The 144,179-nt window shown below is 40.5% G+C and overlaps 2 protein-coding genes across 4 annotated transcripts in view; both read left to right on the top strand.

Annotated features, from left to right (window-relative positions):
* The window catches only part of NDNF (neuron derived neurotrophic factor), a 20,089-nt gene extending 9,413 nt beyond the window's left edge, over positions 1 to 10,676 (top strand). Inside the window, exons 2-4 of the mRNA XM_058024708.1 lie at positions 6,549 to 6,743; positions 7,679 to 7,803; positions 8,675 to 10,676. Of these exons, the coding sequence (XP_057880691.1) occupies positions 6,550 to 6,743; positions 7,679 to 7,803; positions 8,675 to 10,065 (1,710 nt within the window). The 5' untranslated portion in view covers position 6,549 and the 3' untranslated portion in view covers positions 10,066 to 10,676. The remainder of the gene's footprint in view (positions 1 to 6,548; positions 6,744 to 7,678; positions 7,804 to 8,674) is intronic.
* Positions 10,677 to 29,148: 18,472 nt separating this feature from the next.
* On the top strand, positions 29,149 to 87,477 carry PRDM5 (PR/SET domain 5). Of its 3 annotated transcripts, XM_058024875.1 has the most exons (16): positions 29,149 to 29,241; positions 33,417 to 33,500; positions 40,292 to 40,414; positions 45,091 to 45,274; positions 45,996 to 46,170; positions 46,907 to 46,999; positions 47,273 to 47,394; positions 49,136 to 49,215; positions 52,508 to 52,592; positions 53,856 to 54,013; positions 58,924 to 59,017; positions 60,042 to 60,202; positions 61,646 to 61,739; positions 73,247 to 73,332; positions 82,607 to 82,711; positions 87,313 to 87,477. In XM_058024875.1, the coding sequence occupies exons 1-16, from the start codon at positions 29,149 to 29,151 to the stop codon at positions 87,475 to 87,477; spliced, it is 1,902 nt and encodes a 633-aa protein (XP_057880858.1). The 3 variants fall into 3 exon arrangements, with proteins under 3 accessions (XP_057880858.1, XP_057880859.1, XP_057880860.1); XM_058024876.1 differs by lacking the exon at positions 46,907 to 46,999; XM_058024877.1 differs by lacking the exons at positions 46,907 to 46,999; positions 82,607 to 82,711.
* Positions 87,478 to 144,179: the final 56,702 nt, after the last annotated feature.

Here is a 144,179-nt window from a genome sequence, read left to right as displayed (position 1 = left end):
CCCCAGCGCTTGCGCTGAAAGATTTGTGGTAGAGCTGCGTGGCATTCGGGGCTGGTTATCTGAAATGGCCTTGTTGTGCAAACTGACATTTCTCTGCCTTATTTCTCCTACTGGGGCTCAACCCCTGCTGTGACTATGGAAAAAATTCCTCTACTCCAAGTTGGGTCAGACTCTCCGAGTGTGACATATTTTCCTCTGCAGGAGCTGGTACCAGTCACCTATCCCATGACGCCTGCCCTCTCCAGGAGGGACATCCAGCCACCTGGAGCTTTTGTATGGGCTTGGGAGGAGGAGCAGGGACCCAGCCGGTGCTGGAGTGGCCAGGGGAGGTAACATCTGTCCTGGGGGGAGGGCTGGCAGCTGGCTGCCTCCCCGTGCTCCAGCACATCCCTGCTTCCCGTGCCGCTGCCACCCCCTCGCAGGGAGAGGCGCGGAACAAGCTGAGCATTGTAGCAGGGGCCGCCGGGGACGCGCTGTTTGTTTGGGTTTGACACTCGGCGCTGAGTCCCGTGGGCAGAGGTGGCTGTGAAAGAGAGAAGTGCTGGTATGTGGTCTCTGATTGAAACAAGGAGAACTATCAGGCATTTCCTTGAGCGCCCCAAATGGCATCTCCTGGCTCAGCTGGTTTTTGAAGTGTCCAGCTGCCACCAGCTCCAGGGTGACGATTTTGGTGTGATCAGGGTTGAATCTGTTTCCACTGAAAGTGGAAAAATAAATAAGTCTCAGCTTAGAAACAAAATAGTCCATGTAAAATTTGATTTTTTTGATACCTTATCTCCCCGAGTATGTTTGCTTTTCATGCAACATGTCTAATTTGACACAGCTCTGCGTTTTCTAATGATGCCCCTTAGGAGTTAGCCTCTCCCCCAAGCTGTAGCTCACTGCCACTGTTGTTCATTAAGATTTGGTAGAAATGTACCCTTATTTCTTCAAACCTTCCTATTTTTAAATGGTTGTATTTTTTTCCCTGTAATGCCACAGCGATTTGCTTGGCTAAAACAATAATTTTCCCAGCAAAGGAAAATTGTGGGTTGAGTTGGAATTGCAAGAGGTGCTTGGTTAATCCACAGGTTATTGACACGGTGGAGCCTCCGTGCTTCAAAGGCACCATTATAGTCCGTCGTGTCCCTGTGTACTCGGGGAGCTTTAATCCATGGATTACAGGTCCCTGAGAGCTCCTGCCCTCCCAGTTACAGCTGGTCCTGCCAATGGGAGCTGCCACGTCAAGCTGACCGTGGCACTACACAAAAAATTGGTCTTTAAAATCCACAGAGACAGTGATACAACCTTGCATCCCTATTGGGGCTGCATTTCTTGTCCCGAGCCCCTGGAGAGGTCTCACAGCCCTGCCTGGCCCCTGCTTTTCCCCAGGCTCCAGGCAGGACCAGACAGCAAGTTTTCAAAAGCGATGATTAAAAAAAAAAAAAAAGGAACCACAAAAAAGCCCAAATGAAAAACATACCAAGTGTTTTCCACATCCTTTAGGGAATAGTCAGCATTAAACAACAGGCCTTCACTTTTCCCCTCTGGTCTCCCCCTAAACAAAACAAACTGAGCAGCTCCCAGTAAATGCTTGAATTCCAAAGGTATGATTTTTCCTTGTTTGCACATTAAGAGTAACTAATTGCATTGCAATCCAAATTTATAAGCACTTTTAAACTCCTCTGTTGTTCAGGTGATAACTGTGTGTGCTGAGGTGCATGTATTTGTGGCATATATCTCTGGAAATGGAGTGTATAATGGAAAAGCTCATGGGCTCTTTACTTGCAGCATTCCTATAATAAGTCAAAGAAGTCACACAGTGCCCTTTTATTTCCAAAGCTGGACTTAAATCACGTCAATAAATCTGCAGACTTATTATGAGATGCAGCATGGGTAATGTAAACAGAAAAAAACCCCACCCCCAGCACACCAGAGTTTAAAAATAGGATGTAAGGAGGAAAAAAAGTTAACCACCCATACAATAAAAAGAGAAGAAATGCAACACAAAAGCACTGTGTCAGGCAGTGCCTTGAAATTATCCTCACTAAATTACAGTTGTGCTCTTCCAACTCTCTGTAATTTACGTGAGGGTTTGGTTATCCCAGACAGATTTGCTCCAGGTAAACCCAGATCTTTTTTGTTTTGGTATTCTAAGTCCTTCACAGGTCTGGGTGACAGTTGAGGAGTAAAGCAAATTATTTCCATAGATCAAGGAAGATGACTGTGAACAGGTACCGGTGTTGCATGTGGTGAATCCAGTACTTTGCTCCCTTTTTCCATGGCATGGGTGTGTTTGGTAAGTACCTGTGTGAAATAAATGCACACTGAAGCCCAAACAGATGCAACTGCTTGGATCACCAAGAGCCAAACAAAATGGATTCTTGTCTTGCTGGGTGGGGTTTCTGTGGTGGGATGCAGGCAGGGAGCCTCTGATCCCTTACAGAGTATACCCTGCACAGCTGCATTTCAGTGCTGGAAAAAAAGGTCAGCCAGAAAATACCATAGGCTTGAGCAGGGAAATCAAAAATGGGGGGGATTTCATTTGGCTTGGGTTGAGGATGTGCCCTGCTGAGCCTGTGGGAAAACCCCATGAGGTGCTGCCACAGCTCCAGTTAATTTGTCCCTCAACTCAGGACCTGAGCCAGCTGTAAATCCCATTATCCTCTCCACTTCTGGTTGTAATTGCAGTTTACCTGGAGATTTAGAGATGGAGTTTGTTACCTGGAGGTCTCAAAGGCAGGAGAGAAGTCTGTGTAGGGCTTTTGTACGTGGGGTTTTGGAAAAGTTGGGTAAGGAGATTATTTAAAAGATAGGAATTAATTGTAATTGTCATAAAACCCACGACCTGACTTAACGATTATTTTCGTGTTTGTGCTTATAACTCAGCTTGATAAAATGCCATTTATAAAATGGTTTTCTTCTTTGTGAAAGAAGGAAAAAGCCCCAAGCCTCTGGCAAGGTGGTGCATTTTGAAGTGTTTAAAATCATGTATCTCCCTTTCCAATGTACAGCATGTATTTTTCATCTGTTGATCTTTGTAGGTAAATACAGCTGGGCTCTTTAAGCAAATATCCCCTGAGGTCTGGCTCTTGCTCCTGCAGTGTTTGTGTAGCCTGGGAGCTGCTCACCTGGGGACGGCCCTGCCACATTCCAGGTTCAAACCCAAGGAAACCCTGGCCACCTGCCCTGGCATCCCTCAGCCTGCTCGGGTTCCGTGTCCTGGTGCCTGGCAGGCACAACCGAGTGGCCCTGTCCCCTGGGAGCAGCCCTGCCTGGGGGAGATGGCACCCTCGGGATGCTCCATGCTCACTCTGACTCCCCAGCCAGCAGCACTTTTCCCTCTGGGTTTGAGGCTCGGTCGAGGCAGAGTTTGGGGAAGAAGCGAAAGGTAAAGACGGGCCATTAGAGGGCACTTTTGCAATCCTGGAGAAGGAAAACGGTGCTTATTATTTCACTTAGGACTGCTTGTTTTGGCACTCTCTTAAATTCAGTGATAAACAGCAGGAAAATCCCTCCAGTCAGCAGGAATATATCAATAAAATATTGACTCAGAGTTTAAAAGAAAAGAAAACAAGACAAACTTGTAGAAAACGGAATAAAAGACATTTAAAGAGGTGGCACAGCCTGGAGAACAAAAAAAACCACAACGTATTTCACGTGTTTTGTGTGGCTTAGCAGTGCAGTGCTTAGGCCTCAGCTTGTACCTAGATTCTAAAAACGAATCCAAGACAAGAAAATTGTTGTGGGATTTTCTGAGGACTGGGTGGCAGAGCATGAATTCATAGGCTCACATCTAGCAAGTGCATTTTCTGAGGGACTCTGTCAAAGTCACTGGTGAGCTTGCCCAGAAACAAGCATAGGATGAATAAATGGGCTTTTTGCTTTGCTCTTGATGTTTTGCATGAGTAAACTACAGAGGATTTAGTTTGAAACCCTGCCAAATTATAATGAGTGCTCTGCAAAAACTAAAATCTGTTTATTAACTGGTGTGAAAGGGTGGTGTAACACTGACAGCACAGCTTCCAAAAACTGTGAGCCAGGTTTGGATGCCTCTTTGCTGTTGTCCTGTTTTTGGAAGTGTCGTGCATGAAAAGTGGGCCCATTTTAAGCCTCTGAGGTTAGCTACCTGAAAATGAAAGCACTCAAAATTCTATTAATTTGTCAAAGAACAGAGATTATCAAAGTTTCCTTTTTCAGTAACAGTTGACAACTTTGCAAGGTATTTCATGTGTGGGATGGGCAGGGATATAGAACTCAATTTAATGTGTCTTTTTGGAGTTATTTTTAAGCCGAAATGCTTTTATAATTAGATAAAGAAATTGCAGACAAATCTGTACCTTGTCACTGCTCTGTAGCTGTTAAGGGAGGCAGAAACACTGTTTATGGGAGTTTTTGAAGTGCATTAGCTAGTGAAATTATTTAAGAAGTGAAGCTTAGCCTATAATCAAAATGGTTTATTTTAGTAGAGGTTCCATTGCACTGGAACTGACTATGGGAATACACAGGATTGCAGTTTCAGGGGGTTCATGTGGAGGACGCTGTCTGCAGAAAGCGTCAGAGTTCCTTACCTAACCAAATAATCTGCTGTAACTGTTGTGATTAAGTTGGAAGGAATTTCATCCCTGTTGGCCAACAATAATACTCGAAAAATCAATAAACAGCGTGTTAGAGCACACGAAACTCATCGTGCTTTGTGTGAGAGGAGCTTTCTGCTGGCTTTGGTGACTCAAGCCAGCAACTATTTTGACTTATGATCTTTGCTCCAAAAGGTGAAATGTCTTTAACTTTGCTGGTGAGTATCAACACTCCAGTCTGAATTTGAGGAACTATATCCACTGTGATCAAAAGCTAACTCAGGACCTGTTTGGGATAAATTTTGACAAAGGCTGGGAAAGCTAAATCAGGATTTACCTGTAGGTAGCAATGGCATGTGTTGGGTAAAGCCCTGGACTCTTCTCCCTTCTGTAGGGCAGAGCACTGCAGTAACCTGTCATTAAACCATCCCAAATGATAACAGAGCACACCATTTGAGAGCTAAAGTTGCATCCTGTGAGGGTGCAGGTCACTCCTGGCTCATGGATCTTGCTGAGTTTGCCATGTGTTTTCTCTGTCCCATCACTGATTTCAATGGGAAAATAGAAAGATAAAGGAACTGAGCTGGACAGCAGGAGTTGGAGAAAACAGTAGAAAGGGGGAAGGGAACGAGCTGATATCAGGGGCGAGCCGAGAGGAGGGGTGAGTGGGGGGGAACCTGCGTGTTGGTGGAAGGAATGACTAAATAACAATGGCACAGGCAGCAAAATGAGGGTGAAAATGACCCTCCACGGCCTTGCTGGTGTCAGCAACCCTGCTGTGCAGCTTGTGGGTGGCTGTTTTGCTGTCCTGAGGGCAGGACAGGCGGAAGGGAAGCTGGAGGCAGCAGGGAGAGGGATTTAGGAAGAGCAGTTGTAGTGTGGCTTGGACTATAGGGTGTCGCTTCTCAAGGAGCTTTATGTTTTCTACTTTTACATAAAATATTAGGGGTAGTGGGAAATATCTCAGTGACAAATTTCGTCTTTGAGGTAAAAAGAAGAGTTTGCTATAAAATAGTAATTGTTTCACAGTGCAGTATCCAGAGCGCTGCATGACTGCACACTCAGCCTAGAGACAAGATAAGCTGTTCCTGGCAGCTCAGCTTTGAGCATGTTTCTCCCCAAAATCAGTGCTAACACAGCTAAGGTAATGGCCTAAATATTTTTTTTCTTTCTTCTCCTGATTAAAATTGGTTATCATTTAATAATTTAAACTTGATACATTTGTACCAGAAATGGGCTGTTTCCCCTTCCTCCCCCCCATCCCACAGCCCTTATAGATGAGATCATCTACTGTACTGAAAGGAGATTTTCAGCCTGTCCCACTGTATATGTTAGGATAGTAATTTCTGACCTAGTTATAGACATAATAATGAAAGGCTAAGATTATGAATTATTATGCCTAATTTGTAAAGGATTCTCTGCTTTTGTGTTTTGCAATTCCCATCAGGCTTGAGGATTAAGCCCTGCTGAATTGCATGCTAATACCAATGTGCTTTGAATATGTGTGGGTTTGTATCACATGTTTTCCTAATTCGCTATTTTTGTCAAGAACAGTTTCACTGGAAATATTTACTTTCCAGAGGATTGTTGGGAGCCCAACCAAAGTCTCCTAGGGGAAGCGAGGGCGATGTACCCTCCATCTGCTCTGTGCTTGTTGTAGCTCCCAAGGCCAGCCTGCTCCGTTTCTGCCATGGCAAAACATCAAAGTGTTACTCAGCAAAGCACGTGGAAGGCTTTGCTCTTTGGTAGCAATTCCAGCTTGAAACCAGTGCCTGGGCTTGCTTCGGTCACTGCCCAGGATGGGCAAATCTTGGTGCCACCCAAGCGCGGTGACAGTCTGAGCTCAGTGCTTACAACGAGTTTTCCTGGTGTTTGTGTGGCAGTGAAGGTGCCTGCAAAGCACAAAGTGCAGTGAGGTTGTTGTGGGTGTGCCCACATCCCAGCACAGACATGGTGCCCCTCCTGAGGTGAGACCCCCCCTGTTTGCTGCAGGATGCTCCTGCTGCGCTGCCCGCTGCCGCTCCTGCTGCTGCTGCTGCCGCTGGGCTCCAGGCCCCAGAAGCTGCCCACCAGGGATGAGGAGCTCTTCCAGATGCAGATCCGGGACAAGGCGTTCTTCCACGACTCCTCAGTCATCCCTGACGGGGCTGAAATCAGCAGCTACCTCTTCCGAGACACCCCCAAAAGGTATTTCTGCCTGGCCCAAATGAGGAAGCTGAACTTTGAAGGGAGTAGCTCTGGTTGCTGGGTGCTTTGAGATCAAAATTGAGTCTCAACCAGAAAAATATAAATGGCAGTGTTCTGTTTGGTGAAGTAAGCATGTGAGCCTGCAGCCCAATCTGGCCTCCCCAGCTGAGGGTCTGTCCAATTTATTTGATTCCATGGATAAGCCCAGAGCTCCTCCAGACTGCAGAATTTCCCTGAAGTGGGACCACTAACCGTGTCTGGAGGCAAGGGGAGCGGGAAGGAAATGAGAAACTACAGGCTTGACCCACCCCACTTGTCCCTCTTCATTGTTCCCTACGGTGCTTTAAAGAAGCAGCATTAGGCAGCCTGGTCTGAAATCCCCACTTCCCAAACTTCACCCTGTGGGTCAGAAAATACTGGGGAAGAACCGAGGCTCCAGAGAATTTAGGGAATTTATGTGCCTCACACCACATACCTCCTCCAGCCTTCTTTGGGGAGGAACATTTTACAATAGGCACTGTGTGGTGCCTGGAGGGATGTGGGAGGGCAGCTGGGTGTGTGTGCACCTCTATATGCTTGCCTGGATACAATGTGTGTCCTGCTTGGAAGAGCATCTCCCTAAGTTCCAGGAGAGATCCTGTTCCCCTTATTAATATCTCTGTGATTATTTGTATTTAGGTAGTATGGGAGTAGAAAGTAAAGCTGCTGGAGGGGATGGCAGGAGGCCAGAAAGCCCTCTGCTCTGCCTTGACACAGAAGCGTGAGCCCTGCTCCTTAGCTCTGGCCCACCAGCCTTTCCATGCTCCCTCTGCCTGCTGGTAACCCTTTTGGCTCTGTGGCCCCACCTAGACCATCCCTGGTCGTGTCCAGTCAATCCCTGCCAACTGGCTGCCACCGGGAGTTCCTGACATGTGGGTCTGTCACCCTCCCTCTAGGTATTTCTTCGTGGTTGAAGAGGACAACACTCCCCTAGCAGTGACAGTGACACCGTGTGATGCCCCTCTGGAGTGGAAACTGAGTGTGCAGGAGCTCCCAGAGGAAGCCAGTGGGGAAGGATCAGGTAACAAACCATCAGCAACTTCCCCTGTCCCCTTCCCTGCTTTTCTCCTGGATTTAGGGTTCCTCAAACACCGAGTCTCACAGCAGGCCTGTCTTTATGATCTCCTGCTTCTCAGTCTTCCAGTGCAGGAGATTGACAACAGGCAGCAACATGGAAAGGACAAGGACTACAAAGAAGTAAAAGCTGAGGTTACAGTCGCAGGGGTCTGAATGCTGCCAGAGCAAACTGTGTTTGCCCAGAGTGACTCATTTTGATGGGGGCTTTGCTGTGAGGTGTTTACACAAGCTAAAATTGGAGAGGCAGGGCTGGCATTGCAGCAGGACTGAGCCCACCCCTTGGAAGGACTCATCTCCAGACACTGAGCTGTGTAGCTGCTGCTCAGGAGAGAAAAGGGCTGCCAGAGTCTGTGACACATGTGCTGACCTGTCCCACACACCACGGGGTATGGCAGGCACACCTCTGGTCCCCACTGTGTTTAGCAACAAAATTTTAGTGTGACTCAGACAGCCAAAGCCAAAGGTCCACATCCAGGAACAGACAGGTGAGTGAGTTTCCCCTGGGGAAATATGCATGGCAACTCCAGGTGGGATGCCTGACACTCCAGTGGAAGGTGTTAGCGACTGTTCATGAGAGTCCATTAACGCTGGTCAGGTGGAGTTTCTTTTGTGTTTGGGTTTAACCTGAGTGCCAAACCAACTTTCCTCTCTGTTTTGACATAAGTGTTGATCAATTACATCTTCCTCAGAAGACAAAACCTTCCTTTTCCATCTCACTTTTGTATCTTATGTAGTAAAATGTGCCTTTTAGAGTTCTGTTTTTTCACATTTGCAGAGAGTGTCTGTACAAATGTTTTCTTTTGCTTGTGTTGCAGGTGACCCAGAGCCCCTTGAGCAACAGAAGCAGCAGATTACCAACGAGGAAGGCACGGAGCTCTTCTCCTACAAAGGCAATGATGTGGAGTACTTTGTGTCCTCCAGTTCCCCCTCTGGGCTGTACCAGCTGGATCTGCTGTCCACAGAGAAAGACACCCATTTTAAAGTGTATGCAACCACAACTCCAGAGTCAGACCAGCCTTATCCTGAGTTACCTTACGATCCCAGAATCGATGTCACCTCCCTGGGACGTACAACGGTGACACTGGCATGGAAGCCGAGCCCCACGGCCTCCTTACTGAGACAGCCCATCCAGTACTGCATCGTCATCAACAAAGAGCACAACTTCAAAAGCCTCTGTGCTGTGGAAGCCAAGCTCAGCTCTGATGATGCCTTCATGATGGCTCCAAAGCCAGGTCTGGATTTCAGTCCCTTTGACTTTGCCCATTTTGGCTTCCCTGCAGACAACAACTCTGGCAAAGAACGTGGTTTCCTAAAATCGTCCAAGTTTGGGCGGCAAACGTCCCCAAAGCCGAGAGTTGACCTGCACAGAGTTTGTATTGGGAACAAGAACATCTTCACCGTGTCTGACCTGAAGCCAGACACGCAGTACTACTTTGACATGTTTGCAGTGAACACCAACACCAACATGAGCACCGCCTATGTCGGCACCTTTGCCAGGACCAAGGAGGAGGCGAAGCAGAAAACAGTCGAGCTGAAGGACGGCAAAGTTACAGATGTGTTCATCAAAAGAAAGGGAGCCAAATTTCTACGTTTTGCCCCTGTTTCATCTCACCAAAAAGTCACCTTTTCAGTTCATTCCTGCCTGGATGCTGTTCAGATCCAAGTTAGGAGGGATGGAAAACTCCTCTTGTCTCAAAGCGTGGAGGGCGTGCGGCAGTTCCAGCTCCGGGGGAAAGCAAAAGCCAAGTACCTGATCAGGCTGAAGGGCAGCAAGAAAGGTGCTTCCATGCTGAAGATCCTGGCTACAAGCAGGCCTAACAAGCAGGCCTTCCCTTCCCTTCCTGAAGACACGCGTATCAAAGCCTTTGACAAGCTCCGCACGTGCTCCTCGGTCACCGTGGCGTGGCTGGGCACGCAGGAGAGGAACAAATTCTGCATCTACAAGAGGGAGGTGGATGACAATTACAACGAAGAGCAGAAGAAGAGAGAGCAGAACCAGTGCTTGGGCCCAGACGCAAGGAAGAAGTCGGAGAAGGTTCTGTGTAAATACTTCCACAGCCAGAACATCCAGAAGGCAGTGACCACAGAGACAATCAGAGGCCTGCAGCCTGGCAAGTCCTACCTGCTGGATGTTTATGTCATAGGGCACGGTGGGCACTCGGTGAAATACCAGAGCAAACTGGTGAAAACCAGGAAGTTCTGTTAGTGCCCCTGGACAGAGGAACACGGGGAACTCCGGACTGAGCATTATCCTGCTTCCGAGTGTACGGATTGACTACTCGCACAGCTGAGAAGTTGTGACCTGTATTTGTACTGTGTAGAAAAGATATCAGCTTGTATATTTATGTTTACATAAGTCATTGTCTGGAGGAACTGAGGCTGTCTGGTAGCACCTGGCAGCAGTGTTACCGTGTGTCCAGTGACCCACATGTGATGCTCAGTAGATGTCCAAGGTAGGAGAAAACCTCGGAGGAGCTGGCACGCCTTTGCTTCCATATTGCATGAACTGCTTCTAAATTATTTTATACTTTAAGAGGCTGAGATACATCATTTGTTCACCTTGTTACTCACACACACAACTCACAGACATATGCCCTTTTTCTCAGTGTAGATGGTAGGGTTTCTGTAAATTATTTTATAGAGTCTTGTTTTAAATGTTTATGTTTCTATGATTGTAAACTATTAAAATCTCCCCCAATAAAATACAGATTTAAACTAAGTATTAACTGGGCTGCATACGAAGCAGTTTCATTGCTAATGTAAATTCTTACCTAGCTGATTTTCATGTTTAAATACTGTATGTATTTCATGTACAAAGTTGCCATAACGTTATATTCCTGTACATAAAATTAAAAAATATTAGATTATATATTACTGACTTTTTGTTGACTGCTCCAAAGAAAGTGGCTTTTTTTTTTTTTTTGACATTCTATGTGCACAGACAGGTGTGGGGACAGATGAGACATGCTGAAACTTGGACTGAATTTAGTTTTCCTGTTTCATCATGGCTTGCAGTCTGAGTTAGAGGCCATGCAGACCTTTTGTACAGTCATTTGGTTTTTTTTTTGCTAGATTGTCATTGGAATCACTTGCTTTCTGGTTGCTGCTGGGTTTGACCACAGTAAGCTGAAAAGATGGTATTTTTTCCATTGACAAGAATGGTAGTGCTACTAAAACCCCAGATACTTTCATTTAATTTGCAGTTATTTCCATGGTGTAGATTTCTTTACGGTATTATATTTCTAGATATCATATTTTCTAAATTGTCTTTGTTTTTCTATGTCATCTCCATTGACTCAAAAGCCTGCAGAGAGCTGGTTAATAGAAAACACTCCTCAGAGAAGCAGCTGGGCCAGCCCTATTTCCAGCAGTGAAGGTAGGAGGGAAAGAGACCAAAATCCATATGAAGGCTGAAACAGGTTCCTCTTAGGCTGCTGACAGGGAAAACCAGACCTGTCCATCCCTGCAGAGGTGAGCTCCAGTTTTCCTTGGCCCTGCAGTGTTGAGCTCCTGGCATTTCCCTTTCTGCTGGCCCCAGCACTGGTGGCTGACAGGAGGGTTTTGTGGCTGCACAAGATCCCGTGCCGCTCCACATGCCGAGCTTGTGGTGATTTCTCCCCACCCAAAAAAGCAGTGGGTGCAATATGAGGGCTGATCAGAAGACACCTGCTGTGTTTAACATGGTTATGTAATAAATGGAATAATGGGAATTCAGATTTCTCTGGAGATGATCTCTCTGATTGCTTAAAGGAACTGAGAAATACACACTTGCTGGATTACCTTGCCAGGGTATACAGGAGGAGTAGGTCACTCCAGCTGAGAATCCTCAAGGACAGGACAGTGGTAGCAAGGTTAGTGTTGGAGAATTTTGCTCAGAAATTACTTAAAAGGCAGCTGTGAGGAGCAAATTCTCACAGCCTGTTTCTGTAAACAGCTAAGTTCTCAAGTCTGTCTTCAATAACATGGAGGCCTTGAGAACTTTCATAACAGGGTGAGAAAATAAATCTTGGATTCAATAACAAACCACAGGTATTGAAAACAAAAGGAGGGGTTAGTGTTTGTTCTGTAGCCTATCGTGAGCTCGAGTTTTGCAATATGCATGAGCCTAATTAACATGGTTATAAAAACCTGCGTTTTGGATCAATAAAAGGGAGTTTGATGCTGAATCAAAGGATGGGTCGTCTCCCTTCGCTTTCAACAGGTTCGATCACCGTTGCCAGGGGGATACTTCCCCTCTATTTCACAGTCTGGAAAGATACTGGATCCTTAAGCTAAAGACAAATTTTTTTAGCATTTCTCTCTTTACTGCTGCCACTTGTGTGGGGATCAGTACCCCTTCCACTGCCTTAGTATGGTGTTTACTTCAAAACACATGTTTTACCACAATTCCAGCTCTGCTTGTTCCCTTTGGCCAGATTTCTCTGTTTGGATACTCACCCAGTTCACTTGGCTTTTCTGCCTGCTAACTCCTTATGTTTGCAGCATGTCACAAAATTTAAAAACTCTCCAACATGTGTGCAGTTTCTATTTCTGAATGTGCTGTTTTCGAAGAAAAATGTCACAACAGTTGTCTTTATTTCCCACTGGAATTCTTCTTTTCCTGAACAGCTAGCTCTGTTTATTCTTCTGGATGAAACTGAGACCATACTAGTACTACATTTATTAATCATCATGTTATTATTCAGATCTTAATAGTGTGAGAGAAGCTGTTCTTTGAAGGATAGAGTTAAAATAAGGGCACTATTTTATACAGGACAAATATAAGTCAGCCTTTACCTGAGAGGTGACTGAAGCAGGTGTTAAAGTAGAATAGGTCTCATCTGCTGGGAAAGCTCCAGAGTGAGTTTTTGTGAAAGCAGAGAGCCCATGTGAAAATTCATAGCATGGGCAACTTCAAAACATATATGAAAAGAATTTATAAAGAATGTAATAGATGGATACCTGGTGTAAAAGGTCAAAAAAAAAAAAAAGCCAGTATATCAAATATATATAGAAATATACATACAAATATACATAGGGGCTTTTTAAAGCACAAAGCTGGCAAGTTAATTAAAATAGAAACCCAAGCTGGGAAATAGAAGGTTAAATGGAGTTCAGTACTCATAGTGAATGGTATGTGTCCCTTTGGGACAGAATGCCATGCTGGAATTTGCAGTTGAGGAACACACAGGGCTACAGGAAAGCAGCAGAGGTGGCTCACAGGGATGGCAGCACCTCCTTAAGGCCCATCCATTGCAGGACTGTAACAGAGAAATTCTCTACATACGATGTTTGTTTCAAAGCTGCTGAAGAGTCACTGAGCATGGCAAACCACAGCAAGATAATCTCCAACACCTTCATCAGTCAAAGGGGGCTTACTTAGTTTTACTGCTTTACTCACTGGCAAAGGTGGCAGCTGCCTTACAGTGGAAGCTCCAGGGAGCCCAAAATGGTCCATGAGTTACAGAACAAAAGGTTATGATGGTGGCAAAGCTGCAGAATAAATCCATCAGTGATACACACAGACATTTCAAGAACTCCACTTGTAGCAACAGCAGTTTGGTCTCAGAGCCATATTTCTTTGGGGTTTAAGTAGCTGTTTTAAGACTGGTAACATAACAGGGGGAAAGCAAATCCTTATTTTGAACAGCAAACATTTACCTTGGCACTTTGCAAAAAAATGCAATAGTTGTGGTTTCTCCAAGTCTTTTGACTAGTTAGGGTTATCATGTTTGGATACACTCAGTTAAATGGGATGTGAAAATGCATTTTATTTAATTCAGCACATAAGCCATACTGGGGAACTCTGTACCAGGGACCCTGAACTATTCTTCCTCTCTTTGCCTAGAAACCTATTCAGAAACCTTTGTGCTGGCAGAGGTCAGCCCTCAGTTTTGTGGCAGTACAAGAATGTGGTCTGACTGAGATTGTCCCAGTGCACAGCACAGCTGCTAACTCATGGTCTCAGTTCTGCAGCTATTCAGTGAAATTCCCATCTTTCTTCATGTCCTCTTCCATTTGATAATATTTGCTATTACTTAACAGGTGTCCTGACATTCCAGTGATGTTAGGAGGCTAGAGGAATATTATTTTTTTAATTCTTGACTATTACGCATCTTTTTTTTTGCGTCTCTTACTTCTTGCTCCTGGTTTTCTTTCAAACACTTCTGTGTAGAAGGTGCAGGAAAATAAGATGCACAGTTTTGCCCAATAAACAAACTCAGAGCAAGTTCTCTTCCTCTTCTGGGTGGCAGGTAAAACTGATTGTGTTAAAAACCATGGAGCTGTGGCACATCAGCAAAGGCAACTGAGGCCATAGAAATCTGAGGAAAACCTTGCAAACATGCCTTTTTTTGCTGGTTTTCCCTCTTACATGGACATTTTTAATGGCAGTATGGGTGCAAAATAAAACTGCTCCAAAGAAGGTGGTTTTTGCATCTGCTTTTACCCCACTTCCACTGATTTGAGCAGTGACTCGAAGTGCAAGCCAATTCCCCAGGGAATCATCACCCAGAGCCCTGGAGGATACAGCTAGGCTTCGTTAGCAGCCCCACCCCTCGGGCCAGGTGATCCTGCTTCCTTTAAGGAGCCTTTGCAGCAGCTCTGGAGATTCCTTTCCTTCCCCTGCTGCAGGAGGAAAGCAGTGTGTTCTTAGAGGTAAGTGGGTAAGTCTGTCTTTGCTTTTCTTTAAAAGTCTGTTTTTAAGTAAAAGGAGAGACCTGCAGAGGCTTTGTATTTATGTTTTAACTCTGCCAAAGAGAGTTTCTTGGTTTTGTGTTGTGGTACTGGTGTTTCAGCCAGTTGTTTGTGAGGGGTTAATAAGTGTGGCACTATTAAAATACATTTTCCCCACTTTTTCTCTCCTTTTGTCTGAAAAGTGTGAAAAAAACCACTTTCCTTGTATGAGGTCTCCTGAGCCCGCTAACCTTGTGCATAAGAAGTTTAACTTAAGCTATGATTGTCTTACTTCAGAGAACGTAAAGAATTATTTTTTCTGTTCACTGAGCAAACAGGGAATCAATTATATCCCAAATGTGTGTGGATAATATAATGGCAAAGCTGCTGAAAGGCTGATAGGGAAGAAATTATTAATTGCTGTTTTTTGAGGGTTTTACTGGTGTATTGACACACACTATGGCTGTGTCTTAATTCTAGGTTTGGATGTTCATGTAGGGTAACACCTGCTGGAGGTAAACAGTCACATGCTTTGTTGTTTCCTTGATTTATAGAAATGTATTTGTAGCAACAGGCAGCTAAAATGACTGTAAATTTCTGCTCCAAAGCCTTAACTTAAATAAATGCTGACAGGATTATTAAGTATTAATCTTATAATGCATACCTTGCAAAGAGACCTGAATTCTTGTTTTCATTGTGTTAAAATCCTTTGTCTAAGCCTAGCAAGTGTGGTGGTGAAGAGTTTGTCTGACTGTATGAAATCTGGTTGTAAGGTGGGAGTAACACCACAAAGGGGACACAGTGTTGTACCTTGCTTTGCTTCTAGAATGGAAGGCAATAAATTATCCTGCTAATTCTCAAAGTATGGATTTTTTGGCTGGGGGAGAAAGATCAGAGAGTCTGAAATATAAAATTATATGATTCTGGTACTCAGGGGTTTAATGTAATTCCTAATTAGTACTGATTTTACTTGTGCTGTTCCACACTCAGAATTGCACATTATTTCAGGTGAAAGAGGGATAGAGAACTAAAACTGAGATATTTTTGTGAAGTAAATTATTTTATCCCCCCCCCCCCATTCTGCCTGTTGATTTCTTTAACTGTTAAGCGGGAATGAGTGTGTTGTAAATAATGACTTCCCCACTCCCTGCCTTTTTGAGCCACTGTTTTTCAAATGTTGGATTTTCCTGTTGAGCTCCAGCAGCTGTTTCTGGCTGTGTAATTTAATCCTATATGTAGAGGAGAAGCTGTAGGCTTTTCACATAATTTCCATATTAAACCCTTTCCCCAGTAGCTCTGTGTTGGTGAGGAGAGCCTTTCTTTGGTTGTCTTGAGATGCTCCATGGATTTCAGAGTCCCTTCAGAGTTTCAGTGAATCTATGAAAGGCTAGAGCAGCCACTGACACAGTTCAGGGATGGTTTAGTCTTCTAAATAAGTGTTTAGACTGGTTTATATACTTGTGGTATTAATCCTGTCAGGGAGACAAATTCTTCCTTCATTTCATGTGTTTGATGGTTCCAAAGCCTGCTTTGGAAGAAGGCTTTTATCACTCCTCTGGAGTCCACATCACTGGCTATAATAATCATAATCCTCAGCCTGCCCAGACAGCCACTGCTGACACCAGGCTGTGGGGAACACCCTCTCTCCCCTTTTTTAGGCCATTTCCTTAGAAGAGGACTGTTTATAAATCAAAGTTTAAGTGACCCAGTAACACTGATAGTTTTGTGAATGCAACTTGTTATTACTTCCCAGCCCAATTTGTCTAACAAAAAAGGGACTTATCTATCTCAAAATAGGCACAAGTGAATAATGAATGTACAGCTGGCATCTGATCTTGCAGTCATTGTGTATTTTGGCAAGTCAACTGATTGACAATTTGATTTCTGCCTGCTGAAAACTGTAGAGTTGAGGGACCCTTTGATGCACTGTGAGACAGATGCTTATTGTTCACTTCAGAAAGAGATTCTCTTCTCCTCTGAAGACTTCCCTTACTGAGTCTATCTACAGCAAAGACAACTGAAAAGGAGCAGGTGGAAGTGTTGGTACTGGAATATTTGCTGTTTATGGACATAAAATGGCATGGCTGTTAAAAAGACTGTTACATCTCACAGGCAGACAGCATGAGGGAGGGATGGTGGTGGGAGGGTGGCTCAGGCAGTTAACTACGGTTCTTATTGTGCTCCTTAGTGGCATCAGGACTTACCTCCTGTGTCCTGGGAAATGAGTTAATTCTCTGAGGACACAAAGCATGGGATGAGGGATGAGAATCCCTGCTGAGCACAGGCAGGGCTCACACAAGGCTGTGGCCACTCCTGATGTTTTCCTCCCACGCACCCGTGCCTGTGCCAGCTGCAGTCCTGCCCCACCATTATTACTGTGCTCCTTCTCCTCCATTTGCCATGGCACAATTGGGGAGCTGAATGTGAAATAAACACAAATACATTTGCTTCGAGTTGCTTGGCATGGTGTTGTAATTAAAAGGTGGAGCCAATTCTCTCCATTTGTTCAACAGGGAGGCATTGTTCCTTCTCCTGGCTTTTGTTTTCCCAAGTATTGTCTCTTCATGGCCACTGTCTCACAGACCACAAGTTTTGTTTTTGTTTAGTTTGGGGTTTTTTTTTTTTTTTTTTGGTCAGTGTTTGACTCATTTAAGACTATTGGGCAGGTACACTGAGCTGATGCAGAGATTGTGCTGTTCTGGAGGGCTGGTCTGGCCCGTGCTGAGAGCAGAGCAGCTGCAGACCTCCTGCAGATGTGGGCTGGACAGACAGTTGCTCATGAGTGATTCCATTATGTTTCCTCAGATCCCTCTTTGAGCCACATTGGGCAACTGCTCCCAAGCTCTAATGGCTTCCTTATGTTGTCTCCTGCTCTGGTTCAAGCTGTGCAGCTGGCTGCCAGGGGGACAGCACAGTGACAAAGGCTGCTGCAGCACGCTTGGCAGGCAGATGCTGCCTGACAGGGCATGGACAATGCAGGGACTCTGCTCCCTCTGTAATTGGTGGCTGCTGAGTCCTGGGTAATTGGGCTCATGCCCTCTCCAGAGCGGGTGGAACAGGCTAAAGGACATGGAGAAAAGGCTGCTTTGGTGGGAGCAGTGGGTTAAAGCGCGACACAACTGTTTCTGGATCCTGGGTAGGCATAGGTTCCCTGTTGGTGCTGACAAAGGCCCTTTTCTCATTGTGTTTTGGAGCTGTTTGATCACTGTCCTCTGGCCATGCCCGAGAGGCACCACAGCTGATTGTACAAGAACTCAGTCTAGCATTCAGGACAGCCTTTGTAGGAGGCTCTGCCCAGAGCTTTTCATCAGCAGCTCCTAGCTCACATGGAGCACAGGAGAAGTGGAGGAAGACTGGAAAGTTATCAAAATTATTTTTCCCAGAACCTTGTACTGCCTTTATTTCCAAGTGTGCAGGAATTGCTTCTGAGATCCTGGCTGTTCCTGAGCCCAGACTGTGCTCTGGTGCTTGTGATGTTGGCACCAACTCACCCTTCTCTAACAGGTAAAACTTGACAAGGCCACTACTTCTGTGCTGCACTTAGCAGCCAAGCCTTTGCCAGCACAATTAAATGAAACACCAAAATACCTCTGTCCTTAAAGAACACAAATCTTTGACAAGAGCATTGAGGTAGGTCTGTCCAGAGCTCTTCCCTCAAAGAGCTTTTAAACCTCAGGTTTTCTTTGAACAAAGCCTACATCAGACAAACCTCTTGCAACAGAGATGAGAGAGAAAAGACAGACTAGACATGGGGAAGGGTTTATAAACAAATCCCCTGCTGCTCACTTTGTCCCTGCTTCCAGTCTTGCTTTCAGTCAGCTCTGTGGCTTTCTAGGCTGAAGCAGACTGCAAGCCCACTGTGGTCCCTAGGGAACTGTTCCCATTGTCACTGGGGCTGGTTTCTGGCTTGTCCTGCTGCTCTCAGCTATCTCCTGAGCCTGAGCTGTGTGCCTATGTCTCCTTGATGTTTGCTTCCCCCCTCTTGAGCACACCAAGGAGCTCACACATGGAGATACCTCATCTTTTCCCCTGCTGAGGGGCCCACTTGGTTGTGTTGTCCCCTTTAAAAGAACATGATATACCAAGAGAAACAATTAAATTGGATACTTTGTCCTAGGCCCTAACCCAGATATTTTTCTGGAAAAAGGAGGGTTTGTTGTGATAAATGTGAAATGTGCAATATAAATATTTAGCTACTGTTAACTCATCTGTTAATGGTTCCTGCTGTCTTTTCAAAGTTGTTTGTGTACTTCTTTGTATGATGGAAACATCATACAATACTCTTCTTTCCCATCTCAAAATAAAACCCCATCCTTTTGAGTTCTCATATAATGGAGAAAAAGAGCAGTTGCCCACACCTCCAGTTTGTGCAAGGTTAATAACTGAGTGATTTATTTGACTGTCCTGTATTTCAGCAGGAATTTGTGTTTTCAGGTCCTTAGTTGGTTATTTTTGGCGGCCTGGGCTGCTTGTTTCTGCCAGTTCAGGAGATGTGCTTACAATGAAGAGTTTGCTTTAGTATTTGGTGTATTTTCTGAATGGGATGAATAATTCTGCTCCAAATTTCTACTGTTGTAGACCTGTGTGAATGGAAGTGTAGGGGCTTTGATTAAGAGTGAAGTTCTGATAGGTGGTGATCCCATGAGGAGTTTCTGGGAACAGTAACAAGCCTTTACCTGCTGAAGTAATGGAGCTGTGCATAAATGAATATGGTTCCTTTTTCCCTGCTCCAGACTAAATCTTCCCAACAAGTTCTGAGAAGTGGCCATGGTGGAAACACCCCTCTGAAAATGAGCCACCAGTGTAGTGAGAAGTTACACAAATCCATAACATCTTCCCAACCCCATGGCACCAGAACAGCAAGACAATTCACAGGACAGGGAAAAACAATGATACTGAAGAGGAGGAACGGACATGAAAGAAACAAACAATAATAACAAGAATAGAGACACATTGTCATTAAATGAAAACATCTTAAACAATGACCTTTCTGACAAACCACAGAAATAGCAAACATGCAGCCTTTTTAATAACTGTTCCATACTGGAGTTTTGCACACATACCCCCTGGAAGCTTAATGCAATCCAAATGTCTGTCCCTTGGACAAGGCCTGGGGGAAAATGCTTTTTGGTGCCTGAAGGAACAAGTGAAAGCTTGCACATTAGTCACACCTGCAAAAAACCCATGCTCCTGACTATGCCTCTCTCCATTTCAATGTGAATTTTTACCATTTGATGTTTTCTTCATCTTTTTCGTGGTTTCTGTGGGAGGGAAGTGAGGGGAGAGAGGGAAGGAGATTTTTAGTAAATGTTTTGTCCTAAAAGGTATGCTTAGTGTCTATGCTGAAAATAACTTGTGTGGAATTTTAGTTAGCACTGATGCTGGGCTGCTGCAGCCCTCAGCAGTGTCATAGTGCATTTGAAATGGATAAATGTCTCCATTTATATGATAATGGGGGTTTTGGATGAGTTGTCCTGTTAGGCAAATAATACAAGCTGAAGGGATGGACAAAGTAACATATGGGATAATACTAAAATCAGTAGCCGTTGCTTCCTAGACCTCTCAAAACAGTAGATTTCCTGCGAAAAAATTCTGATTTACTTTATTCAGATTTTTTTTTGGTGTATTGAAGCCTTTTAAATTTTCACTTCTTTCTAACAGCTTTCAATAGTGGGACCTATCAGATCCAATAACCATCTGGCTCTTAAATCAGGGATCATTATGTGACTTTAATCTCTCATAACAGTATCTATTAAATTTTGAAAGAGCCAGCTCAAGAGCATTAGAGATTAATTGTGTTCAGCTAAACAGAGTTAAAATGTATGTGATGGAGGAATGTTCACCCATTTCTATATAATGTTTTTAGATTGTTGTATCTTTTTCCTGTGTCTTTTATCACAGTTCAGCGTTAGGTTATTATAAATATTCTCCAACCTTCAGAATTTCATTAGGAGTAATGGTAATGCTCATAGCCTCCAAGTCTGTAGAGAGGTGAAACAAAGTAAAATTTAACTACTGCCAATGTTATTTTATGGTGTTTTACCACAATTAAAATGTGTGGTATATAACCCAATAACTCTTACTGCAGTTTGTAAACTAAATGCAAGTAATGCAGTGTCAAGAAATATTGCACAAATAATGGAATTCAGCAAGTCCAAAGTGCCAAAAAATGGTTTCTCTCTATATAAGACGTGAAGGGAAATACAGACTCTGCTTCTGCTTTCTGCTGGGGGCTCTGTGTGCATAGATTTGTGTGTGTAGAGGGCCAGGTTGGTGGTGGGTTCAAAAATTCATTGGTTAGGCAGGCAGGATCCCACCAAAAACTGCACATTGAGTGCTCTGCATGCATTGTCCTCCCCTGCCAGGGCTCCCTTGGTGCTGTAAGGATAACCTGGAACCTGGCTCAGGAATGCATCAGGCACACGATGCATCCTGTGGCTCCATGCAGGTGAGTGCCTTTCACCCCAGGGACAGACCAGGGCTGGGCTGCAGGCTGGGCACAGCCACGGTGTGCAGGGACTGACTGGGGCTGCTCTGGGAGTGCAGACACGGCTTGTTCCAGACTTGCTGTGATGACTTATTGCAGCTTGGGCAGACTTTCATATAATTTCCAAAAGGGCATGTTAATGCCTTGTACCGCTTGAAAGACACACTTTTAAATAAGATGCAGCTGCTCTGTACTTTCAGCCCATTCCCTTGCTGCCTTATGAGAAAAGATGACTAACTCATTTATGGCAGTCCTGAGCAGTAAGAACTTTGAATTTATGGTGCACCCAGTGTCCAGATGCCTCAGGGTGCCTGGCAGGCTATAACTTAAAACGTAACTTTAAAAAAATCCCGTGTGATTGGACACAATGGAGCCGAGGGAGGAACAGAAACCCCATTGTGTGACAGAAGAACGGCGTCCCACAAACAATCCCCGACCCCAAGTGGCTGCAGCCCGGCCCAGGGGGTGCCATTGTGCTCTCCGGAATGCCAGAGAGGAGCACTGGGACAGGCAGGCTTGGCATGGAGAAAGCAGAACCAGCTGCAGCCTCAGTCCCAGGAGCTGTGGGTTCTGTTAACCAAGGGTGAATACTTCAGAAAGGAAGTGGCAGGCAGCTCACAGATGTCTTTTATAGCTGTTGCTGTTCTTCAAAAAGCCTGCTTTTCAGAGTAACTGACACTTATTAATCTAATGATTCCTCTGTGCATACAGACACAAACATTCTTCCTTTGGTCCTACTCTAGTTTCAGATACTTTCAGAACTCCCTGTGACTTTAATCTGTTCTCAAAATCAACTTCTTCCCCAAAGTGCAGGTGTATCAAGGGTTTGAATCAGCTGCTGCTCTTAGGTAGCTGCTGACAGGGGGACATGTGAGATCCTCTACCCACTTACTTCAGTCTCCAGACATCTCTATGAATAGACCTGTGAAGTTTAAATAGAAGACTCTGTCTGAAAGAGGGAACTTATTTGAATCGTGCTATTGTTGCTTGTAAGCAATGACACATTTCTAATTTTTGTCTTATTTTGAAAATGTAATAAGGAAGGGAATAAAGAAAAATCATATTCCTGCCTTTAATCCTCCTATTGCTTTCAAAACTGAGCAATTTCACTATGAAGTACTTGTAAGAACACAACCTTTGAAATAGCTATTGGTTTTCTTCATTTTTTTCTTTGTTTGTTTTTCTAAGTACTGCATAAATAAATTTACAGTTGATCCTTGCAGACCTTGGCAATAATATCAAAAAATCATTTGAGCCAGAGTCATCATACTTGATGATTCTTATATTATTTTTTTTTAGAGTCTAGTCTGACATATTGATGTTTGGTATAGAGCTGCTGAGTACCCCTGGTGTCAGATGGAATATAATGAGGATGAGAGTTTTTAAATGGAAGCATTCAACAGAAAAGTCTTTTTCAAACACTCATCCTGCGCAGTTTAATGAGAACTTAATTCCTGACAAATGTTGGTGGTTTTAATTTTTTTTGTTGCTGTTGTTGGATTTTGTTAGGCTCAGTTCATTCTAAACGTGCATGTGGTGCCCCTGATTATGCAAGCCCTTAAGCTTTATAAAGCAGCTCATGCCCAAAAATATTATTGAAGCTGGTTCTGCTGAGGCCTCTAGGTGCAAAACTCCCAGATTTGTTTAAAATTTTCCTGTTCAGAATATCTATTTGTATTAATATTTCTCTTTCTCAGAACAGAACATGTATGGAGTAGAGCCAAGACCCAGAGAGCAATTTAAGTGTCTGTCCTCTATGTCTGTGTTAAAGCAGTAAGACTTGCCCATTCTTCCTGAGGAATTTCTTACAGCACTGGGAGGGAAGTATTTTCTGGGGGAAAATGTTGTTAACTGAGAAAGTGACTTCAGGGGAGGGCAGGCAGGAGAGTGAGAACCAAGGGAAGCACTGAGGTGTGTTCAGCATAGCTGTTGTCCATTCTTAAATCAGTAGTTCTCACCTTGGTGTGTGCTACTCCCTCTTAGGACATGGATGTCAAATGACATGGTGTGTTGATTTCAGCTGTTCTAAAAATAACTAAAACCAGCAAAGAAATATAAATCCAGTAGCGTTACAAACAATACCCCAGTTCGCAGATCCCTGGTGTCAGTGGGAATTCCCCTTGCATTTCAAATCTACTGTGTCCAGCCCTAGTGGTTTGGGCTTTTGTAGGCCTTAAAGCAAACTGTTCTCTTCTGGGACCAGGTTTCCTGAGCAGGGGAATTAAGTTGTTCCAGCTCACAGTGCAGGAAGAAATGAGCACATCTGTAATGTGGAGAGCTGGGGGATTTAAGCCCTCCACTGGTGGGTCAGGCACAGCTGAATAGTGCAAGATAAGAAGCTAGGGGACACTCACCTTGTTGAAAAGAGAGTGACTCAAAACTGTTCTTCTGAGAATAGGAAGGAGATAGTGAGGCCAAAGTGCATAAAAATTATGTGAAAGATGATCTGAGACAAGTGTCTGAGCAAAGGACAGCACAGATTGTGAAAATGTGTGCTCAGAATGGCAAAATGAATTTTCCATAGCTGGCAGTTCTGAGAAATACCTTCTGTGTGTATGTAGCCACTCTCCAAGGATTTAAAAACATTCTGTCAAACAGCTTAATGATACTCCATGTAGTGGAGATTCATGCAGAAGTGAAAATAGGAATATCCAACAGCACCTGGCAGACATGAAAGGCAGAGGTCAGTCATGAGAGTTGTCATCCATCTGCTAAAATAATATCGGCAAACCACTGTGAGTTCATAGTAGTCAGCTGTCTTCCTGCTACAGGAAAACCCAACGTGGTGTTCCAGCTTCATGTCCTGTTGAGGAATGGTGGAAAAATATTTCCCAGCATTAATGCTCTTCCAAGGTTTTAGAAAGAACTTGTTGTATGGTTGAACTGCCAGACAGGATGAGTTAAATGACTGGCACAGAGCAGGTACTGAAAGGGAAGCCTAATTTCCATGTTTTTTCAGCAAATAAAAATGGAGAGCACAGCGTGGGAATTAGCTTGGCGATGAACCTTGTGTTCCATGAAGATCCCTCTCATGATTAGGGAGCAAGCAGAAGAGGAAGCAGGCAAGTTTAAGGCTGATTGCTCCCAGAAGGAGCCCAGGATCGGCTCCAGAGCAGGCTGTAATGGGAATTGGGAAGGTGTAACCTTTATGCACCAGGGCATGCATGGCAATGGTTAGAGCTGAAGGACGGAGCTCACCAGGGAGAGGCTGGATCTGGGAAGTCACTTTCCATTAATGAAGGAAAGGCTGAGTCGATCCTGAAGGGGCTGACAGGAAAAACAGGGGGGTGACATCAATTAGGGAAGTCCCTCTCAAGCTGAAATAAGATATTCCTGAGCTGAGGAAGCCACTTCTGGGATGTGTAAGGATGTGGCCCAGTTCATGTGCTACTGCATAAAGTGTTTCTGTCACTTGCTGTCCCTGAAGAAATTTATGGAGATGGTTTATACTAAATGTTTTAAAGTAAGTATTTTTAACCATTCTCTACTTGCTTTTTAGACTTCTTTCCTATATCACTCATGTGAAGTTTTCATGGGAGATAGCAAAAAAAATTAAATCTACCACAGTCCCATTATACTGGGCTCCTTTTAGGTCCATCACTATGAAACCTTAAGTACCAGCTTAATCTCCTACCTACTCAAAATTTTGTCCGGTTTTTCCTTTTTTTTTAACCCTACTTTCAAAACCTGTCAAACAACTGAAGTGGATGCTTAATATGCTGGAGAATGTAAGTACAAATGCATGTCTGAAATTTAGTATATTCAAAGGGGAAGGAGAAAAAATTTAATTCTGAAATTCTGGCAGCAACTTCTAGGACTTCAAATATCTGATATATTTTGACAGCAACTACTCTGTGCATGTAAGCAAAGAAAGAGACAAGTTTAAAACTAATCTTATAACGTACAGCTTTTCATGGCCTTGAATATCACAACTCAAGGATTCTGTATTAGTTTACAGAAAACCCAAAAAGCCAAGAGTGCATTGATTAGAAGAGAGGTTTTGGTAGGGAAATAATTTGTTTGTTGAATTTAAAAAGCTTCAAAAGAATCACTGTAGGAAAAAAACCACAACACACCACCAAAAAAAAAAAAAAAAGAGGCAATCCTTAAAAATAGCTCTGAAAGGAATTTTGGTCAGCAAATCAAAGTGCATTAGGGAAAGATCAACTTAAGCTTTTCAGAGCACCAAAAAACACAGACAAAACAAACAGAGCTGGAAAAGACCCCAAGACACTGAGTAGATGGGACTTGTTGTCATATTTTAAACAGGCACATTTAATTGTTTCAGAGAGTAGATTGTTTCACATGAAAGAGATTGAGTTCTGAGTGGGTAGTTTGACATACGGTTTAAGTTGACTCCATGTCAACACAATTTGTTCCAGGTACTTCAAAGTCCCTGTGCCTGGTGGTTACTGCTGGCAGGAGTGCCACTGTCCCCAAAGCAGGGCAGGGTCTAAAGGTGTACACAGCTCTCACCAAGCTCAGGTTTTTTTGTTTTGTTTTTTCCAAGTGGAACTCTGTACAACTGAGGAAAGGAAAAAATCCCCCAACCCTGATAGTTCTTTATGCTATTTCTCTTTCCATCTTTCACTCAGATTCTGCCTTGAGGCGAGCTGGAACCTTTCCCTCCTGAAAACTTTCAGTGCAAAATGAGTCAGGGCAAATCCTGTTTACATGTTGGTCCAAGCACTGCAGGGTGGAAGGTCTGGGAAGTCACTGTGAAAAAAGAACAAGGTCCCAAATGAAGTTCAGGACTTTGTACCAAGGCAGAGAAAGGGGCTTGGCAAATTCCAGGGAAATACCTGCCTGAAACCTTTGCATTCCTGGTCAAGCTAGGTGTTATCTGCACACCTGAAACGTGCAGGTACACATGAGCTAAGAAGGAACAATCTGACAATCTACGTGTCCTGCACGTGAGGTACAATCCAGATAAAATAAAGATTTGCTTTAGAAGAGCTACTTCTAATCACACCAGGTTAAGAGGAAGAGGATGGGGTTGGAGAGGAGATCCATAGATTCAGGAAGTTTGTTCCCAAAACATATCTGGAAACTTGCAGAAATGTTTTGTGGACCAATTCAGACTGAGAAGGAGGAGCCATTATCATGAATATCACCCTGTCTCAGGGGTGTCAGCTGCCAGAATCTAGTTCTGGCATTGCTAGGGATGCTGCAAAAGTTAATATTTTAATACTGCTCCATGCAGGGAACTCTTGAAAGGGCTAAAAGCCATAAGCCTCAGATTTCAGTCCAACTGCTTGCAGAGCAAGGGGAGGGAGGATAGAAATGTCAAGTCCCTGAAAAGTTTTAGAGATGATACTACACCATCTAAACAAGGGATTAGCAGTGAAAAGGAAAATGCGTTGGAGACCACATTTTCCTTCTAAGCTGCTGGACACTTCAGGGGCTGGCATGTTTACTTCTGGCATCCTGAGGAGTATTTTGGTCTTAGATCCTTTTGTTTGTTAGAATGTGACATATTAAATATGACACTTAATTAGCTGTTCCTCGAGTGGAGGCCTAACAGACCGTGCCTCCTCTATGGTGTTGCAACAACAAGTAGTGTAACTCCAGACAAAAACTCTTGCAATATTTTGTTTGTCACCACAGGTGGATTCCTGCCATGGAATTTCATGTGGGGCACAGCAGCATTCATGACTCCATAAGAGCCTCTATCTGAAAATACCTTGTTCCTTTTCCAAGGAAGTTATGAATATGAATTTTGACAGTGTAAGGCTTCAAGTCTGAAGGCTGCTGGATTCCCTTGTGCTTCTCCTTGGCTTACTGTATAGGGCAACACAGAAACAGAGGGTCAACGTGTTCAGTTTGTTTGTGCTGCACTGCCAGTGAGTCACAGCTGTAAGGGTAATGGCTATTAAATGGGGAAAAAGGTATTTTGCTGCAGGTGGACAGGCAGTTGTGAGTTTGTGATCAATGTCACACCGCCAGTACACCATGAAAGGAAAGACTGGTGACAGTTTTGTCCAGTGCTACAACATGTTTTTCCTAATTTGATTAAACAGCATAAGACACAGGTAATGGCCTTCCATATTGGAGTAATAATGGCTGAAATTTAAAAAGTAAAACAGTTGTTCTTGTGTAGTGAAAGAGCTTAAAACCAAGACACAAATGCATCCAAACTATAATATTACCTTTAACTTCCCATAGAAGAAATCTTTTAAGGCTCAGAATGAAGACCCCCCAGATTTTTTTTCTCTTCTGAAGCGAAAAATACTGATGCCTTCTTAAAGTACAAAATTATTTTAGAATATTCATGGCCTTTGGAAAAGGTCAGAGACAGGGAAAATGATGCTAGCATTTTAACCTGATGTATATTAAGAAAGACTGGCATCCAATCAAGGAAGCGTTCTGGTCTCCAGAAATATTAAGTGTGTTCAATTATGCATGGAGAAGCTTTAGAGCTAATGTTAATTGAAAGAATAGTTAAATTTTGCTCTTAGTCATAAAACTGAAGCAATTGCCCCAGGCAACTTATTTCCTCTCAGTTCAATTTATTGTTTTTGAGATGGTAGAGTTCTTACTTACACAGATTTACATGCTCCATTTCTATTACTAAATTAGTAGCCAGTGTCCAGGCTATCAGTGAAGGTGTGAAATCTGTGGGTCTGCTGCAGTTTTATTCCTAAAATTATTCTTTCAACCATGTTGTTAGAACCTTTCCTCCTTTTTTCTTCTCAAATTAAGGGCCTCATGAAATTTACTAGAGCATTTGCTCATATATTGAATATAATGAAGTATTATATAAATTTCTCTGTATAGACATGTGTGTTGGTGGAAATATACATCACATTTGTAAGACATTTATGATAGCTAAACTATGACACTGCAGATGCTAAGTACAAAAAGCCATTGTGTGCAAATAGATAAGGGAACAAAAATAGTCAAAGTGAGTTTCATTTTCAGCTAGACCTGATTTTTTAAATTTAATTTTTGCCTTAATGTCCACCTATGGATGGGCAAGAATCCAACTGATCCAAAGCACTTTATGATGATTTGATCCCTGGCATGTGGTATCTAAAATTCAGGATATTTGTTTCATTCCTTCCAAACGACACGGACACAGAACTTTCCTAACACTTTGATGGAAAACTATGAGCTTTTAATATTTAACTTCTACTGTTTATACATCTGTTAACGTAAAAAGAGGTAGAGAGAAAAGTGCTTGTTACGCTCCAGTGGTTAAATTATTATCATTACCGGCACAATTTTAAAATATGTCTATAAATGGTTCTTTTCCCCTTTTCTTCCTTTTCCTTCTGCTTGCCTCACATGCCTTCGTACTTATTTTTAATTCCTTAATCAGATATGATTACATATTCCTTTTCTAGCTACAAATCCCTATTCTAGCTACACCACCACTTCAGTTTAGAGAGCAACAATGAGTATGGCGTGACTGAAAATCCCAAAAATCCCCAAGAAAGCTATTCAGCCTTCTAGAAGGTCAATGTATATTGTACATATATATAATGTGTATTTATAATTTATATATATTGTGCATATATATAACGTGTACTTATAATGTATATTGCAGTTTTGCGAAAGAGTACTGGTGTGATTCTAGCAACCCGTGGAAGTCGAACTTTTCCTCCCTGTTCGACTACACTGTGCGTAGTTTTAGTCAGAAAAACATGCCTTTGCTGGGTATGTCGTAAGAATATACAGAAATATACAGAATGTTTATTTTTTTTTTAGACAAAAAGCGTCACGTTTGCGCGTTCGCGAGGATGCCCGATTTCTGCCTTTAGATCCGCGCTCCCTCAAAACCAGCCGCCGAAAGGGAAGGATTACTTGGTTTAGGGACGAAGCTGCCTTCGCGCACTGGTGGAACAGGAAAAAAGAGGTGGGACAAACCCTCACGGGACCCCGCCGTCCCCTCACGGCCCCGCCATCCCCTCACGGCGCCGCCGCTGCCCCGCCGGGCGCGCGCGCCCCCTGCGGCCGCCCCGCCCCGCCCCGCGGCGCGCGCTGGCCCCTCCCCTCCGGAGCCGGGGGAGCCCCCGCATCCAGCCCCTCTTCCTGCCCCCCTCCCCTGGACTCCCGCTCGCCGCTCCCGGTGGGATGGAAGTCACCCCGTAAAAGCCTCTTCCTTCTCCCCGGTAGCAGGCGGCCGGGCCCGTGTTCGGTGCAAAAATGCTGGGCATGTACGTGCCGGATAGGTTCGCCCTGAAGTCGTCCCGGGTGCAGGACGGGATGGGGCTCTACACGGCCCGCAGAGTGAAGAAGGTGGGTGATGGCGGGGGAACGGCCTGGCCTGGCCCGGCCCGGCGGGGAGCGGCTGCCACGTATCACCGGGGAGTTGGGCGGCTCTCCCGCCCCTCTGTCCCGCTCCAAGTTCGCCTGAGCTGCGCTGTGCCCGCCCGGGCTCCCTTCGCTCACGGGAGGCGCCGCCCGCCCGCTCCCCCTTCCTGGTACACGGAGCCTCCCGGGGCGCGGGGGCCGGCGGAGGGTTTGCTCTGAGGAATTTTATGTCCCCCATTTTGTGATTTATTTATTTATTTAATTTTTTTAAAAAAAATCTTGGTTTGTGCTCCTGGCACAGTTTTGAGGGCAGAGCTCTCCTGGGCGGGACCGCCTCCGTGAGGGTCCGGCTCCGAGGGCAGGGCGGCCGCCCGGGGTTCTCGGGCTCCCGTCACCTCCCTCACGGCTCTCCGGGCTCGCTCGGCCGGACCGTGCTTTAATTCCTTTTTTCGGCGTAATAAAGCCGGGCCCCTGAACCATGTCATTCAGCTGAACCCAGTCTCGTACTCCAACCAGGTGATGCCTCTTCACACTTCATAATTGAAAGTATCTTGATCGTGTGAAATTCCAGCTGAGACTGTCCAGGCGGCTTGTTAGGACACATAAAGGCATAGCAAAACTATGAACCCTTCATTAGTATACACTTTTCTGTGTTTTGTATGTTTCGACTTCCATCTTTGTCCTCGTTTCGGCTCTGATTTTTTTCCTAATTTTTTACTGGTTTCATCTACAGTACTTGGACTCGATGGGGTGGAAGTCTCACATTTTTAAGGTGTCCCTGAGTGTTAAGGGGACCGTGAGGGAACAATTTTATTTCGTTTGGTTTAATTCTTTAAAACTTTTCTACTGAGGTTCTGAAGTTTCATTTCAAAACTTTTTGGGTTCACACAGCAAGGAAGGTTGTACACTATTAGCATTTGTTAATTTCTGGACTCTGAAATAGAATGAAATAGAATGAAACTCATGGGAATTAGTATCCGCAATTCAGGGCTGGGGGTCAGAGCTTCTGTCCTTTACACTATTGACAACTGAACCATTAGAGCTGCTTGCTGGGACAAATAAAGCGTTTTCCTGCCTAAATTATTCCACCTTACTTAGGAACTTCATACAGGCAAAGTGTGTGGGGTCAGAGCCGTGCAACCACCTAGAAAAAGTGTTGCTAATGCGGTGTGTACTTCATGTGGACTGCAGAAGGCAGAGGCAGCTGCAGTAGGATCTGTTTGTGTTAGGAGTGTCTGGTGACGGTGTCTGTCACAGACCTGTCCTTTGGCACTGAGTCCTCTGTGCTGTGCAAAGCCCTGCTCTGAAGAACAGGCAGAGGAACCAAGTCTTGAGTTGCTCTGTGATTTATTAAAACATACTCCTAAAATTTGTTGGGACCTAAGTCCCGTGTTCTTTGTTGGGAGAAGGGTGGATGTGTAAATAGCGCAGGTGGTACACTGGACACCAGTACATGGAGCCAGACTCCATGTTGCTCTTTTCCATGGAAAGAAAATTTACACCTGAATTGCTCTCAACTTGTTCCCCTGTCTAGTAATGAGGCAGAACTACCACACTTTGTGTCTGTGATTAACAGCAGCTTATAGGTGTTAAAATGAATTCCATGGAGTTTTGGGATTGGGAGGAGGTGTTGAATGTGACACTTTATTGTGAAGTAAAACCTAAGTTGCTAAGTATTAAATATTGCACTGTTTTGTCTCTGTTGCTGCCACACAATTACAGTTGTCTGAACTGAAAGTAAAAAAAAAAAAATGGATGATCTTATAATCAGAAATATATTGCAGTACCAACTGCAGTAATTGCAGTACCAACTCTCCAAGTGTTGTGGAGGCCTCTGAAAATTCTGCTATTAGCAAAGTTTTGGTAATAATATATTCTGAACTGCTGCTGCCTTCCATCTGCTTGTGCACCTTCAGGCGTGGGGGGCTTTCAAGATTTTGTTTGTAATCATAAAAGGTGCAAACTTTGTTTTGTTGCCTTAACAAAGCTGTGATTGCTGAGTACCTTCTGTTTTCCATGAGCTGGCCCCAGGCTGCAGAGCACCCACACCATGAAGCTCTCAGTGTAATCATCAGAGAGCCATTGCATTTCTCAGTGTTTTGCTGCAACTGGAAGATTAGTCACTGCTGCTTTTTTGAAAGCAACTGTTGAAAATAGCCTTTTCAGCGCTGGAAAAATGTGCTTTTCTGTACTGAATCATTTCTCCACCTTCAGACTGTGTTGGGTGCTCGCTTTTATTGAGCAGAGGGGAAGTTGAAGTCTTGAGTGTGTTTTTGATTAATGTGTGTTGGCATATAACAACATGTCTATTAACCAGAGATATTGTGGGTATGTGTGTGTGTGTATATATATCTATGTGAAGAAAATGGTCTGAAAAGCTAAACAAATAATTGCACTTATCCCCATGGACCAAGACATCAGGTTTTGGTTACTCCCCAAATTTGAGATGCCATAAAAAGCGCTCAGAAATCTGCATCACCTGCAGCTTTTGTTATATTTACTCTGTGTTCAGAGGTGGATGTGTTGCTTTTGCCATTGTTCTGAGCTTCCAGAAGGATTTGAACATTGCAGTGGAGATTTTTTGGTTTGGAGCACTGAGGTGGGAATGGTGTGTGGAGTTTGCAGTTCTGAGCTGTTGCTGTGCTTCAGCGATGGGTGACATTGGCCCTGTGGGTGCTGTACACATACAGCTGTATTTGCCCATTTCCACCTTCCTTGCCCATGAGGTGAGAGAAGGAGGAAGTTTCAGCCTGAGTATTGAATCCCAAGATTTGAAAAACTGGCAGGGCAAGAACTCTGACATTATTTATCAGCAGCATGATGAAGGCTGGTGTGGAAATCGATGAGAGGTAAGGCTATGAAGCCCCAGAGTGCCACTTTTTACTGCCACTGCCCCTGTCTGGCTCCTTTCTTGCTCTGGGCTCCAGTTGCTGACTTGTGCTGTTCTTGTGCTTTTACCTTTTGCTTTGCTGTTCCTTGTGGTGAAAAGTTCTTTGTGCACATTTAAAAATTTGTCCCTCAGTTCTGTTGCCTCATTCTGCAATGTCAGTTTCTTTTTCCTTTGTTTATTACCAGTTCAGGTTTAATTTTAAATACAAGTTGTTTGTTTTTCTAAAAAAAAATTGATTTTCTGTTTCCAAGAGGAACAGTCCTGGATGCTTTCCATTCCACTTTTTTTCTTTACCTGTAGGCAATGTGTAAAAACTAAGCAAGAAGGAAAGCATGTAGCAGGCTGTTGCTGGGAATATGCAATGTGCCTGGAGGAAGGAATAAATGGACAAGATCAATACTTTTTTTTAAACCAAAATACTGTTGCTTTTAAAAGAAACACCAAAGTTGCTTTTCTGTCTACACTTAAAATCTCTAATGCTTGAAAGGATAAGCATTTCTGGATGTGAATGCTGCCTGGAGGAGCGCAGCATCCTGCATGGCAGGTTTTAGGGCCTGTCCCTGTGTGTGGGGGGAGGTTGGGCCTGTGGGAGAAGAAAGTCCTATTTAATTGTTTTGCCCTGCTGCTCCTGTGACGTGTGTGCAGGAAAAAACCCCTGATGCCAAATACTTTTGGAAGAACACATCAATGGATGCTTTCACAGCGGGTGTTATGACTAGCAGGTGGTAGGACATTTTAATTTTGTTTATGAAGGCTCAAATTAATTCATAAGCACGTGCATACTCCCTTACAATTTCAAACAAATCTCTCTGTATGATCAAGCCCTCAGTTATTCAGTCTTTTGATTTGTGGCACTTCAAAAAGTAGCGTTGCAAATAATCTCACAAATAAATCTAATGTAAACTTGGTGCGTGCCAAGTTCTTTGTTTTAGTTGGATGCCTGTTGCAAGGTGCTTCCTGAAAATTTTGTAAGAAATATAAGAAATTTGACTTGTAGATTTCAGCCTTATTTAAAATAAAGAAAAATCCTGCTTCCCAAAGGAGAAATAAGCATGCAGAAGGTAGATATGGTTTTATGAGGTTCTTCAAAGTATGTGAAGAATGGGAATGAGCTTCAAGTTGAACCATCAAGGATGTGCACCTTCTTGGCAATAAAGGAAAACTCTCCTGTTTGAGGCTAAAAATTACTCCTCTGCTGCAGTTTGGTGATTGACTTGGCTTTTTCTTTTTTCCTCCTACTGATTCTTGTTCTTTTATAATTTTCCCTCAGGGTGAAAAGTTTGGCCCCTTTGCAGGGGAGAAGCGAATGCCGCAGGAGCTGGATGAGAACACAGACTGCAGGCTCATGTGGGAAGTGAGTAAAGTGACTTCATTGCACCCAGTGTTCTCAGAATTAGGTTTCATTGTAACAAATCCTTTCTATTTTGTGTCATAGCTTAAAGATCCTGTAGTGAGATTTGGTACTTTTAAATTATGCTGCCTGGGTGGAGGAGGATTGACTTCCTTAAAGCTAAAGAAAAAACAAATGATGGTTTCTAATCAATGAAGTGTGAAAAAACATCAAGTCAAGCCAAATACGAATATAATAACACTGTGAAAAATCATTAAAACATGTGAAAATAATTAGAAAAATTAATTTGAATTGGGAAGCAGATTGTAAGTTACAGAGATACTGATTTATGCTAATCAGCAGGTACCAGCTTATGGCTTCTTTCTGCTGTAATATGAAACATTTCCTTGTGTGACACTTGTGTTGGGATTTGGATCAAACTGCATGAGCAAAGTTTTAAAATTTGACCAGTTTTTAATGCAATGAGTAGGTGTGAGGTCTGAAGCAAAATAGAAGCCTGGTGCAGTGGGCAGGCATTTCACTGTGGAACAGCAGTTTATGCACTAGGTCTTGTCCGTGGGTACATAACCCATCCTAGCTCCTGTTGTACCTCTGTGTGCCAGGAGTAAAACCTGAGTTCAGTTGAGGAGATTACACTGACTGAAAAATACTGGCAATAGCAACATTTCCAACTTGCTAAAAATGCCTTCTTTCTTGTGCCTCTGTTCTGTCTTTGTAATCTTTATTTACTGCTCTAGTTCTTTGAGCAGAATTTATTTTTTCTTTTTGTTCTTTTTTTCCTTTTTTTTTCCTCAGCCAAGCAGTTTCTATTGAATGCACATTTAGTCCTCTTTTGCACTGAGGAGAAGACTCATTTCTTACTTTTTTTACCTTTCTGTGATTAGAGGTGGAAGGACTGTTTACTGCATGGTATAGAAAAACTTATGTTTGACATCTGGCATAAAGCACTATCAGTGCATTTAGCACAAAATACAGATTTATTTGAAAAATCTCTGGCATTAACATCACTGAGCAGCTTATGAAGAGAGCAGAGTGTTGATGCAGCCTTAGCAGAGCTATGCCCTAGAAAGATGTGAGAATGCTCAAAGCCCATCTCTTTTAACCCAAACTCAGTATTAATATTGTGAGTGGTGACATATTCCTAGGTGAGTGCTCACTCCAGCTTCTGAAGCTGTTTTCTCCCTTTCTTTTGTCGATTTCAGTCTAGGGGTGTGCTCCAGATGCCCTTTCCCAGAGAAGAGGTGTGGACAATTCATTCCCTTTTGGGTTGTGTGCTCAGAGGAAGCAGTTTGATCCTCTTTGTTCCCAGCTGGAAGCAGAGCAATGCAGTGTGCATTTATTGCAGGTGTTTGCTGAGCACAGGACATGTGGGTGTGCCCTGGCTCACTTGGCCCTGCCTAATGTGTCTGCAGGTTGTTTTAAATCAGTCAAATGCTTGTGCTACGACAAGGTTTTCAGAAGAGACAGCGGGTGGATGACAGCAGTGAGAAGGCCTTTAGGTTTGTTGGAAAGCTTTATGATTTTCCAGATTTCTCATTGCTCATACTTAAATAGATTTATCTGTTGCTGCACGACAGGAAAGAAAAGGCAAATACGTTTATTTATCGGTGGCACTAATGTGACCCCGTTGACAGCAAATCAGAAAATGAGGTTTTTATGAGCTGTTTTAGAATCATTTCATAATATCTTACTGTAACCTAGTTTTGAGAGCCTTGAAAAGATTCCTGCATACCAAATTTTATGACTTCCTGAATGTTTTAAACCAAGTTGTTCATGTTTACTGAAGTTGATCTGAACGTGAGCTTTATAATATAATTTAAATCATGCTGGGAGTAGTCTGAAGTTGAAAATTGAGACCAGGGAATGCAGAAAGTAAGGCTTGGACAGCTCAAGTAGATGGTTATTCCAGAGCCTGTGGGAAGCACGCACAGAAACTGGCCAAGTTTGTGTGTAGTCAGCTGTACCAAAGATATTAAAAATAATTATTTTGAAGGCTATTGGTGGGAGGCACACTAAAGCCTGACTTCACAGTCTGATGGCCGTCAAAAAAAAATGTTTTCAGAGAGAACACCTTCAGAAAGAAGTCTCAAGCAGTGGAGGCTTTTTGTAAGTCAAGGGAAAAAATTGGGCATTAGTGCAACATTTCTCTCCTTGGCATGTGATGCCTGGGATCCAGGCTTCAATTTTATGGAATATTTTGCTGTGAGGAAGTTTGCCACATGCATTTCTAGTTGTGCAGAGTAGTGCTCTGTGATGTGGTCTGTTCTGATCCAGCCATTCCCTTTTCTCCGAGACCAGCATTGTGAGTTGGCATCTCTAAGGCATCGTGTTGAGATGGAATTGTATGCATTGTTTTCTTCTGGTCTCAGGGAAAACGTGGCACCCAGAACATTTATTGAGCCCAGTGATTTTGTTCAGTAAAATACTGAAGATGTTAGTTTCTGTTTAAATATAGCAGAATGCCATTACTCTGTCTGTAATGTGCATAGTTGTGAAGAAATCAAAGGTTTATACTTGCTCATTCAACAGATTCCTGGGAAGTGGAAGATTCCAGTGGGTGGGAAGCATCCTTGATCTTGCTGTTATCTTTGTAAGGAGCTACAGGCTGAAATGTTGTACTTATGAGTGGTGTGAAAGGGGAAAACACCCCTCAAACAAGCCTGTGGTAACCATTTAGTTAAGAGTGCTAATAAAAAGCCAAGAAAATGCCCAAATGGCTTTGTGCTTTCTATTTCTTTTTGGTAAGAAAACACCTCTGTGTTATCCCTCAGCTCTCTAAACATGCTGGTGAAGGACACAGCTTGTTGCTGGTGATGCATTGAGAGTTTTGTTCTTACACCTTGGTTAAATACTTCTTTGTGTGTATTAGTAAACTTGGCATAGCAGCTTTGAACTGTGTTTGCTGGAGAAGCAAGTGCTTAAAGGCAAGCAGGAAATAATCTTCAGGTTAGAAGTTCACAGAGGTTTTTGCTCTGGAGGCTCAGATGTGCCTTTGTGAAGGGAAGATATCAGTTCATTTGTGCATGTTCAGTTCCTTTTCTTCATTATCCTTAACCAAGAAAGGGGAATTCATTTCACTCCTACTGGATTGTGGCAGGCATGTACTTCTGGTGATGACTTTGGCAAATGTTGAAACAGGGAGCGCTGGAAAGATTTGGTCCTTCTTCAAATACTCTGACATTCCATGAAGAAATGTTGGTCAGGGTTGGATGGAACATAATACACCATGTAATGCTGAATGTTACATATTTCAGGTTGGGTTTCTGTCTATCTGCCAGGATCATGTTTTCTTCATTGTTACACTGAAACCAAAGAGATCAGAAAACAGTCTTTCAATGGAAGCCAATGTTTGTGTTTATTTATATAAGGAAATGAAATGAACTTACATTTCTACTGCTTCACTTGCATCACTTTTGCTGTGACAGTTGTTTTCAGTTAAATAAGCCTGCCTGAAAACTGGTGAAGGCAACAGAAAATCTGCTATTGGCTGCAGCCAGCTTCAGATCAGAGCTGTGGTGTTTAGGATTGAGGTATAAGAAGTCAAGCACATTAAGCTTGTGTTTTGTGACTTTTTTTTTTCCTTCTTTCTTTGATATCTTGCCTATAAAATGTGCTTCTGGCTTAGGAAGGCTCTTACACACAAGTGATTAAGTAAAATTATGTCCACAGATTAATGATAAAATAAATCTTAATTAGGTGAATTCTGTGTTTGCTGTCAGGGTGAATGTAAAACCATAAATCTAATTCTGAACAATATAGTCTTGAATTTTTCTGTGTGTAGACTACCTTCCCAGTGATTGTTCCTCAAATACTGTTCATATTGAAAACTGTTGGCTTTTAAATGTTTTTGGCTGAATCTTTTTTAATTTTCAGAAATGCTTTTGTTTTTCTCATTTCTTAAATGATCTGGGCTTCTACACAAATCAGAAATTGGTGCACTATCTCAGCTGCAAGTCTACATCCCAGATTTTCAATTTTAGTAAGTTATTCTCTAATGGGATAGATAGGTGTCCAGAGTATTTACTAAGGTCATAATCAGCTCTGTTAAGACTTGCTTTAGTCATCTTTTGCCATGTTAAATGTATGGCTTTGTATTAATTTTAGTGACTTTTGGAGCAGGGCCATTACTGATCTCTTGGTTTGTGTGATGAGAAGGATCTATGCCTGAAAGTAGCTGAGTGTTAACCTCCCATCTTCAGTTATGGGATGTGTTTGAGATGCTGGAAAGCACGCGCTGCTCGGCTGAGGTGTTTGCATTCCAGTCTGAGCTTACTCTAGAAGATCACACGCAGGAGAGAGGGAGATTTGGGTGTCATTCCAGGGAAAGGGAAGTTCAGCCCTGCCCCTGAAAGCTCCACAATTTGCAGGAGTTTGGGAGTGAGCCTCCTCTACCCTTCTGTCCCTGGCAGGGTCAGGTGATGTCAGGCACCCCAAGGAGCTTCATTACCATGGAAAACTTGCTGTGTGTTTTGGCTGAAGGAAAATGTCACGGGCTGTCTCTGTCCTAGACTTCTTACTGAGCAAGCAAATCAGCAGTTTCTGCCTCAGGTTTCTTTTCCTGGAGTTATTTTAAATGTCTCCAGCAATGTTAAAATGTGAGTTTCCCCTCTGCAGTGAGCTCTGTGATGGTCTGAACTCAGGATGCAGAAGTATTGCATCTAGCTGTTTTATGCTGCAGCAATAAAGGTCATGTTTTCAGCTAATCCAAAAAGAAGCAGTGCAGAAACCAGTACTTTCCTCTACATGATTGTTTGATGAACATAGATTTTTTGATTTAGAAACGTTTAGGAAATTGTTTCCAGAAAGCAGCTTAGATGTTATTTAGGCCTGTGTAGGGTTTCATATGGGGAGCTTATACATTGACCAGGGACACATCTTCTCCTGATCTCTTCTGTTCCTGAATTCTTCTGGTGCTTGTTAATGTGGCATCATTCAAACTGTCCTGATTGGCTTTGGGGTGGAACCTCACGCTGTGTGGTGACAGTGAATGTCCTGTGTTTCCTGTTACATTGCAGGCATTTGGCTGAATTAGTTCAGTGACACCTTGTGTGTTGATTCTCAAGAAAAGGTAGTTCTTGGGCACCTCAGTTTGTGGTACATGCTGTGGATGTGTGTATCCATTTTAGATGCTAGTTTTAAGTGCTAGGTTTGGGGTCCTCTGCCATCAGTTCATTTAGGAATCTTCTGTTGATGCATCCAGGAAAGGACTGGTTCATGTCACCAGTCTAGTCCACGCAAAGTGCAGTGATTTTGCACTTTTTCTTGATTTCTCATGCTTACATCTGTATATTCAATGCAGCATTATTTCTTTATGAGGTGAAAGAAGCAGTGGAAAATACAGAATGTTTTTAAGGGATTTATTGTATTCCTTTATCGATAGTTTCCTTATGTGTTAAAGCTCTGCTTCGTGTTTGGCATCTCTCTGTGGATTGGCAGAGACTCTGGAAGCATAACTGAGATGACTGTGATTCACTGAAGCAAATATAATTTATATAATTTAAGGATCAAGCCAATAAAGAAAAACTGATGAAAAGTTAGATAGTGTAGTGTATAGTTTTTATAATAGGACCTGGATTGCTTCTCATTCCAACTGAAAATCTGATGGAAGCCTTTCTAGGATCTACATGGTGGGCTCCTGTAACTTGTGCTTTGGTAGCTAAAGCACCAAGCCTCTGTAGAGCTGGGTGATTATTACAATATCCCAGAATAGTTTGGGTTGGAAAGCACCCCGAAGAGCATCCAGTTCCAGCCCCCCTGCCAGGGACAGGGATGCCACTCATTAGATCAGGTTGCTCAGGGCCCCATCCCATCTGGCCTTGAACACTCCCGGGGTTGGGACATGCAGGGCCTCTCTGGGAAACCATTAGTGCTTAGTGTCAGATACTATTGTTTCCAGATGCATTTCAATGTGTAGGTTTGACACTTTTCACTGTGGTTAATCCATGTGCTGGAAAGTAAGAGCTTTTAAAGTTTGAATGTTGGCACCTTTTCATGATGTGTCCTTTTTCCTTCAGAAGAGCAGTAATGAGTTTTGAAGATCCTTATTTGTTTGCAGAACTACAGTAATTCTTTTTTTGCTTAATCTGAGAACAACGTGCTGTCACCAGCTATTATTGTAATGGAATACAGTTTTTGTCTTTTTAATGATACCCTAAATGTTTAGGTAATTGAAGCAGTCATACTGAAGAAATATGATATTACATTCTATTAGAAACAAATATAGCAAGAATGTGAGCAATTTATATACAAAGCCACGAAGACAATCTAATTTTGATCTTACATAGCCAAATTCCCTAGCTCTTAGGAAATACCTGCCCTGGATACTCCTTGTTGACAGATGGAAAATAAAATCCATTCATTATATAAATAAATCACATGGAACAATAGTGTGGCTGTATGACCTTTTTGCATGGCTCTCTGTTGTCTGGATCAGTGGAGATTCAAGTGATGTGTTATTTAAAATAAAACAAAAGGGGTTTTTTTGGCAGTGACAGATGTATTTGTACAGCAGTATGTCTTTGTGTTTTGAGGGGGAAGAATGACTTAGTTAATATTAAGTTTTTATTTCTGTTATCTTCCTTTTTTCACTGTAAGCTGGAATTCTGTCAAAATTGTAGAAATCATATGAATTATATGGATCTGTAATGGTAGCCAAAAGGTCTTGATATGGAGATGGATATATCTTGTGTGCCCAATTCTTTTTCTAAAGTGTTTTTTTCACTGAATGGACAAAGCCTGGACATATTTGGTTTTTAGTTTTAATTTTGCTCAGGGATTTGTTTGGAATGTTTCAGGTTCGTGGGAGCAAAGGCGAGGTGCTTTATATCCTGGATGCCAGCAACCCTCGCCATTCAAACTGGCTGCGCTTTGTCCACGAGGCCCCATCCCAGGAACAGAAGAACCTGGCAGCCATCCAGGTAGATTTGGTGGATTTCTACCATTTGATTCCTGTTGCTCATTTACTAATTGGATTTCCTCTTTGGCCTTCATGTCTTGTAATAAAATTGCAAGATCTGAGCAAAGTAGCAAACTGCTTTTCCCTTTCTGCCTTTGTTTTTAGATGAGAGCTCTTCTGCTTAAGGTAATAGCACAAATAAGAGTGGTAGGGTGAAAGACCAGAAAAGTCCTTGGAATCTGATGCTATTTGAAAGGCATAAGTATTATAATTATTTAGAGACCTGTGTGTGTTTCATGCCAAACTTGGATATATGGGCTTATTTGTGTGTAAACCAGAATAATGCATTTATCATTGTTGTTCAATAAAATTAGTAATATCATATAATATAGGTAACATATTATATAGTTAATTATGAAAGAGTGACAGGCTTGAAAGGAGGTATGGTGCTGAAAATATTTAAGTAGAAAATAGATAATTGAACAATCTTAATTGTCTGATAGGATGATCATATAGTGCCTGAGGATAAATTAATAAAAAAAGTTAGTTTTCTTGTCTTTGCTGTTGATCTGAGTTTATCCAGCTTATTTTTTCATTTTTATAGTTGTCATTTGCAGCACTCTCTGGTAATGAGTTCCACTGCTTTAATTATGTTGAAATATCCTTCTGTTTTTCTTCTAGACACTCCTTAATTTCACTTGATTTCCTAGTTCTGGTATAACAGTGAATAGTTACTTTATTTTTCTGTGCCATCTTTGATTTTATGGAACTCTATATCCTTTTACTTCTATTTGACAGTTCTTCTCTCAAGCTGGAGAATCTTACTCTGTTTAATTGCTCATTTTTGGAAGTGTTCTATGACTTTACAGGATAACACAGAGACAGGGATACCTTTCCATCCAGCTGTTGTTCTTTTGGAGATTATTAAAGAAATTAGCTATCTGTTTTTTGTTTTGTTTTTTTTTTTTTTTTTTAACAGCACAGTTTCACAGTAAATTAATTTCCACTCCCACATAAATAAGAATTACATGACTCTGCATTTTTTTTTTCTCAAAATGTATACTTTACAAAATGTTGTTTCAGGTCAACTTAAGGTATTTGCTGATGTAAGCCAAACTGGAAAACAGTCAGGAAAAGGAGAATTATTTATCAGCATTTCTTAAAATGACTGTTCTGCTTTTTCATAATGAGATTACTTTCTTCCCCCAGGATTAGCCTGTGTGTCCCTGACAAAATAATTATAGTTTAATTTGAGGCCAGACAAAAAAATTTGGTGTTTCTATGCCAAGAAAGCAGAAGTTGGTTTCTGATGAAGTTCGTTGTCCTCCTTATGGTAGCAGACATGAGGGGCTCTCATGCACGAGGTGTGATTGGCACCTCATCAGTGCACAGTCATTGGCAGCAAAGGCAAAGTGAGGCTCACAGCAGAGAGCAGTGGGAACAATTCATGTTCATTATGATCTTGCCAGTAAATGGCCTGAACTTCTGAATAGAACTTTTAATGGACTATCCAGTGCATACCAGTGGGTTTCTTTATAAGGAAAATGATAGAAACGAATAAAAATTTGCCAAATTATCTCACAGGATTTTTTAGGACTTGAAAGCCTATCCTAATCCACAGTGTTCAGATGGAAAAATATTCTAGCCTTCATTGGGAGCTGTTACTGAAAACTGGAGCATGGAGAAATGCCAGGATTGCTGTAGTAGTTTAGCCTTGTTCTGTTCAGTGTCACATTTGTGTCTCCGAGGTTTTCTGCCTTGCCATGCAATGTAACACCATAGGAATAGATCAGGAGAAAGAGCTGAGGCTTCTGGATCTTGGGGCTGTGTGTGGTTCAGGTGCTGTATTTTAGATGAGGTATGATCTGAAATCTGGGCTCTGTGTGGGGATGTGTGAAGTTATCTCCGTGCATTTCCTGCATTGCAGTTTCTGCCCTCAGACACTCTCTGTGTTGGTGTTACCTCTGCCAGACTTGACATCCTGGAGCTGCGGGGAAGGACTGGGAAAGGCAGTGTGCTTGTTGGGAGAGGTAGCCAGGGAGAGCTGGCACAACAGGTAGGCTGAAGAGATGGTTTGCTGCCAGGAAATCAGATACAGAGGGAAATCAGCTAACACTCTGAGGGCACAGAGGCAAAGTGGGTAAGGATTAGGAAGGCTGGGATGCAGCCACCTATTCTGGCTCTGAAGGGTGGAAAAGCCCTACACTCCCTGAGGTAACACAAGACTGTGCTGCTTCCTCCTCCTGTGTTCTAAATTTTCAGGAGTGATGACTTAAGTGTTTTATGCTTTTGATTAAAGTGTGATGGGCTGTCAGTGGTCCTGTGTTCCCTCTTATAAAGCAGATATGAAGGTGTTTAACTGTATGGAAAAGCCAAGAGTCTGCGTGGAAGACTCCTATAGGGGACCAAAAAGGAGATAGCAAGGGCTGTTGGGCCTGGAAAACTCTATTTGCTGAGCAGGTCTGTGTGGCTTATGGTGTAAAAGAGGACAGTGAAGGCAGAGGTGAGAAAAACACAATTGAATAATAAACCAGGAATAACAGGAAGGGAGGTTGTGGTGCCACCATGATGAGCAAGCACCTGGAGTTTTCTCCCAAGGACAGTTGTGGTTTTGCTGCAGGTGAGTGTTAGGAAAACAGCCAGCACATGGGCAGGTGGAATGGCTGCAGATGTGTTCTTAGAAACAGAGGGATTATTCAAATAATTTAAAAGACTGTTTGCTGTGCCTGCATGCACATAGATTAATGTGATTCATACAGGTGCTGCTGGTGGGGGGAGAGAGATTTAAATTCTTTTGTGGTTTCTGGAGAGCTTCCATTGCTTTCACTCAAAATGCTGCCTTGAGGAGCTACTACAGCTAGTGGGTATATCTTGATTAATTAGCTCTCTGAATACGTGGCTGTTAGCATTTGTTTGGATGGAAAAACCAAACAAATTAACCTTGGAGGAGAAATGAGTTTAGATTGGGCTGGGACCAAAGCTAATTTCTTTCTAATGCAAATGTAACCCAGAGCACTCTAACATTGACAGCTCCTAGTACTTGGGGCTTTATTTTTGCTTGGGATACATGACTTTTTCTTTTTTTCTTTTTAATTCCAAATTTTGAAAATCTTTTATTTTTTAAATTCTTTCCATTATTATTTTTGGTAATCCAGTAATAGATTGTGCTTCCCTTCATGAGGTTGTCTTCCTTTTAGAGTGAGGTTGTCCTAAACAGTGATGTATAGAGATTTACTGGTTTTATCCTGTGTGGAGACTGAGTGTAGAAAGACCTTCTACTTTTCCTCATGTCAAGAGGATTTGTTTTGACTTTAGACTGTACTAAATTAAAGGTTTCTGCAACTTGACAGAGACATATGAAACCCTGCAACTTGTCAATGTGTACAGAGGTTAGGTTGGTGTGCTGATAGATATCTGGACTGCAGAATAGATCTTGAGGAAAAAAAAATCATAATTTTTTTGTTTTCCAATGCTGCTGTTGAGATAAGGACAGAAAAGTGGTGCATCCTTGAAAGTAGCAGCTCTATCCAGTCTACTGAATTAAGTAGGTTTCACTCCTGTGTGACAGTATCTTGTGTAAAATATAACAGACCTACTGCAGCTCAGGGAATGCTACATCCTTGTTGACAGTTTAAATTAATATTAGTGTGTTACAAAAATTAAAAATCATTATCTTGTCCTTGCTCAAGGAAGCTTGTTACAAAATGTATGGCTAGGTGCAGGGCAAAGAAGCTTCAATTAACTTTTCTGGGTGTTACTCAGATAAGATTTAGGATTTATGGTAGAACTGGGAGTCTTCATTGCATAGAAATGAGTCTCCTTCAGTGCTTTGGGCAGCACCTCAAGCAGTTGGTTCACATATAGAAAGAAGAAAAGGCATCTCTATCCCCCAGAATATCAGTTTAGGGAACAGATGTACAGATTGCTCCCCACACCCCATAGTGCTAGCCTTGGTAACTTTAATGAAGTAGCGTCAAAGCCCAAAGTTGTTAGTTTATGTAGCTACTTGGAAGCTTGTCCAGGCATTATCAAGAAGCTTTTGGAGCTTTTTGTTTCATAGTTTGTGCTGTTGTGCAGAATGGGGCTGGATCCTTTGGCCTTTGGTGGATCCACACTGATTTAAACCAGCACAGGGTTTAAAGTGCATTTTCCAGATGTGCCTGCTCTGGAAGTGAAGATAACTGACCAGGGGTGAAAGCCCATTGGAGAAGGCTGGGAATCTTGAGGAGAGGGAGAAAGAGAAAATAACACTATGTAAACATGCTGCTGAAAGCTGTGATAGAATTCCTGCAGTCAGCTGGGGAGAGAGATAAAGCTGTGCTGGTTATCTCAATTTTGCTGTTTTTCTATTCCTCAAATCTTTCATTTTCAAACCCTGAAGTTCTTGTCAAGTGGATTGTGGCAGGAAAGGACTTTAATGCCATCTCCACCTTGGTCTAAGCTACAGGGGAAAGTGGAAAAGCCTCACAGGTGAGGCAGGGGAATATTCCCAAAACAGCAGAGTACAAAAGCACCCTGTCCATGCAGCCACTCTGGGAAACAAGTCTTTAGCAAGGCTGTTGTAGCATTGTGCTTCCTGAGGAGTGGAGCCAACCCTTCAGTGGTTGAGGGACAATATTAGTTTAGGGTCCCATACTTGTCCAGATTTTTGTTTTTCTGACATAATTGTTTATTGCCTCTACTTCCTGTTTGCAACAGGAGGGGGAAAATATTTTCTATCTGGCTGTGGAAGATATTGAAACAGACACAGAACTTCTGATTGGGTACTTGGACAGTGACATGGAAGAAGAGGAGGAGGAGGAGGAAGAAGTAACTGTTATCCAGGAAGATGAAGACAGTGGCAGCAATAAAGAAGTTCAGCCAGCGGGTGAAAAAATTGCAGGTGGGCAATATGTAAAACATAGGGAAACTTGAGAGCTTGAAAGTGGTGATGAACAAAGAGAACATTCACTGTATAGGACTGGGGAACTGAAAAGTCCCTTGGGTTGAATCTGAGTTCTTGCTTTATTTTTATCTCTTTTTTGGGGTTTGGGTTGAACTTCTTTGCCTTATAAAGAGCAGCAAGTCTTGTGAATTAGTGAATGAACGAGTGAGCCTGGATAGTAACCATTAATTTTTGAACTGAAGACAGAATTTGTTTCGCCTGACACACAGGCTTATAAATGCAGAGCTTTTGCTCTAAGAGGGGTGGTTTCTTTCTTACTTAGATGGGAGAGAAATAAACCTTCCCATAGAGCTATTCAGCCAGTCCTAGGGCATGTAGGAAAAGGAAGGTGAGCTGAGCTGTCTGGGGAATTCTCAGCATGTTTGTCAAAGATGAAGATGAATTCATAAATGACAACTTGCATTGAGGTTCTGATTGAGTTGAATGACTGATTTGGGCCAACAGTCTAAGTCACACCCATCTTAACACTTTCCATCCATTTTCAGTAATGCTGGCAGTAATCCATTTGAGATAGGCTGTCTATAATCTCTTCAGACACTGTTTTTTGTGAGTTTCATGCCACCCTTTTGCATAATCTGTTTCTGGCAGAGTCTCTCTTAATGTAACCAAAAAACCTGGGACCTACTCCTTTACATTGGTGTTGCTTCCCTTCATGCAGCTCCCCTCGCCTGTAAACAGGACCATGCGTGCCCAAACTGTGAGTCCAGCTTTGCCAGCCAGGAGATCCTAGCGGAGCATCTGCAGACTTTGCACCAAAAACCCAGTGAGGAAAAGGAATTTAAGTGCCGAAATTGTGGAAAGAAATTCCCTGTTAAGCAAGCTCTGCAAAGACAGTGAGTAGAAACAGCAGTGTTTTCCAGGGACCATTTAAATCAATTTAATTCAATCCTTTGTTTCTCTTGACCTAATCACAAGCTAAGCTTTAATTTTTTTTGCATCTGTATTTATACCCTTACCCTCTGCTTTAATCTTTTAATGTCTGAATTTCTTGTATTTGTTGTAGAATTCAATGGGAATTGGAAAAATATTGACCATTTTTTGTGTGTTAAAGTCATACACTCTGGAGACCAGACCAGAGCAAGTTGGGTGCAGCATTACTGATCTCCATCAGTGGAATGGATGTAGTTTTAGTAGTTTAGGAGGTGTCATTTTCAAGCTGTGGATGCTGGTGCTGAATTAAAGTAAGATTTAAGGAAAATAAAAGGAAAACCAGCACTTTATGTTTGCTTAAATATTTGCATGATGGAAAAACAAAAATGGAAACATCAAAGATGTGAGGTTTAAGAACATGACTTTGTTGTCCTTGAGAGTATAAATATGCAGGTTTGTCACTAAAGTCATATATATCTTAGAATTATGCTTCTGCACAGAAACATAACTGGTTTGCTTTTGTTGTTTATATATGCATTTTCTTACAATTAGATAGATGTATTACTTTTTATTATACATTTAATTACAGATTGTTAACCTATATTTTGTAAAGGTATATGTAGTTTGTACTTAGTGCAAGCCTGTGAAAGTTGTAGAACATTGCCCTTACTTCAATTTTTCTCTTTTTTTGTCTCTTAGTGTCCTTCAGTGCACAGAGAATATCAGCCCAGGAGACTCCTCAAGAAGTTTCCAGTGCTCTGTTTGCAATACTGCCTTCAGCTTGGAATCGAGGTTTTGTGTCTGAGTTACAGGACTGCTGTCATGTCCTTGCTGGCCTCCCTTTGCATGCTAGCTTTCCAAAAGCTTGGGAGTGTTTGGGAATCCTAACAGGGCAAGGACTCAAATGCTTTCCTTCCTCTCTGCTGTAAGTAATGCATGAGGTGGCCTTGGAACTCTGCAGTGCAGCATGTGTTCATCTCTGAGTACTTTCTACAGCTCTGATTTCTGGAGACACTGCCTGATGTGTTTTTGTTTTTTTCCCCCTCTCTTTGTTATCCCATGTAGTTATGAGCAGCACAAGGAGGCGTGCAGAGGGGATGCCAGGTTCATATGCAAGGCAGATAGCTGTGGGAAGAGGTTCAAGAGCAAGGATGCCCTGAAAAAACACAAAGAAAATGTTCACAGTGGTAAGAAAGAATTTAATGTTCCTTCAGAAAAAATCCCCACGGACGTGTTTCTAGCTTTAAATTTGCAAGTCAGAGTAAACATTGTCTTTGATTTCTTTTTTAATGGATTCATTTGTATCAAATAGAAAATTAAGAAGTAACTTAATTGCAAGAGTTACTATTCCTCCTCCCGCCCCAGGAGAAATTACTGTAGGCCACATGAATCATTAGTCTCCTGCAGAAAATGTAATAGGAATCTTGAGGAGTTTAAACTAGGCAAAGAGTAGATGAAGCAAAATGTTACTGGAGTGAGGAAAGTCAACCACTGGCACAGGAAATGGTGAGTTCTTGATTTTTTGGCTTTTTCAGGACACAATAGGATGTCTTTTTTTTTTTGCCTAATCAAACGATTAAGCTTGATGAGGGTTGCATAAAACCCTGTAGCATCTGTTTTGCAGGAAGCCAGACCAGACCATCCACTGGTCCTCTTAGGCCCTGGTGTTTTCATATCTGTCTGCTGTGAGTGGTTTTCACTGAAATGTCACCCCCTTCTCATGGGAGGGCAAAGCACTGCTCTCAGGTGCACAGCACAGATCCCAGTTCTGGCATTCTGCACTCTGTCTGTGTCCCCTCTCCTTGTCAAAGGAATACCTTTATGTGTGGGGACAACAGAATTCCAGAGTGACAGAAAACCGTGTTCAGTTGATGGTGACAACACTGAGATGCTTTTTAAAATCTTAAAATCTTTTTAAGATTTTCAGTCTCTTTCTGCTGCCAAACTCTTGCAGAGTAGAGAAAACTTTGTCATATTCTTACAAAAATTGTCTCCTTTTTTTTGGTATCATTAATAATTTTTTAAATCTATGAACGCTTATGTTTAGGCTTAGTTTTTGTCAGTTATGTAGTGGTATATGAATTCCACATTGAAGGATTAAGTATATTCCAGTTGTATGTGTCTATTTGTACATATAAATACTTGTCATAAGTTTTGTAACTTTTTACTTTTATAATGTTTCTAATGTTCAGTGTAGTATGGATGTGTTTTACCTAAGCTAGGAACTATCTTGCATGGGCATCTTAAATTATAAACAAAGAATTAGGTTTATTTGTGGCGTACTAGAAAGAATCTGTAAAGGTAAGTAATAGATAAACTCAATTAAGTGGTCTGTGACTTTTTGAAGCAGCTATGAAAAGGGAAGGAAAATGTCTGGTAGCTGACCTATAGCTTGTTTTGTAATTTGCATTTTAGAAAATATTTGAATTCATTATCTGGTGCTAATATGATTGCCCTGATTAATTCTGCTGAAGACCATTAATGATACTTTATGTAGTAGGATGCTTAATGCTTTCTAAATAAACAAAATAGGAAATGGTTTTGACTTAATTTTGAGGGGTTTTTTGTCACTGCTGCACTAACTCCTGTATTGATTTCTGGATGAAATGAACTGTTCAGTTGCCAAGTGAGCTGTTCTCAGCTGTGAACTGTGCTCTTCATGTGGGATTGGTGGGGTACGATAACATCTATTTGAAAGGTTTTTTTCTTTATTGTTCTGGTTTTCTTAATTTACATTCCACCAGTGACTGGTTTGTTGGACACCCACAGAGAACTGCTGATACAGAGTACTTTGAAGATGGGATACAAATGTAAAAATCTTATGTCAGTCAAATGACCTGTGAAATGTCACAGGCTCAGTGGAAATATTTAGGTTCTTTCTTAGCACTTCCTCTTGAAGATGTTGGTGGTATTTTGTTTCTGTTTCAGGAAATTCTAGGAAGAAGCTGATGTGTTCAGTGTGCAATAAGAAATGTTCCTCAGCAGCAAATCTGCAGGAGCATCGAAAGGTCAGTGAGATGAAGGCTGGCTCACAGCAGGCACTGACTTGCCTGAGATGTGAGGCTGTGCTGCTCATGTCACTTGAAAGCTGCTGTAATGCAAGCCTTTGGGTGATCTCTTTCATGCTTACAAAGCCAACCTGGTGCAGTGTGGGTATTTGCTTTTTTAGTCGCACTTGCTCTAGCCAAATATCCCCCTAAAGTTTTCATGTATCTCTTCCCAAATGCTAATATGTTACTCCAGCATTAAGTCACAGTTGCCTGCTGTTCTTCAGCGTTCTTAAAGTGTGTTATGTAACCATGGCATACATGCAGACCATAAAATAGGTTAATGAGCCTTCAGTTTTTCTACAAAATACAGTAATTTTCTTATTGCTTTTTGAAATACCACTTAGGGGAGTTACTTCTATTGTAGTTATGCAGTAGTAAAAAAAATTCTTCCTCAAACCCAGATTTGAATGTCTTTTTTTTAATGCACATAATCTTTTATAACCAGAACAGGAGGGGTTAACAGATTGAAAAGCATCTATTGGAAATAAGGGTGTTCATGTAGAAATACAGATGGACCATGAATATGAGATTCTGAATCCATTATACCCAGAGGAAGTCCCTGCAAGATTAATTTGATAAACCACTAAAACCCAGGAGAATCTGTTTTTGCAAAAAGCTGCATTGTACTGTTTATCAGATTAACTGTAAGTCTTTAATAATACCCTGGCTATAACCTGAATCCATTGAGGATATAAATGATATCAATTAAAGTATGTTGCTGCAAAGGAAATGGTGGGGCCCCTCCTTTTTAATTTGTTTTTCTCCTTACTTGCGTTAGTATGCCCTGCACTTCTTGTCTAATAGGGCCATATTTTGTTGTAGTGGTGTTTCTTGCCACATGTTGTTACAAGTTTTACACACTGGCACAGGTCTTGCACATCAGGCCTTTAAAATGCAAAATGTTCTGGTTAGAGTGTCCATTTTATTAAATGTTTGTTCTGTTTAGGTAGTTGTAGTTCTGGGCAGACATTGTGACACACAAGTTTCTCAAATATGATTGATGTTATCAGTTCAGCACTTACCTAAAGAATCACCGTGAAGATTTTGTGCATAAAACTTTCTTTGCTCTTTTTTTCTTTTAAAACATCCAGAAAATGGCTATTCCAGACTTACACACTTATATCAGAGAGTGAAGGAGATTGCACATACTCACACTGTTTTTTTGCTTGAATTAATCTCCTTATGTAGGAAGAGGGGCAGGATCATCAGCATTGGCAAAAACATTTGTACAGGCAGTAAGACCAGTATGAAAATAATAGGTAAAACCAGGAGAAAAAGACAAATTTTTTTCCTCCTACCCATTTCAATGTAAAGAAATAAAAGTGGAGAATAAAAAGGTGAAATATAACAGAAAATAAGCCCAAACAACAGAAAAGGTCTGATAAAGACAGAGAAAGGAGGTAAAGGGGCTGGCTGGAGGGAATTGATGCATGTTACTTTCTGAAGACATGGTCATTCACGTCTGTAGTTTTCATGTCAAATTTAAACTCATTTTTAGCTTTGTGTGTCTTGTGCACTGCTTGTGCCTTAACTGTCTAACTGTATTCTGATACTTGAGTTCTGATGTCTGAGTAAAATGCTAAGTTCAGTCACTCAACAGTGATAATAATGAGAAGGAAAGTGAGGGGACTGTTAATCTTACTGATGCAGTCAGTGCTAAATGATTCCTTTCAATATAAGGATCTCATGTTTTGGATTAGAATTATTCACAGGAAGTCATATTTCAAAGTGAGCAGGTACGTGTGAGTAGCACAGGCTGCCAGGCCTCTCCACTGATGCTCCACTGTAATGGAAAGGGGAGAAACATTCAAACCAATCTCAGGGTGGCTCATTCTTTTCCCAGTCAGAGTTGGTAGTGCTGCACTTCCAGTGTTTGTAGGTGGGCTGGGGGAGTCTCTCTCTTCCTGGCTGTACAGCTGTGGACTGAGCTTCTGACTCTTCATGTAATGGTAAATGATCACACTCTTAATGTGTTCATGGTAAAGCAGCTCATTCTTCTTTTAAGAAAGAAGATTAAGGACACTTGGAGTGTAGGGCAATCAGGCTTTTTTGGATTTGGAATTGCAGGTTTTGTGTGTTACGGTTAAGACTGGTGCTAGTGCCTTTCTGGATTTCTCAGCAGATTTCTTACAGTTCCTGTACAGACCTGTACAGTTCCATTCAGCTGTAGTGCTGTCTGCCAAGGGACCGGAGCAGGGTGTAGATCCTGTAGGTGCACACTTTGTGGTGACTGGGGTGGGGCTGCAGCTGAGCCTCATCCCCAATGTGCTACAGCTGTGGGCAGCAGGTGAGCAGCATTGAAGGTAACAAGAGCCCAGGGACACTGCCCAACCACCAAAGGGTGCAGGGCATCAACAGGAGGGGATAAAAGGCTGGGCTGAAGACCAATAAGGTGCTGGTGCTTGAAGCCTTCTGCAGTGTTAGTCATGCCTCCACCATCAAGATCCTATTTTGGTCAGAATTTGAGAACCCTTGAGTCTCTCAACTTTTTAAAATTTGTAGAGCTGGACTTCCTGCAATATTGGCGTGAGTAGAGTCACACTTGAAAATCTTCTTTGCTTTCCAGCCCCTGACCCCTTTTTTTTTTTTTTACCTTCCAGTTCCAAGCATCTTTTTGGGTTAATTTCTGACCTTTTTGTTTAACACTGAACAGTGTCTTATTCTACTGGGCAATCGTTATTTTTTATTTACCAGTCAGCTGCCTCCTGGTTTTCCAGCAATTGGTCCTAAATGCTGTCATGTGCTGTGATGTTGAAAAAACTGTATTTGGAGTTTGAGACAATGCTGCCCCTCCACTGTCTGGCCTCTAAAACCTTTCAAGAGAAACAGTCCTGCAAGGGTGTTATAATACTTGTTTTTTAAAATTCTGACAGAAGCTATGAAGTGGTTTCTGTGTTATTTTTACATGTATCTTGACTAGAAGAAAATGTCCTGACACGTTAGTCTGCATTTGGTTTTTTAATGCTTTCCTAATAAATTTTGAATGGCTCTGGTAGATAGAAACACAGATGATACAAACTGGCAGTATAATTGTAATGATGATTTTTTTGTTGGCAGTTATGAATTTTTACTTTTTGGGAGATGATGTTTTCCAGCAAGGGACAAGCAAGGGTGAAATCACAGAATATTCTGGAGTACTAGTAGAGCTACTGGCTAATAAGTAACTCCATTCTGTTAGAGTATTTATATCTGTGTAAGTGGTATAGTCTTGTTTTAGCCGCACATTTGATTATCATAAAACATTTTGCAGGTCCATGAGATCTTTGAGTGTCAAGAATGTGACAAGAAATTCATTTCGGCAAACCAGCTGAAGCGCCACATGATAACTCATTCAGGTAATGTACAGAAACGTGCAGAGCTCTGTGTGTGTGGATATGTATTTCATGCATGTGGAGTTTTACCTGGATTAGTTTCTTATGGAAGGCTTCATGAAATCTCTGCTATCTAAGTTGGGCAAGCCAGTCTCAGGTTCCAAGGAAACTGTCTAAGGCAGCCTTTCCAAGCCTTCCAGAATTCCAAGTGATGTGGTGTAGTCCTCTTCCTACTGCTGCTTTGTCTCAAGCTGTTTTGTCCTGCTAGCTAGATGAGGTCAGTGAGCTGGAGTGGGGCAAAAGGTTGCTACATGGCAGAGAGAGGAGGTGAGAAAACAGTGCCTGAGGTTTTCTGCTGAGGAGAAGAGGCTGGGAGCTGGGTGTGCTGTCAGTGATCTGTGCTACGCTGTTTTCCTGTGTATCTGTGTATGTGTTAGTGGGCTCATAGCTTCTGGTCAGAGGAGAGCAGCTCACGGGCCACCCCATCCACAGACCACCCGCAAACGTTCCCTTGTGCCAGCACGAGTCCCCTGTGAGCAGGGAGTGTCCCATCGCTGGGTTTGGCAGTGTGGCACGAGGTGGCTCTGCCAGGATATCTGGCCACTGCAAGTCCAGCATTTTCTGTGTCCCTCACCAGTGATTAGATACATCAAGCAACACAATAGAAACACAAACATTGTTCTGTCAAATGCATTAGCATTTAAACAAATGCAGGTTTTTACAGCTGCACAGGCTTAGAGTTGAACTGTTTTCTTGGTATCAGTCCACAGCAAAATCTCATTTCTTGTAATATAATCTGTATCTCAGAGGCTCCTGGCTTTCTTTTGACACTTTTGGATGAGCATTAGTGCAGTTAAGTTGCAGTCACCAATTGAAGCATAAAGGCTTTTTGCGTAGGAACTTTTGGGTTTGGAAGCTAATATGTATATTGTTAATTAAGTTTTAAAACATTTAAACTGTCATGGCCTCTTTCACATTTCTAATCTGGAAACACAGTTTTCCTCTTTGAAGTCATTCTCTTTTGATTTAAGCTAATTAATCAGAGTTTAGTTTTAGCAATGAGTATTGCAAAGAATGTGCCAATTTCTTGAGATACACCATGGCTCATCTTTTGTGAAGTGACTTAACTGTCTAACATAAAGGGCATTAGGTGTCTTTCTAATTGGTTTAATCTTAATTGGGTTGACTTAATTGCAGAAATCTCTCTGAGGAGATGACTGTCTCTGCCTTTCATCTTCTCCCCCTGTATAAACAGGAGATTAAATGTCCCCCACTCATTTTCTGCAGAAAAACGCCCCTACACCTGCGAGGTTTGCAGTAAGTCCTTCAAACGACTTGATCAAGTGACTGCACACAAAATAATACACAGTGAAGATAAACCTTATAAATGCAAGCTTTGTGGAAAGGGATTTGCCCACAGAAATGTTTACAAGAATCACAAGAAGGTAAAGCACTCTGCTGTTGTTGTTTACAGGTCTGCCAGCCTCAGATTTGCAGATTTTTTTTTTTTTTAAGTGGTTCATTGTTAAGCTCTGCCATGCTTATAAACATGGGATTAAAGTATTGGAGAATGTAGTTTTAGTGTTCTTTGTTATATCCAAAATTTCAAAAGGCTGAACCAATTCTAGTAAACAAAAAAGTTAAATAAGGAGAAGTAAAGCATAGTTGCTTGGTTAAAAGCATCAAATAAATCCCATTTTGACTTTTTTTGTTTTGTTTTGAAGTTTTTGCTTTGCTTTGGTTGTGGTTTTTTGTTTTTTTTTTTTGTTTTTTTTTTTTTTATTACTAGATTACCAAGTTCATGTCACTGATTCAAAGATGTCTTCAAATACTTTTTTTTTAATAGTGTAATTGAATAAAACTATGTGTAGTCCTCTTGCAGTCATTGTTGGACTTAGGAGCAGATGCTTTCAAACTGCACTAAATTTGAACTTGGTGCAGTGTTCACATATTTAAGCAACATCAGAAGAAATGTTACCTGAAAAATAGACTCACAAAGGGATGTTCCGCCTGTGTTGAAGCTCAGATCTGCTCGGCCTAATTTTTGTAATGCCTGTCATTAGTTTTAACCTGGGTTTGCCATTTCTAATGGCAGGGCTCTATCCAGGACTGCTGTTTCAGAATTACAAGACTGTAAAAAGAAAAAAAACCCAACCTGATATAGCCATACGTCCAAGCCTTTCACAGTGTGGATCATGTTATATTCCATCTGGGAATTTGGCACAGGATCTTTGCACCATCTCTTGCACTTGCAGTCATAAATCATGTAAGAGCAATAATAATGCCTCTCACAGGATGAAATGGTGATGACTGTCTAAAACAAGAAAGCATGCAGAAGCCTGCTGAAGGACAAGATTATATCCCATTCATTATATTTTATGGTCTAGACTTTAAGGAAATTGGACAGAACCTTGCAGATTGGATATATTATAAGAAAAAAATGTATAAAATATTACCTAGAAAGATAGACCTATATTTTAAATGAATACTTTTTACATGTTTCCTGATGTTAGCCAGCCATTGATGACTGGTAAGGAGTTTGGGTTGAAAATGGACTTCAGGATTAAGTATGAAGGAGTAAACACTTTGACCCAATTCTGTGTTTAAAGCAGCAGTACCACCAGCATAAACAAGGATTAGAGGTTCCACTTAATGGGAAAAATATTAAAATTTAGACAGCTTTAGTGGGTACCAAATTTTGATGGAATTCCTTAAAGCATTTTGGAATGCTGGTTTCCTGGACCTGTTTGCACCTAATACTGGCTGTAAATCAACTCTGCTCTATATTGAGAGAAACTTGTTCCTGGGTTTGCATAAAGATTACCCAAACAGCTGTGGCTGTTCACCCATCCACATGTAGGTCTCTAAATTTACTTGCTGAGTGAGGAGGTGAACAGGAGAGGCAGGAGACTGACATGGATGGCCTGAGTTGCTTTTTTAGACACACCTCTCTCCATTGAGGAAACAACGGGAGGAGAAGGGAGCAGGCAGCAGAGGGGAGTCTGGGTGTGTGTGCACAAAAGCCAGTTGTACCATACAGCTCAAAGAGGTGGTGGTTTGGAAGGCTGAAATAGTTTAGAGTGCCATGATTTTGGGAAGGCTGTGCCTGGGGAAAGAGGACAGTGGTTCTCTTGCTTGTTCACAGGAATGCTGATCCAGGAACGTGTAAATGTAAAACTTTCTTGTGTATTATACTTCTATGTATTTCTTCATCTTATGTTTCTAATGATTTTTAAATGTGTGTTTCCTGTAAGATGTCTTCCTAGATTCATTTTCCTTTGGAGGAGGAGAATTGAACTTGAAATAATTTCAGGATCCTTTTCTGAGTTTCAGGATTATGTTATGGGCTGGTAGCAGGGAGCATAGATACCTGTAGTAGGAATGATGGGTATAGCAGTTAAAACCACTTAAATCAACAGCATTTAATAGAAAACATACCTTTAAATTTGATAGCAACATACTTAAAAAACCTTGGGATTTTGCAGCAGACTTGCATCCTTTTTATATATAAGAGAGTCCAGATACGTTTTGTGCCTTTGAATTCTTTATTTGTGTTTTAGATGGAAACTTGTTGCTTTTGTTTCTGTAATTCCTGTGTGTGTGTGGTGGGGGGGGTTAACTTGATTTAATGTTGGAAGTCTCAGAATAAAAATGGCTCCCACAACATGTGTTTTTAAACATCTTTCAGATGTGGATGTCTGTTGGGTCATTTCAAAAGTGCAGAAGGAGATTAGTTCCTCTCATTTCAGAGGATTTCATTGGGAGATACAGTGGAGTTGCCAAGAGCCTATCTGCTCCGTTCAATGTAGCACTGGGATGTGAACCTGAACTTAGCACTTGTTATGCTCTTAGAGCTGCACATGTGAGGCAGGAGCTCTGGTGCCTCTGTGATCTGCTGCTCCTGCAAGCAGGTGCTGCACTGCTCCGCATAGGTGCGTGTGCAAGCTGGCTTTGCCACTTCCTGGAGGTGTCCAGGCTGGGAAGTGTTCTGGGGTATGGAACCAGCTCAGATGTCCTCTGTGAAAGCTCAGGCTGTGACTTGAATGATCTTAAATGATGAGACTTAAATACAGTTCCATTTCTGTGACAAGGCAAGAGAACAGTATCTGAAATGTGGAGGGAAAAAGGGATTGTGCTACCGATAAAAGTGGTCACCTTTCATGCAGGTTAGACTGGATGAGGGTGCATGTTCTGAGCCATGTAATGCAGATTACCTCCATACAGGAGATGGTTTTGCTCCATCTGTTCCTTTGTTGTTATGTACAGAGGATGAGTTCAGAGAACAAAATATGAGGACATGACAGTCGGCAGAAATAGGTCATCAGACACAGGATTTTAAAGGGTTTATGGCTAATCCAGGGTTGTTTGGTCCTGGGGAGCATAATGATTTGAAACAACTGTATTCCATCAGTTTATCTATTGGGAATAAGTAGCCTTGGGCTGGGCTTAAGCCTCCACAGATGCTGTGGTAGGAAAGGCTGCCATGAAATGCTGCATGAGAGCCCATCCTCAGTTGCTGGGATGATCTGTGGGTATGCCTAGTTAGGTGATTTTGGGTATGTGGGTATGCCTAGTTAGGTGATTTTCTTTGTAGGGAAGTTAAGACGTGCAGATCAATCTGTGTATTTTGATCAAAAGGTGAGAAGAGTATAAAGGAGATGCTAAGGAGGAGTTCTGAGGAGCACAGTGACTTGTACAGACCTGTCACTCACGTGCTGAGTGCTCCAAAGCAGGGCATTTTTTAAAAAGCAGCATGACTCTTGCGCTCGTGAAAGGTGCCAGATTGACAGCTCTGGAGACTGAACCCTTCTATTTATCCACAGAACAGGTACAGCACAGGCAGCAGCACTGCGAGCTTCCCCACAGTGTCTCGTCCATGTGTCCCAAGCCTGTTCTGGAGGAACCCCCTGTTGAGGTGAGAAGGCAGTTCAGTCTCTTCATGTCCTGTCAATCCTTGGCCTCACTGCCGGGGGGGCTGAGCAGGGTGCCAGCTAATGCCAGCCTGCTGGAGACTCTGGGCTGGAGCGTGCAGCAGATTTCAAGGAACATGAGATATGTTCCACACCTGTGATGGTCTTCCAGCAGCCTTTTTGCTTTCAATGACTTAGGTTGAGGTCAAGGAATTGATTTTGAGCCCCAGGCCTCCCTATACCACTGCAGGACATTCAGGGTTTGGTGCTGTGTGTGAGAGGACATTGGTGTTAAAATCAAACTGGGTTCAAGGCCATCAGCCAGCCTCTCAAGAATTTTACTGTCTGCCCAGAGCCCCCTTTTTTCCCCCAGTTGAAGGGGTAGAATAACAGTTGCATGGATTCTGGATAGCAGAAATGGATTATAAAAATATGTACTATGCTGATATTTGCCCTTAGTCTACCAGATTAACTCATTTACCTAATTTCCTGCATATTATAAAACACTTACTGTCCATCCCCTTTTCCTCTGGGCACTTCAGCTTGTAATAAGGTTCTTGTGAGCTAATAAAGTATTTGGATGCTGATGCTTTAAAAACCTGCTTTCCTTTGCAAAAAATAGTAGGAAATTGGGTAGATAGTAAATCAGTACAACTTATTATCTACAGTGGGACAGCTGTTGAAAACACTAGGAAGCAGGGAAAGTGCTTTGGAATTTATAAAAGTAAAATAATGCTGGATGTTTCCCAAGATTTTCTTTTCTTCAGAAAAGAAGTTTCCTTCATCAACTCTGCAGTTGAGGAGATTCAACCAAGCTTAGCCTTTTATTTTATTCATAGCTTTGAGACTGTTTTTCAGCTACAATGAATTTTTCTACAGCCAACAAAAATCTTGGTACTGTTGCTTCCATGGCTTTGGTTTTTTTTCTGGTGGTTTTTGTTGTTTGTTATTTTTTAAAATAAAAGAAGCTATATCAATATATAAGAGTAGTGTCACGATTTGAGGAATTTTCTTTGCCAAATTTTAGGTGTTGTCTTGAAAATCAGATTGGTTCTCCCTTAAAACTTTAGTGAAAAGAAAGAGATTTGTGTGTGGACAACTTCAAAGGATTTATTCATATTAATAAGAATTCCAGGCCAGTGTTAGTACTGCTGAAGCAATGCAGCTGAGCTTGTAGTTTTTTCCTCTGGTTATTCTGTGGTTTTATGTCTGTTTATGTGCCCACCTCATGTGACACTTGTGAGGACCGGGATGGCAGTTACTGAGTAGCTGCTGTGCTGGCTTTTAGGATCCTGAATAAAGGCAGAATGATTATTTTACTTCTTCATCCCCTGGTGCTTCCAATTGTGATATCCCCTCCTGAGTCCCATCTAGAAAATGAAGCAGTTACTGCAATGGTGGATTTCCATGAGCCTTTCCTCTGACACGTTGTCTTTCATCCACAGACCCATTCTGAGGAGAGACCGTTCCAGTGTGAGGAATGCAAAGCCTTGTTCCGAACCCCCTTCTCTCTACAAAGACATCTGTTAATCCATAACAGTAAGGGCAAAGTCAGAGGAAAAACAGCTTTCTCCACTCTCATATGTGACTGACAAAAACAAACATGTGGCACTTTGCTCCAATATACAGCTTGCTGTGTTAAATTGCTACTAGAACTCAACTCTGTATCCAGGGAGTTAAAAAATTCAGAGCCAAATTCAAACCTTGCCTTCAGATGCACTTAAATGCAAATCCAAATATGCTGTAGAAAATCCAGCAATTATTTGAGGTCTGATGGCAAGAAATTTGTTTCTGCATTAAATGTGATAGTGTTACCTCCATTTTAAGAAAGGACAAATGCAAACAGAGATAAGTCGGTGACTTGCTCAGCTTTTGTAGGAAATCCAGTTTAGAGCTTGACTCTGGTATTGTCTCTCCTGTGCCAGCCCAGGCTCATGTTTGCTGCCTCTGGCACAGAACTGGAGCAGCTCAGGGAAATACTGTGGCCATTTTCACTCATGAGTAACTTTTCTTGGCATTCTGTCCTTTTTTTTTAGTTGACTGTGTTATGATTTATTTTTGGTGGAATTTTCTCCATCTTTAATACTTGCAGACTATCATTCAAACCTTTGAAAATCAACAGTTTTGATTTTAGAAAGTGCTCATGATCTAAAATCCTTGCAGCTTGGAAGACAGTACTTGGTTTGGGGGAATATTCACACTGGCATAACTAAGAAAACCACAAATGTTTCCTTTTTTAATCCTGCATAACAGTGTTTCTGTTAGATGAATTATTGGATTGGCATGTTCAGTTTGTTCTTCTATGATTATCTTTCAAAGCTTCTGCAATTTTTTGGATGTCATAAATGTTTTTCCCAGTGTTAAATGTTAAAAATGGTGAAGGAAAATATTAAAAACCTGTTCAGTAATGTGCATTCTAATGAACAAGCATTTCCAGAATATCCAAAATATTCACCGTGTGCAGAATTGTAGTCTTTCCTGAAGGTTTCTCTAAAATCATGTGCTGTGACTTTTTTTTTTAAGAGGATGGTAGTTGAGGAAGATATGTTTTTCTCTTTGTTAGGTGAGAGGACCTTCAAGTGTGATCATTGCGATGCCACTTTCAAAAGAAAGGACACATTAAATGTTCATATTCAAGTTGTACATGACGGACATAAGAAATACAAGTGTGACCTGTGTGACAAAGCTTTTGTGACACCCTCAGTCCTGAAGAGCCATAAGAAAGTGAGTAGAGCAAACTGATCATTTCTTGTGTGTTCTTAAGGTTGTTATTCAGTGTAGAATCCCCAGAGCTGCTTCTGCCTCTCTGGCTTTTCAGTAGATTGACTTTGCCCTAAAATGCTGATTGCAGGTTATTGGTGCCCAGCTGAATCTACAGCTGGTGCTTGTGTATAAATTCAGTGTAGGTGCTCCAGCATCATGTGTGTGGCAGGATGGGCCTGGCTGCCCTGATCATTTCCACCAAACTCTGCCAAGGAATTGGGGCAAACTTCAGGAGGAGGCTTGCTCACTGGTTTGGTCTGAGGTAAGATTGATGTTCTGGGGAAGAAATGCGAAGAAAATAATTGAATCAAGAAAAATCAGCTGAGAAAAGTTAGTTAAGGTGTTGCCACCTAATTCAGATTGTGAGAATTTGTTTAAAAAGGTCATGCATGTAATGCTTGCCATGTAGTATGTGCATCATACATTTGTGTAAAATCAGAATTGCTTTTGCTTTGTGCTCCTGTCAGACCAGGACTGGCTGTGTTTGTGAGCCTTGTAGTTGCTCCCAGAAATCCTTTTGGTATTTAGGTGTTTGGAATGAATTAGTAGCTGTGGGTCTGGTACATCCCAATGTTGCTGGAAGAGATACAAATGATCTCCAAATAACTGTATCCTAATCAAGGGGAGTTTAGCATTCATATCTTTAATGTCAGAGAATGAAAACAGTGCAAGTCCATCCAGTATTGAAATGAGCTCTCATTTACTCTTGCTTCAACTGCAGCATAAAATGTACTGCGTGAGAAAGTTTTTTTATGATGTAATGAAGAATTTTGTGTCATTATGGTGTTTTTTCATCAACATAAGGATTAATTTCCCTATCTGAAGAGGGTCATATGCTAGCTGGAAACCAAAATAATCAGCTGCTCATATAATTGTGTTATCTTTCCTATCTCATTTAAATTAACACTTCTAAATGAAGTAATCAGAAATTCTCTACTTAAAGAACTGGCATAGTTACAAGGAAAAGTAATTCAATGCACTGATAGATCTTCAGTTTAGAGTTGTGTGTTGAAAGTACAGTGTGGAAAATGATAGTGACCTTGTGTGTAATTGATTTCAGGGTGATCTTGCCATTGACCACACAGGTTGGATGGAAGAATTTGTAATACTTTTTTTTTTTTTTTTTCTATTTTGAAATAATTCTTCTTATATCAGTGAGGCCCTCCAGCCTTAAAAGCTTGATTTCGAAAGAATATCTCAGTGATTTAATGCTGGTGAAATTTACAATGTTGTTTTTGTGATCAATTCTTTAACACCTAGAGCTAATTAGAATCTTTGCCTGGTGTGACAGTAAAATGCATAATAAAGGTAATAGCAGTCAGTGTCAATACAATTAAAAATTCCATATTTCAATTTTTTATTTAATGCTGAACAGTCATTCTTGTCTATCCCCTCCCCATGTAGACTCACACAGGAGAAAAAGAGAAGATTTGCCCATATTGTGGACAGAAGTTTGCAAGCAATGGAACATTGAGAGTTCACATTCGAAGCCATACAGGTATTTATTATGATGAACAGAGAAGATTTTCTAAATCTGTAACAAGATAGCTCTATGTCCACAATTTATCTATCTACAAACAGGCAGATTTACATGTAGGCTTAACACAGCATCTTTGTCAGACATTTTACCTGCTTAATGTGTAAAAACTGTTGTCAGGTTTCATTTTGCAAGTTTACACTTTCATTCAGATAAGTGGCATCAGGCGGCTGAAAGAGGTTTCTTTGTGATAATTTGTTTACAACATAAAATGGTGTAGATTTGCCTTTGGCATGCCATTTTCTTGCCTCTGCATAACCAAGTTTGGCTTGCAGGGAGATGGCAGTAATTTCTGTGTGCTGCTTGCTGATGTTACCCATCAGTTTGCCTGGAGCAGAAAGTTCCAGTTTTTCAAGCTCACCGTGCAGATGGCTCTGGAGATGTTCAAGCAGAAATACTTTCCACATGTGTGCTGCTACCAGTTAGATTTCAGCTCTGTCAAGCAGACTTTCCCTAATATAGGAGTTAGACTAATATGAGTGTAGGGGGATACAATATAAGAAAATAAAGGTAATATAGAAAGTAATTTTACCACATAAGAAGTTGCAGCTAAGCCAATTACTAAAGATTAGGAATGGGCCTGATTTTAACAGGCCACAGCTGTAGCCAGTAACAAGAAGAGTGCTATAAAAGAGTGGGTTGGTTGGTTGGCTGAGGGGAACTGGAGTCAGCTGGTTGCTGTGAGAAGGAGGAAGAGTCAGTGCTTAGAGGAGCTGCCTGTGAGAAACGTCAAGGACATACAAAACTCTAGCAATGTGGAACCCTTGCAATGTAATGACAATAGAACTCTTGCACTGTAATGACAACAGTGAGTTTTGTGAAACCACACACGAGGGACCTCTAACCCTGAGTATAGAGCCCTGCAAAATTTGTAACCTCTGTTATAGGAGGCTGTGACATTTTGAACTTAGTTCAAGCAGAAGGCACCAAAGATTTCTAGTGCCTTTGTAAATTAAGTGCAGGGGGAGAAACTGCCTTGCCAGGAGATGATACAGGTTGGAATTACAGCAATTTGGAATGAGGAAATAATTTATGAATGAATAATGGTGCAGGTGGGAAACTTTCAAGGCCTCTTTTTTTTACCTGAGAAGCTAGAAGCAGTCATTGTACAGTTACTACTACAGGAAAAATGCTGTGCTAAATTTATTTATAATGACCTGAGAGACAAAGTCTGATTTGTTCCTCTTCCAGTCTTGCTGCTAGTCCAGTGTCAGTTACATTTTTGGTGGTTTGCATCCTTTACTGTGAGAATTAGCCAAAATAGATGTTTATGGTTATTTTTGTCACTCCGTTACGATTCCTGGCCAGTTTTTGATTATCCTGATGAATAACGGGGGGGGGGGGGGGGGGTTGCTCCTAAGTTATGACTGTAGGTTTAAAAAGAGTATCTTTATTACATGGCAGAATTCCTAATGTAGGGTTGAGTGAGAAAATGGCCTAATTGGATTCTTGTTGTAAATCTGGAGAGATGGTTTTGTCTGGTGCTGTACCTGAAGGCTTCAGCCATGTTGTTCTTTGTCATAACACAAGCACACTGATCACGAGAGGAAATTGTTGTCCAGGGTTCAGTGAGCCTGAGGGAACATGGATTTCTGAGGAATACCTTGAATCATTCCCAAAGAACGTAAGGGGAGCTGCTGAAGGAAATCCAAGTCATCTGCAAGCAGGGTAAAAAAGAAGTTGAGCACTCTTAAGTTCCCTACAATGAGAAAATTCTTGATAGCTTTACAGGGAATTTCTGAGGAGTAAGAAATCTTCAGAACTTAATTTATTCAGAGATTAATGTTTGGTTTCTAAATGTTGCAGTGATTGGTATTGGTGTCTGTTAAATTCTTTGGATTTGAATTAATAATTTCAAAACTGTGCCATCCTTTTTCTCTTTGGTCAGACTTGAAAGTATCACTTTTCATTTTAAGCAGCCACTGTCTGTTTTCAGGAGATGATTCATCCTTCTGAATAAGCCTTGAGCTTTTGGTGCAACTAAGCAGTCCATAAATGTAAACATTGCCAAGACCTTTTGTCTTTGTGGTTACAGGTGATGAGGTTTGAGGTCTTTGTCATATTATCCCATTATCTTTCTGTGGTCAGCTAGACTTTGCTTTATTGTCTACTTTGTGTAGAGGTTTTGTTCTGTATTTACAAAACAAATTCAGGTAGAGGTTATTTTAAAAAGTGTTGTACATCACTTTTTCTCTTCCTTATGTCTATGAAATTCTTCTTTACAAAAGCTGAGGTTCTAGGGTACCTCTCTGGTTCTGCTTTGGAATGATATTTTTGATATGCTTAATAATCCATATACAGAAAGAGAAGCTCAGTGGGGTTTTGTCTTTTATTTAATATGCAGCATGTGCTCTTGAATGTTGTTCCACACAGACATGCACACTTCCTGGATAAGCAATTTCCTTCTCTCTTCTGTGTTAGAATAAGACTTTGTAAATGAGCCCAAGCAGCACTTGGCCTTTTGCAGCAACTGAGCTGGTTTGGGGTGAGTGAACATGTCTGCATGTGCATGTACAGAGGGAAGGGGGTGATCTTTGCCTCTGAACCTGGAGTGTTGCTCTGTAATTCATCATCTGGGTTTCAGCCTTGGCATGACACAGACAGCGCTCTGCAGGTCAGCTGAAACACTAGAGCACATTCTCCCTCTCCTGTATCCTGTTGGTTTATGACTTCTTAGGGTCACAGGGAGCTGGGGTTAATTCAGCAAAAGAATCCTTTGACTGTGATATAAATTCCTTGGCTTGTTCATAAATTGTAAAAGAAATCCTATGGTCTGCTCCACGGGCTGGAAACCCAGGGGCTGGGAGGTTAATCGCTTCCCTGAAGTTTTAAGCAACTTTCAGTGTTAGCAGTTTCTGGCTGCAGTTTGTGCAGCTTCTCAGTTGCCTTATGCATATCTGTTTAAAGGTGTTAATTGCTGTGGGGTGTGTGTGGATTTGTGCGTGCCTGTGTGGGTATCTGGATATAAAAACACATTTTATCTGTTTGCTGTTTATGCTGTTGCCTTCCTAATTAGTTGTGTCCTAATCCCTTCCATCCTTGGGATGTAGCACATCAAGCTGTGCAGCAGTGAAAGTTGTTCTGAAGTGGTTTGTATTTGCAGGTAAATTTCTTTTAGAGCTAGGGGAATTAAGGTACTTAACTGTAATTCTGTCCTTTCTTTCCCTACTGATACGGAACAACTAATGGCCATAAACGTCTTCCAGAAAATGATGAGTAAATATAGGTTAAAATATAACCTTACTTTGCTTTTACCATCACAGTTAGTCCAAGTCCTAATAATAAGCCAGTAAGATAACTTACATCTGTCCTAAATGTTCTCTGAAAAGATGAGTTTTTCAATTCTATATCATTTGAAAGCCATGACTTATTGTGTCTTTCTTACATGTTACATGCTCTGCTAGTTCCAAAAAGCAGGTTGGTTTTTTAAGCATGACTTGAGAAGGTTCTTTGAAAATTGACTTCCATGTGTATGAGTAAAAGATAATACTGAGAGATTACATTAAAACAGCAAAAAGCGTTTGGACCACAGACTTTTTTATCCTTTGTGCTAACACAATGTTTTTCAATTTATGTTAGAGATTGTTTTATAAGCTTTCAAAGATATATAACTTGAGTTGCTGATTGCCTTCTTGAAATGCCTCCTGCACTGAGAGCCTGATGTTATGCACCTGATTTTGCCATTGTAGTCCCATTTCTACAAGTTAACTAAGCTTTTGAGCACATTTACAATCCTACTTAGTCCCAACTACATAAATGTCTCAGTTCAGATTTTGCACTTCTAAGACAAAATTCCTGGGCAAGTAAAATTTTAGTAGTGGAGTTGTAATAATAAAGATCTTTGGTTTTTAACAGTAGTTCAGTCATCTCTGAACACAGAAGACTTCAAAGTAGTTGAAGGAAGTAATGAGTTCAAGTACAGGATAAATTTTATTTATTATGGTGTAAAATATATCACCAAAGGTTTAATAGCTAAACAAGCAACTGTTGGTTCATGTACATAATAATGTACAGCCAGGATCCTCATTCCTGCAGATCTTCTGCTAAATTACCTTACAAGTAATTTATATTTTCTTACATAGGAAAAAAGATAAAAGGCAAGCTTGAGGGAACTTCCTCTCATATGCCAATGAAGTATGTGAAGGAATGTATCTGTATCTAGTCAGTGAACAGCTTGCAAATGTCTACAGATAGGTTCTTTCTATTAATAACTTATAAATGATCCCTCTTTTATCTACCCAGTTTAAAAAGGAGCTTGCAGAAGGCCTCAGAGGTAAGGTTCTGCATTTCTAAACCTTTCAGTTTATACATCATTGTCTTGTTCATCTCCAGACAACAGCTAAATCTTTAAAAATACCTGTAAAGTTTCATGCAGCTGTCAGCTTCTTGTTGTCTGTACCCATGAATGAGGAAATGTTCTTTTGAGGGATAGATTATTTGAATGAGACCTCTTTAGATCAAATGAGTTACTGATGGATTAATGCTGTTCTTTAAAAGACTTAGTTGACCATTGGGTTCACTGAAGTAATAGATGCTACATTTTCCATTCATAGAGAAATCAGATTGTTTAATTCCACTGATAGCTGCAAAGAATGGAACTGGTTTTTTCTTCAAAGTTGTGTCTGGTTTTTATTTCTTACTTAAGATGACTTAAAATCTTGATACCACTGTAGAACTGATGAGAGGCTGTAAGTAAGTAATAATGGTAGTTCATGCTTCACTGCATGGATTCAGATAGTCTTCTTATTTTGTAGGATTTTTTACTAGTCTTTATGATTCATTTAGTGGCAAATAGCCAATATCTCAATTATATAATGATAATTTTGGTGGACCACATAGGGCAAACATTTTACTGGTCTTAACTAGAAATAATCTGAATTCTTTGAATAAACCCTAAACTTTGCAGAAAACAAACCATCTCAGCTGTGAAAATACCACTTCTATACCTCAAAAATTAAAGCATTACTAAATACTAGGAAAAAGATAAGTAATAGGAAAAAATATTTCAAGCCTTCTGTTTTTTTCTTACTTTGCTAGAATAGGATTTGAGGTTTTTTCTTAATAAATATGTGACTTTTAGTGGATGGGAAATGCACGTTGTTGATTTACATGAAACCAATTCTAGTTCTCCCTGGTGCCTGGAAAATGAGTGTTGGAGTTTGGTTAGAAAGCATTCACAAATACACAAACTCAGAGTTATTCATCATCAGTGAGGAAACAAACCACTTGAAAAAACAGAGGCATTCATCTCTTGTCTTCAGAGTCTGCCAGATTTGAATGTTGGTTAAAATGAAGTAAGAAATGTCTCTGCCCCATACCTGAGGAGTGTTTCTCAGAGCACAGGACTGTTCTCAGAGCAGTCAGACCTATCCCTTTCCTTATCTGGCCCATGATGAGTATAAAATTACCTGCGCTTTTGGTGTTTCTGGGTCTTGTCTCAGCTGAGGTCCTCAAGATTTTATCTTTCAGATCACAAAGTTGCTTAGCTCTTGGCATGAGAGAGCTGTTTCTGTGTGGGGACTCCTGTACCTTCTCAAGAGCTAAATTTTGAGTGTTTAGTGGCTAAAAAAGAGGCAGGCCAGGATTTTGCACAGGCCAGATCACTTTTTATTGTGTAGGCTGGATTCAGACTAGTCCAGATGTCGTAAGGAAATCAGCTCATTGTTGCAGTTGGCCAGGCTTCTTGATTACTCTTCCGTTCTTTTCCCTCCCTGGAATCCCTGGTCAAAATGACAGAAATGCCTGAGAGATGCAGGCTATTAAATGCTTTTGAAGATGCTACTCAGGATGTAGGAAATTGCCACCTCTACACAAGAGGAACTTCATTATTTTAAAGAGGTGTTGGTTTTCTCGCAGGACTGCAACACCAAAGTGGTGAAATGTACTGAATATTTTCTTGACTTGTGAATTTTTAATCTTTCCTCAGTGAATGGTTTCCTGACATTTTCTAATTGAAGTTCTGATGGAATCACTGGGTTCACTGAATTCCTGTTTAATTTAATTTTGATTCCTAATGAAATCCCCTTCCAAGTGGGAGAAATTCAGAGCTGTGTATTTTAGGTTTATTTGTGTTTGTGTGTGCATATTTGTATAGTGCATTAACTGAACCATGTTCAATTAAGGACACACAGTTTTTAATTGAATGGGAACACTGTTTAAGGGCAAGAGCAGCTGAGAATAAATGTGTGAAGCTGTCAGGTGCCCTCTCTGAGCAGTGTTCTGAAGCAGATGTCACAGATTATAATTTTGTTACATCCATTAACCTTTTGCCCATCCTTACTTGCTGTTGAATGCTGTCATCGCCCCAGATTATCTCTGACTTAAAAAGCCCCCTTGAAATTCCCATTCTGGGCTGCCCTGTGGATCATCTGGTAAGGAGTGTTAAATGTGTGATCCAGATGGCCTCCAAATTCCTCCCCAGGTGAACTCTGCTCATTCCACTGCAGTTGGGCAGTGGTAGAGGCTCCCTTCTAACCCTCTCCCCTACCCCAGGCTTGAGTTAGGACTTTAAAAAGGATTATAATTAGCTATAACTGTTGTGAAAGCTGATGTTTTGAAATAATGCACGTATATATATATTTATACGGAAAAACAGAACAATTTTTTATTTTAAAAAAATCTTCTAATCCCAAAAAAAAAATAATAATTCACCATCTGAAAGGGAGCTATGAAAGGGAGAATAAGGGAAATAGTCTGAGGACCACATTGCTGTAATTATATTTATTCATTTTTGTAAAGAAAACTAAACAGAGGAGTTCTTGAGGCTGCATATGCTGCACATGATCTGATGTTCTGTGCAGTTTGTTGTAGGTCTTTTTCTGGTGTTTGTGGACGTTGACCAAAATCATTGATGCTCAATTCCCCAGCTGGGCAGAAATGTATTAAAAAGTGTATGAAAAACCCCACCTTGATAATTTCATTGCTTAATTCAAATTCTTCATTCCTTAACTGAACAATTGAGTTCCAGTAAAGACAGCAAGCCAGAGAATCCTGCTTGAAGGCTAACATGAATACCTGAGAATTGTATTTGTGTGTATTTGTGTCTACGCAAGCTGCAGGGGAACAGGGACAGCAAGCAGGACTGCAGATTTCACAGATGAAATAAAATCAGTGCCTGGTATGGTTTGAAAGAGCAGTGAGACTGTTTCTTTGGTTTGCTGGGCTCTTCAGATTAGGACTATTTCTCAGATGGATGTTTCCTTTTTCATTTTTTTCATTGGATGGGAATGCATTTCTCAGCTGTAAAGTACATATTGGCTTAATCTTATTTGAGGCTATTGTTCTGAAGTAATCAGTAACATTGGTAGTTCTAATCAGGTTTTCACCTAACTTGAGAACCAGCTTTATTTTTGCGGCTCAGCTGACTCCAGGGAATGCAAAATGCGGTATGAAAATAGCAATGTTTATGACCAGCTTGATTAACTGTCTCAAAGTCCTTATTAAATGTCTACCTGTAGCCACTGAAACCTTCAAAAACTAATGTATACATAGATTTGTTTCTTAATTGTTTTGTGTCTGAGTTTGGGAGATCTGTGTGCTAAACTCAGTGTAAATGCTGCCTTAGAGCGCCTCTGATGGCAGATGTCTCATGGCAAGCTGTCCTGAACCCAACCAGAGTGGGAGAATCTGCTATTTAACTTCTTAAGCCACATTAAGGTCCACTAGGTATTGTGATCTCAAGCTAGAGATGGAGAGGAGAAAAAAATATGTCCATTCTGTCATGACGTAGTTTCAGATCAAAATCCCATATGTTTTTCAATCATGGAATTGTTTTTCATAATCCTTGTATTAAGGTTAAATTTATTGTTATTATGTTAAAAGCTCTGATTTTTTTGTTCATATGAAATCTGGAAGTAGAATGTCTAGACTTTGAATTATGCTAAATCCACTGCAATTTATCCCAGGATTATTTATTTGGGGTTATTTGTACAGAAGTGCCATTATTGTGTTGAGCAGTTTGTTCTGGAACAGCAGGGACATGACAGTCAGTTGTAACTCAGGGGTGAACTTACACATTTGTTACGCTTGACTTGCTTGACTCTTCTGTTATTTTAATGAAAGCAATAGCTTTGTTTAGAAAACAAATTTTAAAAACACGCAAACATAAAAATACTTCTATGTTTTGTGTATATAACTATATATAAAAATGTGTTTATATAAAAATGCAGAGTGCAAATGGCCTAGTTGTTAATTGGCATTGACTTTACTTAAAGTGCACCCCCTCTTAGTCTGGTGTTATCACAAATTGACACCATCTCATAAATGTTCTTCTAGCAGCAAATCCAAGAAGTTGTTGTAGTTTATCTAGGGGAAATCTTTCTTTCACTTCAATTCTTAGTAACTCGTTCTTGTGAAGACGAGGGAAATAGAGGCTCGTGACTTGCCAGGTATTTAATTTGCTTTTCTTAGTAACTCTTTGGTAGAGATCCATTCATTTTCTGATCAGAGGAATTTTGCATCTGGAAATCTCCACAATTTTAGTGCACAACCTGAAATTTATTACTGCAGTGTTTGTAATGGGGTTTTGGTAGTCCTTGTCTGGCTGTAGATGGATGTGAAAGCCCTGCTGGACAATGTCACTTTGCCAGCAGCTTCTATCACATGGCCCTTGCTCTCCAGTTTGTCTCAGTGACAATTCTAAACTTTGTGCAAGCACAACCCCCTCTCCTTTGTGGACACTGGCAGTAGTTTTCTATGAAACGTTGCACTTCACAAGTGCACAAGCCTTCACAAGTGGGAGGAATATTTCTAGCATTCATTTTTTCAAATCTGCATTTCCCTTCGTTGCCGTCTTATTCCATCTGCTTATAACACGATAAGAGGAAGTTAAACTGTTCCTGTTTATCTTACAGGACTTAGAGTGGGACAGAGTGTGTAAGACTTCTCTTGGGGAACACCTGCTTCCCAGTAATCTCCTTAAACGTGGAATCATTCTGATGAGAAGCTGACTGGCAGCATGAATAACGTTTGCCTAGGCTGGCTCAGAAGCAAGGAAGGAAGTTATTTTTTATGTAGAGTTGTAATAATCTTGCCAGATCTGCTGTCCACAAGATCAGATATTTAATGTAAGTTAGTTAGCTGGGCTCCTGAGACAGTAAATAGCAAAAAAGATGCATTGTCAGAGGGCAGTTTATTCACTTCTGAGACAGACTACAGAGGCCCTTTCCAGAGAGCAGTTAGTAAGAAATTTATACTAAGAAACTTGGTTGTTGCTAGCACAGATGTATTTTAAGTGGTCCATTGTTAATTTTGTAAAATCCTACAAAATTGAGGTAGCAGATAAGTTATAAGTTTAAAAAATGTTTATGCTCGGGGTAGATGCTTGTGTCAGCACCAGGGAACTTGAATAAATTCTAAGCATGCAAGCTCCAAAGGTGAAAGAAAATAACAAAAAGTAAGAGCAACAGTAAAATTACTTAGGAACATCTTTTAAGTAGTTTTACTGGGAATTTTTTCACACAAGTGCATGAGAAATTTATATAATTTAGAAAAACAAGATGGTTCCTAGTTTGAATGTCAAGTCAGAGCTGGCAGTCTAAGTTAGGCAGTAAACTCGACTTTTGGAGCAGTGGAGATTTTTGGCAGTGGACAGTTTACAACAGCAGCTCCAAGCCTGACTTTTTCAGGTGTGACTTTTTCAGGTGATGTGGAGTCATTGTTGCCCTCTGCTGGCATCTGCTGAAAGCTCCTGAGGCTTTCCTCATCAAGCACCATGGTGTCCGTGGTTGATTTCAGAGGGACGCTGTTAATCTGTTTCAGACAAACTCAAGCCCATCCTTTAAAGGCAAAAGTCTTTCTCTTTAAAGAGACGAGAGGGAGGAGGGTACAACTCCTACCTGTCATCGCTCATCTGCTTACAAACTGCTGAAAGCTTTAAATTCTCTGTTCAAAAGCCCCCAGACATAAAAATGTCAGCTGAATTAATTCAATATTTGAGTACTGACAACTGTTGGAGTGTTTGAATTTCGGGGGCATGAATTAAGGGCATCGAGGGTCAGGAGAGAGAGGATCATATATCAAACTGCTCAGTGAAAATACAGCTCTAACACAGAGGTTGTCATCTTCCTAAAAAGAACCTCAAACCCCAATTCACACCGATTCTGTTATCTCTCAGAAAGCTGAGCTTTCTGAGAGATAACAGAATTCAAGAGAGAAGAATATTTGTGTTTACAAGTGCCTTACTGGCCAATCTTGTGCTTCTGACATTCACAGTTCCCTCTACAGAAGTAAAAGAAAAAAGAGCAAAATAATTGTTCTACAAAATAGAGGACGGTGGCCAATCCTCTTCCCTAAATAATCATCTCACCTCAGGTGCCCTTGAATCTCTACACAATGTGTGAAAATGGAGATTTCATGTCCAGCAGTACCTTTTTGTAAATATTTTTGGTATATCAGAGAAATAGTGTGGTTTGGAATTTTTAAACTGTGAAATGGAGTTAATCTTGCTTGCCTGTTTTAGAAGATTGAGTGTGAGTGTTAATAAGTGCCTGACATTTGGTCTGTGTCAAATCTATGCATGCAGAAATATCTTTGTGAGCAGAAAGCAGTGCATTGACTTTTATAAAACAGGCTTTACTTAACTTGTGACAAACCTTTATTTGAAAAGACACCTTCAGCATTATGGTTGTGTAGAACAAAATCCATTTTGTTAACAGAAAATTTTCTGTCAATTTTTCTACTGTGTTTTGTAATGGAAACAGCCTGATCTTTGTTTTTAAAGTGTTGTATGCAGGAACAGGAGGCAGTACACTCAGATACTGGTGCATTGCCTGAAGAGTTAAAAATTCAAGTACATGTCTTCCAAATGATGGTGCTCAGAAACTCTTTGCTGTTTGTCTCTGAACGGCTCAGTATCCACATTACACTAATGTGAGTTTGGGAAAATGGATGCCAAATGACACCGGCATAATGGAGCATTAAACAAATACCTTTCAGATATGGGATGCTGCAAGGGAGATGCTAACACTGTTCTGCTTCTACTTCAGTCATAAATTGGGACTCAGATACTGCACAAACTTTTGATTAACCAGCTTCTAACACAGATCCAGCATTATAAAAGAGTGGATTTTATATTCCATTGGGATTCTGACACCCAGAGGCCTCTAATGACGACCAGATGTGAAATAGAAAAAATATTTGGGAGCAGTTAATGCCTAACCATAAAAGTGACCGTGTGTAAATCACTGTAGAATGTGGTTTGAGCAAGGGCATTAGGTGTTTTCTTTTTGGTTTTACTTCCCCCAAGGCTGTCTGTGTGTATTCATATATTGTAGTGCAAGATCAGTCAGCAAAGAGGAATATTTTGATCCAGCACTCTATCCCACTCAGGCAGGATTTTTTGTAATTTTTCTAAAGTTTAAATCTGCTCTTTGTAGAGAAAAGCAGTTCAGTTTGACCAAGAGCTGTGCTGCAAGGCCTTCATCCTCTGAGGGCACATTTCTGGGTCCTGATGCTTCTCTTGTTCCCAGGTGAGCGTCCTTACCAGTGTCCCTACTGTGACAAAGCTTTCAGCAAGAACGATGGCTTGAAGATGCACATTCGCACCCACACCAGGGTAAGTCCCGCACAAGAGGAGTTTTTATGCTTGCTTGTGGATTGTCTGGGACTCCTGTGCTGAAAAGTAATTAATTGCTGTTTGTGTAGTGATTAGGCTCTGCCAACCAAGGTATTTTATGCCTATCAAAATAAGAGGCAAAGATTCAAGTCATTAACTTGCAAATTCTAATTAGAACTCCATTACCTTCTATTTTTTCTGTGTTTAATTTCTTTTATGTTGAAATAATAGCTGTACTAACCTCTTCATTTAACCCATGGTTATTTATAGATATAAGTTAATGTTTACTGAGTAAACAGCTCTGTAAAGGCTTCACTGTGACTGAAACTTCAATATCCAGTGCTTCGATTCTTACTGTGCCTGTAAAGTCCAGTCACTGTGAGCTTTTCTAGAGGCTGTACTTTATTAACTGATGACAATTTTTATATAACTTTATTTAACTGGGAGCTGTTACAGCTCATAGAGATCAATGCAGCCTTGAGGCCAAACCAAAAAAATTTTGCATCTACTGAGAAGTAGGAAAGGTGACATTTGACTTAGTAGTCTCCGCATGGAAGTGGGCGCACAGAATTGCTTTCTAAATAAGTAAAATTAAAAACTGTTTAAATTTCTGCTGTTCTATGTTGATTTTAAGCATATTAAGTCTGAGGTGCTAGATAAAGTTGTAGCTTTTGTACCCCAAGCTATGCAAGTAATGAGTAGTTTGTGCAATACTCTTGGTAGTTCATTGGGAACAGGCTAGTCTCATATTGTTAGTTGTTTCTCCTTTTTTTCCAGCTGTTAAATCACTTTAAGTAGTGCTATAAATTCTTTTCTGTTGTTACTGTCCCCTCTTAACTGTGTTTGCACTATGAGAAATTTCATGACCCATCTAAGTTCTGCATGACTGAGGAGTAAACAAGCTCTGAAATGGTGCCAAATCCTTTTTTTTTTTTTCCTGATTTTTCATACAGTTTGAGTAAGAACAACAAACACTCCCTAGCCTCTGTAGAAGGAAAATAGAGGAAAAATAATGTTATTAGGCTTTTAGAGTGTACAGTGATTTACACCAAGTGATGTTTTCTTCTAAGCATTTTTTAGCTGATAGGAAAGGAAGGAGTTAGGAAAATAAATTTTAAGGAGCGCCTATTTCTTTTTAATATATGTAGACACTGTAATTAGACAGGCTTTAGACATAATAAAATTTGTTTTAAAATGTCTCAGGAAATGCTCTACTGTACCATGGAGGCCAAATACCATTCTTAGAGGTACAAAGAACTCAGTGCACACCAAATGTAATCTAAGTATTTCCATATACTTGAGATGTGTTGATCATCTACACCTCAAGGGTCACGTTTCAGGTTTTTTATTTTTGTGTGTGAAGGGGCTAAGAAGACTGCTGGTCATCCCCACAGCTATGCTGTAGGATTAAAATATGCAGACCAAACATGGTTTTTTAGACTTGATTAGATTTTGGTTCTTTTTATGATGATGCTGCTCTTACCCCAAAACTGGACAGTGAGGCTCATTCATATTGGATTGCCATTACATATTCATTTATCTCCATGTAAATATTTTTTTTGTTTAGAAGTAACAACAAGCAGTACTGATAACATTTACATTAATAGTAATTTCTTAATTGAGGTCTGTTGCTATAATCTTGCATGTCTCAGCTTCCCCTTTTCCCCCCAGTTCACCTTGTTTAATATCTGAGTAGAACTGGACAGCTAAAAAATCAAAGGAGGTCTTAGGACGAGGAGGGGAAAAAAAAGGGTTGAAATTATTAATAAAAACAAAGTTTATTACTGACTTCCATGGATTTTCAAGCCAGGAAAAGGAGTTATGCCAGAGTCTGTTCTGCAGAACATTATCCATGGAGTACTACAGGATAATAAGCTATTGTTGTTTTATTGTTCAGGTGAGTACATATTACTACCAGGTATTTGTAAATAGCTTGTACTAATATTAGTACAGGTACAAGGGAATAAATATGTATTTTAGCTGATGTGGAAGAACAGAGTGGTGAAGGGAATTGGAAAGGGAAGGAAAGGAAATGTGGGAGCAGCAATACTGAGAGGTAAATGGGGAAGACACCATTTGTGTCTTGGCCAGAATGTGAAGATTTATTTAATCTTAGTAGTAGATTGGTGCTTGTCAGGAATTCAGAACCAAACCAACCCCCCTTGAGCAGAGGAAAGAGCTGCTAAGCTGCCCAGGGGTGTCTGTCCTGAAGTGAGGGCTTGTGATCTGAATCCTGACTCTGAAGGAGATGTGTTCTAACTGCACCATGTAAGGACTTTTCCAGGGAAGAAAGAAACCTGTGCAGAAAGCATTTGAGACCCCTGAGCACAATGCTAATGCACCGGGACTTGTTCTGTGTTCCTAGGCTGTTTAAACAAAGATGAACTAAAGATTAGGAAATAAAAAATGCACTGTGTTTGCCAAAGGTTGGGGTCCTTCTGTCAGTTCTAAGAACTAGAAAAACCAGGAAGTCCCCCCTAAAATTTCTCTTTTCAGTCGTCCCATGTTTTGGCTTTTAAAAATGGTGTAAGGTTGTTTGCTCTTTCTTTTTTACCCTTTCCTACACATGCATTTTATTTGAAATTCATTCTTGCATGCAAAATCATTGTTGAAAGTAAATAGCGAGATGTATGAATACTGAAAGTATTTTTCTATCAGCTGAGCCTAGCAATGTGGAAATAAACACAATCATAGCACTCTTCTGCAATGATAAAATTTTTATTTATAAATATCTTGAAAAAAAGAATCTGGTCTTTTGGCCAGAAAGTTTGTGAAAAGTAGCTTTAAAGTAATACTGTGGCATTCACCAAAGACGGTAGAGATTAAATCTCAGCGTATTTTACCAGTGGGCTTAAATGCCTGACCTGATGCTGGGGATCAGGAAAGGCTGCTGGAAAAATCATTGGAGAAAGTTGATTAAGGTCTGGCAGCTGCTAAAGTGAGCACAGCCTGGGTGGCCACAGGTGTCAGCTCCAGCTCTGGGGTAAACAGAGAAGGTAAGGCCAAACTCCTGCTGGCCAGGGCAGGGCAGAAAACACCACCCACTTGATGGTAAAATGTCACCTGAGCACTGATTTGTTTCTATGAAAGTAAATGTGTTTGCTTTATGGTTTGATAGGTTTGGGGTTTTTTCCCTTAAGGAGAAATATAACAGCCTAGGAAAACATAAATGAGGAACTTAGTGAAGTTGTTGATGAAATGAGTTTACAGACCATATCAGCTTTGAGGGAGTTACATGCACATTTCCAACCCTCACGCTGCAGGAAACTTCAGCTCTTTCCTAAGGCTTTATTCAGGGCCTGACTTAACATGGCAATGTATGAGTTTAAACATGTGGAAAAATTGTTCTATGTTGTAGCAATAGAATTGCTAATGCTTGGAAATATGGCCATTGATAGGTGCCCAGAGTTGTTGTCATGTTGAATTGATGTTTTCATTACTTCTGTGAATGGTGATTTTATTACAGTTGGATTCAGTGATGGAAAACAGAAAGAGTTGAAGCTATTTGAAAATGGCTTTTCATGACTTGATTTAAATATTTTATATTTACATATAACAGATATATTTAATTTTTATAACTGCTTTAAAAATCTGAGTTCCAGTGGGTGGAAGCTGCCAGCCTGTGCTTAAATGAGGTACATTTCTGAGGTAATTTAAAGATTGGAGGCATTTCAGTGTATAATTTTTGTTTCATGCATAAGTGCCTCCTATTTTAAAACACATTAATATTTAAATAGGTTTAAACTACAATATGTGTAGGAATTAACCAACCTTGAAATAATTTCGAGTTTTATTTATGGATTTCATGGGCATAGGGATAAATCATGGTGAGTGTGGAAGTGAGGCAGTTTCCTATAGAGGACTCTTGCAGACAGTGTTTTTTGTTCCCTGACCAAGAGCAGGTCCTGAGTTAAACAGGCTCTCCAAGGCACTCATTTGGAACTTTACACTGCCCCCCCTTCTTTAACCCAAGGAGTATTAAGATAATAGTAAATGAGAAATAATGCAAGGACAGTATTGACATAATTTCACTTTTCCTGTGTTTCTCAGCTAATATTTGAACCTAAAGTTTGAGGAAGTGTTGTGTGTTTTAGAAGCACCATAGAATGCTGTTGTAAAAAAAATATGTCTTTGTGTACTAAAGATAGACTTCACATGACAGTGAGTAATGAGATAATATGATGTGTTGCCTGAATTTGGAGGGGTTTTTCCACCTTAGATTTTATCTATATTTCCCTGTTGGTGAGATAGGGGTTGAGTTCCAATCTATCTGCCTGAGGATGATGACTTTGCCAGGGCTGTGGTTTCTTTGCTTCTGGAATCTGTGTTTGCACATAGACTGTGGAAGGTTTGAATACCACTGCACTTATATTTTCACACTTTTTAATGTGATGTTGACTGATGATCATGCCTTCCTCATAGAGTGAAAATGTACTTTTTCAATATTGGTGTTGTTGTTTTCCAGGAGCAGGTGAACATCTATAGAATTTTCATCAATGCTGATTACATAAACTCTCCTTCACTAAATTTTAGGGCCAGAAATTACCTCAGAAGTTCAAAAAATTGCAAAGGAACGAGAACTTTTCAGTTTATGGGCAGGACTGTCATGGAAAATTGAAAGTTAATGATATGGTAAAGCCCAATGAATTGCATATACTAGATCTTTCTAAGAAATGCAGTTTTTTTCTGGCAGGCATTTGAGATAAGATTCACGCTTTTGTTTTAATTATAAATTTTATTGCAAAAAGGATTATTTTAAAAATACTCCTAAAACTGAATTAATTGAGACCTGTTCTAAAAAAACCATTAGCCATTTCAAATAAAAGTCACATTTTGTTTAAATCTGCCAGAATTATTTCACAGTTGTTTTAACAGGAAAATTTTTTGGCCTGCTCGAATTGTTGGAAATATTTTTTTAAAGGATTTTGCTTTTCAACATGTTCTTGTAAGTGATTTTTAATTGAGGCTTAATATTATAAGTTTCCAATCCCTACTGTTTCTGTAGAGCTGTAAATTCTCATCACCCTTTGTGTTCCAGTGTCAATGTTATGTCAGTAATTTAAGTAGACCTCTGTCTCTGGGCCAGCCACTTGCTGTAACCTGCAGAAACTTTCTAGTTCTGAGAGAGCATCTTGTTAGTTCTTGAATTTTTTTTTCACTTAGATAGAAAACTGGAGTCCATTAACTTGGGCTATCTGTGATTTTAAGTGTAAGCAGATTTCCTGCATTTTCAGGTTGGCAAAGCTGAAGGATTTCCAGATTTCTCTTTGTGAGTAATGAGCTCCTGGTAGCTGCAGATATGGCTGGTGTATTTCAATGTTATCTGGCTGGTCATGTTTGTTCATTCTAGGCCACATTTTTCCATTTGCCTGATGTTTTTTTCAAAGCAGGTTTTTATTAAACCTTCTGTTCAGGTGATAATGCAAGCATATAAATCATATTTAGTAACAGTAATATGAATATTTTCAAAATTTTCACATAAAATGCCATTTAAAAGCAGATAATGTTACTGTAGCAGTGTCTCATGAACAGACATTTTAAGATTTTTCTGTGAGCAAAGGAAGGCTTTGTTTTAGAATAATGGAAAGAAAGGGATTATTTATTTTAATTGCTTTTTGTATCCTGTAGCATCACCATTATTCCTGTCAGTTGTCACATTCACGTCACAAGTGTAAATATTTACATGTAATACAAGACCTGATCAGCTTTTCCTTTTTCTCTGAGCTTCTCTCAAGTTTCAGTTTTCAGCATGTTGAAAATATAGGCCCATCAAGTTGGTAGTTGTGTTCCTTACTCTTATTTTCATCTGAGATATGTTTATTGGGTAATAATGATAATAATAATATTATTAATAATAATATTTAAATTATGTTTGTCTTGCTGTAACTGTTGAGCTGATGAAATAGTTCTAAATTCAGATTTAGAAATCAACTTGGAGAGACTCCTACTGAAGTCATTCCCGTTTCACCTGTGTAACCAATATTGCCAGGTTTACAGAGCACAGGTGCTACCTTAGTGTGCATAATGTATTTATAGTTCTTAAGGACCATACAGGCAGCTGCAGCAGCAGCTGGCAGTTCAAATATTCTGCATTTGAGTAATTCCATCTGCTGGGCTTGCAGGACACTCTGTGCACAGTTTGTGTCAAGCTGTTGAAGGTTCACCAAATGTTCTTGAGATTTGTCATGTTTTGAGTGAGGTCTTTCCTAGTGCAAAGCACAACTTGCTTAGAATTCAAGGTGTGATTTGTGATTGAGCCGTCCACAGACACAGGAGTGTGTACTGCAGGCCCTGTTTTATTTGATGTGGTTTTGAAAATGTTTAATTTCTCTCAGTTTTAATGGTGAAACCCACCAGAGATGGGAGCTTTTGGGCCAGCATGGGTCAGTCTTACAGCAAAGCACCTTCCAGAGGATCATTGGGCTCTGCTTGGCCTTTCCTTGTTCAGAGGCAGAAAGGTTGTAAATCCTGACCTGCATATTTCTGTTCATACCTGGCATGCTTAAAACTGAGGTATTAAATCACTGCAGTATCAGCCATGTCCTGTTTCTCTCGCTCTCCCTGCTCCCTTCCTTGTTTAGACGGTCAATAAAAGAAAACACATGTAACCCTTCAGCTTGGCTGCCACCACAGCCATGGCCTGGCAGATGCTTCTTCAGCAGAGGGCAGATTTATAGTACCAGCACTTGCTAACTCCACTGAAGTCAGATTTGGATCATCTTCCCAATGAGCTCCTGTTTTGTTGATAGTTAGCAGGTTTTTCCTTTTTCTTCATGTTTTAAATTTGTCCAGCTTTTTTCTTATCTCAGTGTTGGCCCCTTTTGTCCTTTGGTGGTGGCATTAGCTTTTTCAGACCTGTTGCTATGGTTTTTATCTTTTTTTTTTTTTTTGTCTGTTCACATTTAAAGCAGTGATGATTATGCCAAGCGAATACCACTTTTTCCATGTTACAAGTGTTGCTTTCTCCAGCCATTGTGCAATGGAAATTTGACATGAGGGGGAGAAGAAGCAGAGAGAAAGGGAAAAGCACAGAATGTTTTGTTTTGAAGAAATTGATCTGTGAGGATGATGTTTTCTTCAAAATCAACAACAAAAATAAGTCTTTTTCTCTGGAGATAAACTGAGGGCCAAGTTTTGCTCTGGAAAGCACTACTGGTTTTCCTGAAACAGACACAGATCTGAATGGAGGGCAGCTTCACTCAGGAGAGAGGAGGCTGGTGTGAATCAGTCATGTCTGCTGAAGTCACTGGAATATACAGATGGAAGGGATCTAAAATTAGATCAAAGACAGCTTTGGATGTGTTTCATGCACTACAGATGTGAATTTCAATACGAATGCCAAGGGGGTGTTAGATACACCATTTTAGCCACAGAGAATAATACAAATATAAAATATAGAATGGCCAAACATAACCTGGGGGAAGATAATACAGCCCAGGTTTGTGACTCCAGCTTCCCAGAGTTTAAAATGGCTCTTTGTCCAAATTGGAATCCTGAAATCCATTTAGCACTGGAATGACTGACCTGGTCCTTATCAAGTCAGTTCTTCAGTTAGCTGAAGACCAAAATAATAAAAAGGGAGCCAGTCCACCTGGGGCAGCTTGCAGTAGTGAATGCTTTTGTATGTGTTTAAGATGTGCACATCGTATACTTTACTTTGCGCTTTCTGGGGAACAGCCTCCACACAGAAAGGCTGCCTTTGGAGAACTCACAGAAATGTGGTTTGTGTTAACCACAATGCAAAACCAATTAAAGGATTGTTGCAGAAACCTGCTTTTCACATGGCTTATTCGTACATTTCCCTTAAAAACGCAGACCCTGCTCCATGAAATTGTTAGTCAAGTCAGCAAAGCTCCTTGTGACATGAACTTCTTGGTCTAGATGACTTTTTTTTTTTCTTTTTGCAGATCAATTCAGATCTTTTTTAGGTAATTTGTTATGTTTTGCTGTCTACTGAAGAATCATGGCAGTAACACTGCCTTTTCTAGGAAACTTGGTGGGAGGAGACTGTGAAATAAAAGAACCCCATCTTTGCCCCACTGAGGTCTCTGGACCTGCCCTAAAGAGAGAGACTGGGACAGAGCCAGCACTAATTGATTGTGCACTGTGTTAGGTGTATGGTGAATGGAGACCTGATGGTTCCCAGAGACTGAGAGTAGGAATTCAATAACCAGACAGCTTATTCTCTTGGTTGCTTTAATGGCTGAGTTGTTCCATCTCATTCATCCTTGGATCCCACATCATTTCCCCAAAGAACTTGATTACTGCCTATTATTTGTTAATTCATAGATCTAGCTGCTTTTTTTGGCCTATTGATTTATAGTCATTGCTTTCAATTTAATTTAGTAAAAAGCATTTACTTTTCATAAAATACCTTTCTTCAGAACTTAAGCAGTACAGAATTAAAGACCACAGAAAAAGGTAGAACAAGAGTGAAGGAAGTCTAGTTGGTGCAAAAATAAGGGTGCCTCTAGAACATGAAAATTTTAATGAGGCCATGTTCACTGCCATAATGCTAATTTTTGCATTTAATTGATTTATTGTTGATTTCTGTACAGTTTTTCTGTAACTTTAGTGGAATTGAGGGGGAATTACACCTATAAAAATTTCTACACGAAGGAAGAACCTAAGAAAAAAATCTTTACATAAGTGGGTTTCCTTATTTATCTCTAATTATTTGTTTCAGGTTAATGAGATTGCAACTTTTCTAACATCATGTTTTACAGTAGCTGCTAACCAATAGTTCTAATAAAAATACAGATGGTTTGGTTGCCATCTGCACTTCTTTTGAGATTCTGCAATGAGTATGTGATTAACCTTCTGTCACCACTTTTCAAAGTAAGTTTTTCTGCTGCCACAAGCTTTCCTTGTACGTCCTCTTCCCCTGCTTGGAAACCTCCAGACAAACTTGAAGTTTCTGTAGATAATCTTACTTGTCTGTGTGCTTTAAGCATTTTTGGGGGATAAATGAAAGAACATTGGAATTGTATGTTTCTGTACCTTTCACGTGACAAAAAGCAGGCTCCCCAAATGGCTGAGTCTGAAAGACTGGAACGGATAATTAATTCATAAGTGGGTGCTGAAGTGGAAACTGTCAGGCCTCAGCTTTCCCAGCTTTCACTTAATCATTTGAAAGTCGTTTTCTGTTGTTTTCACTGACTGTAATACCTTGGAGAGAAAATAAAACTTGCACCATCCAGCATGGAATTCCACTCCTTTAATGGCCTGGGCTCTGTGTTGACTCACTTTCACTCGCTGTTGTCATTGCGCGCAGGAGAAGCCGTACCAGTGCTCCGAGTGTAACAAGGCTTTCAGTCAGAAGCGAGGCCTGGACGAGCACATGAGGACCCACACCGGGGAGAAGCCCTTCCAGTGTGATGTGAGTTCCTCTCCTCTTTCCCCTTTGTCTTCTCAGCCTCCGGATTTAATTGCAGGGGTATTGTGGCCTTGTACTTAGAGCTTGTGGCATGGTTACACTTCATGTGGGCTTGGATTGCCCAAGGAATTCAGGACCGTTCAGGGAATTTCATGTACCCTCTTTGCTTGCCAAGAGCCATGCACACCCATTCATTTTATGGTTTTTGATCCCATAAGGGTTATTTTCACCATTAGTAATGCAATTTGTACGTTACCATTTACAAGTTCGTGCTGCTTGGGTTCCTGTATGAATTGTATGACAGGTTAATAGTTGGAGATTAGCTGGTGTAGGAAAAGGGATTTAATTTATTACATGGAATCTCAATGCTTCTGATGTTGAATGACACAAATATGAATTCAGAATTGGCTGTTTCTGGTGAAATCTGGTCTGATATTTTCAACATCTGCCCACAGCCTCTAGTTGCTCAGTGAGGGGATCTGGGATGCTGTGCACGCTCACAGGGCTGAAATGCAGCATATCCTGTGACAGTTCATAGATCACTGTCAGGTACCCTTGGTGCAGCCTGCCCCCCTTGTATGCAACATCTCTCAGCTTTTGGGAGGTAGGTGGGAAGGCTGAATGTGCAGCAACTGTTGGGGAATAATGTCTTCCAGAATTATCAAATGCCAAAATTGTTGCTCAAGGATTTAAAGGCAGGTATCAGAATGAGTGTAGAATTAGTGTAGGTGTTTTGTTTTGTGATACTGAGTCTTCATGAGGCAGTCACAGGCAAGTGCCAGCTCTCAATTATATCCTAGATGGCTCAGTCTGAGCAGCTGTAAATTTCCTCAGAAATTTATATAATTAGATGCAAAATTAGAATAACAGCTTGGCAGGAAAGTTTCAAGGGTCTGTTAACTGTTCTGGTTTTTAATGAATGATCTGATGTAATTTCATTGAGAATAAAATATATTAATTTCATGAAAAAGTTCAACTAAGATATTTTGCTGACGTCTATAAGTTAAGAGATTTGCTGTATTCTTTTGGGATAATCTCAGCCTGGCTCTGGGTAGTACCTTGAGGATTTCTCTAACTCCAAATCATTTGACAATAACTTTTTCAGCTTTCAGATTGTTATACTGTTTAGCAGCTCTTGGCCAGCTTGCTGTGTAAATGCAGTTTTTCCCACACTGTGGATCCAAGGTTCACTGCTATTGGATTCAGAGTGTGCTTTTGCAGACTGACTTGGTATGGTGGTTATATTTTATCATTTTTCCTTTAATTAGCAATAGGAGCTGTATGAAAGCATACTTCCCTGTTTCAGCTTTTCCTTCAGTTTTCCTCATTAATCAAGTAGACATGTATTTTCCCAAATCATAGCATTTCTAGAAGCAGCTGTAATCTGTGTCTAATCCTAGTCCTTCACTTGAGAAATCTTCAGAGTGTGCCTTCAGTTACTGGTGATATTTTTTGTACTTCAGTTTTCTACCTTGTTTCACCAAAATCAGCCTTCAGAAGGAGCCTTTTGTTGAGAGCACCCTGCCAGAGGCTGCTGATCTTTTGGGGTTTGGACATAGGAGCAGTTGCCTCCACTCTTCACTCCTGCATGCTCCAGTCACCCAGGTGCCCACCATGGTCTGTTACTTAATGCACACTTGTAGATGGCTAAAATTGATGTTTTCAGTCTTTTCTCCTTATTTCACCTGGGCTCCTGTTCTGCACATGCTGGGGACACAGTAAATGTCCCCCAGAGCAGCCCATTCCTCCAGAGCTGTCTTGCACATTGCATGATTCCAGATGTTTATGCAGCAGTTACAGGAAAAGCAGTAGTGGACAATTACAGAAAAACATCCCTGTGGGAGGCATTTATTGTGGACTACCTGATTTTTCACCTACAGTTTTTTATTCTGCTCAAGGTAGCTTTAGATGCTCTCATTATTTTTTCATATAATGACTTGAGTGGTAATTTATGACAGCAGCTTCCACAAGTTCTTATCTCTGGAATACCACATACCAATTCTTTTAGTCTATATTTTTGCTTTAAATAGATATTCTTTTCCAGGGTCAGAAATAAAAATCATGTCTTCTCTTCCTGTCTCTCTCTCAGGCACATGGAACAGGCATTACAGTGCAGGACTGAGTTACATGTGAAATTAATCCTTGTACTCTGTTTGAGGGAGGTGCTGCAGTTTATTTATGTGACCATTTCTGTGTCTTATCAGTCAGCAAAAGCATTTTTAGACCCTAATGTATCAAAGCTCTCACATCCCACGGATCATAGCAGAAATTGAATATTCCCATTTTAAGATGGCAATTCTAATACATGTCACCTAGAAAAGTGAAAATAACTGAAATATGGAAATAGAAATGCAATTTTTCATAGAAAATTAGATATCTGCCCTCTTCAGACCAGCCTGTTTTTTACTGGAAGGCCAATTGAACTTCAGTTTCTCAGAGTCAATAGATTATTTTTGGGGGGCAGAAAGGTCAAGTACTGCCTGTCCTGGTTTCTTTCCAATACAATGTTTCCTTCCACTCTGCCTCTGGTTGACCTTACACTTTATTTCAAATGTCAGTCTTTCCATCCTCCCTACCTGACCAAAACTTTGATCATTTTGAAGAGACTGATTAGAGCTCAAGTGCACATGAGCAAGAGTGATTGTAAATCTGTAAAGTATCAGTTGTGCTTACAAAATTGATATACAAATCAAACTCTTTTAAAAAGTCCCCAAAACTTTTTTCTGCATAAGAGCAGCACAGGATGTGCCATACCAATAACAATCCTGTGCATTCCATGTGTTTTTTTGAAGAAGGAAGGTAGCACAACATGTTAGAGCCTTGGAGGAACAGAAGGACACATTACATTGGTCACATCAGCAGAATAAATGAATGACAGGTACTTTGAGGCTGTGTTATAAGCTGTTTATTTTAGAAATGAAGAGATGTGTGTAACATACACAGAACACCCATCTTGTCTTGTGTGTATCCCTGATTGGCCTCCTGGCTCTCAAGAAACATGGAGCATTTATGAGTGTGTGACACTTCTAACACACTGGGATTTGTGGCTGTTGTTAGATAGATGTTATGGGTTCTCCTTGTGTGCTCTGTGAAGGGGCAACAAACCTGGCTGTGGCAAAAGCGGTGCTCAGAGCTGGCCGGTGGGTGCTGCAGTTGAGGTTCTCTGTCAGTAACGAAGGGTGGCTGTTGCTTGGGTCTCAAAGAGGTTTATTCAGAGATTATTCACTGGGAGAAAGCTGGAGAGCTGCAGTTGCTACATGAAGGTCTTCAGCATTACATCATGTCATAAAGTCAAAAATGTTCTGGTGCAGCAGCACACACAGCGCGGGGAGAAATTATTTTGGGTACAAAACTTGCCTCTGGCCATTGCCATTTTATGGTCATTTACTGGTTTAGCCATAATTGGCATAAAATCCAAATGCTGGAGGTCAAGATGATCTAACTTGGATAGTCAGCTCTTGTTGTGGTTTCAAAAGGAATCAGGCCTCATTCAGCATTTGCAGTAGTTGGGCGCCAGTATAAATTTAAAGCTTTGTTTTTCTCCAGAGGAATTGTCCTTGAGGTTTTTTCTGCATGAAAGAGATATTGTCTGGAATGAACATGGAATTTTAAGAGTGCAAGCCTATGGATGTTCATTCTTGCTTAATTGTTTGACTTTGGTCTATTTCATTTGTCAAATCAGCAGCTGCTTCTTTTTCTTTTTTTCTTCATTTCCCTGTCAAATTCATGCTAGAATATATCCTTGCACAGTAGGTGAATGTGACAGTATAACTGCACAGTTTAAGTCAAGTTGATGTCATGCTTTAACTTGTAATTCTAACTTTTCTTTGCTGAACTTGTTCTTTTAACCTTTTGTTTTTCATTTTAACTTCAGTACAGGGGTTTTTATAAAGGAATGGCTTTAGTATGGGCAGAGTCCCTCATGCCTCTGTCCATCTCTTCCAATGGCATAATGAAGTGGACTGCTGGGAATACAATGGAGGAGAGAGAGCAGCACACCAGATAATAATGCAAAGGAATTGCACCTTCATTTATCAGATGTCTGCCATTTTCTGAGTCAGGCAGAGAAAGGATGAAACAACAATGTTTCCTTTACATTAGTAGTTAATCTTGCCGTTTTCAGAACCTGTTCATTCTCACTCCTCCCTCCTTGCAACTGAGCAATTGGAACTGATTCTTTTGGAAGCTGCAGGTGTCATTCTGGAGGTCAGGAAGGAAATACTTCATTTGAACTGATGTTTGCTCGTGATGCTTTGTCACAATTTTTGCTGCATCCCAGATAGGACAATAGCATTAAAAAAAACCTGAACAAAGCACCACAATGTTACCAGGACACCTCCATGTGTTGGTGTTTTGAAGATTCTTTTTAGACAGACAGCATCCCTGTGCCTATGGTACCACTCCTAATATACAGCATAAAAAGATTCCAGGCAGAGTAAAAATCTTTCAGGTGCTCTGAAGGAATTTTTCTTCTAAAGACTAGCTCATTTATTAAGTACTGCAGGTATGTGTGGCTGTAGTCTCAGTGATGTAACCTTAGGAGTGTTATACATGCTTGAGATTTTAATACTTTGTCTGTCTTTGTCTTGTGTTCACTGCCTCAGGTTTGTGATCTGTCCTTCAGCCTGAAGAAGATGCTGATCCGGCACAAGCTGACTCACAACCCCAACCGCCCCATGGCAGAGTGCCAGCTCTGCCACAAGAAGTTTACAAGGAACGACTACCTCAAAGTACACATGGAAAATGTCCATGGAGAAACTGAGAGCTAAATACAGCCTCAGTGAGAAGGGTGGATGCAAAGTGCTGCATTTGTACGTGCACAAGTTTGAGACTTGCCACCTGGCCAGTAAGCACAGTCAGGAGAAACAACTGTATTGCCTTCACATGTTATTTTTCCCAATTTTGTTGTAAATATGTTAGTAAGAAAAAAACCCTGAAAGACATTCTGATGTAAAACAGCTTGAAAATTAAAAAAAACGAAGATACAGGAACTTTGGAAAAATTTTATCCTCATTTAAACAAAGAAGCTTTAAAAAAACTTTTCTTTGTTAATGACATCCTTAGAAACTTAGATATTAGTAGCAGCGCCTGGAAATCCTGGACACTTGCAACTAAACTCTTGGCTGCCTGCAACTGTATTTCTGTATCTAACCTACAACGCTCCATTAAAATTATTTAATTTGAAACCACACAGAATTTGTCATTCTAATTGACTGCTGATTGTATCCAGGCTTGTTTTATTCATATCATAATTCGGCATTTTGTTGTAACACAACTTTGTCTCATTTTATTTGCAGCTTTCTCATTACTGTATGAAACTCATTAACTTGAATTGATTCTTGAGATGCCAAAATGTGTGGGTAGAGAACTGTGGAAATGTGTCAGCATTCAGTATTCCTGCATGAGATTGAGGAGGATTTATTTCATCTGGTTACACGAAACAAGACTGAAGTGAAAATGTTGAGCAGTTTAGTTTTAAGTGCTGTATTCATACTCATCACTGTGGCTGGCAAGGCAAGTGAAAAGACATCTGAACAGGGTGGCTTGAGCAGCTAGAATTGTTGAGTTTACATATGTTTGATTTCCTGGTGAATAGCTGGTTCCCACAGTGTTTCTTCCTGCTGAATCAGATGCCCTGGATTTCTTCATATCACTTAAATACCTTTTTCTTTTTTCCCTGTAGTACTGTTCATGAGCACTGGGACAAATACTGCTTTAAAACCAAGTAACAATCAAATTCTTCATGTTATCAGAGTGAGTTGTTTGCTGCAGAAGACTTTTCAAAAGAATTCCCACAGACCCTCTTGTACAGCCAGATTACCAATAAATTCTTATCTACAAGGACAGTAAAACTGTAACTTCAGAGGGTGATTGCATGTGGAATTCCTGAGTTATCAGCAGTTAATATTAAGGCGCTGGCATTAGCAAACTGTTCAGATTCATTTTGGACCTGTCGGTGTTTTGCAAAATGAACAGGGACATGTGTACAGAGTTCCTGCAGATTTTGGACAAGTGTGATTATGAATAATTCTCTTGTTTGTGGCAACTTCTTATGTGTAAAAGTATCCTAAGCCTTCATGCGCTATTTGCTTCCTGAGAGGTAAGAGAAACTTGGAGACTTTGCCAGTTCCATTCCACAAATCATTTGTTCACATACATTAAATATGTTCTAAGTGTCCAAGACAAATGTAGTTGAAATAAGCATTACAAAACTGAGTAAAGAATATTTCCTCATTTGTAGAGATTTTGTTACAATTTATCAAAACTGTTTATTTCTAGGTCCAGAAAACTTTAATTTACTGGTAGTTGATATAAAAAAGAATATAATTTTAAGGGTTAGAGAGCAAAAGCAACCAGTATCATATACTGAGTTGTGTGATAGGTTTTTAGCTATATGTTCTTGAATGTCTCCAAGGAGAATGAGATTGGTCACTTTTTTGACATGTCTGAAGTCGGTTACTTTGTTGTTGTTGTTGTTTGCCTTTTTGACACCAGTGAAAAGAATTGAGTCATAGGAAAACAAAGATTCCAATTGTTTGTTTTCCAGCCTTTTATATTTTTCCTTCTATTTGGTCAGTGCAAACTCATGCAAAAAGAACAAAAGGAAATTAAAACACTAAAAAAAACCACCAAACCAAAAAAACAGAAGTGAAGGTTTTCTAAGGAATTCTTGAGGAACAAGTCTGTTAAAATACAAAGAAGAAAATTCTTTTGAGGAATAAAAGAGGATAATTTAACATATTTACATGTTTTGCATAAGATTTTTGCCAGAGCTGTACTGCAAAGTTGCTTTGTGTTTAGGGTTAATATCTATCTTTGACAAGAACATCTAGTTGTGAAAGTCAGTAAGTAGAGAGGAGAATATCCTGTTTTTTAAATTGTTTCTAGGTGAGCTACAATACATAAGGATTAATCTTGCTATATGTAATCAGCAATGCCAGTTAAGCAGCTGAAGCTTTGATCTTGTTAATGGTGTCAACAGAACAAGGGATTGACAGGATCCATGAGGGAATTCAGACCTTGCTGGCAAACACAAGAAGCAGGTGCAGAAGGTTGAAGCCCAGCTCCAGGTGAGGATCTTTTCTATCTTGTCCTCCAGGAACTTTCCCTTTGGGCTGAAATGACTGCAGCCCTGAGCTGCTGCAGAGCCAGCACCTGGCTTGGCAGCTCCAGGTCTTGCCACAGCAGGAGCTGCCCTCTTCTTTCCATGGGGGTCTGAATTTCTCCCAGTCAGAGGTAATGTGTTTCCCATTACTGGATTCATGAACTGTGTAATTGATTTTATATGCAAGGCAGACTTACCAGTATGCTACATCTTTTTATTTGATCTGTAGTTTTCTTAAAGAAAAAAAAAAAGGAACAAATCAAAACAAAGAGAAAGGGGGAAAAAGCAAACCAGCAAACCGTTCTTCTTTGAGTAAAAATTTCCATTGGCAGTGTCCCACTTGGTATTACCTGGAAAAAATAATGACTGTTTCCTGCACTTGATTTTGAGAAGTGATAAAGTGAAACCTGTTGCTGTAAAGGTAATTGTAAATTTTTAGTGTTGTGTTTGTATGTTTGTTCGTTAATCATAATTTGTTAAAATGCTGACTTTTCCTTAGTGAGTGGTGCCTTGCAGAATAATATGAGAATCTAGAGATATTCCTGTGTGTAGTCACTGCAATTTTAGAAGGTTGTAGATTTTTTTTCCCCATGTTCTGTAATTTTGTGCAGATACTGTTCCATTTGTTCTCCTAATTTTTCAATTACCTTTGGCTCCTCTTGGAGAGAGCTCCATTTCTGATGTTGGGAACAGCAGCACTCTCACTAGTTCCTTTTGCTTTTCGTTCTGATCAGCTGTAGGGCCTAAAGGTGATATAAATCATTGAAATTATAAATATCTTTTAATTTTCTAATGTTAGATTTCTGGTCTGTCTGTATGACTCTGAAGGATTTCATGGATTCTTTAATTTAAACTATCAAGTCCTAAGCAGAAATCAGATAAAAGAGGGGATAGTGTAAGTTAATCTCTGCTGGGCATTTTGTGTTGCTTTAGGTTGCAGCCTTTAGTGCTCTACATTTGTGTCAATAAGAACCAATGCTGTTATTCTTCCAAGACACCTGACTCTGTGTTTGTTTGAATTTTCCGTTTGAAGGGTAGCATAACAGTCCCTCTAAAGCACCACTTTGAGCAGAGGAGCTCAGTGTGCTGCTGTCAGGGTGTGGTCAGGGTACAGTAAAATGTTTTCAGTTCAGTTACAAGCTTACTGCACTGAAGTGTTGGGATTTTCTTCACGGTGAGATTTGAGATCTGCTTGTTTGGGTTTTTTAGGCAAATGTGAGCTCAGAAGTTGTCTTCTTCATCGTGAATTCTGGCAGCTGTATGTTCTATGGTACATCAAGAAGATGGGAGAAATTTAAGTAATTTAAGTCACAGCTGAAGAGTTGTTATAGATGAAGTTTTCTTGACCTGGAAAATTATTAACTAAACATTTCAACCTGGGATAGCCAGTCTTTTATTTAATAGTTATTGCCTATTTAGTTCCTCTTATCTCCTGTCCCCTTCTCTTTGTAAGCTGTTCCTGACCCTGTGCAATGCTGTGGGCAGGGGCAGACAATGACCTGGCAGACCTCAGTGCTTGCCAAGTGTTTGCTGCTCACTTGACTTTCCCTGAGCCCTGTTTGTTATGCTCAAGTAGCAGCAGTGTCAGGGAGTTTGTTCACATCAGCTGCCTCTCACCTTACAGCAGCAGAGGGATCAGAGCTGGCCATGATATCTAAGCTGTCATCACCCTCCAGAGAGGAGGGAAATGAGGAGGAAACACCTGCCTGTGTCACAAGTGCAGGAGAGACTTGATGGTCCATTTGTCTCCATGGACTCCAGCTGAGGTAGCAGGAAAATATTCCTGGATCTCCATCACGGCACTGTGCCTGGGCCTGGTACACCACAAAAATCTAGGTAGTGAGATGGAGAAAGAAAAACAAAACCCCTGGTGTTACTGCGTAAAACCACAAGGTCTTTCCAACAACTATCCCAAGAAAACTTGGATTTAAGAATTATTGTTCAATTTAAGAAAGAGAAAAATAGTAAGAGTTGCCACCTAGGTTTTTGAAATGGTGTGATCCCACATGGCTTTCACCAAAAGTGTTATATAGGTCAGATATATAAAAGGCTAGAATGGGAAGGTGAGATCACAGTTTCATGGGGCTCTGGAAGTCTGATTGTGTGTGCTCCTGGAAATCAGTAGAGTTAACTAAATTTTGGCATTTGATTCCATTGTCTAGGTTTTCCCTAGCAGGATGTTCTGATAAGCAGGAACTTGGTTCTGTATAAATACAGCGGAAAATGTCCCAGTTTAAATTGGATACTTTGCTCAAAAAAATTTAGAGCAACAATGAGACAAAACTGCAACTTTTTATTATTGTTATGTTTGTTATATATAAATTTCCCATAAGGCATCTTAATTTATCTATATATAAATTTCCCATCTGCATCACAGACAGATATGATCAGCTGTACTTCAAAAATCATTGGTCATGTGTTCAAAGCCTTTATCTTTCAAATCTCAGAAGCAATGGAAGTGTCTGAGCATGTTTGTACAGCAGCAACATCAGGCAGATGAAGCACATAATGAACTGGGAATAACTGATTTTCAATTTTCTAATTTGTTTTGTTGCATGGTGAAGCAGCAGGTTCTTGGCTGAACAATAATTGAAGAGAGGTTGTTTTCATTTCTGTTTTTCTCTGAGAAGGACATTCAGCAAAAAGGCACCAATAATAAAAGTTGGTTTGGGTTTGTGGATTCAGGGGGTTTTTTGGTTATCCTTCTATAGGGAAATACTATAAGCCCTTAAATCCACAAGTTCATTTCCAGTTACCAGCTGTTCGAACAAAACTGGGAGGAATTGCTACAACAGGTAAGGCTGCTGCTGGAGGAGAAACCTCCACTGCAGCATTATCCAGGTTTGGTTCTAATTGTTGTGATCATTTGCTACTAATGTGATCATTCTCTGTGTCATGCCTCAGAGAAATATTCTTTAACAAACTTGATCTGCCAAATACAAGGTAGACCATAAATCCATTTAGCAGGACAAGAAGCTCCAAAGTCGTTTCATAAAATGACATCTTGTTCTAAATGTTTTAAAGCATTCAAGTCCTTTTGTCTGGCATGTTCTGACTTCGTAACATAGGTCAGTTATACTGTGATAAAACTTGGAGGGTTTGGTCCCTACATTACTTTCTGCCTCTGTGTGCAATTTGTTCAGTTTCATAGTAGGTAAAGGGAGGATTAGATGTGCTGAGATGAAATAATAAAAGCTCTTTTGGGCATGGAAGAAAAAAATTGTGATTACAGATCTCAATTTGTTTTCTTCCTTTAGCACTTATAACAAAATTATTAAAAACTTAGAATAATAAAGCTGTGGATGAAAATAGCTATTTAATCAGATTCTACCTAGAAAAGGCAGAAGGAGAATGAATTATTAAATTAAGAGTACACTAATCTTTAGAAGATGCACATTTTTTTCTGTGTTTATGGGAATTTGCTGTTTCAACCAGGGCAGATTGCTGTCTTCCCTTCTAGTATTGAGCATAGAGTTTAGCTTGTAACTCAATCTTGCCAGGTGACACCGACAGCTTATGCAGAGGACATTTTCTGCTGTTTGGCTTTTGCAGAGAAGAAGGTTGTTGTATTACTGGCTTATTCTGGGCAGAGGGTGCCAAGGCCTGAACTTTCCTATCCTTCCTTGTGATGTGAACAGCCTTGAGCCATGTAATGACACCTTCTTAAAATCTCCTAAATCTCTTGCTATATTTTTATTTGCTAAACTCACACTGTTTGTCTGACTGAAAATCCTGCAGTTTTGAGTAACCTGACCCAAAATGAGTGCAGTGGAAAGTTTTCTCTGCAGTAAGGGCAGTTGTTGATAAGCCAAGCAGATGAGGTTATCCCTTTCTAAACATTTCCTCAGCTAGGTCCTGAATACTTGTGTGGGATGACTGGGTTGGGCTTGGCTCTCCCATATAGAAAAAGAGTCTGAGATCAGTTCTGTTGGAGCTACAAATGAGACCTGGTGTACTAAACTAAACCTTCTGTAAATTCTTCTGCCCACACATTTACAGTGCAGCAAAGCTTGAAGCAGTGATTCTTCTCCTTGCGTTGGTACTTAACATTAGCCTAGCAATTATAGGGTTGAATACATGACTCAGCCAATCACTGTAGGGGTGGCAAAGGGGTTAAAATTTAGCTGTTCTCAGTCAGAGAGACAAATTGCTGATTGGTGTGCAAGTTTAATGATTTCTTTTTAAGCTTAAGCAGTTAATAGCCTATTAGAAGTAAAAAAAAAAAAAAAAAAAAAAAAAAAAAAAAAAAAAAAAAGCTTTTCCCTGGTATAAATTAGTGCATTTCCTTTGTACCAGAGTGGTACCTTCCTGCTGTATATTTCAGTGACACTAGGAATTATTTATCACTTCAGCTGCAATTGTCTAATTCATCTTTTTTTGAATTGACAAGTTATATAAAGAATCATCCTACTTAAGTTTCAGGCTAACAGCTACCAGCCATGTGGTTGCTCAGTGTGGATGGTGGACCAAGTTATATTTTCTGAGTTGTGTTAAATGTTACAAGGCAAGATTTTTCCAGAAACAGAAAATTAGTAGTCAGTTTTGGAGCCCTTAGTTGTGATTGTAAATTGCTACTCTTGAGCATAGTACTGATCAAGTGTCAAGTTTTCAGTCAGGTGAATAAATTTATTAAACCTAAGAAAGTCCAACCACATGTGTGTTCTCTAGCAGACTTATTTCATAATTGCTGGTAACTTCCCTTGTGAATATAAAAACCCAGTCAGTAGCTAATCCTGTAATTACAAATTTCCTATGATTAGCTGTGCTGTTTCCTAAATTAGAGTCTGGCAAGGTCTGCTCAGGATATGGGCTACTGTCATGTTGTCCATGTTAGCCACAGTTCACCCCTCTGTCAGTAGAGGATAAACACATACATGTTTTGCTTCAAAAGGTATTTTCAGAAATATAAAATCAACTTCTGAATGTGCTTACTCTGAAAGAATCTGGAGCTGCATATTTGCTGTGCACTCAAAGTGGCTGTGGCATTTGCATTTGCTTTTTCTGAAAGCAGATTCTGGCTGAATAAACTGCTTTCACCATCTCTTTTTCTGCTTGGTGTTCTTCATGCCATGTTTTGAGAAGCCCCAGACATGAAGAACAATATTTTCTAGAAACCAAGCAAAATAGGTCACAGATGAATCCTTGGGTCTGTGTTTCATTTCAGACTTACCTTAGGTGAATCCACAGCTGCTGTAGATTTTGGCAATACATCCTCTGAGAAAATGAAGAATGTTTTCTTGTTCTCATCTTGTACTTGCTTAACTTTGCTTTGGGCAGTTGATTTACGCTCATGTAGGAAGAAGAAATTATTACAGTAAATACATGTGCCAGAGTGTGGTTATGGAGTTCACTGTTTACAGTAGGCACAAGCAGTATATTAAACAATATATTTGTGTACTGTACATGTGTGTAGCATGTATGCACATACCCAGATCAAACCATGGACACTGAAGGGAAGAGTTGCTGTGGATGTGAATTAATTTTTAATAATGACTGAACAAGGCAAATTATGTGGCCATTATAATTAACTGTGGAGCCAAAGCTGGCTTCAGAACAAATGAAGAATTGCCTGAACCTGGATTAATAGGATTCATATTTTCAGCATATGGCAAGGTTATGTTTTTGAGTAAAGGCAATCAGTAGTCTAAATGCATTATTAATAAAATTGCCCCTATCATATGGTCAAATTCTTCTTAAACCACAGAACCAAGACAAGCTCAACCACACATATTTCAGAACACCGGGCAGGATTTTGAGGCTTCTTTTGATCTACCGTCTTTGTGTGTCTTCAGTTTACCTCTGTGTCTGCCCTCTTGTGGATTTTAAATGCATTAAATACTGTAGATATAAATTACCCAGGTTTTAAGACAGCAGGTCTTTGAGATGATCTGGTGACTAATTTGCATTATCTAGAATAGAAAGGGATGTATGTATTCTAGGATTCTTCTGCATTTCTTCTGAATGCATTATTTGACTAAAAGAATTGTTCTGCCTACTCTGGTTTGGGAAGTTCTTTTGTTCTGTTTTTGAACCATATTTGTCAACCATTTGTTGTCATTTCTCACCCCATACTGTCACACAAATGCTCTTCAAATCTGTCTTAGGGAATTGTGAATGGAAAGATAATGACAAGGCATATCAAATACCACTGATACTGTCGCAGCTTTAGGAACTTCCTCTAGTGTCATAAGGTAGACAGGCAAGAGCCTTCTACAATGTAACACTTTTCCAATGCCCCCTCTAATTTCTATCTAAAATATTGCTGTGTTTGCAGTAGTAGTAAATTGCTTTAAAGTTGGAGGCCAAGGATCACTCCTGTTCTGAATGCATCCGAGAGGATTAGTGTAGGTGAGCCTGCAAGGTAGAATATAATAAATAATACAAAGTGTTGTTAATGTTTTTAAGCTAATGCAGCTTTGAATTTTTCTACAGAAAAAGGAGGTGGTGTTTGATGTTCATGGTGTGCAGCAGAGAAACTTAGCTAATGTAAAATGAATGACCTATCAGGCCTATCATTATATATATATTATATAATGTAAAATGAATGACCTATCATTATGTCAACACAAAATAAAAATAGAGAGCCTCTTAGATTATATCTTATGAAGGATAACAGCCAAAGCACAAGAAAGGAGAAATGTACACTATGGGGCCCAAGTCAGGAATTGAAAAATAAGTGTGAAAAGTGAGCTCTTGAACAGAAATTGTAAATAGTTGCTGGTTTCTCACTGTCCAAGGTACTGATGGCACCTGAGAGACAGCGACAAGATTTGCACCACGAAGGTGGGGACCTGCCTTCTGGGACCAGTAAATCCCAGATCAGGGGCAGATCTCACAGGCAGATTTTGTTGTGCTGCACAATGCATGGCATGAGGAGCTGTCAGAGCCTGTCCTACTGATAGTGCTGATATTCTGATAGGCACCATGGAATCATGGTTAGAGCCATGACAGAAGCTTGGCCAGATGTATTTTGGCATGAATGTTAACCTATATTAACATTATTAATCTGTGCTTACATTAAATACTTTGTGTGATGTTCCAGAAATTTTTTTTCCATTTAATTTTGAGAAAGTAGTAAAAATATTCAAAGTGTGTGAAAATTTATTTCTGGATGATTACTGAGCTTTAATGTGCCATATACTACCTCACCTAGACCTGGCTTGTAATCTCTGATTTTGTTTTCTCTGTGTTTACTTTGGTGTTGCAGAATTGCAGTAGAGGCTTTAGAGGTCACTTTGGTTAAGGTGCTGCTGTTACAAATGGTACAACAACAGATAGAAACTGAGAGAGATAAAGGCATTGAAGTAAATTTATGCAATTTCTTTGACAGAGATCACACAGACCACAGCTCCTGGATACCAGGAAGATGCTGTTGTCATGCTGTGACACGTATTGCAATAAAATTTCAAAGCACATCCATCTCTACACATGAAACTGCTCACATAAATGATAAATGGTATTTTGATAATTAATTCATTGTTATAGTTACAACCATAAGTGTGTATGTTACCCAATACTGTCTTGCTATTCTATGCTCTAGTATGTGTGTGGAATTATTTATTCCCTACCTAGGACATACATATGTGTATGCGTTTGCTAAGACTCCAAGGAAACATTTAAATGTGTGTTAGACTTCTGTGAAAGTCCATAGAATGCACATGATTTTTAGAAAATAAGGCAGAGGCATTGAAATGCCTTGATAAATAGCAAAGTAAGGATGTGAGAAGTTTAAGGCTGTTTTGGATGTCCTTGCTAAGTAACAACTTACTTTGTAAATATCTTGGGGGTTTTTGTAAAGCACTGTTTATTCTGAATTAGTGATAAAAAACTTCTCCACATATTTTAATACTGACAACAAATTCCCTTCTTCTGCCAACATGACATTCTCATTTTGCTGAAGAAACGTAGCCTGTTGCTGTTTTTTGCATCTCAGCTTTCAGTTCTACTAAATCTTTCAGTCACTTCTCTTTACATCTCTGTTTTCAGCACATTTAGGTAATCTGTAGGGTTTTAAGTTGTTTTAGCTTGGGTCCATTGTGAGCCATTAATACAGCCTTGACAAGGTCCGTGGTGTGGAACGTTCTGGTCTCAAGCAGCAGCAAGAACAGATGGGGGAGCAGAGCCGTGTCTGACGTAAGGCACGCAAAAATGTGCAGCTCGCCAATTAATCACTGCACACTGCTGACAAATAAGTGACAGTAATTGATGCAGCCCTTTGAGAGACAATCTGGAACTACTGCAGCCTGGGAAAGCTCATTCATTTCTGTTCCTTTCCTGGCTTAGTGGTGAATAACTGCCCTTCCTTAATTGCTGCCCAGTGTTGCTTTATAGGGTGACAGTGTCAGTGACAAGCCAGGAAGTCAGAGTCTCGCTGGAGCATTATCTGGCTAAGTCTTGTCTGCATTCTGCTTCTGCAACTATTGATGTTTTCTTTTCACTCTGCCAAAGGGCTTATGCACATACACCTAAAGTGCATTTGAGTACTTAGAGGTGTTCTGTTAGGTTTTCTGCTTGCCAGTCTCACTGTCAAAATGTTTTCATTATTTATGTTACACTCCTAGGCTGGAGTGTCAAGGTTTCTAAGATGCCCAGTAGATTCCAGTAATAAAATCTGTACACTCTGACTAGGTCTGATTTGCACTCTGTGCTTTGTTTTAGGTGAATTTATCTGACTTAGAGGAAAGCCAGAAGGGCTTATGGCTGTAAGAAAATGTGTAACTGTTTTAACAGTCAGTGTGCCAGACCAAGGCAACATATATTCAAACCACTGTCTGCTGCTAAGGTCCTGCTCACAGAGTATTCCTTTTCCTGACATCAGGGCGGGAAGTCCAGGCTCTGTCCACAATACCAGAACAAAGAGAGATTTTTGCTGAATTTTCTTTCCAGTAGGCAGTGGCTGCTTCCATCACACTGAGCAAACTTTTCTTCCAGAACAATTGCCTGCTTCGGTTATTATTGGAGTGAGGCCAAAATATTTCACTTTGGTGCAATAATATTGTTACAGCAAAAAGAGCTGCTGAGCAGAACCTGCTAGGACTGTCACATTTGTGGGTAGGGCCACCTCCCACACGGTTGTGATTTAGATCTGCTGCCATTTCCTTGTAACTATCGGGCTGGCTCAGATAGTTTCACATCCCTGTTACTCCTGAAGGAGTCCTCTGACTGTGTCCTTGTCTTGCTTTCTCACCTCTCCACTGCTGCAGAAGAACAGGTGTCCCCATCTGAGAAAAGGAGGAGATAGATTGCCCCCGCTTTCTGGACTGGGGAACTAAAGCACAAAGCAATTAACTGCCCTGTTCGCCAATAATCCAAGCATTTGCCTCTTGCACTGAGTGAAACAGGAGCTGCAGAAACTTGGGGTCTCTGTGAGCCAAGCTGTTTACATCTGATTTGCCCAAACCTCTGTAGAGATTCAGTGTCAGAACAGAATAGATAACTAAGTGTAGGAGTGAGGAGGGGAACAGAGAGGACCTGCTAATGGATCATGTGTTTCCTTTCACTAGAATCCTTGCCAGTGGCTCTGGCAATTTAGATCTTCCTAGCCAAGAACTGCACTCCTCTCTGGCCACAAATGACAGATTTTTTTCATACTTTCTTTTAGCCATATTTGTTTTCTGAACACAAATTTGCCTCTTTTGAGGAGGCTGAATTATTTCCTTGCAGCGTTCTTGTTGCAGTTGTGTTGTTGGAATAACTGGTGAGAATGTGCTAGCAGCAGACTGCAAGAATGTTATTGTTCCCTAGCAGAAATGGTTAAAATGTGGGGCCTTGCAGGGTAGGATGTGTGAACTGAGGAGAGAATATCTCAGAGTCTAGGTGCATGGCAAATGAGATGCAGAATGAGCTGTCATTCTGCATGTCTTATATGAGCTACTTTCATCTAAGTTGAGGTGTTTTTTCATGTGAAATAGAGGAAAATTGAATTTTAGCCATTGCAAAAGTCCTGGCAAATGTCAGAAGTGTTTTCTTGGAATATTTATCATTTTGTTCTCACTTCCACGGAATCTTTTATTTTAGTAGAATTCTTGGAGTACGTTAGTAATGATACGAAATCTGTTTTCCCTCTTAGCTTTTTTTTTCCTCTTTGCCTTTTCCCTGCAGGTTATTGTTGCTGTTCCATGTCACCTTCTCAACCCTTCCTTTCCTGTTCATCTTTCTCTGTGTTTAGATCTTTCTCCAAGAAATCTGGAAAGATGCATCCGTCTACTTGCAGAACAACAAATGCGCAAAATGAGTGGTGTATTCCCTGCTGATTTCACAACTTGAACCAGTATTTTTCCCAGTGTTTCTGCAGTCTTTCTCCATAGGCACCTGCCAGATCTTGGTCCCTGCTCAAACTCTCACTGCAGTGGCTGTGCGCTGCTGTGGACTTCTAGGATAAAACGGGGGGACCTAATAAAATGCATGTGCAAGCAGTAGAAGCAGGAATGGGGGTTTTTTCTAACATAAGTAATTATGCAGAGTGCAAGATCCCTAGGAAAGCTGGTATGTTTGATATAAGCTGCAGTGTTTTTAACTTTGATGCAATGTAGCTGTTACTATCACCTGCAATGATATATACCTACTTTAGTGAGCTGCTCAATTAGGATTGATAGTTTTAGTCACTTTTTCCTAACCTTTTCAGAGCTGCCTGAATAGAGGGCAGCCAGCATTGTTAGGTTCATTCAGAAGAGCACTTGAGACTGGCTGCTTGTGGTTGTGCCCAAGCAGGTACTGGGAAGATAAATACCAGGATATTTGGTTCCTTACTACACTTGTGGTTATCCAATATTTCAGTATTTCCAAAAGAAGGAGCCAAATTACACCCATAAGTGTTGGTGGGAGAAGGAGCATTGTGTTGAATGAGGAGGTGCCATGTCCCTCTGGAATTGCTTCCCTGCTGCCCACTTTACCCAGCCAAGAGGAGCCCCCTGTGTGGCAATCGCTGTGGAAAATTTTTTGAAGGTTAGTAAGGTTTTGGTTTCTTCCTAGCTGTTTACTTAAGAAAGAGAAAAACAAAAGCATCTTAATTGCTTATTACTGATACTTTATTGATTCTGTCTTGTGCTGGACTTTCCCTAAAGCATCTCCAGTTTGCATTAATGGTGCTTGTCTGAGTGTTGGAGTCTGCATGTAATGGGGGCATTGGGTAAATTTTTGTGCATGTTTTTCTATTTGGTAAAGTTAATACATAAGCTGTAATAATAAAAAAAAAAGATCTGAAACCCCTGTTTTCAGCTTGGAATGGTGTTTGGGTGTTACATGTGTTGTCAGCATTTTCTGCTGAGATTACAGTTTTATTTGATGTGTGCATTGTGGTGGTCTGCTTGTTCTTTCTCGCAGCCTGGGATGTTAAGTCTCTTTCTATTGTAACTAGTTAGTTATTCCTAAGCAGTGAGCTTACAGCTTAGATAAATAGTTGAGAAAAATGAAGGCAAATACTATTTCTAGTTTGTGATTGATAGATGATGAATGAAATAATGAATTGGCCTGGCCATGCTCTGAAGTCTGTGGCAAAGTTAGAATTTGAAACCCTTCTGAGTCAGCTGTTAGATCAGACTCTTTGACTGGGAAGAGTTTCAGCTGCACAAAATGGGTTTTTTTATATGGAGTAGTTTGAATGTCACCTAACAAACCAAGTTCTCTTCTTGTTTTGACATGAACAACTGAGATTTCCTCTTTTGCTGGCAGACTTCATTAACTGTGTGGCTTTTTTAATCACCAGGCACTCACCCAAAATAGCCTGTACATTGTTGGAGTGTCCTTAGTGGTAGGAAGCATGACCTGCTCTCTGATACTGGGCCATCCAAAAGAATGTAGTAAATTTTAATGCGATTGTAACTTGGCCAGCATTTACATAAAAGACAACAATGTTCCTCTTGTTATGGAGATCATTAATGAAACATCAGCACTGGTCTGCAAATGTGCTACCATGTTGTGATCCAGCTGAAAAAACAGCCTTGTGTAACTTGAGTATGTTGCATAACACAGGAAGAGGAAAAACAAACTAAATTTCCAATGGTTGTTTACATTTTAACTAGATCCCAGTGAAAAGTCTACAGTGAGTAGCTTTTTGAGTAATTTGACTTCTGTGTCCTCTGAAGGAATATCTGGGAGGCTGAATGTGTTCTGTTCAGGGCTGATATTTGTGGTTGCCTTTCTCAGTGTGTTAATCTGATGTTAGAAATCCAAACACTGATTTCCACATAAGTCATGTGGCCCCATTTGTATTTCTGAGTGGAGAACGGAGGCGTGCTCTGCTCTGGGGCTTGTGGGTCATTCAAAATCCATCTTCCTTGAGCAGTCAGGCATGTAAGTTGGAAATTTGCTTACCAATTGGTATCTGGAAAGATGAAAGCAGTAAGTCACATCTTGTGATAGCCAAACTCATTGCAGTAAACAAATGGGAACATAGTCATTTACAGAACTTGCTTGATATTTTTTATCTAACTATAGTTTCAATGCCAGTACATTCAAGACAAACTCCTTTCCCTTCAATGGTGCTCTTCAGTTTTATCTCACTGTAGCAAGGCAAAAGTTGCAAAACTCAGCAAGATTTCAGGAGCACACAATGAGTCAGGAAACTCTGCAGCTATTTTTTGTAAATTCTGCCATTTTCAAGTGTTTAATTCCCCTGAGGATTGTGAATGATTTGATCAAAATCTGAAATGTTTGTTAACTGTTTTAAAAGTTCTCTGCTCTTTTTAAACTGAGATTTCTTGAGGAAGTTTATCTTGTGAGAAAGTTTTTGAAGGAAATTGCATCCAGGTAAAAATTGAATGTAGAAAACTGAACTGCAAAATGAAACTCTCAGCTCCTGCTATAGATGGTGTGCAAACTAACATATGCATGGATTTCAAGAGACCAATGTTGACTTTTTATTAGCAGGAGATTTTTTTCTGTGACCCCAGCAGAAGGGACACAGACATTGCTGACCCAAAAAAGATTGCTCAGCATCACTCAGCAGATTGATATTGCCCTACATGTGAATTATTGATGGATGGAACAGCCACACTATGATTTGTTTTTCGTTATTAGCTGAAGAGGAAGGGAGGGTGCTGTGCTGGCTTGTTTCAGTAAATACTGTGCAGATGGAAACTTTAAATTTCTTCTGAACGGAACAGAATTGCAGGGCACACACTCATTACAGTTTCTTGTGTTATCATTAAAATTAATGGCCCTATCATCTTCACTGGAGATTTCTTTAGTTTGGTGACCCTTCAGTGGGTGAGTGAGAGCTGCAGAGGATCTGAATCCTTTCAGACATGGCTTGGCCTGGGGTATTTTGTGCCAGCAGGACCTCAGGGTAGATGGTGAGAAGGCATTTGACAATGGATATAACTGCTGTATACCACAGGGCTAAAGCAACACTCAGCCTATAATATCGGCTCAAATAAACTATGTAGTATTAAATTTGCAGTAAGTATTTTGGCTTATTTGATCAGTAGAGCTCTCCCATCTCTCCCATCCCTGTCCCCCAAGCCACAGATGCAGCAGTGGCTTTTCAATTGACTGAGGACACCACATAATTAATGGCTGCCTGGAGATTATTATTTGGATTTGGTTTAACTTGGGATCTGGTGATGTTTTTGTAATTACTTTTTCCTTTATTTTATTTTTCCCATATGAGAATAATCTGCTTTTGATATATATTGTTACTCTTAGATTTAAAATATGTGACAATATGCAAACTGTATTTCAAATGGTGCAGCACTGGCCAGGTTCCAGCCTGGGTTAGATTTATAGGATAACAGTATATTGTATTGTTTTGTGTCAGATTCTTGGAGGGACATGACAGTTAGTTAATTTTCACACCACCACCACCCATCTTTCTATATATAAAACAAATGTTACAAAACTCAGCAAATAGGTGAAAGCTGCATGTTTCTTTTAAAGGGCTGATTGTTTCAGGGAAGATGCTTGATTTGCTGAGATTGACCCTGAGTGTGTGTGTGTTCCAGTATCTTATTTGTCTTCTACATTTCAGTAAAGCCTGGAGGTCCTTGGCAGCTGAGCTAAGGGCTGTACACACATAATAAGACAAGTGGTCTTCTCTGCAGTTCAAGAAGAGAGAAACAAGAGCTGGAAACCAAGAACAATTGTATAAAGTACATCATGACCTTGGTGAAGGTACATTTCTGGTGGTTTTGGTTTTTTTTTTACTTTTATAGCATACACATTATATGGACTGAGCTTTGCCCTCTAGTTGTCCTATTTTCTAGAGCAATGACCTGGAATAAAAAAGTTGGTTATAGTTGGGGATGTGCCACTCTGAGGAGAGAGAAAAAGGGAGGCAGGTGCATCACTTCCTTTAGAGTGTGTTTTGTGGTTGCCTATCCCTGGAAAAGCTGATTTTATAACCCAAGGCTCTGAATCCCAAAGTGGCAAAGGAAGGACCCCTGGGTTTCTCTATGAACCTCTGTTTCTGACATTACAGCAAAGACTGTCTCAACAATCAGATAGGACAATTTTCAGGTTAAAAAGAGACATTGGTTTTGTGCTGCACTTTGTTTTGTTTGGTTTTTGTCTGCTCCTCAGTCCATTTCCTTAGAATTTTCTGTTTCCAAATCTGAACAGTGAAACAAAATATTAAATGATTGCTACAGTGGGAAGTAGCACATCAGAAATCTAAAGCAAAAAAGGCAGCATGGTTTGTTTATTCTCTAATTAAAGGTAGATTTTTCTTTAAAATAGAAAAAAATCATATTTGTAGACTGCTAAATACTCTAAATCCTGAACTTTAGTGGGAATACTTTGAAAACAGCTATGATCTAGAACTCTAAATAATTTACTGTGGCTACTTGATTCTGTGATCTATCAAAGCCACACTGCAGTAATTGAAGCTGAAGCTGCTCAGCCACTGGAACTGCATAAGACAATAGGGGTCATTGTATTTCAGCAGAGAAAAAGGGTTTGATCAAAGTTCTGTGCGATATCAGAAGTAATTCCCTCTTGTAACAGGAGGCTTCCTGCTGATACACATGTTTTTAACAGATACCAAAGCCTATTTTCTAGTATTTTTGCAGGAGGATGTACTTCTGTTCCACAGACCATCCTTTAGTAGAAGTAAGTTCAAAGAAATGTCGAGCAAATGTCGCTAATCCTTTTGAATTAGCGGTGCAAGTTCATGAGGTCACTTGTTACAGTGAGGCAATACACAGAAAGCCTCTAACAATTGAACATGTGTTGCATGTAAAGCCAGAAGCAAAGAGAACTGGAACCCTGACATGAGATTGAGCAGCGTGTAGTCTGCATCCACATCAAAGCTCTCACATGCCTTCCGCCCAGACAAGGACGTGGAGCTAGTAATGTCTCTCTTTTTCTGGCTGTAGCCTCAAACATTAGCCTCTTGGAATCAACATTCTCAACTTGAGCCTCTGAAAGTGTGTCCAGACGTGAGGAGATTTAGCATTGATGGCACTGTTGCAAATAACTCGATGTAGTTTACTTTCTGGTTTACTTCTTTTATCAGATTTATTACATTTGTGCATGTGGTGGTAGGCATTTAATGAAATAGTGTTTGGAATACCGTTCACGATTTTTCTGTTGTTTTCCTTCTGAATCATATCAGGGGTCGCATGCAAGAATTCTGATGCCAGTTGCAGTTTTACTAAGATGCACAAAGTCATTCTACATTAGATGAAACTACTAGAGATCAGCATGCTCTGAGTTTGTCATCTCTTCTCTTGAAGAAAGCAGACTGCCTTGCTGCTTGATGACATCCACCCCTCTACATCTGCTGCTTAGGTTTCTTTATAGGCCTGCACTCAAAAGTTAGGACAAAAGTAACAGGAAAAGGAGTGCCAAGATCTCTAAGTTTGCTCTGGCTTGGAGCTGCCACAATGTGCAACTCGGTGCAGTGTAGATAAACTAGTGCTGATCCCTGGAGCATCAGAGCCCAGCTCTTGGCCTGAGTTAGCAATCCCACTGCTCAGACCTTACACTTGGAAAGGACTGTGCAGTTCAAACTGCTGTGGTTTTCAGGTTTGAAGGTAATTCAGTGCATCATCACTTTGGGTGTTTGCTTTGGAGTCCAATCTGGAACATGAATCCCTGTGGGATTTCCTTGGAGGGGGGACAAAACATTTTCCTCTCCCTGAAATGAAATGAGATTCCATTGACTGTCGGATAGCTCCTGTTGTCTGAGCGCCAGTGCAGCACGGAGTGACTGATTCATTGCTCGCCTGTGCTGGATGTTGCTGTTTTATACTGCTGCAAAATGAGTGTAAAACTCATGGCTTACACTGGGAGGTGTTTAATTGCACCTCACTGCTGGATTTATGGCTCTGTCTAGGTTCCTGAGTTTAGTGGAGCTTCCACTGCAAAGCAGCAGTGGAAAACTTTTGGGAATTTATGGCATATAGACGTGTAATGCCTGTTTTCTTAGATGCAGCTGGCAGTTTAACTGAGGACCTTTGTGCAACATTGTTTGCAATTTGATTTATTTTGACTATCAGCCGTGGTGAGCTCTTAGAAAATCATTCTGAGCTAACTCAGGATGTAAGTCTTTTGATATCTTCAAGACGTTAGTGTTGTTCTCTGTCCTTGAAAGTAGCAAAGAGAGAGATTGTTTGTGTTCACTGGACTGACTTTTTTCCAAGCACAGGAAGAGCACAGTGCCTCCAAAATGGCTGAGCATTGCTGTACACAGAACATGTGTTCAGAGAGCAGAGCATCAGCTGCCCCTAAGTACATCAGCTGGCATTAGATGGCTGTGGAGTCAGTAAGATTAAAATTCAGAGGTAGATGCCAGCAATTGGCATAGGATGATTTCTAGTCTTGGAGCCTTCATGCAAAGTGCACAATATTCTTCCCCTCTAATCAGAAGCAGATCTACTCCACCCAGCTGTCCTCCTTACTCTTGCACATTCTTCCATGAGTAGCATGAGCCAGACAGTAAAAACTTAATTTCCCATAATATCTTGAAGGAAATCTGTGGGATTATCACCACCTGTTACCACTGTGCTGCACTCAGATGCTGCTCCACGCTGCAAGGTGAAGTATACAGTAAATGCAAATGTGAATGACAATAGGAGGAGCAGATGCCTGGGAAAGAGAACCTTGCTGGCAGGATTGCTTTTGCCTCAAGATCCCTGTCTGGATATTTCAGGACTCTGCACTTCAGTCCATATTCTCTGTTTTTCTCCTTCATCTCTTTGTACCTGTTCTGGTTAGATTGTTCCCATAACAAAAACCAGCCAGAAGAGAAGATGAATTGCTTGTAACAGACCCGAAGCTGCAGGCCTGATACTGGCGAGTCGTGCTCTGTGGGTGGGATTTGGTTTCCTGAACGTTTATCCCTGCTGTGCTCTGGAAGATGCCCCAGGACAACTCACTTGGGCCAGCATTTGCCCAGAAGGGCATGAGCTCCTGGCTCATTTGTCAGCCTCATGGAGACAAGGAGACATGGCCTGGGGCAGCTGAAATGCCACTGCACCCCCCTGTTCACACAACTGAGTGCTGCCCACAGTGAGCCCTTGCACTCTGTGCAAAGGTTGAGAGAAAGTTTCCTGATGAGGTTTGTTTTTAGACAGAAAATTGAGGTTTCATTTATTCCTTTGTGTGATACGTGCCTTTGCTGTGGGCAGAATTCCCAATTCAAACTTGGTTGTTCAGCTCACAGCATGAACACAGCCTGCCAGAGGGAAAGAAACCTCTTCCAAGCAATTCCACAGCAGCAGCTTACACCAGTGACTCCCGTGCTCTGTTGTACATTATCACCACTTAGGAAGCCTTGCTTTTCTAATGGAATATTGTACTGTTTGGAGGATGGTTTCCACCGTTTGTGTGAATCCTACTTTTTTTGCCAGAAAAAAAAAGAAAATAGGAACAATTAGCAGAAAAACAGGCAATAGCAGGAATATTTGTGTTTCTGTCATAATGCTAAATTCTTATGATTTCATTTGAAGATTTAATAATTGTGTCTTCCTTGGTGATCTGAGAGCAAGTAATGAGAAGGTAAAGACGACTTGAATGTTTGCAAACCCAAGAGAATATATTCCTGCAGGAATATGAATTCAAGTGCTGTTCTGGCTCCTTTTTGTTCTGTGCACTGCCTTGTGCAGTCTTTCTGGAGGATGCATAAGGATTTATTTAGAAATGCTGCCCTTACTCCTGTGATCATCTCCACATGGGGCAGTGGTCGGTCTCTCTATCATTTTTGCTGGGTGGGGGTCTTAATTTGGAAAAGACCTAGCTAACAGGCTGCTTATGTGTTTCTGATCTGTCTTAATGTGATTATGGTGACTTGTGCTTCCCTCCTGTTGCTGAGGGGGGATTTTCACAAGTGCTCTGTTGGCCAGAGCCTGTTCCTGTGAAAGACGTCAGGGAGACTCTTCTGGGTGTAATGGAGGTTGAAGTTGGGAAATAATAATAATAATCAGGTCTTTTAAAAATTGTTGTTGTTGTTAATTTTGTAGACAACAGGTGGAACAGTTGAAATTAAATACTCGGGGCACAGGCAGCCTGTCAGGAGCTGCTAAGGAAATGTGTGTGCAGGAATTCCACAAGGAGAAATGTAGTTACTGGTGTGTGCAGACTAAAAGCATTGCTTGACAACTGGTGTTGCGAGAATAGAGAGAAAAGAGAAAACAAGGGTGAAATATAAACTATATGGTGAGAATATAGATGCTGATGTCCAAAAAACAGATGAAAATTACTGTTTTGTTACCTGTCTACAGGTATTCTTGATTTCAGTACTCTGTTGTCATTATCCTATTATAACCCCACATCTTTTGCAATATTTAGTCCACCATATGCTTAATCAGCATCATGCACAATTGAAAAATATTGGTGTAGTTTATACAATACATGAATGAAGAATGTCCACCAAAGTGAACTAGAGCAGATGAAGTACAGAAAAGCCCTGAAAGCATATTTATGATTCCTCTCAATCATGTCATGCTAGCCATGACATTGGTTGTAGCTGTTCTGCTTACCTGAAGATCACATTAGCAGTATTTTATCTGTAGCATAAAACAGAATATGGACATAATATGCATAAGTAGTGCCTGTCTCCATGGAGAAGTTAAAAGAAAGGAAGCAGACATCATGGAGGCACTCATGGTTGTGCTGAAAGGGACAGGATTTATGTCCACCTCTTCTACCAGGGCACTGTATTTCAAGCCTTATGGATGCTGTCAGTCCCAGGCAGCATTGCTTGGAGAACTGCTACAAGATGTTGTAAGGACTGTTCAGTGCTTTTCTGCAAACCTGTGAGAAGATTCTGACGAGTATTCAGATGATCAGAGCTCAGACATTAACTGCATTATTCCTTGAACAATGCTATTAGCACCTGACTTATGAAACCCATTTGACCTTCCTGTACATGGATGCAAATCTGCAGTTTGACAGCCCTGAGCTTTTGCTACTTCCCCAGTTTCAGCTAGGAAAGCTATTAGCTGGAAATCCTTGATATGGTTTCCTATTTTGGGGATTAGTGTAATCAGATGTGTTTTCTAATTGCCTTGGACAGTGCCAGTGTTGAAATATTTCTCCTACAGCTTTCCAGTATCATCAGTATTTATCAGTCACAGTTCCTCATTAACACAATATTACATTTCTAGATTATCTGCTAGATTCTCTACATACATAACAATGCAGATCTCAGCTGTTTCCTTTGTGTTACTTTGTTAGAAAAATGGGACATTTATCGGTCTGCAGTGATACAGTTCCTAGTAAAAGGATCAAAGGAGGAGTTTTGCTTTTTTCAGCATTGAGCCTGCAGATGTTTTTATTAATCAAGTTAATCTTCCAGGAACATTTTTTGTCTTTATCTTCTGTCTTGAAAGGGAAGAAAAAGTGATACTGAGTTTGAGATTTGCTCAGTCACATCTATCTTGTATAACGTTTCTGTGCTTGATTGGAAGTTGCTGTGACAAATGTGAATAAAAGAGGGAGAGATAATAACTACTTTGCCATACTGAAAAATGTAATTGCAGAGTCAGTGCTACTGTCTAAATAAGCTGAAAGAGCGCCAAAAACTCTGCTAGTGTTGCAGAGTTTGGGTCTGGATGCCAAAATTGAATTTGATCTTCTCTGTTGGTATTCTAGTGTAATTTTCTAATCCTCTCTTATTCCAGAGAGAACTGTGGCATTTTGATTTATTTTTCCTCTACAATCTACATTGCCCTAAGCTAAGCAGAGGGTTTCTGGAGAAGAATGCAAGACCCTTGTCACAAAGCAGTGTTCCAAAGTCCCAAACTGGTGCTCTGCTTGCTAAAGTGGGCAAGGCATGCTCTGGCACCTGGGTCTTTTTATATTGGCCTCTCTGGCAGTGAAATACTACCTTTTTCATGAAAAAGAAATGAAATAAATCCAAAATCCACCTCTGACTACCTCTAGTGCCAGCTACAGGTCCTTAATGAGACTTACTAAGCCAGTTGTACGCGTCTGAAGCTTGGAGCTGTTTGATGCAAAAACTGTCAGGATTATCTTCCCCACAGTGTGGCTAAGCTGGCAAGTGGGGAACTAGTTCATCATCTGTCTCCTGGATGAGGGAGTTTGGGGAATTCCTGGGCTCCCAGCTGGGATTTAAGTCTCACTTGCTTTGGTGACAGTTCTGCTCTGTTTGTTAACAGTGGTGACAGTCTCAGGGAATCATTCCTTCATGCTTACATGGGCTGTCTCTTCCCTGTGCTTAATTGTGTTCAAGTACTAAAGCAGAGTTCAGCAGGGAAAAACATACCTTTTAAAAATGGGCAGCATTATCTGCACTGATCCATGGTGAAAAAAAGTTAAAGTAAAAAACCTAATATCTTTAGGTTATAACCTAGAACCATGCAGCTCCTGGCTCTCATGATGAGGTGTGGGCATGGACTGTGTTCGGGATGGGACTGTGAGAGCTGTGACTTGGAAGGCCACATTGTGACCAGCATTTGGGAAAAGAGATCTTTGTGTTTTTTGATCCTGAGCTAATTTATGTGCTTCCAGGGACTGCAAGCCTACTGGTGCTGACAGCAGATGGCTCAGAATATTCTCACAGGAGAGTGTGAAGTAACTGGAGGGATGGGATAATTGAATTTGTGCTATTGGCCCAGAGCTGTTACAGGCTGTGAAGGAGCACAAAGAAAAGAGTTGACCACGATGGATGTGCAGCAGTAACAAGGTGAAATTGCATTGCCCTTTCCACAGGACTGATAGCCTGTTAAATATTCCACTGTAAACAGGAGTAAATGAGCAGGCAGAGGTTCCTCAGATGTCTGGCAAAAGTGTTGTTAATTCAGTTGTGTAGCTGGGGCTGAACAAGTGGCGCAAAGCTGAGAACTGTCTTGCACTCCATTTGTTTATTTTTAAAAGTTTGTGCTTCCTCCCATTTTTCTTGGCCATTCTGTTGAATATATTCGACAGGGAAATAGGAACTGTGTGTAACTGGAAGCATTTCCAGATGGGTTCTGTGCTACAAGAGTGAATACAATCTGTGGGACATACATAATATATGGAAACAAAGCCTATACACCTAAGGCTTGAAAGTACATTGAGCATAGTAAATCTGAAGTGGACCCACACCTGAAGGAGTAGAATGCACTCATCATCAGCACATATGGCTGCTAGTGCCTTCCTCAAATAAAATTTTTGAGGACGCAACAGGAGTGACAGTAATGAATGCCTTGCCATCTCTCAAGCCAAGTAGCAAAATCTCTGCTGGTGAATTGATCTGTTTTGCTTCTTATCTTATATATGTAGAGCTGGAAACACATACAAGAACACAGCATCAGAACCCTATCCCACTGCCCAAAGTGTTGGCTCTATAAGCTTCCTCCAGGGGATTTTACAGAAACCATGGCTTCATGTCTCATTGCACATGTCTAAATAAATAGTAAAGACAAGTATTTTGCATTAGAGATGGTACAGTAAAACAGCAAGGTTATTAATTTATTTGCCTCTGGCAAAAGCATTTCATGGCTGTAGTCATCAACTCAAATTGTTACAGTGTCTTGACTTCTTTGAGTATTGTTTATCCGACAGTATTTACACAGAAGCTCATTTGTGAGAGGTTTAAACATTTTTGCAGGGTGAAGTTGGTATGTGTTTAACATAACATAAATACAAATTATTTTAGGAAATGAGGGCAAGACACAAACCAAAACTGCCTTTAAACTTCTGCTGAATTCACAACAGGGAGCTGGACTTACATGGGTTTTAATACTTCAGATTCCTCCCCAATCCTTTTATTTTCTCTAAAGCAATTTCCAGCAAAACCTCATCTTATTTCCCCTTGCTGAGACAGACCTAAGCATCCCTCATTCTTTGAGAATGTCCAAATTCCCTTAGGCAGACACCCAGGAATGTGTATTTTAAAAACAACAACAAAAAAGGAAAGAAATAAGAAGAAAAAAATGATAGCTGCAAGGGTAATACTGCACTCATAACCAATTTTAAAAAATAGACAAATATAAAATATCCTCTTGAGTGTAAAACCTTAGCATGTAGGTATTAGCACTTGATTTATATTTGTACATATTTGATAGGTAAAAATTAATTTGCATCTCATATGCATACTACTGCTATTTTTGAATCTCATCTTACAACGGATACTGCTCTGTAAAGATGACAGGTGGATAAATCTCTGATTCTTTCATCAGAATGAAAGTGTCTGTAAGTTTATCTCCTTCCTCAAGAAAAAATGAAGCATTCTCATTCCTGCCTGGATGATCATGGGAAAGGAAAAAGTAATGTTTCTAGGGTGTTTTAAGTTTTCATTTTGTTGTGGGAAATGTTGGGGGCCTTGTTCTATCCTGAGCTACCTCTATTCTACCAGCAGATTCCAGACACTCCCTGCAATGTTTTCAGAAATTAACTTCATGGCTAAGTTATGTATGAACAAGAGAGTGTGCAGAAAGGCGAAAAATAGGGAAAAATTTAAAACAGCAAGATTGCCATTTTGTATTTTTTTTGCAGAAAGAACTAAGGCGACTCTTTCTCAGAGTTCTTTGCCTGCTCATGTTTTTAGGGAGGGTTGCTTTTTCCATCAATTAATCTGTGACCTGGAGGAGCCATGGTGACAGATTCTCAGATTGTCCCCAGAGTCATTCAAGCCCTGGGGTGATGTTTGTTCTGCCTCTAACTAAGGCCAAGATATTGGATTATAGCATAGTCTCTGCCATAAATTTAGTGTTTCCTCTCTTTAAAACCATCAATTTAGGTTATACTGTCATTATGTTCCTTCAAAAGTCTTTGCAACTGAAACCTTTCCAGAAGGTGAAAAATTAAATTTCCTGTCTGAGAAGCAGAGAGATAAAATCTGCCTGGGTTCCTGTTTCTGTACAAAAGCCCTACCATTGGATAAAATATGCCAATTTAACTTCTTTTGGTATTATTGGCATCATGAATTGTTACATGGAACTTTTGGTTCCGCAGCCTTTGGTGAATTCTTTTGGTGATATGTACATTATTTTAGAAATGGTTTTGTATATGACACAAAAGAGACAAGTTGGTCTGCTGATGACAAATGCATGTGCAATACCCCTGTAAGCAGTTCAGACTTTATAATTCAAGATTTATTCCTGATGCTTGGTCATTCCCTGTGTTATATTGTTCTTTTTATGATGTGAGGAACAAACTTTGAGAGAAAGGAAGTTGTCTCCTGTTTTTTGAAGCACTATCCAAGCTAAAAGCCACTACTATGACTCTGTGGGTAGTCTCACACCTTGGTTTTTGATTGTCCAGTGCTGCTGGAATTGTAGTTCCTGGATGTGTGTCTAATTTCTCCATTGTGTAGGACGCATATCATGAAAGTGATGTTCTCCTTCCAGAAGTTCTCAGTTTGAAATTATACAGCAGAAGTAAAGGTAAGAAGTAGTATCACAAAATCAGTCGAAAATGATAAAAAGATCCGAAAATGATAAAAAGTTACTCAGCCTGCTGTGGTCTTTCAGGCAAAGTGAAAAGTGAGGTTTTTATCCCAAAGCAAAAAGATTTGCAGGATTTTCTAAAAATAGCCTTTTAGCTGTGAGTTTTTTGAAGCAGACAAGCAAAGCAGATTAAATTAATACTCAAAACAATCAGCAAACATGACGCTTCTGCGGGCACAACTCTGAGACAAAGAGACTATTTTTCTGTGTCAGTGATAATCCTGAAATATGGTTGGTGCAGTTAATTTCAGATTTGATGGTTATTAACATTTCTGAAGTGTCTGAAACACTGGCTTGGCTCTACTGTCATGTACTTTTTGAATTGATAGTGTTTTGTAATCCTGTTGTTTGCTGATGAATATTTGCACATTTTCTTGGGCTTGTGCCCATAATTTACAAGGAGATGCTTTGTAGGCTGTAGAAAACCCCAGAAAATTTCTTGTCTGGGTATACTCAGACAAACTAAAATAAACCTTCAATTCCAAGATATGATACCTGCTATTCCTGCTTTGAACACTGTACCTTCATCACATGTGACCTTGGTGTTTGATGATTTGGCACAGTGCCACAGCAGAATTCGATGATCCACTGGAAATCGTGATTCTTTCATGTGGAAAACAATAAAAAGCATATGGTATCAATTAGACTTCACTATTTCTTTGAGAATTCAAGCACTAGAAATAAAAAACACTGTCTGAAGACTTTGAATTTCCATTAACTGGAAACAGTTGGTATAAATTATTTTTACTGAAACTACTCTACTGGCCCTGGGTAATAAAAGCAAAAATAACATTGGCATTTGATTGACTTCATAGGTGCAAGATATGTCATGCTCAGAGGGAGCATAAAGTTCCAGGTTGGGCAGTGGAATCATTTTATGAAATACCATATTTGTCATGGAGAAGCTCTTGGAAAAATCAGTGTCCTGTTACCTTAATTTCTACTGCATATCTGCTGAGCTTGGCAATTTATACAATTTATACCAAATACACTGGGTATTGTAGCTACACATGGTGGTAGCTACACTCAGTGTAGGGAGGTAAGAAGAGAGGCTTCTGGAGTAATAAGAATTTTGGTGAAAATCAAAGCTGAGTTCTTCAAAGGAACAGTTTTGCTGGCAGTGTATTACTAAAGCATGGCTTGGATCTGGGTTTTGGAAATTTCAGAGCTGTGTATGTTGTGGGGCTTTACTCTCCCAGGGAGCACATTCATTAGAACTGACCCCACAGAAGTCAGTAACTATTATGCAAAAAGTTTCTTTTGTTTCTTTGTTCATTTGGTCATGATTGAATTACTCTGCTGAATTTAGAGTAAGTCTGAGTGGTGGCATCTCCATTCAATTTCAATCAAATCAAACTTATATTACACTGTGTTTATCCAAACGCCCAAGGTTTATCTTCAGTGCTTATTACCACATTTGGTAAGCAGTGTTTTTTCTATGGTTTCTCAAATAGAAGCAACTCTATAGAAACAATAGCTGGAACCAAAATAGAAACTTAAACTCAGCTGATAGCAGCTTTGAGATAGAAATTTGAACAGAATGCATCTGCATTTGTTGTGGGAAAGCAATTAACAAATCAATAAAATGTTTGGTAACCAGGAGCTAAAAGAGGAAAGCAAGTTAACTTCCAGATTTCTAAATTATGTCTGTGAGGAATAGACTCTTACCGCTGTTAAATATGACTGGAATCAGTGGGGTTGCTTGTGTAATTAAATACCACCTGGTATTCAGAGGTTATGCTTATAGAGTTACAGTGTAGGTTTATTAGGCAATAAAAAGGGGCACGGGTAACTCACCTGAGAGCAGCCCTTGTCCATGCTGTTCCTTATGTGGGTATGTTGCTAATAGGGCAGTGTCTCAGAATTCACTGTAAATTACTCACATTTTCTCCAAATAATTTTAGCTCCAGTCCTGATGGCTCCGTATACAAATGCTTTTGCCAACAGATCCCAAGTTTAATAATATTAAGAACATCATATGTACTTGGAAAACATTAACATTTATTTTTATGAAATGGCATCTGATAGTTAAACTGCCATATTTTTTCCAGACTTCTTTCATTAGAGAGACTGATGACTATTACTACAAATATCCTATGGAGTATTCAATTATGCTGGGAGGAGGGTGAAAATGATATGCCAGAAGCTATCATTTCAAGAGAGATGATGCACATTATTCTAATTTTATGAGGTTGTAGATCTTGGGAAAAGCAGAGATTTATAATGCCACTCCCTGCAATAATTAAGAAAGTGTGTGTCTGATTTATGTATATGTGGTGGGAAGCTGGAGAAGTTGACTGAAAATATCATGGAAAACAGAATCTGTGTTAAAATGATCTGCCCAAAACTCCAAATATAACTTTATTCTTAGAACTGAAAAAAGTCTTTCTGTGCTTTGGTTTTCAGCCATTGTTTTCTCTTTTGCTCACAGTGGTTTGAAGTTAGCTAAAAAGAAGTGTAGTCAGTGAAAAGCACCCTGATAAGCCATCAATGTGATGTTTTGTAAATCTTGCCTCTGAATGAGAACAGAAATCAGATCATGTTTCTTTACTTCAGACTAAGGATTGGCATGATTCAGCAGGTAAGTTAATTGTATGCTTGCAGTTGAAGTAACTTTTTTGAGAAATGAGTCATTTTTGTCTTTGGAGGAATTCCTATTTTTATGGCTCAGGGGCAGAGAACAGTGGCAGGTTTAGGTACAGTATTGACTTGAGGTCAGGGACAGCTGTGTTCTTGCAGATCTTGAGGCAGAGTTTGGTAAGGCCAAGCTGGTTTTTTTTCCTCCCTTTAAGTGCAGTTCAGGGTTCAGTCCTCAGATGACTGTAGACAGTAAAATTCCTCAAGTCACTTGAATGGAGTATATTTTTTTGTGGTTTTGCATTTTTTGATAATTTACTCTGCACTTGTTCCAAGAGCACAATGGGGAAAGCAGGCTCTCAGTTTTTAGGGGAAATTACAGGTAAAATTTTTCTGTTTGCCACTGAAAGTGCAGGGACAGTAAATTAATACTTCTTATCCTCATGGCTGTTAATTAACATGTCAGGCTGTGTTGCAGTATTGATGAGAGTCTCTCATCTGGCAGTGTTTTCAAGGGAAAAACAAGTCTAAGGACTCTAGGTTTTTCCTTCTCCAGCAAATTCTGGATTTGACTCTGATCTCACTTCTGGTTGTTTTAGATGTTGAATAAAAATATTTTTTCTTAATACAGGATTCAATTGGCAAATTAAAAGTGGAACTATTGCGTTTCTCACATTTCCCATTGTTTGTGTTCAGTGTAAGTATTAGGATGTGGTTTGAGCATTTTTCTATGCAGCATTAATCAACTTTTTATTAATTCAAACTTTGTAACAAATGTGGAAACTGGCTTCATTGCCTGATTCATAGTTCATTGATATCAGTGGTGGGATTCCCATTAATGGCAGTGGTAGTGAGATAATAGTTATTGTTAATTTAATAGTCTGAGCTTGAAGTGTGGAAGTAACATAACAATTTAGAGTCTTTGATGGTTTTTGTTGTTGTGCTTTTTTGTTTTTCCCCCAACAAGATGAAGGAGAAGAAACATCAGAAAATTTTTGTTTGTTTATAGCTATAAGAAAGCAGAGGAATTAAAACTGTGTGTATTGGTATCTATATATAAAAATGAAAACACAGTATTTGTAGAGCCAGTTCTTTCTAAAAGTAATTTAGTTTGTATGCTAATAGCATTTAAATGTGCCATTTACATTCTGTAGCAAAAATCTGTAGCTGGTAGATACAGATTATTATAATTTAGCTAAGTATTTTAAACCCAAATCGGGTAATCTAATTAAAGTGAAGCAAGAGAAAAAAAAGTGTTGTTTTGCAAGTTCATTTTCTTATATGCTTCATTTTTTAAAGAAACAAATCAGTAAATATCTCTCAGGTATGTGATCTGTGATTTCTCTGCTTGCTAGCACAGAGCAAACATTACCAGGTGCTCAACCCAGCACTAAGACTCTTGTGTTGAGATTACAACTGAAGACAGACTTATTCTTAATCACCTTTTTTGCTTTTTGTGTAGACAAAATGACAGAACTAGCACCTTATTCTGAAGAAAATGTGTATATATGTGTCAAATGCACGAATACTCTGTTTTGGGCATGGCAGAGAAGGAGCTTGTGTTCTCCATCCTCAGCAGTCCAGCTCTTCTCACAGTCTTGTAAGAGAAGTCAGAAATGTGTTTCGGGGTGACAGAAGTTTTTGTTACAGGATCCCAGCAGGCAGGGAAGACTGAGACCTCCCATATGACTTGGCAGCAGAATTCATGCTCACTTGCACCCAGCTCTGCCTGTGAAACAAGGACACTGAGCACTGGTAAGTACCTGCTGTGCTTCTTACACGAAATTCCCTACAAGGTTTTTTGCGGCTGCTGGGTTTCTTCCACCTTTCTGAGTAAGTTTGTTTTAAAGGCCAAAGGTGACAGACTCCTTTCCTAAGCTGGTGTTCTTGTGTGTCCTGAGGCATCAAAAGGAAATATTTGAGGTGAGGGAGTGATCTGAAGAGAGATAGGAATCCTCTGTGAGTAGGATGAGGTTATTCCATGTTACTCCTTTGATGGAAAGGTGGGACTTGGAGGGTTGTCAGTGCTGTGCAAATGTGCATTTGTGGGAAAGGAGGAGGCATCTCTTTTTAATTAGTCTCATCAAAACATGTCTGTCTCTTTTCTTCTTTCTTAAATGTGAGTCAAAAGTGTATTTGGACAGCTTGAATAAAATTTTGTTTTTTAGCTGGAAGAGTACAGCTAAATCCTTGTACATTATGAATTGGCACCACTGCTCTGAAATCAAGGAAGCTTTGTTGATTTATATCAGCTGTTGCATATTCTTAACTAGATGAGAGTACAATGTAGTGTAGTGAATGTCCAGATCCAAATATTTTCAAGTCAGTTCTTTAGCTGGCTTGTTTAGGTAACTGAAATATCCTGAAAGTACATTAAAGAAAAAATTAAGGGTTTAAAAGAATATAGTGTGTCTAATTGGGCTGTATGCTGTATCACAGTAATCCTAAGGCATGCTTCCTTCATATTTATGTTCTAAATACTGTAATATGCAGCTCCTGTTTTGAGGAAGGATTATGTGTGTCTAATCTTGCCTGGAGAAACCACAGGATGTGTATAAACAAGTGGTGTTTAAACTGAGGCTGTGACATTGAATCTGACTGTGGCACTGGTGCAAAAAGGAGATGCAAACTGCCAGAAGTGAGGCTCACAGCTTTATAGGGTTTGCCCACCAGGACAAAGCATCGCACTGGATGGGTGGATGGATTGATTGATTGATTGATTGATTGATTGATTGATGGATTGCATGCCAAAACCCACTCAGGGTCAGACTTGGAATTACCTGCCACAGTGCTCTTCTGGCCAGAAACTTGGATGAGCAGACTGTGAGGAAAAGTGTTTGCAAGAGGCAGTGACCTCCCCAGCCCTGAGTCAGAACTTGGGGGAAACCAGAAGCAGTTGGCCTGGAACAGAGTGAGTGTGATTGGTCTCATCTTGAGAAGAAGGACTATTTTTGCTGGCATGTTTCCTCCTCCATTTGGCAAAGACCAGTGTATTATGGTAAAATCTTGGAAGTCCATACACTGGCTGTGGGCTGTTGCCCATCTTTCATATGATCTATCTTCCATACCACAGCAGTTTTCTTGACAAGATAGCAGTGTTGCAAAAAGGATTATTTTTCTGATATTAAAACAGTTCTATGTTGTCTTCCCAGGATTGATTATCTCTTGGGCCAAGAAAGCTTCAGTTTGGGTGCTTTGAGCCAGGCACACACTGCTTTTGGCTCTGTTTGCCAGGGTTTGGCACTTATATTTCTGTCTGACTCTTTGCCTCCAGCTGTAGCTTTTCCTATTCTTACATTTGCATGTGAAAGGTACTCTGGGTCGTTTGCTGGTCTCCTGCACCTTAGGCAGTTTCATAATGGCCTTTAAAAGGTATAAAAGAGGCTTCTTGGCATAGCAGCTCATCCAGACTTGTGCTGCCAGAGTTGCCCTGCCAGTGACAGCAGCGCAGGAGGTCTTTGTGTCCTTGCATGTTTAGCCCTAACTCCAGAGCATCATTGTTTCTCTGCTCCTGAGAGAAAGGGATGTGGGTTACAATGTTTTGGCACCCATTCCATCTCCTGAGAGATTCCCAGGGGGAAATGAAGTCAAGAGAAGCGTGGGCTTGTGTGGACAGGAATGGTGTGAAAAGTGTTATGAAAAGGTGGAAGTAAAGTGCTGGAGAGGGCTTAGGTTTAACATGGCAGCGAATTAAGAATTTGCAATTTCAACCTCCCTTTTTTCCTCAGAGTGAAAGATTGGAAAGGAGAGGCTTAACTTTGCATTAAAGTAGTTATTCTGCTTTAATGTTATCTGACAGCAGGCATTGGTTGGAGAACAGGTTTCTCAGCCTTCCAGGCCATAAAGGGCCTGCTGTGCCCACAGAGTGTGGGACGATGCAAGACCTAATCTCCTTATTGACAGGCAAGGGTTGTCTGCTCTTAAGAATACAAGGCAGAGGTGAATATAGAAGAGGTGGCATTGAAAATTAAAAAAGCAATCAAAAAATTACTGTTGGGAGTTTGTGGAATAAAAGTTAATCCTGCTGTTGAACAGAAGTCCTTCTGGCAGGTTGGCTAGCTGCCTCTTTGATCTGCAGTAGAGCTGGCAGAGGAGGACAGCTTTGGGAAGTTTTGGGACAGACCACCATGCAAAGTCACTGCAGAGCTTCATCCAGCTGACTTACAGCTGTTCTCTCTCTCTCTTTCTCTGAAATGGAGAAGTAGATCCATTTACCTAGAAGCTTGGAAAACACCTCACATTTACTAGTCCTGCAAGAAAGAGGGAATCAGAATGAGCATAGAAATGATGGATCAGCTGGACTTGAATAATTCAGGAAAAAGTTAGGCATGCATTTTGAGTAAGAATTTTATTTTAGCTCCACAATATCCTTGCTCTCTATTTGTTTTGGTCAGTTGCTAATTAGTGACTCTTGTCTGCGATGGTTTTCATAAATATTCTTCATTCTTGAGTGCCCAGAACTCTCACTGGCCTTAATGCTGGTTTGTGTTACACTTGCAATTCATGACTAGGTTTCATTTTAGGCATCTATATTTAGTTTTCTAAGGCACCGCTGAGGGAAAAGAATTTGCCCCAATAATACATCTCCAAGGAGTGCTGGTTGTGTGGAACACTTTGTTTATTGAACAATTTAGCAGAGTAAATCAGTGTTGGGTATAATTGCAGCTCTTGTAAAGTACATGTTGCACTAAATACCAAGATGATACGTTGCATCTCAACACCTTCTTTTTATCTTGCATGTTACAATCATCTCTCTTAGTTGTTGAATTTAGAAACTGGAGGGGAGGTTAAGACGCCATAAATACCAATGTATGTACAGATTAGAAGTCAAAGAACACTGCTCTTAAGGTATGTTGGCACTCCCTTGGTTCAAAATGCCCTTAATTGTATTCAGAAATGGCACAGTGAGCCATGCTCATCATTGAATGACAACAGGATGGGTGTGAGCTCCTGAAATGTACACCACAGTGTGACAAAATGCCCCTGCACCACTGTTAGATGCAAACAGATAAGCTTTCTAAAAATTGGATGCTAAAATTTTAGTTTTGAAAATAAATGTGGCAATAGTAGTAAAAATGCCATTATACTTTGAGTCAAGTCAGTCCTACACCAAAAGTGATCTATTTAAAATACCAGGTTTTTTAGTGCTTGTCTGTATAAAGTGATTCCATTCTGGAAAATGGCAAATGCAATTCAGTGTTAATTGTTAAGAGTTAGGGTAAGCTGGAAAAACTAATTGAAAGTTATACACATGCTGCAATATCTCCTTTTTATGTTATGTACCATGGTAGAAAAATAAAAAACGGTAGTTAAATTTGTACTTTTACAGCCAAGTGGCTCGTACAAATAGAGTGACAAGACGTCATTTATTCCTGTGCAGAGCTGCTAGTGTAGATATCAGCACAGTTAGCCAAGTATCTGAACTACCTAAAAAAGGAGTTAAAGTGTCTATATTTACACCTCCTCTCTGAATTTAAGCTGTAGGCCCAAGAGTGCTGGCTCACTCTGGTGCAAAATACAGGTGCAAATTATTCTGCAAAAGAGTCTGCTGAGCTGAATGCAAATTTAAATAATGGAAGAGTCTGCCTCCATCTTTTTTCTTCTTGTATGTGGCCTATTTTAGACTCCCATCTCTTCAGAGTAGGAAGAGATTATTACAAATTGATACACTTTATTATTCTGTACTTGAGTGCATTCCTCAAAAGACCAGTAGTAAAGCTTCAAGGATCTAGACAATAATATGTTGCAAACAACTGTTCTGGTTCCCCAGCTACTTTATTTTTTAACATATAGCCTGTGATTGTCCCTGGAAGATAAGATCTGGGTTTAATTATGCCCTGGGACAGCCCAGCAAAAGCAGAAATGTCAGGAAGGGGGATACTTCAGGGAGCAAAACATTTGGGTGAACTTCCGCTTGTATATTTGGAGAAGCATAGGACTTAATTTCTCTGAAACATAGGCAGACTTTTCTTCCTCTCCCTGGAAAACCTGTGAGTAATTGCTATGCAGAAGTAGTAAATATATTCAGGAGTTTAATCCACAGCATTTCATGGCACTTTACTTGCGCTCCTGTCTCATCTTTGAAAAGCTGTGTGAGAAATGAATTGAAGCCATTAGAGTTCTTGAACACCCCTGTATCTCTCTAAAAATGTGTTTTCCAAAATGACAGAGCGCAGTGACTGCAGACAGGCTGCTTAATCACCCCAGCAATGGCTCAGCTCCAAACCAACAAGGACAGGCAAGCACAGGAATAAATCTTCCCCTCTCCTCAGACCCACAGAAGAGATCTCTGCCATAGCCATAAGTCTCTGTTGCTCAGAGCAAAGTTCCTCTGTCAGCCTGCATCCTTATACACATTTACACTGCCAGGTCTTGTCTTCAGCCCTTTCTTGTGTCAGAGGTTTGCCAGGAAAAATGATCCTTTCAGCCAGGGAACCATGTGTTCTATGCAAATGAAAGCAAATAGTTCTGCTGTTAATCATCTCACTTGCCATTGAGCAAAACAAAGCTTTTGAAGCTAATTCAGAAATTATCATCGCATCAACATGCAAGCTTTGCTGGCTCCACTTACCTGTGCCAGGTTATTCCCATGCTACACATACACAGGGCTGCCTTGACTCAAGATCTAACAAATATATCCCAGTTTAGTGAAAGTCACTTGGAAGATGGTGTTGAATCTGGATTTTTTACTTGCTTTGAAATAACTTGCTGGATGAATGTGCCAAAACTTGGGAAACATTAGTGGGCATTAGAGGGAAACTGCTCTGTGTCTTAGCAAAGGCCTGTGCTCTGGTACAGCTTGGCAGTCCGCTCCACTACTTTTCCAGTCTTTAGTCCCTTTGCAATACAGGTGCTGCTTTCTTTCTGAGATACAAACCAAACACAATTTAAAAAGCAAGAGATGTTCTTCCTGAAGATTGCAGAGATTGACATCTAGGTTTCCCTTTCTCTTAGGGAAGCTCAAAGCCTTTTACTCTCTTTAAATAGCAGTGCTTTGTGTCTGTCACCTTACCTGTCATTATCTCATTGTCAGGGTTTGTATGTTTGGTTGGCAACACATGCTCATTCTCCTGATTAGCACCATGCTTTAATTTCATTTAATAAGTGTATTTCAGAGCCAGAATGATCCTCATTAACCAGAGTAATTTCACTTTGCCATGTAGAATTAATTAGGATGAAGACTGTCAAATGAAATGTAAAAAATAATCAGTGGTTCTCATTAAGAGATAATAACAAGATTTTTTGTGCTGTTTAGCAGTTTGGTTTTGGTCCCAGCATCAAATGTTAAGAACTTTTACATGTTGTGAACATTAATTTTAATACATTTGATCTGGCACCATGCAAATAATTAAATCCTTAAAGTTCATTTGACAACCAATAATTTAGACTTTTAGCTTAATACTGAAAAAGAGCTTTAAGAATAGGTAGCTAATTTAGGCATACATCAGAGTTTGATGACATGTGTAAGGCTTGAGAGAGAAGCTGAAGCAGTCAGCTAATGATTGTAGCCAACAACTGAGTCAGGCCTGATACAATTTTGGAAGATTTGAGGCAAACAAAGAGAAGTTCTCAGAGAAGTGTGTCAGGGCAGTAAGGGATTTAGGAAAACTGGAGGATTTTGAGTTGTTTTATAAAGGCTACTCTGACATTTCTCTTTTGATAAAGCTGGATGTAAGAAGGATGGTGCAGATTGCTTCTCCACGTCCCCTAGGGATAGGGCAAGAACTGGTTTGCAGGAAAAAGGCATTTGGATGTCAGAGCTGATCTCCCAAAACAGCCAGCTGTTCAAAGCGGTGGTGTGTCTCCCTTTTCAAGATTCTTTTTCTCAAGAACAAGGCAGACAGACATCTCCCAGGAGTGGTGGGATATACTTCCCCTGACTGGAGAAACCACTTGGCACCTTCTCTCTGCCTTTGTGCCTTTGTTCTTCCAAGGCTGAGCCAAGTATGGAGAAAGGCAGTAGGCATTCATAAGGAGTACACTTGCTTAATGGTATTGCCTCAGCCAAGGAGTCAAAGTGTGGTCTAAACACCCAAATTCATTAAAACTTAAGTAACAGTCATGAGATGAAAGGGTTTTTTAGCTTAAAACACAGATGCCTGTTGAACCAGGACAAACATTGTGGACTGGAAAATAATTTTAGCAATAAAAAGTTTTGGCTATGTTTGAAGTTAGGGAAATTCTTCCTGTTTAAATATGTAGGTTCTATATGACAGCAGCATCATTTGTTTTCTGGATTTCCTTTGTGTGACATTTTCAGGATTACAGTAAACAAAAAAGTCATCATGAACTGTTAAAGGAATATCAGGTTTATGGTGCTAGAGATGTCAGCCTGGTTGCCTTCAATTAAATCCAAGAAATAAAGTCTCACCCTTTCCAGCTTGTTATTGGGCTGTGAGCCCAATGAAGTAATTTTCCTTTGATTATGCAGCCAGTCCTGAACATATGAATAGATTTGATGGCTGCATGCTGTGGTTTGTTGTGGTTTTTTTCATTTTCTGGATTTTGTTCTGCCTGGAGGCTATACAGTCTGTTATGCTACCCATCAGCCCTGGCTACAGAGTCCAGCTTGGAAAACACTGTTCTTTTCCTGCCAACTTGTTCAGCCTAAAACAGCTTGTCAGCTCAACTGAGAAAAGCCAAGTAAGACTTTACAATCATGTTTCTTTCCCTGTCCTTTGCAAAACAACGTATGTTTCTTGATTCAGATTGGGCAGAAGTTCTTGTGGTGCATGGCCAAGAGCTCTGGTAATATCTCCTGTGTTCAGAAGAAGCAGCCTGGCCCTGTTAACCACTGAGCTCTGAAGAGGAGCCAGGAAGAAAACAATTCTTTCTGGTGAAGTTACAGGAATGTTCTGTTCATAACACAGCCTTGTTTTTATGAGCTTCAGCAACCTAAACACCAGAGGGAGATGTAATTGCCACCATTTTGCTGTGGCAGGGAGAAGCAGCATGTCCTGAGATCGTGGAAGGAAAGGCCACTGAACTACACAGGAGTCAAATCCTCCCAGGCATTCACACAACACATGGTGTCATTGTTTGTGCCACAGAGCAAAATGCTCATCAGAAGCACCCTCAGCACAGCCCATAAAATGTGCAGGAAAAGCTCATTTTAAAGTGATGTTGTTTTGAGCACCCTGTCAGCAGCAGAACAGAACTGCCAGTGAGAGGAGGGAGGGGTGACAGGAACAAACCTGGCATCTGTGTTTGGGAAGGACTGGCTGCCTGCAGCTCTGCACACCTTAGATAGCTCAGCATGCCTGTGCAGGGCCATATGAAGCTAGCTAGTACCACAATTCCACAGATTCATCCCTGGCCATTCAGCTTCATCATGCTTAGGTACTTCATGAGCTCTTGGGGTTGGAATGTTTGAATTTTCTGGTAAAGGAATCCAAATCCCAGCTCTGACCACCTTTTCCCTTGCCATTTCTGAGAGTCCATTACATATTAATTTGTTGAGTATTTTGGCATGCCAAAGTACCCACTAGTTCAGTCAGTGTAGGCAGGCATCTTCAGTTCCAGTGCCAAATGTGTTAGTGCAACAAGTGGAAACTCTGCATCTGCCTGGCCATGCCAGTGATGCGCACAAGAGCAAGAAGTGGTGAGACAGACAACAACAATTGCACCAGAATAAGAGCATCAAAAAGACCTAGACCATTGTCCCAGCTCTAAAATTAGAGATAGGGTCAGAATTAAAACCTCCTGACTTAATTTAGGTTCTGTAAGAACTGCAGATGCTTTCATGCCACAAACTGGCAGGTGTATTTATCTGCATTGCCTGCTAGCCATGACAACACATGAGGCTGGGAAGGTCTTTGTTTTGTGGCCAGCCAACACTACAGCTCATCTCTCCTTCTCTCGTTGCCTTTTTTCCCAGTCTCAGTCCCACTGGGGATTTTGTTTCAAGTTCTGATGCCAAATTTTCTACATTTGTCCTGGAAGTTATTCTGCTTGTAAACTGCCAGAGCTCTCTTTTCTTCTAAGTGTTTACTCCTTTCTTCTTTTCTGTAGTCTTTCCTCTTTAATTTCCCATTAAATCCTTTTTCTGTGTCTCACTCACTCCCCCATTTTCATCTTGTGCAGCTTTTACAGCCTACAAGTTTTTGTAATTGCAATTTCTTGGGGAGGCTGTGTGGTTTCCTTTTCTTCTGACTGATGTCAATTGCCTTTTGGATCAAATGTTGACACAGCTTGTGCTTCCAGGTGACACATATAATACCTCATGGAAAAGAGGCGTTATATCCTATAAAAGTACCAAAGAGTGAGTTGAGTAGTTTCAAATTACAGTTCCTTATAATTAAATTATTTTTCCTAAACGTCACAAGTTATTATGAAGGAATATTGATAGAGGAAATAAGAAGTACTTTAAAAGTAAGGTTTTCTGCAGTATCATATATTCATCTGCTTTTCCCAACTAAATGACTTTGATATGCTGTGTTAAGCTGAGAGTAAATTCAGCATGAGAAATAATGCTCTCTCTGTAAATGCTGATATGTGTATTTTTAAAATAGAGTACACTATTATCAAAACACATCCTATCAATTGCTGAAAACAACTTTGTCCATGTTTGAGTGATGTTTTGTATTCATTTATTTATCTGGGATGAGGAATAGCAGGAACAAGAGAGGCTTTCCTGGGAATGCATCCAAGGCGCGCTGGTGGAGGCTCTCTAGTTAATCACTTTGTCAAAAGGAGTCCTTTTTCCAGTGTGCAACATTATTCACTTAACTTTTCATTAGGCCTTTTCATGTGAGTACTACCAAAGCAAGCAGCTGTGATATGGAAACCTTCATTTATGCCAGATCACTTGAACCTCCTGCCTTTTCATCTGTGCATCAATAAATACAGAATATGAGTGAATATAGAGCTTGTGCAATGCTAACCCACAGCAGGCTAAGGTCCCCCAAATCCCAGAACTTACTGCAGTCTTGCTCAGAGTTTGTTCTCTGTTCCTGTATCATAAGTGAGCGTTACTCAGAAAGGATATGAAGTCCCCAAGCATATGTGTTCACTTCCACCATTAAAGTGGATTCAGGTGCTTGGCATGGCTGTCTCCAGGCAGATTTCCCTTAAATAATTGATAGCTGCACTCACACTGCTCATGCTTCTCTGGCTGGCTGTACTCATGTTGTGCTTATAGGGCTTTACAGAGCACATGGTAAGGATCTCACTTTCTTGTTGATGTGACCTATTTTCATGTTTTCAGGTGAAAAATTATGCCAAATGAACTTTCTTACACCTACTATGATATGATCAGAAGTTTCTGTTTTTACAACCACAGCTGTTCTGAAATGTGGTAAAAATTTAGTGTTGTGAGCCCCTAGGGTTTGATTGCCAGAAGATACTGAATGAAGACATCTTAGAAATTAACCTGACTGGTGTCACATTAAAATCTTCTTATGGCCAGAAGGAAACACATCAAATGAGTTGAACCAGGGACTTACCATTAGTTTAGTTGATATCTTGTTACTCTAGTCAAACATATATGATTAATTCAAAAAAAGCCTCAAAAATGTTGTGGTAGAAATGGTACAGCAGAAACTCTTCCCATTATCCACCTCTTTTCTCTGGCATTTTCTCTGGGCCCTTAGGGCATTGGTTTTGGTCACCCTCAAAAAGAAGGGGGTGTTTACAAATTGGTGTCAGCATAGTAAGGACAGAAAGGGTTATTGTTTGTTAAGGAGTGAGTAGCAAATTGTTTTCTGGATTCTTTATTATGCTTTATAAACAGATACAAAATTTATTGTTTGCTTTGGGCACAGACTCATGGAGCTTGAGAGATGAGGTTTAGAGCAGATTTGCAGACATGGCGTGGGCAAACAAAGAAGAACTTTGCGCTGGCTGGACTGGGGTCAGCTTTAAACAAGACCTTGATGATATAATTCTGTGCAATTAATAATGGGTGTTTTGGTGGCTCTTGCAGTGGAATGGCTGGTTTCTTGATAAAATTAATTTTGTTTGAAAACCAAAGTACCTAATGACTTGCAGATGGAATTAACCCTTTTGATTATAGCTGTGTCACATCCTGTGTTGTGCTTTTCAGGTGTAATTGCTGTGTAAAGGAGCTGCAAGTGAAGCTTTATGGCACCAAACAATAGCTACTCCGTGTATTTGGGCTCCCCCTAGATGAAAGGTAATGTCTGTTTCTTAAGCATTTCACATTTTTCAGAATTGCTTTGAAATTCTCTGCAGTTCTGCAATTTTGGGGACAAAACCAAAAATTATGTAGAGACTGAGCAAACTGATTTATGAAACCAGTTCGTTTCTAGCAGCTATTTCCCATACAGTTGTATATGAGTATAATCTGCATATATTTGAAAGATTTGAGCACTTGAGTCAAAAGAGATGACCAGTGTTCTATCAGCCTTGGGCATAGCTGATTGTGTTGCTTTTAGTCATGTAGCAGACTGTGCATCTCCCCTTAGGAAGCTCTTACAGGGGATCCCCAGGAGTCCATTGTTTCAAATACAAGTTTTCCTGCAGAGTAAAACACGTATGACACAGTTTGTCTTCATGTGCTTGGAACTACTGGGATGCTTTGGAAACTTCCTTGTGCTTGATGGCTTGAAAACCACAGTTTTTGTCAGGATTCTGTAAACCTGTAATCTCCATTGATTTCTGGGATTTGCAGTCTTGGTCTCAGCCTGTAGCAGCTGTTCGTCTGGCTCAGTGTCACCTTCTTCATCACAGGCAACACTTGTTGCGCAATGCAAAGGAACTTGGTTTCTTTTTTCCACCTTTGCTGCCTCAGTCCTCACAATGAGCTGAAGAACTACATTTTTGTTTGACCCCCGAGTTAAGGACAACTTGCATGACAAGGTTGGTTTTGTAGACAGGCCACTGAATTTTGTATTTCTCTGGCACTACAAAGTAGATGCTTTGTGCCAGTGGTGTTTATGTTAGGAAAAAAAGAGTCTTTTATGTACTATGAAGGCAACAGCTTCAGTACAGTAGCTTGTTCTGCATTTTCTGCTGACTGTTATTAACTCCACATCATTTATTCCTTTAAAAGCTGACTTAGAATTTTCAGTTGTGTAATTCTCAGTGTGCTACAGGCTACTTTTGAGCTATGTGCATTCAAAAATGGTTCAGTAGGGATAGTTTACTTCCACTGGTTATTACTTCAGGCATGTTTGCAATAAGGAGAAAAAAAATGTTTTATTTTATTTATTTATTTATTTATTTCATAAGAACACAATTGGCTGTGTTCTAGGAAATTCAAGCACATGCTTTAAAAGGGTAAAAACCTGGAGAGGTCACAGATCAAAGTCTTTCTAGTCTTGGAGGCCAGACAGCTAGAAAGCCTTTTCTCCAGTCTTCACATTTTATACCCTGGGGTAAGTGAGGTCATTGTCTTGTTGCTTTATTTTGCATGAGGAACTAAGTGTGGTCACCTTTTAGAACGGTGACCTGCAGGAATGAATTTCTTTCTACCAGAATGACAGCCTGCTGCAGCAGGCACAGCATGCACAGCATGCACAGCATGATGAGGGGCTTTGGAGGGGCAGCCCAGTTTGTAGCTCAGAAAACCCTAATCAAGAACCAAGGAGTGTCTTATAGCAGATATTTTCATATCAGTTAATGCAGTGTTTGGGGTTTTGTTTGGTTTAGATTTTTTTCTTCAGAAGGTATGAGAGGCTGCTCTATCTAAGAAGTACAATATTAAAATTTATTGAATGAGAGATAAGCTGGTTTGTATCTGTTCTGGAGCTTTCCCTCTGCCTTATTCATCCTTTTGGTGACTTAGGTGCCTCTTTGCTGCCTGGAAAAGCTGTGGGGCTTCAGTGTTTTCCTGCCAGGAGAGTGGTGTCTAAAGGAATGGCTTCCACATGGAGAGCAGTTGCACATCTTGAAGTGTGTTCTGTTCCTTAATTAATAAAGGAGCCTTCTAGGATGGGTATGAGCCCATTTTAGTCATTGTTTGTCACAGGGCTTTGAAAGTGTCTTTAGAAAACACTTGTGTGTGTGTCTGGCATGAGCTTTGTGTGGGGAAAGACACGTGGGCCGGCTGTAGAGCAGTGTGACAAACAGATGGACAGGGTGATGGATTGGGAGGGATAGGCCAGTGCAAAGCTTGACAGTTGGGATAAATGGTAGGGAAAAGAAGTTTTGACAAGGGACAAATTTTATGTGGTACCAGATGAGCATCTGGCAGGTGGATTTGAGTGGGGAAGGAACACAAATACTGGGCAAGGAGAGCAGGTTGTTCTTGTTACATCTTGTGACACTGTAAGAAAGGCATTTTGGAAAGCTGGGAAAAGCAGTGACACATTGCTAGGACTGAGTGAGGGTGTGAAGCAGAGATTAGGGGTGAGGGTGGAATGCAAGCAGCCACCCCCAGAAGTTTTACAGAAGTGCAGCCAATAAACAGAGTTTGTAGCTGGAGGCCCTGGGTTTTCTATTCCAAGTGAGAAATCTCCTGGTGGATCTGCAGAATCCCTGAGGGTGCAGGGCTAAGGAGGAGGAAATGAAAGCATGTCAAATATGAAGAGTCATAACTTGGTGTTTGGCTGCATCGTTGTGCGAGTCCGTCCATCACTGCACAAAACCTCTGTGACAGGCACGGATTTGTCAGGAGTGGAGCCTGGTGTATGAAATCAGCCTTCTCTGCTGCTCTGTCTGAGAGAAAGAGAGCACCTCGGACATACAGCCCCACTTCTAATTACAAATATTTTATAACCCACAGCCCTAATGGAACTTGGGAGGAAATATTGCAACAATGTATTCTTGACAATGTATTGCAAGACCAAATTGGAAAAATGCTTTTAAACCTCAAACATTCTGCATCTGATCTAATATTACAGCTAATCCATCAGAAACTGATCCTGAAGTCTCTCAAAAATGGCTGTTGCTGGTGTAAATGGATATAATGAATACTAGTGTTGTCTTGCCAAATAGGAAGTGATACCCTAAGTCCTCATAGTGGCAAAAACAGATTGATAGTTTGTGGAAAGATTATCCCCAGCAGCCTCTATGGGCTCCAGTCTTCATCTCTGGATATCAGTGCTGCAGTGCCCATGTCAAAAACAGGTAAATGTAGTTAAACAAGAATAATGGAATCATTAAAATAGAACAGGAGTGATCACACTCGAGACAGGACCAACTGTACCTAAACCTCTGCACAGGCACTGAAACTGGGGACATGCAGTTGTTCTTGTTCCCTATTTTTACAGTAATGAATGGCATTCCCATGCCTGTGCTCTGAGGAGTCTTTCCTTCATAACAAAATTGCTCCTTACTTTGTTTTTCGTGAGCAAAGCAAGAAATACCATAGACAAAAATAGACAACAACTCACTAGAACATTTCTGATCTTACAACCAAGTAAAGAGAAAACTTCTTTCAGAAAGCACCAAACCCAGGTATATGCTGTGTTTAAAGAGTGAAAATAAATATAAGAATTTAGGGACTAGCCAATCTACAGGCTTGCTGATCAACAAAACAGGAGCTTTAAAACTTGCAGATAATGCAGATATGTTTGAGTCACACTATTTTTATGAGAAAATATTGAAGATTTTGGTCCTGATTATGGCCTGAGTATACGAGTTGTGATGAATTATCTCTTTCCCAGTGCTTTTGGGTGACACATGCTATTAAACATTAGTGAAGTAGCTTCTCTCAGCTCAGCTGTTGGAGCTCTTGTCTCTCTGCAGGTGTTTTTGTCTCTGTGTTTACTCAGAAATGAACTGCTGGCCTCCCATTTCGTATAGAAACACCGAGAAAAAGAGAGGTTTGAGTTATATGTCAGGAAAATTTTGCTGGAACAATTAGATTTTGGGAAAAAATTGAAGCTAGTTAAGCGAAGTGGACTCTGAGCCATTTGGGAGCTGGTTAAACATCACTGAAAATTGTACAGGAAGGGAGTAATTCTACAAAATGAAGTGTGAAAACTGGATAATCCAATTGATCATTTTTTATGGGGTCCTTACTGTCTGTTATTTGGAGAGAGACAGGTAATGTTCTTGTTAGTAATCTCATGGAAAAAGAGAATGGAGATAGCAGCATTTGCACAATCTCAATAAGTAATAATTGCAATTTTTAAGCTGTTAATTTGCTGTTCAGGATTGTATTGGAATGGAGAAAAAAATGCTTTTCTTTCTTAAAGCTCAGACAGGAAGATAGAGAAGGATAGAGAAGGAAGTGAGTTAAACTCAAGGCAAATGTGCAAATGATTATTAGTACTTTCTTTAGTCTAAATTTTCTGTCACAGTTTTCAAAAAATGTTTTAGAACAGAAGTAATTGTTACAATATTCTGGTCATTAGTTATATGGGAGTTTTGTGTTCAAACATTTATTTTAACATGACAATATTGGTTATTTTACAATATTTTCATAGTTTAAAATATCTGAGGACTGTACCTCTCTTTTTCACAACCCCATATGTTTTCCTTTTCTAAATTTAAAGGAAGGTAACATGATATTTTGCTTCATTTAACCTCTGAGCTGGCAAACAGATAAAGATGAAATGGATGATAGGAGAATTGGTTTTTAAATTGCAGAGCACTAATTTAGAAACAATGTAGAACAATCTCATACAAGCTGATGTTTTACTTTTTCCATGCCTGGATGATAATTCTGTGGCTATTAAAGAGAGGAGAGCTATCTGGCAGTTATGGATGTCATCAGCTTTTGTCCAACAGCTATCAAGGACTGTATCCAACTGAAAAGAACAATGGTTTAAATCAGACAGGAAGAAGAGAGGGTTTGGGATTAAGCTCTGTAACAGAGAAGAACAAATTCTGCCACCTGCCATGGCTTTAAAAACTCTGTTTTTGAATTACTGGTTTCTCTTCTCACTAACTGGAAGTCCTGTAATATTTTTAAATCAAAGTAGCAGCCAGTAATGTGAATTGAAGTAGTTATGCTGGGAAATACAGTTGAAGGACAAGTTGCTGTGCAGCCATGAGGTGGGGAAGAAAAAGCAGAACAGTTCACAGTAGCATACAGAAAATTTGATACTAAACTTTTACTGTGTAGAAGTGAAACAAGGCCTCCATGGCCTACTTTGCTCTGGAGGGTAATCAGTGTAGTAATAGTCAGGCTGATACTCCATGGTGGATTGCTCCAGTGTGCTCTGTAGAACCTAAAACCGAGTAACATTTGTTTGCCTTAAAAAGGCATGAGAAACACCCAGCCTAAATGAAGTTTTGGCATTTTTGTTCCAAGAAATGGAAGTTACTCCACCTCTCACACTTGGTTTTCTGTCTGAGTGTGAGATCTATTCCAGCAAATACTCACAAGAAATCAGAATTGTGACTACAGGTTCAGGGCTGTAGCAGGAGCTAATTTTCATTAATTTAGGACTGTGTTTTGTGCTTTTAGGATAATAAGGTCTTGAAGAATTGCAAAACTCTCAGCTCCCATCCTGGCAGGTAGATACTGAATAAATAATCCCTGAACTATTTTAAACTCTTGAATAATTAAGTATAGTGACAAAGATTTTTCCAAATGAACTGTCCATGCAAGGTATTCCATTGCATTGTTCTTCTGTAGAGACTGCCAGTTTATTTCTTGCACTCTTTATCTCATGTTCTGCTAAGCACATGCTGTTACCTTTCTTTGTGCTGCTTCATATTCCCATTATTGCTCCTACACTCAGGCCATTCCAACATACACATTGCACCTGCTTGAATATCTTTGAAACTACCTCTACAAATCCCTAAATCCATTACAGATGCAAACGAGAGCCTCGCAGTGAGACAGTCTGTCTTTTGGACACCAGGTTGTCATCAGAAATCTCACCATCACTTCTTCACCTGCTCATGTGGTACCCAGCTGTGCCTTGCTGGCCCTGCTTTTGCCTGGAGTGTGAGATTTGCTGTTCAGAGGTGAGACTGCCATTTCTGAAAGAGTCTGTGTCAATCCCTCGTTGGCCTCTCTGTGTTCTTCCAGAGAAGGCACAGAATTAGGTTTGATGGGGGAGAGGGGAATGCTTTAGTTCTTCCATGTGCATTAAAATATAAGTGCATATTGTAAAGAAAATAGAGCTGCTTAAGGAAGCACAGTGGTTAGAGTGAAAACTTCCAATAACTCTGGAAGCCAGGATCTTTACATGTTTTACATTACAGTTCACTGTGTTAACACTTGGCCACGGTGCTGTGTAGCTCCTAATGCATCAGAATTATGGAAACATCTGGGCTAAATAGCTTCATGCCGATCCACTGAGGAAATTCACCAAGGATTCAATACTTCTGAAGATATTTCATTTGCTATCTAGGATAGTAGGTTGCATTATGCTTATATACCGATTTATGAAACACACAGGAACATTTTGTTTCTTTTTTTTTTTTTCTTTTAGTCTTTTAAGTGCCTACAGGGCACATCTGTGCTTTTTTATTAAGAGCTACGTTATGGCTGGGCCTTGCGTGGTTGCAGTGTGGGAGAGGGAGCAGAGAAGTTCCTTTTCCCTTTGCACAACCCATCCTGAGACTGCCAAAAATTACAAACCTCTCCAGAGCCAGGAGTAATCCTTTGAAAGGAAGATATTTCTGCTGCATCTCTGTCTTGCTAGCCAGGAGAGCTGGCTGGCCATGTGGGAAAGTACCAAATGACTGTTGCAGCACAGCCAAGGTGCTGTGGTTGGAAGCCCCTTTGCTGCAGTTCCCACACAGTCTGTCCCTGGCACAGCCTTCTGCTGGGACTGCAGGAGGAGCACGTCCACTGGCATCCTCTGATCTTGCCCAGGTGCTGTTCTGGGGCCACCCAGCTCTGCTTTGGTGTGTTTGTGTTGTGCTGGTACAGAGAGGATGGTCTGTAGCAAGCACTGAAATCTGCCTTGAGCTCTCTTGTAGGGCATGCACAGCTCCTGCTGGCTGTGAGGTCTGTAGTGTTGTAAGCTGATCCCATTTAGGGTCACTAGGAGCTTTTGGGTTGCAAAGCTTCCCTGCCTCCCTGAAAAGCATTCATGCTCTGCATTGCTCTGCTGCATAGCCCTCATAAAAACCTCATAGCAAGGTGTTGTTCCAGGTATGGCTTTGGCCTGTGTCTTGCAGGTCAGTGGTGAGCATCTGAATGTCTTGAATTTCAGTCCAGCAGATGATCAGCGTGGGGCTGACTCTGACACCATGTAAAATAACTGCCATTAAACTTTTATTGTTGGGCAAATCCTACATTCTTGTTCTTAAAGAGGTGAGGAATTGCTACAGAGCATTCATTTTTTCCCTGAAAGCATTCATGTGCTGGATACATCTTTTAATTGCTTCCTCCTAGCTCTGAAAGCTCAGCCTTCATAGGGTGTTTAGGTTGGACCTCAAATGAGGCAGGGAGCTGGAGAAAAGACAGTTTGTGTGTAAAGGACTGGACTGTGCTATGGCCCTGCCTTCCAGGGTGACAAGTTTGCTTAAGTTAACTGCTTGATCAGGACTGAGTCCCAGTCATGGACTAGAGATCTTCAAGTATGAGGACCCAGAGTTAGTCTGCTATGAAGATGACATCTTTCTGTCTGGAGGAGAGAATGTTATCATCCTTTCTGCAAGTGTCAGATAAAGCAAATTCAGCCATGCAGCGTGAAGAATACGTAAACTTTTTTTTTTCAAGTCAGATCTTTCAATTTTTCACATTTGAGAGCACTAAATTAAACTGTTCCTCGTGGTGTGAATTTCTAAATAGTCTGATATAAAATTTTTCTTTTGTCTCCTTAATTAATTTGGATGTCGTCTTTTCCTTCTAGTGAAGGAGATGATTTTCACCAACTGTAATGTTTTAAGCTGACATGATAGTCTTGCTCTAAAGGAAAACCAGTTAAAAAGCAGACTGGGAGCAGCAATACCAGCTTGTCACCAAAACTGCACTCCTTAGGTAGGTATGTGAACTTTATTATCCCTTCTCCCAGAGGTACATGTTTTGTGGGGTATAAATAAGGACCTTTCTATGTTGTGCTGACTTTCCCTTCACCAGGCCAAAGAAATGTAAATATAGATCAGGAAATGTTCAAGGCAACACATGGTGTGGGGAGTTAATCTATTTTATACGCATATAAAAAGCTTTTATAGGGATGATCATCAACACAAGCTCTTGTCTGATGTGTGCTGTAAATAAAGTTGGGTCCCAGGCCTCTAAATCTCAGCAGCCCAAACTGCTGTGAGCATTGAGAGACAGCCCAGCTGAGCACTGAGAGCAGAATGCTGGCACGTAGCACTTCAGGTCATTGTGAATTTCCCAGGTTTAAACTGAGCCCTGAACACAACGGCAAAACTCTGCAATGAGGCATCTGTGAGCTGAGCTTCCCTGGGTGCACTGGGATTTTCTGGGATGAGAACAAAGCACCTCTGTCTGAGGGCTCAGCATTCCTGGTGACTAATCTGGAGTTGGAGGCTCAGCCTCAACAGGAACTAGTTCCTCTGCTCTGGGTTCCAGCTGCTGGGCACAGTTTGTTGACTTTACCCTCTGCAAACCTTGTAATGTGTATACTTAAAGGGAAAAAAGTCTACAAACTTCAGAAGATGAAAGACACCACTTCATAATCTTCCACCTCTGAGCATAGGAACAAAGAGCCAACATGCAGCCATGATTATATTTAATGCATTGCTGCCAAGTATTCTGAAAATATATTGAGGTGTGCTCCGTGATTTTTGTATGCACTGGACTATAGATGTGCAAAACTGAACAGAGCTTCATTTCCTTCTTGTGATTGGTGCTTGCAATGACTTAGAATCTCTTAAAATGTTTTGCCAAAGTGAAGTCGCATCTCCCTATTTAAAAAGGAACAATGATAGTGAGTATTTACTGGAGAGGTGATGTTTGATGTTTTAAGGTGGTTCTTTTTTGGTTTCTTCTTCTTCTTTTTTTTTTTTTTTAATTCTGATATGAAAAATAAAGAACAAAAATCTCTTGCCTGGAGTAACTACCAGGGAAGAGACATAGCACAGTGTGTTTCTTTGCATTAAATACCAGGTAAATGATGCAGCTGGATTTGTTCAGTTGGCATTACAGAAGTTATCAAGTCCCCAAATATACTGGTGACTGGTGTGTGTTTTGACATTCAGGAATACCCATGTGCCAGTGAAAATGAATTTCATGTCCTTCCTGCTTTGTTGAAGATGCATTTTTCTCAGCTATTCACAGTACTGAAAGAGCCAAGTATCACATTCACACTGGTTAAAGAAATCATTCATTAAGTGAAAACATATTTTCTAGGATGTTATTGACTGTGTGTCCAAGAGGATCCCATCAGCAGCCCAAGAGGGAAATGCTGTTCAGAAAATCACAGGATGATGCCTTGCAGCTCTTACTTGTTCTGAGGACACCCATGATCTCCATCAGTTTTCTCAGGTATTTTCAGTTGGAGAGAGATAAACTGGCACAAGCTGTTATATGGAACAGTTCTTTCTTTATTCAGAAATATTTATTCAAACTTATTCATTTTTTACTGTTCTAAGTGATCTTTAGTGAAATCGGTGCAGTGTTTTGGAAAATACTATATGTAGTGTATTTATCTTTTAGGCCTTTTTAATGGGAAGACATAAGGTCGGATTTTCTGCATGTTCTGCATTCTCTGCTTTCTTAATGGCAAGAACTGCTGTGGGAAGTTGGAGGAAGAAGTTGATCCCACAGTACAAGTTTGGCACATCCTCATGGCCTTGAGATGGTGTTTTCCCTGGAATGTCCAAAGGCACCTAAAGGTAGGTGATGACTGTTACTTGTGTTTTACAGTTGGTAAAATGAGACCACTAGAGGTTTAAGTGGTTCACCTGAAGATCAGGTAATAAATCCAGAGTGTGTTAAGCACCAAACTCCCCATTCTCAGCCTCTGGCAGCATAGCTCCACTTAGAAAAGGAAAAAAAAAATCCCCAAACCCTCTAATTAGTCATGGAAGGAGTGAATGTGCAGGAATCTCATACACTTTCAATCACACAGTTCTTTTTCATTGATGCAAAGCATTTCTGGGGTGTGAGTTCACAGGGAGAAAGGGTGACTGAGGTGAGAAGTGTTCAAACAGCTGAACAAACCACATATGCACTTGAAATTACTGCAGGGTTTGTAAGTTCATAAAAGCCTCATAACTGTAAGGTTTATTAGCCAGCATAATAATTTTCTAAGGGAAATAGGGAGAGTTGTGAGTTAATTATCCCTCCACTATGCTGCATGCTGTAACACTGGAGAAAAAGATGATTTTTCTTTTTTTTTTCTGCATGTGATTGACCAATATTGTGGTGATACAGAGAGGTTATATGGCTATAAAAACAAAGCAAAAATCCCCAGGAAGCCAGAGAGTGACACTGGGGTGTGTCATGTTGAAATGCCACCAGTAGAGATAACTCATTATTAATGTCCTACACACAACAAGGGAGCCTTTGGGGAACATTTTTCTGTATGGCTGTGCCATTTTTCTCTGACATGCAAAAAGCTGCATTCACATTGAAGCTCATTCTGAGAAATGAACATGGCAGATCAGGGGAATGGATTTCAAAGCAAAATCCACGAGTTTTAGGTGGATTGGTTTATTTTTCTAATGTGAGATTTGTTAGGGCATTGATGTTCAAAAGTATGATTTCTGTGGTTAGAGTGATATCCTTGGTGGGCTTTCATACAGCTGGCAAGTATGAGTCACTAAAAGTTTGTGTTTTAGAGATTTTTTTTTTTTCAGGAAAAGTAATTTTTTCCACAAGACTCTGAAAGAAATTTATAATGCATATAAATGGAGTTTATTAAGGCTTTGGCAGATCATGACCCACGTTAATTTGTAAAACTCAGGATCTCATAGCAAGTAGTCAAGTTTAGTGTTCTTGGGTTCAGGTAATGACTCCTGGACACAGTTCTGTGATCCTGACCTCAAGGAGCTTAATTTCTTGGACAAGAACATGTTTTCTCCAGTAGCTGTGGGACAAAAGCTTGTATATTGATCAGACCAGCTGCTTCCTGATTGAAGTCTGAGAATAACTCACATGTCCAAAGTGGGTAGCAAATATAAAAATATCTCAAAAGCTGCATGAGCTAAACAGATATTTGCAAATAATGTCATTTGTACGTTCCTAAAGCCTCCAAAGACTAAGGATTATTGGTCAGCCTACTAATTTTCCAAGGGAAGTAGGTGATGTGAGTTGACCCTCCAGTACACTGCCCACATTTTGGCACTGAAGAGAGTACCACATGGAACAGTGTTTCATCTTTTTATTTGCTGATGAGAAATCAAAATCACTAGGGGAAAGCACTGAGAACTCAAAAGCACTGGGAAATCCCTACACTTGGGAGTTTTTTTCCCAACTGTAGGCTATTATGCCACTTTAAATAAACATGGTAATCTAGCAGACCAGTATTAAGATAAATGTTTTGTGGCCTCAGCTAAGTCCATTTCCTGCACTCATTTCTCAGTGTGCAGTTGACAATGGCAATAGCTGGAGCACTTGGGAGGGATCTGGACAGACACTGATAAAGTACTTGGTAAAATGAAGTAGCTGATCACACCCGTGGGTGGTCCTTTGCAATGGTTTGTTTACAGAAATCTCTGACACTATTTGCAACAAAAGCATTCTTCTGATTGGAGGCTGTTCAGGTTGTTCTGAAGTGTTATGTGTCAGTTAATAGGCTGATGTCCTGAAAAGGGAGATTGAAAGGGCTGGGGTTCAAATCCACTGATGTAAAAGATGGTGCACTTTTCCTGACTGTAGCACAGGATATTTGTCATTTAGAAAGGTGACTGATTGGTAACCTGGTTATGTCACCTGAACAAAGGAGTTAAAAAGGGACCACTCAGCTGGGTGGGTTTATTCCTGAGTGTATCCACTGGCTAGGCTGGGAGACTAAGGGATAATGCATGGCAGGGCTGTGGACACTGGGGATATCCATGAGATTGAAAGGCCAGGTATTCAGTAAGTTTTCCTTGGGACAGGAGGAAACAAGGCAGGTCTGGCTGTACAGAGTGGTTTGCAGGCTGAAGAGAGTTCAAGTTTAACAGAAGGTGTTAGATCACTCTAACAATTCTAAAAAGTTTCCAGATAGTGACAGGAGACTTGACAGCAGAATACCAGAAACAGCAATCCAGATGAAACAGTCCTGGAGTCCCCTTTGTTTGTTTTTAACTTTCTCTTCAATATCTATGTTTTTTCCAGTGAAACTTTTGTAATGGTGAGGTGCAGTAGACAATGATCCCTCTGTGGCAATATTTCTCCTAGATCTTGAAGGAATACTGATTTGGCTTCCATAGTTTATTTACTGGCATTGCCTGTGCTGGCTGTAGGAAGACCATAACAGTGTAGTACTGTGAGTAATGATGCTCATGGGGGCCTGATGAGCTCCCAGCAGATCATCTGAAGGCTGATGCCATGTTGCAGGAAACTTAAGAGAAGCCCTTCAAATCATTAGGTACTTTTTCCCCTCTCAGGACTTGCTGCTGCAGAGTTTCAAGGCTCCCTTTGAAGGGCTTATCATCCCTCTTTGTGTCCTGTGGGAGACAAGAGCTGCTGGATGTAGCTGGTCATTACAGGATTCCTCACAGGTGTCTCACTAGAGTGACATAAGAGATGCCATTGAAAAAAGATGGATTTCAGAATTACATGTATACAGTGGATGATAAATGCAGGTGGCAACAAAGAAACATCAATAAGAACTTGGTGTAAGAAAGCTACTACACTGTCTCTGTCTCCTTCAGTAAAAATGAGTGTGGTCCATAGATTTTGGTTATTCCAGCAAAGCAGAGTCTAGTTTATCACATTTTCAGTTTCATTTAAACTTGCAGAAAGGTTTATTGGAGCCTTGAACTCCACATCAAAACAAAACCTTTGACAACTTCAAAACTTTGAGGATTTTTTTCCCCCCATTCACTCATTCCTGTTCCAATCCATTTCTTCCATCAGCTGAGGACATTGGCAGATGAATTGGTATCCCTGAGCTAATATTCATTCTGGTGGGACCCCAAACTAACAGAGACCTTGATGGGTGTTCCCCTCCAGCAGCGACCTGTGGTTCTTGGCAGCCCTGGGAAGGAAAGGGGCAACACCAGCCAGAGGAAGGGTTTCTGCTTTCAGTGCACCAGCCAGATTTTGGGTGCTGCTGCCAAGAATGCAGATTTTATTAGTACTGCAAAAAGAAACTCTGTTCAGGGGTCTTTATTTTCAATTCCAGTTTAATTCATGTTAATACTGCAAAGCATATTCTCCACTACCCTAATGCCGTTTCACAGCCCTGGGGGGAGTTGCCCTCATGTTACAGAGTGGAAATGGGTTCAGAGTCTTTAGGGAGTTGGAGTTATTATACCAGATCTAAAGCATAAATGGGCAAATTATGTTGGTAGAGGAGAGATGGGGTAGGGAGAGCAAAGGCCTGGGATATGTGAATTGGTTTCAGTAAGAACCAGTGTGAAATTTCATCCACTTCTCAAGAAGACCCCAGCCTTTTCAAAGTCTCTCTCATTTTTCCAGGCTTAAAGTAAATAAGTAAATAGCTTATGCTCCCACTTGATTGCTTCCAATGGAACCCAGAACCAGGGGGTACAAAAGAGACACAGAAAATCATTTAATGGCTTGAAATGAAATAGTTTACAAATGGATGAGGATGAGGTAAGATTGGTTCTTAAGAATTGCCCCATTTGGCTTGTGTAGCAGAGGATTGCAGCACAACGATTTTGTTCACCTATTTCTATGTCACTATATTCGCCAAGCAGGCTGTGCCAGGTGCCTGAGAGAAAAAATACTTAATTACTGAAACTTGCATTTACATTAGCTCTAAACCCTCATTTTGTTACTTCCCTTAATTACAAGCCAAATAAACACTGAGGAGTGTGTCTCACATTAATTTAGGTCCAGGCTCAGCAAGGTAATTTAATTAAGCACCAGTGTAATTCACAGCACATTAGAAGTCCCACTGAAACCCAACTTGTGCCGTTTTGCCGTTGTTTTGAAGCTGATTTTACTTCTTGATGCTCCAGGACAAGCCAAAGCCAAGCTTTTTTTTTTTTTTTTTTTTTTTTTTTTTTTTTTTTTTTTTTTCATTTCAGCTCAAGTTATGAGCAGGGGAGAAAGGCAATTTGAGGTTAAGTGGAGAAAAATTTTACAGACTACTTGGGGGAAAGCTGAATTTTAAGTAGAAATGAATATAGAGGATCTGAAGCACGTGTGGGCTGGGTGTCTGTCAAGCTGCAGGTGGGGGTCCTTGCTGTGTACCCAGTTCCCAAGGAGCTGCTGGGGTGGCTCTGCCCAGGAGGGGAAAGGAGGCCACTCTTTGTTAGATACCCTGGGGCTGGGGTCTTTTGTGCCCATCACCAGGAGTGCCATGGTAAAAGCTCTGTTGGATGCTGGCAGAAACCAGATCTGCACTTGATTGCTCACTTTGCTTGTCTGGGTAGCTCAGAGTGTGCTGGGGGAGCTCTTTGCTGCTGCTGCTGCTGCTGAAACTAGGGAAGAGGAATTGGCTGGATGAATTTCTGTTGAAAAGTTCTAAAGAAACCCTTACCTTGGCATTAGCTGGGTTTAAATACTTTTAAGATCCAGCTTGCTCAGAGTGTGGTCCTGTTCATGTTGGTGTGAATAACTCCATTATGTAAAAAAAATTACGACTGCATAAATTAGAAGCAACTAGGATCCTGTGCCATTCTTTCAAGAAATTGTGAATGCAGTTGGGGAATTGACAAATATCTGGAATATTAATTGAAAACAGCAGACAAAATTTTGTATTTCTTTTATGGCTACCACAGTGTTACAACTCACTTTCTTTTAGCTCTAAATAATTATCTAGATAATTAAGCATCTTGTTTTAAACCTATTAAGAACATGCTATAAAAATTAGAGACAGTTTTATATAAAATGTTGGGAAACTTAGCCCATGAAAGTTTTAGTGGAGGAAAATACCTTAAACAACTTTCTATAAGTTTTGAAACATTTTGACAGAACTTCTGATGCAATGATAGAGAAAATGTTGAAAGATGAGTATTTTAAACCAAATGGGTTTTTTTGTGTAAAACAAGAAGAATTAATCATCATGTTTAAGGGGAGTTGTTATAACAATGAAGCAATTTATCAAATGCAAATGCAGGGTTATGAATAGATTCCAAAAGGCTCTTAGCTTCTTGTCCAGAGCTGCTTTCCCACAAAGTTACCATTAAGTCACTGACAGAGTTGATGGGAAAGTGGGATACTTGGACCTAGAAAATTTGTTTGGAAAATGTTTCTATTTTTGGATTTATCAACACATAATTCTGAAAAAGACTTTTCTCTTTCTCTCCATACCCACTCCCTCTGCTTAAAATTTCTAATGGGAATTCTGCTGCCTCAAATGAATAGTGGTGCTTGGAAGCATTTTAACTTTGCATTTCACTGTTACTGTACAAAGTTGTTATTTAAAAAAATTAAAGAAATAATTATTTTAAAATAGCACTGCTGTCCTTTCAAGCACTTTTCAGTTACTACCACTTATTTTAACTGAATTGTTTGTTTAATTTGCAGCACATCTTCTGTGCAATCTGGTCAGTCTGTGGAAACTGCTGGGTTACTTTATCTGCTGTTACTGTTTCTTTAGCTGCTCCAAGGGAAGTGTTTCTGAGTCAGCAAAGGGAGCCCAGCACATTTTCCAGCTTCCAGGAGGAAAGGCTCAGGAGAAAGACAGGCAAACCACTGATGAGCCAGTAACAGTAAACAGAAAGGAGGAAGAGCCAAGTGGAGCAGCTTGGAAGGAAGACCCAGGTGGACGCAGGAGGGGGAGCTGAGCACTCTCACTCTGGCAGTGGGGTAAGAAAACTTAGAGCAAGCACACACAGCAAGATCATGATGAACTTCTCAGAAATTAGCCAAATTGCATTGCACAAATTTATAATCCCTGCTACACTGAAAGTCACAGCAGGGGTGCTTGTTTCAGTCTTGTCTCTGACACTCCTGCTCTTCAGAGGGCTTAATGCTGTCCAGGGACTGGGGGTGTGAAGGAAACCCTTCCTTCCTCCCAGCTGCTCCTCGCATGTCCCCGGACTGCCACAAAGGGGATTGAGGTTAGGGTTCTGCTCCTCAACACAAGCAGCCCTAAGTCTTCTCTAATAG

This window comes from Melospiza georgiana, chromosome 5 (assembly GCF_028018845.1).
Source record: "Melospiza georgiana isolate bMelGeo1 chromosome 5, bMelGeo1.pri, whole genome shotgun sequence".
NCBI classification, from domain to species: Eukaryota; Metazoa; Chordata; class Aves; order Passeriformes; family Passerellidae; genus Melospiza; species Melospiza georgiana.
This window is presented reverse-complemented; position numbering and strand designations above follow the sequence as displayed.

Excerpts from the sequence above, each read along its gene's own strand:
- PRDM5 (XM_058024875.1), top strand. The coding sequence starts at position 29,149 with ATGCTGGGCATGTACGTGCCGGATAGGTTCGCCCTGAAGTCGTCCCGG. Across the intron at positions 40,415-45,090 it reads AGAACCTGGCAGCCATCCAG|GAGGGGGAAAATATTTTCTA; the intron begins GTAGATTTGGTG and ends TGTTTGCAACAG. Across the intron at positions 46,171-46,906 it reads AAGCAAGCTCTGCAAAGACA|TGTCCTTCAGTGCACAGAGA; the intron begins GTGAGTAGAAAC and ends TTTGTCTCTTAG.